General features: G+C 43.9%; 5 protein-coding genes and 1 long non-coding RNA gene across 14 annotated transcripts in view; 1 reads left to right on the top strand and 5 right to left on the bottom strand.

Moving 5' to 3' along the window:
- The window catches only part of LOC105012298 (Down syndrome cell adhesion molecule-like protein 1 homolog), a 132,127-nt gene extending 84,200 nt beyond the window's left edge, over window positions 1–47,927 (bottom strand). For 5 of the 6 annotated variants that reach the window (XR_004575909.1, XM_029121290.2, XM_029121296.2 and 2 more), the window contains exons 1-3: window positions 47,595–47,927; window positions 37,649–37,969; window positions 25,065–25,211 (exon numbers count right to left, since the gene is read on the bottom strand). Coding sequence is in view for 5 of the 6 variants with exons in the window: in XM_029121290.2 (XP_028977123.2) it covers window positions 25,065–25,211; window positions 37,649–37,969; window positions 47,595–47,844 (718 nt within the window). In the remaining variant the exon portion in view is untranslated. Of the gene's footprint in view, window positions 1–25,064; window positions 25,212–37,648; window positions 37,970–47,303; window positions 47,355–47,594 lie in introns of those variants that run through there. The other variant, XM_029121302.2, reaches the window with a different exon arrangement.
- Window positions 47,928–76,664: 28,737 nt separating this feature from the next.
- On the bottom strand, window positions 76,665–81,303 carry LOC105012306 (sodium/potassium-transporting ATPase subunit gamma). Its single transcript, XM_010873041.4, has 7 exons — window positions 81,178–81,303; window positions 79,777–79,827; window positions 78,531–78,566; window positions 78,326–78,400; window positions 77,653–77,687; window positions 77,086–77,124; window positions 76,665–76,785 (listed from the first exon to the last, which is right to left on the bottom strand). The coding sequence occupies exons 2-7, from the start codon at window positions 79,790–79,792 to the stop codon at window positions 76,756–76,758; spliced, it is 231 nt and encodes a 76-aa protein (XP_010871343.1). The 5' UTR covers window positions 79,793–79,827; window positions 81,178–81,303; the 3' UTR covers window positions 76,665–76,755.
- Window positions 81,304–82,444: 1,141 nt separating this feature from the next.
- fxyd6 (FXYD domain containing ion transport regulator 6) lies at window positions 82,445–94,683 on the bottom strand. Of its 4 annotated transcripts, none has more exons than XM_010873054.3 (8): window positions 94,157–94,683; window positions 88,480–88,533; window positions 87,359–87,382; window positions 87,082–87,120; window positions 86,870–86,962; window positions 84,455–84,500; window positions 84,310–84,359; window positions 82,445–84,016 (listed from the first exon to the last, which is right to left on the bottom strand). In XM_010873054.3, exons 2-8 carry the CDS (start codon window positions 88,526–88,528, stop codon window positions 83,979–83,981), a joined length of 339 nt encoding a protein of 112 aa, XP_010871356.1. In that variant the 5' UTR covers window positions 88,529–88,533; window positions 94,157–94,683; the 3' UTR covers window positions 82,445–83,978. The 4 variants fall into 4 exon arrangements, with proteins under 4 accessions (XP_010871356.1, XP_010871370.1, XP_034150500.1 ...); XM_010873068.3 differs by having other exon boundaries at window positions 86,888–86,962; window positions 94,157–94,676; XM_034294609.1 differs by lacking the exon at window positions 94,157–94,683 and adding an exon at window positions 93,568–93,687.
- A 7,883-nt stretch (window positions 94,684–102,566) lies between these two features.
- On the bottom strand, window positions 102,567–113,782 carry tmprss13a (transmembrane serine protease 13a). The gene is made up of 13 exons (XM_010873083.4): window positions 113,642–113,782; window positions 111,482–111,656; window positions 110,918–111,028; window positions 109,275–109,454; window positions 108,981–109,107; window positions 108,754–108,849; window positions 107,531–107,574; window positions 107,244–107,406; window positions 106,687–106,865; window positions 105,566–105,664; window positions 105,194–105,336; window positions 103,259–103,414; window positions 102,567–102,979 (listed from the first exon to the last, which is right to left on the bottom strand). The coding sequence occupies exons 1-13, from the start codon at window positions 113,657–113,659 to the stop codon at window positions 102,965–102,967; spliced, it is 1,506 nt and encodes a 501-aa protein (XP_010871385.2). The 5' UTR covers window positions 113,660–113,782; the 3' UTR covers window positions 102,567–102,964.
- Window positions 113,783–121,925: 8,143 nt separating this feature from the next.
- On the top strand, window positions 121,926–126,400 carry il10ra (interleukin 10 receptor, alpha). Its single transcript, XM_010873094.4, has 7 exons — window positions 121,926–122,236; window positions 122,783–122,903; window positions 123,346–123,521; window positions 123,661–123,806; window positions 124,271–124,439; window positions 124,918–125,036; window positions 125,355–126,400. Exons 1-7 carry the CDS (start codon window positions 122,176–122,178, stop codon window positions 126,267–126,269), a joined length of 1,707 nt encoding a protein of 568 aa, XP_010871396.2. The 5' UTR covers window positions 121,926–122,175; the 3' UTR covers window positions 126,270–126,400.
- A 12,404-nt stretch (window positions 126,401–138,804) lies between these two features.
- Window positions 138,805–143,789, bottom strand: LOC105012336. Its single transcript, XR_828151.5, has 4 exons — window positions 143,569–143,789; window positions 140,790–140,912; window positions 139,964–139,991; window positions 138,805–139,866 (listed from the first exon to the last, which is right to left on the bottom strand). It is a non-coding gene; the product is annotated as an uncharacterized LOC105012336 (long non-coding RNA).
- Window positions 143,790–144,179: the final 390 nt, after the last annotated feature.

The raw sequence follows: 144,179 nt of genomic DNA, 5'->3' as shown, positions 1-144,179 counted from the left end.
CTATGTCTTTCCATCTCTATGTCTTTCCATCCCTTCTTCATCTTTCCATCTCTATGTCTTTCCATATCTCTTCGTCTTCCCACCTCGATGTCTACCCATCTCTGAGAGGGCTGAGGAGGTGAAGGGTGAAGCTGAGACGGGGGATGTACAACAGAAACCAACCATCCAGAACCAGAAAAGCCCTTCAGGCCAATTCCACATAGTTCCTGACTTGTAATGTTAATCCAGAGCAAGTTAAAGTACTGAGGGCAAATATTTTCATAGTGGTCCCTCACGGGAATCGAACCGCAAGCCGGTCGCTAGAGATTGCCCTGGGTATTGGTGGCTGCCTACAGTGACATACAGAGTGATTCACATGGAGTCCCGCTCCTCCCCAACCATCTCCCCTCCATCCACCTCCAACCCCCCTGGATCTGACCCTCTTAGAGGCAGGCAGGGTAGGGGGGCTGCGTGTGAAAGTGCTTTGATGCCCCCCCTGTTAAAGTTTAATGTGTTCACTCTGCTGTGGTACTCAGGGAGACTCCTCAGAAATGGCTTTGGTTGCAGAAACACCAGAGTGGATGAAGGCTCTGAGTAGAGTATATGGTGTATGTGTGTGTATGGGAGGTGGGGGGGCGGGGGGGGTGTAGTGGTTTGTGGTGAGGCAGGATAGAGAGGTGAGGGAGCAATCTGATGTTGGACGGGTGTTTACACGAACAAGCACAGCCACAGACAAAATGTAACCATTAATACAAAAACACCTTTGCTCTCAGGTTCCAACCCCACACCCCCCACACACCCCCACACCCCCCACACACCCCCTTACCCAAACTCCCTGTCTGACTGCGGAATGCATGAACACACCGCCTCACATGTGGAAAAACAGTAGAATAAAGACACACTTTCCAAACACATTGACAAGCGTAGATCAGGGATGTCGTGCATTATCAGAGTTGAGGAGTGGAGTTGCTGGTAAAGAGACACTATGGGTAACTATACATGGGAATACACACAGTATTTGTAGATGTGCTCTACATACAGATTCTTCTGTTTTATTTGCTTTGGCAATGCTAACACATTTGCTATGCCAGTAAATTCTGATTGAGAAAGACAGACAGAAAGAGGGAGCATATGGAGAAGAGATGTGTGTGTGTGTGTGTTTGAGGTGTCAGTTTCAGGTAGTATATGTCATCGATCTGCTGTGTGTGTGTCAGATGCCGGGCTCTGTCCCCTGGGTACTCATGTGTGTTTCCAGATCCTATTGGTTAACACATTCTCAAGTTGGTCACTTGAACATGACACACACACACACGCATACACACGCAAAACAGAGACACACACACCATGGGAGGTGCGCTCTCACACTCATACATACAGGCATACACACACTGGAAAGAGGGACAGGGAGAAAGAGGACGAGAGAGTGAAGAGGGAGTGAGAGAGTGCAGAGTTTGAGAGAGAGGGAGAACTCCTTCAGCGGCTGCCATGCGTCTCAGCCATCTGTTGGTAAGGGGCTAGGCCTAAATTAATTAGCTCAACTCATTACAATTTAGCACGGGGCCTCCAGCCCAAAGGCAGAGTGAAGAGCAGACACCATCGAAGACCCCTGCGTTCTTCACCTCACTCTTCTCACTCTTCTCTCTCTCCTCTCTCTCTTACTCTAGCTCTCTATCGTTCTCTCATAATGTGCGTCCAGCTACAGCCCAGTCAAATTCCCCTGTGCACAACAGGCACATGGCCTCTCTCAGCCACGACCATGTCAGCAGAGTCACAGTGATGATGTCATCAAAACATCATCCAAACATCAAAAACAGCCCAAATAACACAGCCACTCACTCGCCCTCCTCTCTGTGCATTTGACCAGTTCTGAGGGGCTTTACGGGCATGTGAAACAAATGTCTGCCACGCCAAAGCAGGGGGAAATTTATCAAATGAAGTGAGAAGAAATAACCGCATTGTTCAAACAGAAAGACTGTGGGAAAATGACTGTTCAAAAACATCAACGAAAATCATTCATTTGTTGCTTCCCTGGTGATCACATATCCTGTCTACTCTTGGGGATCAATAGCAATGGCTATGCTCACTGAGGCTTTTCTAATGTTGGGTCAGGGACAGTGGTCAGGTGTCCTGTTTAAACGTCAAGAAATGTCATGCCTATTGTATGCTTTGTTGGAAAGGAAGCGGGTGGATCGCTCCCTCGCTTTCTCTCTCTCCTCCAGTGTCCAGGGGGAGCTCTCAGTAAGACGACAGATGGGGCTCAACATCAGTGAGCACAGAGAGAGAGAGAGAGAGAGAGAGAGAGAGCGAGGGAGCAAGAGCGAGATCCAGGGAGGGCGCATTCATTATTTACATCACTTGGTAGTGGAATATTAATGTTAAAAGCAGTTGGGCGTCCCTTCATTAAATTAACTGGAGATGTGGTAGGGACAGAGGGTGAGAGGAGTGGAGAAAGGGAGGGAGGGATGGAGGGAGAGAACGGACAGGAGAAAGAGAGAGGGAAGGGGGAGGGAGAGAGAGAGGAGAGAGATGGAGGGAGGGAGAGAACGGACAGAAGGAAGAGAGAGGGAAGGGGGAGGGAGAGAGGAGAGAGGGAGAGAGGAGAGAGGGAGGGATGGAGGGAGAGAACGGATAGGAGAAAGCGAGAGGGAAGGGGGAGGGAGAGAGAGAGGAGAGAGATGGACGGAGGAGAGAACGGACGGAAGGAAGAGAGAGGGAAAGGGGAGGGAGAGAGGAGAGAGGGAGGGATGGAGGGAGAGAACGGACAGGAGAAAGAGAGAGGGAAGGGGCAGGGAGAGAACAGACAGGAGGAAGAGAGAGGGAAGGGGGAGGGAGAGAGAGAGGAGAGAGATGGAGGGAGGAGAGAACGGACAGAAGGAAGAGAGAGGGAAGGGGGAGGGAGAGAGGAGAGAGGGAGGGATGGAGGGAGAGAACGGACAGGAGAAAGAGAGAGGGAAGGGGGAGGGAGAGAACCCCATGCGGTTAAAAAGCCCCTAAAATCCGTGAAGCAAAAAGGCCTCCATTAAGATGACTTGGCCTCAAACTCCCCTCTTCTCCTTTCCAGATCCCCTTCCTCCTTTCTTTCCTCTCCTATTTTATGCCTCTTTCTCTCACTCCCTAAATCACTGTTCTCTGCCTCTCGCCACAAGTCCCTCTTTCAGAAATATGCATTTCTCTGCTGTTTCTCTTAAGTGCCTGTTGAAAGTTTAAACACGGTGGCAGAATGGGGCCCCTGTCCCCATCCACAACTCCCAGGGGAATCCCCCTCTGCCTCCCAACAAGAACATCTACTTTCTGTCTCTTCGTCTTTCTCTGATCGCTGTCCCCTGTTTCTCCTCTTCCAATGAGCACAGCCCTGAGCCCGTCATTGTACACAGATATAAGAGACACAGACACAAGGAGACACAGACACACAGAGACACAGACACACAGAGACACAGAGACACAGAGATACAGAGACATAGAGACACAGAGACACAGAGACACAGACACACAGAGACACAGAGACACAGAGACACACACACACAGAGACACAGAGACACAGAAACACAGAGACACAGACACACAGAGACACAGACACAAAGAGACACATACACACAGAGACACAGAGACACAGAGACACAGACACACAGAGACACAGACACACACAGAGACACAGACACATAGAGACACAGACACACACAGAGACACAGACACATAGAGACACAGAGACACAGAGACACAGACACACAGAGACACAGACACACAGAGACACAGACACACACAGAGACACAGACACATAGAGACACAGACACACAGAGACACAGACACACACAGAGACACAGACACATAGAGACACAGACACACAGAGACACTGAGACACAGACACACTGAGTGCCAGGCACACGGCAGCCTCTGTCCTGCTCAGCAACACATTGTGTTTATCAGATGTCACTCCAGTCATTAGTGGGTTAGTGCTAAGCGCCGTTGACTTTTGCAGGGAACCACATCCTATACATTCATCTCCACACCTTACCTACGGACGCTAGGGCTGGCACAATAATCATATCACCCATAATTATGAACAACGACTCTGAATTCTGTGAATGGTTGGGGACAATTTATTTAGACGGGGTGCATTTTTAGACGGGGCGGGCTCACCAAAGCTGCGTTGTATTCGTTAGGCATGTCATGTCTATATTTTAAAAGCTTCTTGTCACACCACAGCATGACTGGGTGAATTGGAAAACTGCAAATATATGGATGGATGATGCTGGTCTATTCAAACCGTTTCATCTAATATAACATTGTTCAGACAGAGATGATTAACATGCTAACATGATGAGGATTAATATTTCAAAAGAATTCCAACAATTCAAAAATAGCAAGTTGAAATAGGCCACATCCCACTGGAAATAAAAAAAAGATCAAAATAGATAACTACGACTCCAGGTGCCAATGAAGTCCCCGAGACATGCACTGAAATAGCAGAGGAAACTAAAAAATCATTGCTCATGGGAGATCCGATATTACTATCTGAACTGATCCAAAGTACATCTGGAAAATATCATGTTATACAACCAATCGCAGTAGACCAATGAGAACAACAAGACCAGGTGTGGGTCTACAGGACACTGAGAAGAAGGAGGAAAAAATGCTGATGATAGGTGAAATGAAATGTATGTGACCCTCCCCTGACTGATCAAGACTAGAAACAGGGCTCCTCCCAGACAGAAACATGGAAACAGGGAAGTTGAGTGCAGAAGACGGAGTGGAGCAGGACAGAGCAAGGAGAGACCAGAAAAACAGGCAGGGAGGTGATCAGTGAAAGGGAACACACAAAGAGAACATACACTAAAATAGTTTGTTTCTTTGTGAAATGAATGAAACCCAGAGAGAGACATACAGAGAGAGAGAGAGAGGAAAAAGAGAGAGTTGTGAGGTGTGCAGCACTGCAGATGGATATGCAGACATCAGTAAGGTGGAGGGATGAAACAGAGAGACATAGAACTGCATCCATCCTTTCATCCATCCATCCATCCTACTTGAAAAATCTACACTCTGTTTCAGTCACATTCAGTCACGAACACACGCAGCAATGTGCAACATGCTTGCTGGAATAAACGCACACACTTTAGGCTGCATTATCCTTGAGGGAACTCATATAGTATTCCCTCACAAGATCCCATTTTCCTCAACCCTTACACCGATTCCTAACCGTTAACCTCTGACCTCCAACCCCAAACCTCTCTTACCGGGGCTGAGCGGCATGCCGACATTCCACAACGCTGTCCCTAAGTGTGTGTGCATCACGTGCATCACTTCATTTGGGGCTTTTCTGCGGGTTTCACGCCTCCTGGGGTTGCTGGCAGGGAACTCTGTGGGCTGTGCTTGGCCTTGTCTCAGGGTGGTTGGTGGAGCTATTTCCGGTCTGTCGTTGGAAGGCAGCAATGTAAACCTCCGACTGGCTGCCCTGCATCTAATAACCCTATTCCCAGATATACATGCCTAACCAGTCAGTTGCATGCAAATACCTGGTTCGGACCCGATTAAATAACTTTGTCCACAGTCTCCATCAGCAGACAGTGGGGGTACCCCAGTTAATATTTACGCTGCTTCCCTTCACCCCAGGACATCTCCATTGAAAGGACTACCACCTGTGGATATTGCTTCTTGCCACAACCTCTAGACAACTTTAGTTTTTTTTGTGTCAATGTCAAAGCGATTCTCATTTACAATGATGATGTGGCCAAAGGCGTAATAATCGCAGGACAACGCTAAATCTTACATAAATACAACCAGGAACCCAATGTGCAATGGAATAGGTAAGAGATCAATAAATAAAATAAATGTCAGAATGTTAATGTCACTAAACTGATTTTACATGCAGTATATTGCTAACTAGCTAGTTGAGGGAAGTGAATTTTGGCCAGGTAACATTAGAATCTCATGCTATTTTTAACTGACTTTACTAAGTAATGACAGCATTGTCATCATCCAATGTGCGTTTGATGATCCAAGCCCTTATAGTGTAATTTAGACAAAAACTGAAATGAACATGTTTAAATGTATTAGCATCTTCTAGTCATTAATATGACTGCAGCATCTAAAGACTGTTAATAACATGGCAGCAAGGTGACCGATTGACTGAGGTGCAATCATTGAGGTACATACGCTACCACGTACCTCATAAATATGGTAATTGCCTTGTATCAGATATTTACTAGCCCATCGTGTAGCATAGTATGCTAGTACACTTTGGAGTTCTCTACAAGTCTATTGTTGTTTAGCTTCCCAGAAATAACTATCCACCCAGTCTCATGTTGCTTTAGCATACAAATCCATTACAATGCAGTACTATTTCACTTCTTTTTTACTGTTTTTACTACTGTTTTAGTTCTTAATGAGATTATAGCATATAGCCTGATAGTATTATTGCCAGCATATTAACTCTGAAATTGGATTGAGGTTGCTGTTAGCCTATTAACCTTCTAATGGTATGTATAACCTCTTCTATTACATCGAAATTCCTGTTAGCTATCATCCTGCTGTTGACTGCCATTGACTATGCTGATAATAAACCTGTGTTTTTACCCATGTCTCCTGCTAAGTCTCTTGCTAACCTGGTGACCAAAGGCAACTAGCAGATCTATGAGTCCACTTACTGGGTGGCATTCGTTTACACTATCCATAACCCTTGTAAAACCCTGATGGTAACCCCTAGAACCTAACCCTGATTATATTCATAACCCTTGTAAAACCCTGATGGTATGATTCTTTTCATAACTGGTTGGTGGATGCAGGTAGCTTCTGACCACTATCCAAAAGGTTGCTAAATTGAATATCCAAACTAGCATTTATTTACTTGGTTTAGTCAACTATTTATATTTTAGTTCCATTTTCCTGAGGGTAGCATTCAAGTAAACATTTTGTTGATTTTTGTCCATTACTTCGTGTTTTCTGTTCACAAGACACATCCAAATTTGAAACTTGACAAACACACAGACAAACACACTGACACTCAACTCCTGGCGCTGACCACAAACAAAATCAGCTAGCTAGTATTCCACAATCATACCATGCAACACATCTGTGAGGCCACATAGGAGAGCCTGGAGTGTTTCAGAGAGAGGGAAAGAGTGGAATGAATATATGGCTCTGTTTTCCTCTCAAAAGAAATAAACAGGGCGTGCACTTGTCATCCTGGGAGAGAAAGGCACACTGTCTGCAGAAAACAAGAAGAAAAAACTGTCACACAACTGACAAAACTATAGATTGGTGCCACACTAGTAAGAGAGCGAGAGATAGAGAGAGACAGACAGACTGAATTGAGAAGGACTGAGACAGGGAGAGAGACGGGAAAGTGAAGAGAAGAAAATGAGTGAAAAATGGTAATGGGGAGAGAGTGTGAGAGAGAGAGTTGGGGAAGGAGGAGAAAGGAGAAATATTTTAGGAGAATAAGTAAAATAAAAGTTACATTGAAAGCTTTTCCTCCACAAGAGACACAGGATTGAAGGTATCTAAAAGGTTACAATGACCTCAAGTGTTTTACATTACGGACTTTTAGGTGAAGGTTACAGGGGCCCATTGTAGCTCACTTGATTAAAGCCTGACTTTTACATGTAAATTGCTTAAATGTACGGACAGAAATGGAGGGAGGAGAGAAGGACAGGCAATTCCAGATGTTATTTACATTTTTAATTTCAGTTATGTTATTTTATTATCTTTCTTATTTTCCACTTGCCTTAGCAATGCAAACAAATGTGTCCCATGCCAATAAAGCCCTTGAAATTGAGTTGAATTGAAATTGGGAGGAATGACAAGAAAGACATGAGAGCAAAGACAGGGAGGAGAGAGAGGGGGGAGAGAAAAGACAGGGAGGAGAGAGAAGGGGGAGAGAAAAGACAGGGAGGAGAGAGAAGGGGGAGAGAAAAGACAGGGAAGAGAGAGAAGGAGAAGAGAGAGAGAGATGAGTGAGAAGGGAGAACGGAAAGAGAGGGAAGAAAAAGAGAGGAAAGCGAGAGGTAAAGGAGAGAGGAGATGAGAGGGAAAGGAGGGAGGAGGGAAAGGAAAGTGATCTAGAGAGAGGAGATAGGAAACATTTCCAGTGGATCAACTGCCACATTCACTGTTTGCTCTCTGCTTTCAAAGCTAAATAGATAATAGATTTGCTTTTACGAACATATTTCCATGGCAATGGCTGCCATCTTTCAGTGAGTGTTTGTGTGTGTGTGTCTTTGTGTGCGCGAGTGCGTGTGTGTTAACATATGTGCGCACGCACACAATAGTAAGAGTGTCTTACTATTGCTTTTATTTAGGATTTTTGGTGTGGCGTGATGAGGCTGAACAGATCGGCTGAGTCTGTGTCAGCACTCAACTGGCAACATGTGCATCAGGAACCATTTGTGCTTATACACAAGAGAGGACTGTACACAAAGGAGAGAGATAAATATAGTGTGTGTGTGTGTGTGTGTGTTTGTGTGTGACAGATGTGGCTGTGTTGTGTCTCTGCATGCCTTTAGTAGGTGTGTTGATTGCAGAATGGAGCAGAACAGAAGACGGTTTGAGGAGTGTGTGAAAGCAAGAACGGCTTGCTTCAACTGAAATGAATATATAACCTAAAACGCAAAGAAATGAATTAATACAAAATAATGGATGGCATAAACCAAGGTTCACCGCACAGGGTGAGATCTCAAACCAAAGATCAGGAACCGGGAACGAGGACAGAATCAAAAGATAGAAACAAGAAAAAACGTTCCCCAAGACAAACTGAGAAGGCAAAGTATTTTCATCACGCATAAAAAAGAATATAAACTTGACTAAAACTCTGATTATAGTAAACGGTCAAGTCAGAACAAAAATAACAAAGAGAAAGTATGAGGAAGGGAAAAGTGGAAAGAGAAAACTAGTAAAAACAAAATGAAGCAACAAAATAAAAAGAGCAGGATAATGACTCAAAACAGGAGGGGGTCATGTACAGTAGAAATGATAAGTTGTTTTGAGGAGAAATATCAAGCAAAGCAAACACAGAGCCTAAGGAGAAAGCAGGAGAGCAAAATAATGTAGCCACAATTGCATCTCAATTTTTATGCAATCTAAAAAAGGGCTGTTGACTAAGGTGTTCTTCTGCATTACAGGCCTCCCATTTCTGTCCCCTGGGTTATTGATCAAGTGTGTGTGTTTGTGTGTGTGTGTGTGTGTGTGTGTGTTGGTTCATTCAAGTCTGAAAAATGTAGGAGGACTGACTGATAAGGAAGTGTACTTAATAGGCCTTTTCACATTGTATTGTTCTTAGCCCCAGACTATTTTAGCCCCAGATTAGCCTGCGTTCACACAATAGTTTGTTAACCTTGGGCTAAGGTCTAACCCAAGGTGCACACACTTGTATTCCTTGGGCATTTTGACTGTCGTCTCCAGGAGTCCTGGGCAAACTGACAAATACGACAAGACTATGTAACTGTCTGTATCTGACAAGTTACAAACATTATCTTCTCTTCTGCATGCGAGAAATGTACAGGTGCGGGTCATAAAATTGTAATATCATCAAAAAGTTGATTTATTTCAGTAATTCCATTCAAAAAGTGAAACTTGTATATTATATTCATTCATTACACACATACTGATATATGTCAAATTATTTGATTACTTAAGACCAATACAAAAATAATATTTTTAGAAATGTTGGCCAACTGAAAAGTATGAACACGAAAAGTATGAGCATGTACAGCACTCAATACTTAGTTGGGGCTCCTTTTGCCTGAATTACTGCAGCAATGTGGCGTGGCATGGAGTCGATCAGTCTGTGGAACTGCTCAGGTGTTATGAGAGTCCAGGTTGCTCTGATAGTGGCCTTCAGCTCTTCTGCATTGTTGGGTCTGGCGTATCGCATCTTCCTCTTCAGATTTTCTATAGGGTTAAGGTCAGGTGAGTATGCTGGCCAATTTAGAACAGGGATACCATGGTCCTTAAACCAGGTACTGGTACCTTTGGCACTGTGTGCAGGTGCCAAGTCCTGTTGGAAAATGAATTCTGCATCTCCATAAAGTTGGTCAGCAGCAGGAAGCATGAAGTGCTCTAAAACTTCCTGGTAGACGGCTGCGTTGACCTTGGACCTCAGAAAACACAGTGGACCAACACCAGCAGATGACATGGCATTCCAAACCATCACTGACTGTGGAAACTTTACACTGGACTTCAAGCAACGTGGATTCTGTGCCTCTCCTCTCTTCCTCCAGACTCTGGGACCTTGATTTCAAAAGGAAATGCAAAATGTACTTTCATCAGAGAACATAACTCAGCAGTAGTCCAGTCCTTTTTGTCTTTCGCCCAGGCGAGACGCTTCTGACGTTGTGTCTTGTTCAAGAGTGGCTTGACACAAAGAATGCGACATATGAAACCCGTGTCTTGCATATGTCTGTGCGGGGTGGTTCTTGAAGCACTGAGTCCAGCTGCAGTCCACTCTTTGTGAATTTCACAATGCTCTCCAGGGTGCGGTTATCCCTATTGCTAGTACACTTTTTTCTACCACATCTTTTCCTTCCCTTCGCCTCTCTATTAATGTGCTTGGACACAGAGCTCTGTGAACAGCCAGCCTCTTTAGCTATGACCTTTTGTGTCTTGCCCTCCTTGTGCAAGGTGTCAATGGTCGTCTTTTGGACAGCTGTCAAGTCAGCAGTCTTCCCCATGATTGTGTTGCCTACAGAACTAGACTGAGAGACCATTTAAAGGCCTTTGCAGGTGTTTTGGGTTAATTAGCTGATTAGAGTGTGGCACCAGTTGTCTTCAATATTGAACCTTTTCACATTATTCAAATATTCTGAGATACTGAATTTCAAAAACCCCTTAATGATGATTAAAATTATGTGTACCGTGACGTCGCCCGGTATGGCGCAGCCGGGGCCCCACCCTGGAGCCAGGCCCGGGGTTGGGGCTCGTATGCGAGCGCCTGGTGGCCGGGCCTTCCCCCATGGGGCCCGGCTGGGCTCAGCCCGAACGGGTGACGTGGGGCCGCCCTCCCGTGGGCTCACCACCCACAGGAGGGACCATAAGGGGCCGGTGCGAAGAGGATCGGGCGGCAGTCGAAGGCAGGGGCCTAGACAACCCGATCTCTGGACACGGAAACTAGCTCTAGGGACGTGGAATGTCACCTCGCTGGCGGGGAAGGAGCCTGAGTTAGTGCGTGAGGTTGAGCGGTTCCGATTAGAGGTAGTCGGGATCACCTCTACGCACGGCTTGGGCTCTGGAACCACACTCCTTGAGAGAGGATGGACTCTTCACCACTCTGGAGTTGCCCATGGTGAGAGGCGGCGGGCTGGTGTGGGTTTGCTTATAGCTCCCCAGCTCTGCCGCCATGTGTTGGAGTTTACCCCGGTGAACGAGAGGGTCGTTTCCCTGCGCCTACGGGTCGGGGATAGGTCTCTCACTGTTGTTTGTGCCTACGGGCCGAACGGCAGTGCAGAGTACCTGACCTTCTTGGAGTCTCTGGGAGGGGTGCTGGAAAGTGCTCCGACTGGGGACTCTATTGTTCTACTGGGGGACTTCAATGCCCACATGGGCAACGACAGTGACACCTGGAGGGGCGTGATTGGGAGGAACGGCCCCCCTGATCTGAACCCGAGTGGTGTTCAGTTATTGGACTTCTGTGCTAGTCACAATTTGTCCATAACGAACACCATGTTCCAGCATAAGGGTGTCCATCAGTGCACGTGGCACCAGGACACCCTAGGCCGCAGGTCGATGATCGACTTTGTTGTCGTCTCATCTGACCTGCGGTCGTATGTCTTGGACACTCGGGTGAAGAGAGGGGCGGAGCTGTCAACTGATCACCACCTGGTGGTGAGTTGGATCCGATGGCGGGGGAAGAAGCTGGACAGACTCGGCAGGCCCAAGCGTACTGTAAGGGTCTGCTGGGAACGTCTGGCCGAGTCTCCTGTCAGAGAGATCTTCAACTCCCACCTCCGGCAGAGCTTCGACTGGATCCCGAGGGAGGCTGGAGATATTGAGTCCGAGTGGACCATGTTCTCCACCGCCATTGTCGAAGCGGCCGCTCGGAGCTGTGGCCGTAAGGTCTCCGGTGCCTGTCGAGGCGGCAATCCCCGAACCCGGTGGTGGACACCGGAAGTAAGGGATGCCGTCAAGCTGAAGAAGGAATCCTATCAGGCCTGGTTGGCTTGTGGGACTCCTGACGCAGCTGACGGGTACCGACAGGCCAAGCGGGCTGCAGCCCGGGTGGTTGTGGAGGCAAAAACTCGGGTCTGGGAGGAGTTCGGTGAGGCCATGGAGAAGGACTATCGGCTGGCCTCGAAGAGATTCTGGCAAACCATCCGGCGCCTCAGGAGAGGGAAACAGTGCCCTACCAACGCTGTTTACAGTAGAGGTGGGCAGCTGTTGACCTCAACTGAGGATGTCGTCGGGCGGTGGAAGGAGTACTTCGAGGATCTCCTCAATCCCGCTGTCACTTCTTCCATTGAGGAAGCAGAGGATGAGGTATCAGAGGTGGACTCGTCCATCACCCGGGCTGAAGTCACTGAGGTGGTCAAGAAACTCCTCGGTGGCAAGGCACCGGGGGTGGATGAGATCCGCCCTGAGTACCTCAAGTCTCTGGATGTTGTGGGGCTGCCTTGGTTGACACGCCTGTGCAACATCGCGTGGCGGTCGGGGACAGTGCCTCTGGGATGGCAGACCGGGGTGGTGGTCCCTCTTTTTAAGAAGGGGGACCGGAGGGTGTGTTCCAACTATAGGGGGATCACACTTCTCAGCCTCCCCGGGAAAGTCTATGCCAGGGTTCTGGAGAGGAGAATACGGCCGATAGTAGAACCTCGGATTCAGGAGGAACAGTGTGGTTTTCGTCCGGGCCGTGGAACACTGGACCAGCTCTATACCCTCTACAGGGTGATGGAGGGTTCATGGGAGTTTGCCCAACCAATCCACATGTGTTTTGTGGATTTGGAGAAGGCATTCGACTGTGTCCCTCGCGGCATCTTGTGGAGGGTGCTTGGGGAATATGGGGTCCTGGGTCCTTTGCTAAGGGCTGTCAGGTCCCTGTACAACCGAAGCAGGAGCTTGGTCCGCATTGACGGAAGTAAGTCAGACTTGTTCCCAGTGCATGTTGGACTCCGGCAGGGCTGCCCTTTGTCACCGGTTCTGTTCGTAATTTTTATGGACAGAATTTCTAGGCGCAGCCAGGGGCCGGAGGGTGTCAGGTTTGGGGACCACACAATTTCGTCTCTGCTCTTTGCAGATGATGTTGTCGTGTTGGCCCCTTCTAACCAGGACCTTCAGCATGCGCTGGGACGGTTTGCAGCCGAGTGTGAAGCGGTGCGGATGAAAATCAGTACCTCCAAATCCGAGGCCATGGTCCTCAGTCGGAAAAGGGTGGCTTGCCCACTTCAGGTTGGTGGAGAGTGCCTGCCTCAAGTGGAGGAGTTTAAGTATCTAGGGGTCTTGTTCACGAGTGAGGGAAGGATGGAACGGGAGATTGACAGACGGATCGGTGCAGCTTCTGCAGTAATGCAGTCGATGTATCGGTCTGTCGTGGTGAAGAAAGAGCTGAGCCACAAGGCGAAGCTCTCGATTTACCAGTCAATCTACGTTCCTACTCTCACCTATGGTCATGAGCTTTGGGTCATGACCGAAAGGACAAGATCCCGGATACAGGCGGCCGAAATGAGCTTTCTCCGCAGGGTGGCCGGGCGATCCCTTAGAGATAGGGTGAGAAGCTCGGTCACCCGGGAGGAGCTCAGAGTAGAGCCGCTGCTCCTCCACATCGAGAGGGGTCAGCTGAGGTGGCTTGGGCATCTTTTTCGGATGCCTCCGGAACGCCTTCCTGGGAAGGTGTTCCGGTCCCGTCCCACCGGGAGGAGACCCCGGGGAAGACCTAGGACACGCTGGAGGGACTATGTCTCCCGGCTGGCCTGGGAACGCCTCGGTGTCCCCCCGGAAGAGCTGGAGGAAGTGTCTGGGGAGAGGGAAGTCTGGGCATCCCTGCTTAGACTGCTGCCCCCGCGACCCGGCCCCGGATAAGCGGAAGAAGATGGTATGGTACTGAATTTGGATTTTTCATTAGTTGTCAGTTATAATCATCAAAATTAAAATAAATAAACACTTGAAATATATCAGTCTGTGTGGAATGAATGTATACATTATACAAGTTTCACTTTTTGAATGGAATTACTGAAATAAAGAATTTTTTGGATGATATTCAAATTTTATGACCAGTACATTCACTGATTTCACACTAACTCCCCATCCTGATTCCTCCTCACTGACTCCTCTACTGTGATTCCCCATCACCGACTCCTCCTCAATGATTCCTCCTCACGGGCTACACTGTTTTCTCCACACAGACCCCTCCCCACTGGACCCCTCCACTATCCCTTGTCCTCGCTGACTCCCCCACCCTAACTCTACGTTAACAACCCTCCTCCTGATACTCATATCCCTCCCCATGATATTTGACCACAGTGGCGAGACACAGTGGCGAGATACCGTGGCGAGACCGTGGCAAGACCGTGGCGAGACCGTGGCGAGACAGTGGTCGACGGTCTCCTCCTTCTCACCCTTTTGGAATGGGAGTTAAGAATGCTCAGTCGATGTCAAATAGCTCCGTTGTGTAGGAACCAGGTGGGGCATCTCCGTCAGCCCCTGGCCTGCTTTCCTGTCTGGTGGCTGTCCCTCGCAGGTCCTCGTCGACTCTTAGAGGAACTGTGCCGGCTGTGGTTATTGGGAGATCGATGGCGAGAGATGTTCGGGTCACTGGCTGGTACTCTCCGAACACAGGACCTTGGTCACTACACAAACATTGACACTGTAGTAATCCATGTTGCTGATAATGACTTAAAGTTGAGAACGGACGTTATTAACCTGACTGGTTGTTTACAACGCTCCTCAAAACGACCACTAATTTCTGTTCAGTCCCCTTAGTAAAGCAGACTGTTTCCTCTTCAGGTATGATTTCGGGCCTACGGCAAACCAGTTGGAGTAGCGTTTGTGGACAATTTCAATGCATTCAGGAAAAACAGCATATATTTTAAAGACGATGGGATTCATTCAAATCCTCACAGCGTTTTAAAGTGCCACTGAGGGAGTGACCAAAAACTAGCTCCTTTAAGGTAATGAGAGCTCTTCTCAGCGCTGTTATAAGTATAACATGTGTCACATTCCATTGTGGATTCATCTTTTAGGAGAACTAGTTCAGATCCATGCAAATCAACCTATAACATTATGCCATTGGTTTCATTGAGAGTCCCTGATATTGACGCTAGTCACAAACACAGGCAAAAATGGAGCAAACCCCGGACATGTGATTTCAATGGCCACTAATTGTAATATCTCCTCTAGGCCTAACTGGCACCATGGTAATCCTGGTTATAGTGACAATTCACATGTTTTTCAAAATCAAAAGGTGCTTGGATTTCTGCACTTCAATATAAGGAGGCGACAGTCTAAGTTGGACATGAAACTTTGGTATCTCGGTCAAATCCGGATATTATTATTTTATCTGAAACTTGGTTATCTAAGAAAACTACTGATGTAGAGATATCACTGGAAGGCTAAAATGGATTCAGAACAGACAGATTGGATGAAGGTGGTGGCATAGTGAGATAAAAAAAAAAAAATCACCTCTCAGTATTTTTTAAAGTCTGTTTCAAAGCAATTTGAGTTATCAGCTCTGAGACTGAGGTTAGGAAACAATTAGAATTTCATCAGTAGGTGTACATTGTCCACCCTCTGTTAAGGAAAATGTGCTCAACCATAAAAAGTCATAATTCAGCCACCTTCCTAACATCTGAGGTAGTTGTCCTTGGAGATACACTGGACTATGAAAGAAAAAAGGCCTACCAGGCCTAATCTAAACATACCTACGCAGTCCAGACAGACGTCCAATCTGTTTTAGATCTAAATTTTGTACCTGTTTTCATTGTGTATTGTTGAAATACAGGGCACCACTGTAAATGAGATCTCGGTCTCAGTTGTTATTCCTTAAATAAATTAAATAAAAATACTGACTCCACAAAAACTCCTCCTCACTTACTCCTCCTCACTAACTCCTCCCCACTGTCTCCTCCTCACTGACTCATCCTCACTAACTCCTCCTCACTCTCTCCTCCTCACTGACTCCTCCTCACTGCCTCCTCCTCACTGACTCCTCCTCACTGGCTCCACCTCACTACCTCCTCCTCATTGACTCCTCCTCACTGTCTCCACCTCACTGACTCCTCCTTACAGACTCCTGATGTCTTTTCACCGCCTTTTACCTGACTGCCCCTAACTGCCTCCTGTTCTGTTGGTCTCTTTCTTCCCCTCTTTTTCATTCTTTCTCTTTCTCTCTGTGCATTTCTTTCTGCCTCTTTCTCTGGCCGTTGTCTGCTGTGAGTCAGGGCTATTTTGGCTGTCTCCATCCCCTTCTTTGATTAGCTCTGATCTGTCAGTCAGATAAAGGAATGAGGGAGAGAAAGAGCAAGGGAGGAGAGGATCTGCTGGCTGATGGATATATCTGTGTACCCTGGCCTGAAAGAGAGAGATGAGAGTTCAGAGAGAGAGGATGGTGGAGAGAGAGAGACAGAAGGGGGGGCAGAGAGAGAGAGAGAGAGACAGGGAGAGACAGGGAGGGATGGAAAGAGAGATAGAGAAATGGAGAGTTTGCTGTAAAGAAATGCTTATCATGCCCGTGAAGCCCTTTAAAATTGAAATTGAAATGACAGCAATAAGACAAGCAATAAGACTTTCTCTGCTACTTTATTTCTTATTTTGACTGTCATGTTCCCTCTCCCTCTTTGTTTCTCTCTGTCTTTCTCTCTATCTATCTCTGTCTCTCTCTCAATCTCTCCCTCTGTCTGTCTTTTTATCTCTCTCTCTGTCTGTCTTTTTATCTCTCTCTCTGTATGTCTCTTTATCTCTCCCTCTGTCTGTAAGTCATTCCTGCTCTCTGTCTCTTTCTGTCCCTCATCTTTCTGTCCCTCATCTTTCTGTCTGTCTCTCTATCTCTCTATATTTCTGTCTGTCTCTCTATCTCTCTATCTTTCTGTCTGTCTCTCTCTCTCTCTCTCTCTCTCTCTCTCTCTATCTTTCTGTCTGTCTCTCTATCTCTCTATCGTTCTGTCTGTCTCTCTATCTCTCTATCTTTCTGTCTGACTCTCTCTATCTTTCTGTCTGACTCTCTATCTCTCTATCTTTCTGTCTGACTCTCTATCTCTCTGTCATTTCCATTCTCAGGACATGGATCATTAGCTCTAAGGTCTCCCATGTTGCCAGATATTACCCTAACCCTCATGCCACCCATCCCCCACGTCTCTACAAAGAGGCATACTGAGACATAAGGCAGAAGAAACAGGACAACACACTCACTATCAACTAACATGGCAACCCATACACGATACCACACACTCCCTCAAAAAACGTGGCAACCCCAGGAAAATCCATCATCCCTACACCAACTTGGCAGCCCCAGGATAATCCACCATCCTTACACCAACATGACAACCCAAAAAGAATAGCACAACCTCCCTCCACAAACATGGCAACACAGGATAACACACCCTCCCAACACCAACATGGCAACCCTATAACACCAACCCTATGGAGTGAAACTATGTGGGACGGTTTTCTTTATTTGTCAAACGCTGCACAGTTGAATGGTTCAGCCTCATGTTCGCATGTCCGGGGAGGACTCCAATTGTCTTCCAGTAGACAGGATGGACACAAACTCCAACACTATTTAACTTTAGGCCACAATGACACACTGCCAATCTCAACTTCTCCTCAGATTGCACTCACACATTTTTATACGCACACACATACACACACACCTGCGCGCACACACACACACACACATGCGCGCGCCATGGTTGTTTCCTCTGTCAAACAGCCTTGTCGGTGGGTAACTAGTAGAAGCCAACCAGTGTGTTCCTCATTACTTCTGACATGTCCACTTACTCCCGCGTGGCTCTCCATTATCGCTCTGGCCCCCAGAACGACGTCCGCCCTCGGCGCCGGGACTGTCCAGCTCATTATCCAGGCAGCCTCATGGTCTCATTGGTTAATGAGCTCTTCGGGCCGGGTTAACACGGCCTTGATCGAATGTGACCCAACAGCGCCACTGCAACCCGGGCTTCATAGGGGCGTTTGGCCGTGGGGTTCTGACGAGCTACGGGGTCTCCAAATGGCCCGAGAATAGGAGTTTTGTGAAGATATATTTACAAACCACATGGTCGTGGACACACACACACACGCGCAGGCATACGAGCAGACTCTGACAGTGGGGGCTAATGCGTAACAAACGGGGGAGAGGAACGGGAGTCTCGTTCCCTGAGTGAGGCCAGATGAAGCACTATGCAAATGTTCCTCCCTAACGAGGCTGCCTGCATGATTGTGCCATTGAAATTCTCCTTGCGCACCGCCACCTCTCACTCCCCCCCTCCCTCTGTCAATCCCCCCCCCGTCTCTCCCTCTCAGCATCACTCTCCGTGCATCTATGCATCTATCCATGTATATCTGTCTCCTCCTATCTGTCCGTCGATCAGAGAGAAAATCTGTCTGTCTGACTGTCTGTCTGACTGACTATCTGTCTGTCTGACTGTCTGTCTGTCTGACTGTCTGTCTGTCTGTCTGTCTGCCTAGTGTTTCTATTTCACTGCATCAGTTGCCATAATCCAATCATCACATATTCCATTCGTGAATCTGTTAACCCATCTACCCACCCACCCATTCATGCACCAACCTACCCATCCACCCATCCATCCACCCATCCATCCACCCATCTACCCATCCATCCACCCACCCACCCACCCATCCATCCATCCAAGAAGGTAGCAGTGATATACTGTATATGTGATGTGTTGGCTACATGGGGAGCCATGCTGGCCTGGTTCAGGGTTCTGGACTGTGGTGAATGGCTCTGTGTGTCAGTCTCCTGTGCCCCCCCCCTCTACCCCACCAATGTCAAACAGAGCGCCCTCTGTGTCCTTCTGCACCTGCTCTCTCTGTAAAACATCCAAACACCAGGGCTGAATAAATAACCCAGCACAACATGCACTGCCGGGGGTGCGGCCGCACAAACACACACACACGTTTCGCAGCGCGCAAACACCCACATCAATAGGTAAATACCCCCCGTTTCCTTTTCACCCATCTAAATAAGACAGGGCGTGCTGGGGTGAAGTTGACCCGATCCACGAGGGCACCAAGCACTCTCTAGAAAGCACCTTCGGTTGGGGGTTCCATTGGATCCCTGGGGTCCAGGCGACATCCGTATTTCAAAGTGCCTAACTCCCAGTTCGCCCCATCTGTCCATCTTTCTCCCCGCACTTTCATCCCTGTCCCTGTCCATCTTCCTGTCTGCATAATTTAGGATCGCCGCTCTCTGCCTCTTAATGGCTCTTTTCTGTCTATCCCTCACTTTGTCTTTTATCTATGTCAGATGTCTGTTACCGTCACGAAGCCTCTGTCCCTTACTGCTCCCACTAAGTGCCCCGACCAAAGGAGAATGACTGAGAGAAACAAAGACTGGTGAAAAGAGAGAACGATGGAGGGTGAAAGAGTGGGAAAGAAGAGAAAGGCAGAGAGAAAGAGAGAAACGGAGAGCAGTGAGGCCCTCGCGCGGAGTGGTTTCAAAATGGAGACTGGAAATGGAAACAGCAGCTGTGATGACGCTACGCTCCACTGGGAGAGAGAAACACAGAGATAGAAAGGAGATACATTGATTAGATAGATAGATAGATAGATAGATAGATAGATAGATAGATAGATTTTGGCTTTACCCTGATGCGATAAAAAACCTTTTGCTAATAAAAATGTGACTGTCCTCCAAGCGTTGTTGAAGGTCCATGATAATTTAGAGAATATGTTGACAAATGTGTTGTTAGAACCACATCAGGAGAAAATGCACAAAGGAGGATACAAAATGACATCTACTCTGGCTAAATCAGACTACACCTCAACTTCAACTCCACGATGAGCGAGGGAAAGAGTTGGTATGCTTGTGCGTCTGCGCGTGTGTGTGTCTGTGTGTCAGTGTCTGTCTGTGTGGCTGTGTGTGTGTGTGTGTGTGTGTGTGTGCGTCAGATCCATGGTGATGCACTAAAAAGTCACGCAGCGATGCATCCTCACACCTTCCACATTCTGAGCAACGTTTCGCACCCGTTGCCATGGTGACAAGATAAAACTCACTGTTTTAAGCTCTGAGTGGGGAAGGATACTAACAACCTGACACACTAACTAGCAACATAATAACACACACACACACACACACACAGAGATACACTCGCTAAGTCAGAGAGAAGGAACAAAACGCCACTGATCCACCAAAGCCCCTCCTTCCCTTTCATCTCCTTCTCCTCGCTCCTCTCCTCTCGCTCCTCTACTCTCCCCCTCTTCGCTACTCTTCACTCTTCTCCTCCCCTCCTCTCTACAACCACATTTGGCTGTCGTATGTAGAGACCCACGCAGGGTCATGTCATAGTGGGCCCAGCTGTCACAGAACACACCCGTGCCTCTTCATCATGTCCAATCCAAGCCCAGCTAAACCCACGGCAAGGAAGACGAATGCTGGCATTGTCATACTGCACATATCATGGAAGTGGGCCTACTGGCTGGATCATAATATGCCCAGAAAACCAACAGAGCGCTTCCGTTTATATGGAGACATACACAATGGATTCTGTATAGGTAATTATGGTGTGTGTGTATGTTAGTGTGTGTACGCTATGGTGTGTGTATGTTAGTGTGTGTATGCTATGGTGTGTGTATGTTAGTGTGTGTATACTATGGTGTGTGCATGTTAGTGTGTGTATGCTATGGTGTGTTTGATGAGATGTCCCATGCTCTATGTTCTATACTCAGATTAACTACATAGTATAATTGGTACTCCAACAATGTGTATTTGTGTCTGCTGGGGGAAGATGCTGTCATACACTGCCCGTTTTGTACCAGGGAGAGAGACAGAGTGAGAAAGAAAGAGAAGGAAAGGAGGAGACTGGAGCAGGGGGAGAGAGAGAAGAGTGTGAGAGAACAGAGCGAGGGTGAGGGAGTTGAGACAAAAGAGAAAGAGAGTTAGAGAGAGGAGGCGAGAGGAGGCGAGAGGAGGTGTGAGGAGGGTGAATAGAGGCAGGAAAGTGGAGACAGAGAAAGAAGGGAGGGAGAAATGGAAGAGATGAAGAGAAAGGAAGATGACAGAGAGGAAGGAGAGATAATAAAAGACAGGGAAAGACCAAGGAAAGGAGATGGAGGTGACAGAAACAGAGAGAAGATGTGGTAGCTGAAGCCTTCACGATGGGGATAGTCAACAGCCCGTCCTGTTATGAATTACGCCAGGATGTGCTGATTTTGCAGGTAGCGGATTATGTTGGACCTGGTGAAATACGGAAACTTCACCGTCTGCAGTGACCAGACGGCAATTTCCTACCGTCCAGCAGGTGTGGCGTGAGTGCGAATCAGCCCAGCTAGATGGGTGTTTGAACAGCCCAGCTAGTTTTGATTTGCTTTGTTGGCCTGTGCCAAACATTGACCCTGTCCTCATTCACTCAGAGATGATACGCAAACCTTAGTTTTATCGCTAACCTTGACCACTGAAAACCTAAATTTAGGTTTTGGTAAAATCACAGTTAAAAAAAAATATATATAGATGTAGTTATGCTTTAGTAACTCAGCATAGGCTTGTATCCAGAGTGACTTCCAGTACTGAAGCTGTACATAATAATACACCCCCCCACCCCGATGGAAATCAAACTCGCAACCCTGGCATTGTAAGCACGTTAGTGCTCCACCAACCAAAGTACGGCACCACCCTGCCACCACCCTGGCTAAATAAAACATGGATTGGTCGAGTCGGCCACAACGAGGTCAACAGGCCTGGTCAAGTCCCGCCCACTGCCTTGTGGCTCAGTCAGGCCTGGTCAAGTCCCGCCCACTGCCTTGTGGGTCAACAGACCTGGTCAAGTCCCGCCCACTGCCTTGTGGGTCAACAGGCCTGTTCAAGTCCCGCCCACTGCCTTGTGGGTCAACAGGCCTGGTCAAGTCCCGCCCACTGCCTTGTGGGTCAACAGGCCTGGTCAAGTCCCGCCCACTGCCTTGTGGGTCAGTCAGTTTGACACTGATGATGCACACCCCTGTGCTCAGTGGGACGGAGTCACCTGGCCTTACAGCTCAGGTGTGAAGGGAACTGGTGTTTAAGTCAATGCAAACAGCTGCTAATCCATAACGAACAGAGTTAAAAGCCAACGGCAGCCGATCGCCGTGTCTATAGAGCCGTGGAGGTCAGGATCCGTGGAGGGCACGCGAGGCCTTATGCCCTGATCCGCCAATACACTTCAGGAAAATGCTCACACAAATGCTTGCATGGACACACACACACACACACACACAGACACACAGTTACATCTATCCATCACTCACACTGAGGTATCCGTGACAAGGAGAGGGGAATCCGACAGCAAGCTTTATCGATCCGGTTCTAGAAACCCCCCCCAGGGCCCTGTTCACACACAAACACACATAAGACGCAGCTGCGCCGGATCAATGAGTGCTCCTGTGTGAAGGACACACACAGAGCCTTGCTAGAGATGAAAGCAGGGCTGAGGTAGCGGAGGTGGAGCGAGAGGAGAGACCTGTGTGAGAACGGGGCAGGCTCACCCGACACCCCTTCATTTCATTCTCTACACCAGGGCAAATGTTAACACCACGTATTTACAGGCACACGGTTCCCAAAAGATGACGGTCAATAGTAGACGTTTGGCCAGGTGAGTAAAATATCAATAGATGACTAGAAAACCGCCCCGTCAATGGTGAGCGCAGTTCCATAAAAACTGACTGGTGTTTGGCTTGAATGTCGTGAACAGAGCAGTTTGTGGACGGCTGGTTGTGGCGCTGACTTCAAATCCTCGCAGAGCAGGCATTCCATTGCATCCTACCGAGGACCTGCTAAAGGTGTATGCTGTTTTCACACTTTCAAAAGCAAACTGTGAACTATCAACGCACGCTCAGTCATTATGTTTTTGGATTAAAAAGCATAACCTAACACAAGCGAGCAATTCATTTTCACCCTGTCGCTCCTGTTTGTTTCACTTGTCCGAATCCTTCCTGAGATTGCTAAGTAGGCTTAACTGGCATCATCAGTCAGTCCATCATTAATACCAATTATTTCTTATTTTTATGAAAATGCAGGAGCTGTAAGCTAAATATGGATCAAAGACCAGTATGTTGCAGTGGATAGAAGAATGTGACTTAAACCATTCAGAACAAACACCTAACTTACCTTACTACCTAACCTTAATCATTACTGAATACATCATTTTAACACATGAGAATGAATACCTCACTGTAACCTTACTACCTAACTTCAACCATAACTGAATACATCACCTTAGTACATCAGAATGAATACCTCACTGTAACCTCAATACCTAAGCTTAATCATAACTGAATACACCACCTTAACCCCTCCAGAATGAATACCTAACTCTAACCTTAATATCTAACTTTGACCCAAACCATTCAGGGTGAATACCGAACTCTAACCTCAATACCTAACCTTAAATGTAACTTGAATTCCTAAAATGAGTGCCTAACATTAACATTTAACTCTTACCTAACCCTCACCTTTAACAGTAATGCCTCTGACGTAAATCTTGCAAGTCTCGTTCATCTGGCAAAAAATATTGTGTTGTTAAAACGCTCAATCGTCCCTGTGCAGAGGTAATGCACAATGCTAAGCCTGTAATATTTGCTTCCTTTGAAATAGACAGTTGGTTTCACTTCACCCATCAATGTTTTAGGGCACCTGGAGAAACGTTAAAAACTGACTTGAAACTGTGAGGTCATTTTGCACCGACACAGACAGAGGTAAATATTTGTTTCCCTTATCCTTTAAACATAAAAGTAATACTAACCCTAACCTTAATCTTACCCTGATTTTAGCCTCAATAATGAAACATTCATGACTAAAGTTAACCTAATTTTACTACCTACTGTAATCCTGAACCTAACTCTAAACCTGTACATTTTCCTTTTGCCTGAATGCAAAGACAGTGGATGATTTCTTAGGTAAGGATATAAAGACTTTGAAGCATAGTCGGTTATTTTTATCAGATAATAAAGTAAGCCTTTGTGGCATGGCTGGTTTCTTTGGCCAAATATAAAGTATTTGTGGTGGGGCTGGTTTCTTTGGCCAAATATAAAGTATTTGTGGCGGGGCTGGTTTCTTTGGCCAAATATAAAGTATTTGTGGCGGGGCTGGTTTCTTTGGCCAAATATAAAGTATTTGTGGCGGGGCTGGTTTCTTTGGTGTGAACATAAATGAAGTCTCTCTGTGGTGGTTGGTTTCTTTGGTCTGAATGTGATCAAAGGATAAACAGGTCCACTCCATCATTCCAATGAGCTACAATGAGGCGACGTCATTGAATTACAGCATTGTCGCACACAAGCATGCGAGCATTTACACACCCAGTCACATCACACACTCACAAACACACACAGACACAGACCACACACACACACACAATCACACACAGACACCTCACACACACAGTCTGATTTATCCCCCACACTGATATTAAACATGGCAATGAGTGACTCGCCACAGATCACCACAGGAGAGGCCATTACATGAGACTCCATCTTGAATAATTGGACAATGTTTTACCCGCTGCCCCCGATGTCGAGACAAGATGCCACTAAAACCACGTAACAGATTAAGGCTCCAACCAACAGTACCGAATTATCAGGTGGTGTCGTTCATTTGAATAAAGTCCCCAAATTCACCATTAAAGAAATGCAAGCAAAACCAACTGACCGAATTTTATTATGGAATACTTCTTCATTTCTGTGTGTTTTTCATTCCCCACTGAATGTGGATGCGCAGAAAAATAATAATAATAATAATAATAATAACCTTAATAATCTACAGTATAACCAACTGACTAACCAGTCGGCCAGCCACATGTATTTATAATGGTTAAGAGTTCATTTTTAATTTCAATTAGTGACGGATTTGACAACAGCACATATCAGGTGGAAAAAAGAGGTGTCTGCCACCACATTGCAATAATGCCTCGAGCCAAGCGATCAGCTGACATTTCAAAGCAATTCCCTCACGTCTACATGGAAGACGCTCCTACCTGGAATGATGGACACAGTGTCTTTATCCCAAGACACAACGCTGACGTACTCCTGGACGGCAGGCGGGATGAGGCACTTGAACACGGCCACGTTGCCCCGCATGGAGCGCTGGTCCGCCACGCGCACCGTGTAGGGCTCCCTGAACACTGCAGAGGACAGAGAGATTAGGCCGGGTTAACGGGGGAGACGACCTAGCTGTTGGACACGCCATCTGAGCGGGTGCCCTGGAATGAGCTCGGAAAGCTAATGTGGTGAACATGCTCATCAACATGGACACATGTTACGTCTTAATCACTTAGCAGATAAAATAAGAAAATGCGACTGTAAAGGCCTTGCTCAAGGGCACAAAAGCTGACTGCGTTGTTCCCGGCCCAACACTGAAAGCACTAGGCGAGCAATGCATCATAAATTATTCTTGATACGTAAAGGAGGGCCTGTTTCTGTTGATGTACTGGTGCTGACATTGTACCCTGGCCTATAACTCACAAACAGACACTAACAGGGTACCCAGACGCAAACTTGGCTGGTGGACCGTTAAAGAAAATCAAGTCAATGTTGTTGTCACCGAGTCAATGTTGTAGGAACACAAAGGAGAATAGGATCGGAGAAAGGAGTGACACCCCGCTGCGTTGAGAGAGATCTGGTGTGAAAGGGCGATTACCCTTTTGAACAATCGCCCATTCAATGCTAAGAGACAGCGCGGAATGGCTGGGCGCAGGCTGCCTCGGGAGATGTCACAAAAAGGGGTGCCGTATGCACCTGACGTGTATAACCCCGAACATCGCAGAGAGATGTGTGGACACGCCGAGAACGCCAACGATGACGAGGGCATCAGGGCATTGCAATTAGCAATGTTCAAGCCGAGACCAAATCACTCGCACCAAGACACAATTAGCTTTAACTAAAATTGTTCAACCTACAGTAACTGTTTAGGCTAAAACATAAGGTACATCTGACATGCGTGATATTTAAGATATTTTCCTTTGTCATGAAATAATATAAATATATCAACAAAAATTATTAAAATATGTAGAAATGACTTTTTGAGTAAAAATAAACAAAACGGTAGGTTAATGACTTTACACAATTCAGGTGCTATTGATTCAAGTGATTTTGTATTATATCTGCAGTGTGTGGATTGAAAAAATGCCAATTCATCATTATTTCAAGAGCAGCAGAGCTGGTATGAATAACATGTAATTTTATAGGGATTTCAAGGATGACATTAGCGTACAATTTACATTTATTGGATTAAGATTTTAAACAAAAACATGAATGTTTTTACAGAATACATTACTCAGGATTACAATGTAGACCAAAATCAGCAGTAGAACAATGAGCGGAGGGTACCTCTGTCGGTAGAACCTTGTCACAGCTGATACTATCAGGTCTTACCAAACAGGGGAGTAATTAACCATACGAGGTCAACGACACACTACCAGATATACATTCAGTGCGCTAGACACACACACACACAAATACTCTTCAGTATACACACAAATAACCCAAGACACAGTTCACCACACACACACACACACACACACAAACAGTTCACCACACACACACACACACACACTAACATAAACACAGTTTATTACACACACACACATCCCGCCCGCCCGCCTGTGATCTCTTTCAGCTCTCTGGCAATATAATTAACGCCAGGCCTGGAGGTGAGTTCCCCTGGTCATTAATACTGCCTCATGTCACCACTGAAACCAGAGCCAATGTCCTTGTCGCAATGGTCAAGTCGTTAACCTCAGTGTCATGTTGTAGGCCAACACACGCTCCTAATGTGAGACATATTACACACCGTAGCCTTCCACCCATTTGGCTTCAGCACTCAGTGGCTTAATGTATAACCAAACCTCATTTGAAAACAAATCGAACAAAGACCAAACAATTCCAATCAGGTCTCCATTTCAATACTTCATTCAAATGCACCCCCCCCCGCCTTCATCTCACTGCAGACCATCTCTGGATCAATGGGCCGAATCGACTGAAGAGCCGCTGTTGCTGCCAAGCCAATCATTTATTTACTCCTTGATTGACCCTGTGTCTCGTCAAACAGAGCGAAATTCCCTTGTGACCGTACCAGATCCTCTCAAAAGCACGGCAGCTGACAGTGGACGTGGCTGATTGTTTGCACTTACGCACTCCACAAAGGCTTCAGTCACAAGTAGCCTGAGAGCATTGTGATTTTACACAAGCTCCGCCTTAAAGGCCCGAGGTGCACAATGACACACGTGTTTCATTAAGCGCACGCAAATGGCAGCCCGGTGTTCAGGCGTGAATTGCACCGCGCTCGCATGCGCGTCGTCATCATTAGGATGTTACTGATGCCTGACTATATCCACCCGGTTGCCTAGAAACGGGCTAAAACGCGGTCGTGGCGCGCTCTCCGTGCAATGGGAGGGGAGACCTGTATCACTGTCGCCTAAATAATTAACTACTGGGAAACCAAACACACTGTTTACTTATTCATGAAGCAAGCAGCAGAAAAAAGAGAAGAAAAATAATCAAATAAAGGAGCCAAATGAACGAATGTACTTTACAATGTCCATTAACAAAGAACTGAATGGAGTAAAAAAAAAGAAACATTACAAAAAAAAAACTTTCTACGGACTGGGAGATCTTGGAGTAGGAATGTTCAGCCCTGAGTCTGGTCTGCGTGTGTGTTTGTGGGTGTGTGTGTTCGTAGAAAGGGGAGCCGAGGTCACCGAGCAGCTGACCCCAGTTCACTTCAGATCCCACCTGTAGGTGTAACTGGAGCCCAGTTTGACAGAGCAGCAGCACACAACCACCCAGCAGCACACAACCACCCAGCAGCACACAGCCACTGGCCCAGCATCCTTTAGATCCAACCCATGTAATCACGTGGCCTTGGAAGAGCAAAGCCAGCCACGTACAGCATGTACACGGATAGTCATTCCTTGTCCCAGTGGCTGGGGTATGGTTTTTTAGTGTATGCATTTGGAGGAAGGTGTGTAGGATTCTCTACTGAAAGTACAGATTCTGATATAGTCATTCAACCGCCTAGTGTTGGATGGAGAATATGCCTTCAACGCAGATCAAAGCTGGATCAGTCTGCACAGTCACATAATGGCAGTCTTCTACGTAACATGAACAAATATCTTACCTCAGGATATTGTTACCACATGCGCTATTCGATTTTAGATGATGTGATCTCAAAAATGCTGTCAAAACTTAACAGTGCATGGCACCATGTAATATGGGCCCAATCCAAATGGGCACATTTACCCCACGCCATTTCTAAGCACTAACATTTGAAAGGACATAGCTGATATTAAGGCTTGCTTTAAGCAGGTATGCAACAGGCTTTTTATGTGTGGTTTCCATGCATGCCATGAATACATGTAAAATCAGCTCCACTTGTTGGCCAACAGATTTTTCAATTATTTTAATTATTTTCCTTTCAGTCGGTCCCTTAAATCCCCTAACGAAGCAGAGTCTAGACAGACCAGGTGAGCACAGGAAGGCCTGGACAGACCAGGTGAGCACAGGAAGGACTGGACAGACCAGGTGAGCACAGAAAAGACTGGACAGACCAGGTGAAGAAGGCCTGGACAGACCAGATGAGCACAGGAAGGCCTAGTCAGACCAGGTGAGGAAGGCCTGGCCAGACCAGGTGAGCACAAGAAGGACTGGACAGACCAGATGAGCACAGAAAAGACTGGGCAGACCAGGTGAAGAAGGCCTGAACAGACCAGATGAGCACAGGAAAGCCTAGACAGACTAGGTGAGGGAGGCCTGGCCAGACCAGGTGAGCACAGGAAGGACTGGACAGACCAGGTGAGCACAGAAAAGACTGGACAGACAAGGTGAAGAAGGCCTGGACAGACCAGATGAGCACAGGAAGGCCTAGACAGACCGGGTGAGGAAGGCCTGGCCAGACCGGGTGAGCACAGGAAGGACTGGACAGACCAGGTGAGCACAGAAAAGACTGGACAGACCAGGTGAAGAAGGCCTGTAGGGACCAGATGAGCACAGGAAGGCCTAGACAGACCAGGTGAGGAAGGCCAGACCAGGTGAGCACAGGACGGCCTGGAAAGACCAGGAGAGCACAGGAAAGCCTGGACACACAAGGAGAGCACAGGAAGGCCTGGAGACAACAGGTGAGCGCAGGAAGGCCTGGACAGAGCACCTTTTTGGTAGTTGTACCCCTGTTCTAACACATTACATTCATATGCACACACACATTTTCCCCTCCATGATTCAAGCAGCACAACCGCCAGTAATAAAAAAAATATATATATTGATAAACATTATGATGTCACAATGACTTGTTCTGTTGCCCAATCAGGCCAACAGCGTAGTACTGAGTAGATATACATCCGCTCCTTTTTCTTAGACAACCACACCCCACATGTGCTTCAACATGCCCACACCCCTGTACCCATATTGGACTGCAGGGCAGCCGAATGAACGGAAATGAGACTTGGCATGAAGTGCATAATCCATTACATGTGCAGAATAGTCCGTATCTTTAGGTCTCCAGAATGTCCAGAACCTCAGACAATCTGAAAGACAAAATAATCCCTGCAAGCATGTGTGTGTGTGCGTGTGTACGTACGTCTATGTACGTGCATGTGAGCAAGTGCAGGTTTTTACATGTGGCATTTGACAGGTGTGAGGAGTGCTGATCAGACAGCCTGTGCCTAAATGAGAGGAACTATGTGATCACGCGATCTCCATATGCAAACAGACAAGAGGTATTGATTACCAGGGCCTTTTAAACAACAATAGGCTCTACAATGCAGACAGACAGAAAAGCAAATTGACAGACAGACAAGCAAATAGACAAAAAACCGACAGCGAAGGCAGGCAGTGTCTGTGTCCTCATCCTGTTAACTGTGAGGGACATTCTAGTTGTCTGTCTTTGTCTGCATGTAGAATGGCTTCATGATGTCCAGCACCCTGATTCTTAGAAGGATCTGCGAGGTCTCAAGAGGCTCCTCTCGCTTGGAATTCCACACTAATTGAGACCTAGTCCAGTGAGTAGAGCATCACAGCAGATCGATGTCTACGATATGATTGTCAAAACGCAGTTGTCCTCCACAATTAAACCAATAGACACCATGGACATCTGGCAAGTGGGTTGCTATAATAATGAACACAAAAAAAATCCAACATTTGTGCAGCACGTTGGTCCCATGTTTGTCCCATGTTTAACAAGCTGAAGTAAAAGATCCCAGAAAAATATACTTGTCACCCCTGTTAGTGAGAACACTTTGTCAAGATTTGATCACCAAACAGGTGCACTTTAAAATATGCAGTGTTGTTACCCAACACACGTCCACCAGAGCTGTTGTCAGATCATTTCATGTCATTTCCTCTACCATAAGCCGCCTCCAACGTCGTTTTAGAACGTTTGGTTGTACATCAAACCAGCCCCGCAACGGCAGACATTGTGTAACCACGCCAGCCCAGGACCTTCACGTCCGAGTCCTTCACATGTGGGATCGTCTGAAACCAGTTACCCAGACGGCTGATCAAAACTGTTGGTTTGCACACTTGAATCCTTTTTCATCTTGCTCATCTGAATGTAGGGAAGCAGATGTAGGGCATCATTGCCAAAATCCTGAACTATTCCTTAAGCAAAGTGATTCTCAAACCTCTCCTGGTTTACCCTGAGATATTCCAGAGCTTGCGCACCTCATGCATCTTATCTACTACCTATCAAGCTTATGAATGCTTCATTCAGGTGAGCTTGTTCAAGGTCAATTCAAAATGACGACATGGCTTGAGGTCCCCAGGAGAGGTTTGAGAACCAGTGCTTTAAGTAACCATCATTCTGTAAGCCTATTCTACACATCGTTTTCAGTATAGGGAGCTTATTGGAGATGTGTCTTTAACTTCTCCAAGTCGTAACTAAGAACTTGCATCATTGCTGCAACTTGCAGCAGACTCAAGTCTGAATCGTTTCCTTTGAAACACATACTATGTACTTTTGGTTGTTATTGGACTGTCTTACTTGTCATACTATGTACTTTTGGCTGTTATTACACTGTCATACTCGTCATACTATGTACATTTGGTTGTTATTACAATGTCATACTTGTCATACTATGTACATTTGGTTATTACACAGCTCGCTCAACTAAGAAGTAATGTACACATGGGAATTCCTATGTGCATTAGAAACTGCAAGACAACCATGTTTGATTATTAACCTCCCCAAAACTGGGCGGCGCTGGTCACTTGCATCACCCCCTGTGAGCTCCCAGGGCTAAGTCACTAGCCAGATTCAAAACCTGGTGAGGCAATGACAAAGATAACTGCAAGGCTGGAATTTTTTTACTGCAGCATTCAAAGGACGGCATTATAATTTCTGAGACTTCTAGATGTGGCCTTAACAGCTCTTTGCGGCTTGACTTACATAAAGCTGATAAGCGGGTAATTTAGTATGCGAACCGCAGAATCGTTGTACGCCTTGAGTTTGTTGAGCAGAGGCTGATGTTTGGGTTCTATAAAGCATTGTCCATCATTCATAAGATTCAATAACCAATGAATTCCTTGTAATCTTCCACCATTCGTTCATGCCTATAGCTTTATCTTATTTCCTTCATGCACATCAAATAGATAGTCAGAGCATGTGTCTGGAGCCGTTGAGACAAAAAGAAATGTGTATCAATCCTGCTGTAGGAGAAATTGCTGCTAGCTGGTCAAACCAATAACAATACAATTATTATCATTCTCCATTTAGTTCACATTACTAGTGGAGAATGTTTTCAGTGTCTGTCTGGCTCTTCCAAATCTGCCAATATAAGTCATTCACCTACTGAATTTTATGAGGCATGGAAAATGTTGTGTTTTGTCAGATGTGATAAAATCACCCGATTCATGGGGTCCAAAGAAAAGTCAAAAACTGAAAACATTTTTATAGTCTATGTTTTTTGTCCAACTATGTTTCTCAAATGTAGTAAAGAATTCAAAATCTTGTTCATTATTATAAAAAAAAATACATTTTTGAAATGTAACATATGAAGTGTTTGCATGGGGCATCGCAGTTAAAGCTTGTATCATTTTTATTTCAATCAATTGTGTGAATTATTTTACTTGCTATAATGACAACATCTAGAAGCTCATAATCATATTGGTCAATGAACCATAGGATGACCACCTTAACATAATTCCATTCTGTATGTCAGCTTAATTGTGAATTAATGGACACAGACAATAAAACACAACTCCGCTGTACAAACACTTCAAAGTCAGTTTTTGTCTTTAAACTTATGTAACTCAAAACTAACTATTCCTGCTCACATTCTTCCAGTTTTTCATCTACAGATGAAAATATGCGAGAGAAAGCAGATTTGACAAGAAATATAGAGTTAAGACTTTGACGAGTACCATCTACCCAGGTGCCAGTGCTATTATTGGCACTAACTCAGCATGCATGGGATAGAGGGAAAAGGAGTGGGAGGGAGAGAGAGACGCAGAGACAGGGAGGGATGGAGGGAGCTAGGGAGAAAGAGTGGGAGAGAGATGGAGAGATGGAAGGAGACAGAGGAAGGGAGGGAGCGATGGAGGTAGGATGTCACACTGATAGCTGTCAGCTGTCTACGGCGCCACCTGAGACGGGATGCTCCACGCCCTGCCCGTCACGCCCTGCCCATCGCCCATAGCAACCACAGTAAGTGCGTGTCTATGAGACACACATAGTGCACGTTTATGACGTGTATTCTGGGGAAGGTGCGTGGCGGTGGCGGAGTAATACACAGACCTGTTTGGGGAGGCTGCAGTAAAGGGTCTGCCGAGCTGGGTCGGAGTGTGGGGGCGGGCTATTTCTCAGTCTCAGCAACTCATTTATTAACAGGGGTAATTATTTTGGGGGGGAAGGTCGCCCCACACAGACGCTGGTTGGAAGGTCTCTCCGCAGCTGAAGGAACCACGGTCCTCCGGGACGTGGATGCCATATGGGGCGTGGTGGAGGGAGGGGGGAGCGGTTTGGGGTTCATTTTGCTATGAATATAGTAGTCTGCTACCGACAGCATCTCCACTCAGTGTGTTTTTTGGGGATCGTTAGGATGTCCAAGATGGATATTGTGTATTTAAAACGTCAACAACCCCAAGCTGAAAGTTTTGTAAAGTCATTCGAAAATCAGCTGAGTGTGTGTTCATATGGTGAACATTTAGATCTTATTTCCTGGTATTAGAATTTAACCCAGGAAAGCAGTGTACTTCCATTACTGGATGTGGGAAATAAATTACTGGATGGAAAAGAACAGGAAAAGAGAAAAATAAGTATGACTTGAAAAATGTAAGAAAAACAAAACAACAGCAACAACAACAACAGTGTCCTTGATCACTCAAACACTCAGAGACCTACTCAGATCCAAAGGCCTTAGAGGACAGGACATCTCCAGTCAGGGCACCACGCAGGTCCTCTACCGTTACACCCAGCGTTCCCTGGAAACATTCAGCGGCAGTTAAGATGATATTGATCTTCCTATAGTTTTTATCTACTTCGGTAGTGCTGTTTATTACCGCAGCAATAAATGTCAAAAAGTCCACTATTTTTACGACGAGAGGTTTTAGATCCTGCTCCCACTGTACTTGACTGCTTGTAACTCCACGTTAACCGATCCACTGATTCACTTGCACTTTTTTCTGCAGCCTCGGCACACGAGACACAGGGGAACTGGCCTTATCCTAGCTGTCGTTTCTTCCTTCCCTCTTACAGGGCATTCCGGGGAGCTGTGCATTCTTCCCACTACAATTATGGCACTCAACGGCCCCATCCTCTACAACAAAGTAATAATCACTCAATAGGCACACGTCCAGCCGCTTTTCATTTGGAACACAGCAGTGGCTTTGGGACAAGTTCAGATGTTTTTCTTATCATTTTACACGATAGGTAAGACTGAAAACACATTCTTCTTTACAGTAAGGGTCAGCTGTCTTTTGACATTGCCGGATCTGGGATTCGACAATCCCTTTCCATTACTGGTCAGATGTTCTACCATACAACTAGGCTACCATGTCACCTTCAAAGGCGTCATGTATCCAATCTTTGTATGTAGGGAGTCTTGTCATTCAAAAAGAACAGTAACAGATTTTCTCTCCATATTCCTCTCAATAAACATACAACTGCAAAGCCCCTGCTATTCCAGGAACGTGCATAATTTCAACTTCTACAGAGACATCAGTAATTGAGCCCTTGATTGGCGCCCTACTTCCAAAATCAAATGAAAATCCTTCCTCACCCTTGACTCGGTCTTGAGGACTTAGGGATTCTGTCTCTATTCAACATAGGGCTGCATTTCTTGTTATTTTCAAAAAAAATTGCCAATATTGATTTTCACAGTGGAAAAGGGCAATTATTAAAACATGTACAATGTTAATGGAGTTAAGGACGTTAATGGAGCTAACTATTTATTTTTAGTGAAAACCTGTTATCACAAATCATTTGAGTAATTCAAAGCATTTCAGATATAATAATACAATTATAAATTGAAATGACACATGTAATAATGTATTTTTTTTTGTTACAGCACTGAACACTTTTGTGATTTTATATTATTTAACTATAACATGTGTTGTATCAAACATAGAAATAGCAGGTCCAATCTATTTAAATGTTTACCATGTATTTGTAATATATTTTTTCTATGCATGTTTTTATAATTCCATTCTATGACATTCCTATCTGTCACTTCTACTCACCGTGGCAGCCATTGTCAGTCATGCACAGTGTTCATTCCACTGGCAATAGCTAAAGGAGTGTCTGTAGCTTTACAGAATGCTGCATTAGTGTACATTAGTGTACCTTGTTGATGGCAGAATTGTCTTGTCTTATTATAGAATGCCAATTTGCCAAAAGGTTTGGACACAGCATCTGTTCCTCTTGACCAATAAATCGTATTGGAATACAAAATTCTCAAATTCTCAAAATTTACTTTTTGTCCCTTTAAAAAAGCATTAAAGCATTGTGAGTCACTTGGCAATATTAAATACAAAAAATTTAATAACTGTAATTTAAGACCAAACAGAAACAGCAAGTGTATTTTATTCAAATATAAACACGTCTGACTACTTCTTACCTATTTTAAGTAAAGACATAATATCATGTAAGAATAACTTATTTCATAAATGTGAGCTAGATAAAAACAAATAAATAATCCTAACTTGTAAAAATAAAAATGTTATGTTAGCAGAATACAAATAAGTATAGTTATATTTACTCAATAACCTATTTGTTAAAAACATTAAGATATAATAAATATTACTGACATATGATTTAGTAATGGTTATATTAAGTTACACCGACATTTGCAGACATTTGAGTTGCTACTAAGCTCAAACTTTAATGAGTTTGGCAGGATGTTTTTATTGTGTATACTTTAGGTCCATTATTGTTTCAAAATGTCTAATCAGATATAGGTGTTCAGGAGAAGCCTTGAGTGTTTTTTTTTTACAGATTAAATAATTTATAGCTTGCTCCTGCCACAGATACATGCTCTTAAAAACAAATTACTTGAATTACTTTTTTTTATTTCTATTCAACCATTAGTTAACCAGGAAAGGCTAACTGAGATTGGAAAACTATTTTTCAAAAGTGTCCTGACCAAGATAAGTAGAGGCAAGACAATATAAAAAAAATTTAAAACACCCAACATAAAAAACTAATATAAGAACTAATCTAAGTACTATAATAATCAAGAAGGCTAGCCTAGTACTGCAGGCCTGTGCTTAGAAGGGATGAATGTTGTGGTCCCTGGCTGGATTTGATCCATGGATTTCTATGTGGCAGTGGGTTTAACAACTACACTATTTAAAAGGCAGGAAGTATTGCATATGATCCATGTGTAGAGATGCAGTGACTGTTCACTTCTGTATTGTCAAACCAATTAGTCGAAACTCCCCGGTTCTCGGAACTAGTCCCCTACATTAGCTGACATCCAAACCAACAACAGGTTTAACAGGGTTGCTACACCACATGCAATGCATTACATTTGAAAAAGAGATAGCTAGTTAATAGCTATACAGTACATAATGAAAACATTATCCAATCACTCCATGGCCGCTTTGTTTCTTTAGAAAACAATAACAGTTGATTAGCCAACCACTATGCTATGGGAACTACTTTATGTAAAATGAAATCAAGAGCAATATTCGTATATCACAATATAACCAAAAACAGTTATACTTTAATCTTACTGTAAGATAGCTATAGAAGCTTGTAGCCAGCAACGCTTTAGTCTATCCTAAATGAATCCTAATGCCTAATTTGTTTTGTCCGTGGCAAGGATCGAAAACACGGCAATCTATGTCTCTAACCACTACGCTATTTAAGACAGTCAGGCACTCACTCACTCATTCAGTAAGAGACTGCTTACGCGGTCTGGCAAAAACAGTAATAAATCAAAATCCTAAAAACCATAGAATGAGCAGATGGTTTAATAGAGAACATTTCACCTCGTATTTGTGCTTGTTTTTATCCTACAAATTACAATTGTTGCCCATCCAGCTTTTTCATTCCCGTTAACTTTCTTCTCATTGTAGAATCAAACTCAACATACATATAACCAACTAGTCCTTATACCTCTGAACCAACCAGTCTGCAGTTCTCATTTCCAAATCCCAGATAAAAAAAAAAAAACATTGGTCTGTAATCATTAGATGTTGTAACATATTGTGACATTATGGTACCCATGGTCCCCAACAAGCTGAAAGTCCAGGTATCATTATAAAACAGCATAATCAAGTGTGTAACTGCACTGGCCCTTTAAACACAATTATTTTCCAGCTAAAGCAAACGCCCTGACAAAGACCTGGCACAGCTACCCAGAAGAGCCAGCTTGACAAAAATGGTGTGTGTGTGTGTGTGTCTGAGAGAGAGAGAGAGAGTGTAGTTGGGGGACTTTCCAATCCATAGACAGATGGAGTGACTAGGAGACAGGAGGCCTGCTGGCATTAGCAGAGCCCAAGCTGGTGTATGAATGTGTGTGTGCGTGTGTGTGTGTGTGTGTGCGTGTGTGTGTGAACTCCCCTGCTGTAGTGATGGTAAGCCCCACACTCCAGTAGTGACCTTGGCACAGGGCACAGGGGTCAGTCTGCCAACTGTCTGTGCCCCAGTGTGAGTGTCTGCCAGCAGCTTTTTAAAGGAGCAGGGTCAAGGCTTAGGGACGCTCACCGCCCATTGAGTCATATTGTTAGTCGGCGACCAGTATGGACGCTGTTTGGGTTACCGTTGGTTACAGGTGTCGGGGTTGTCTTTGCTGTTCTCAGTGTGTTTAACACTGTGTTCACATTATTGAGTCATACATTAACTATTTCTGTATTTAAGTGTATTATATTTCTGTATATCCAGATGTATCAGGTGATTCTCCAACATGGAGCATAGTGATTCAAGCCTAACCCTCTTCCGTTGCTTCGCCTCATCTCATTCTTGGTCAAAATGCAGTGTTTCTGTTTGGCTGCAGAAAGATGTTAAGCGGCACTAGTGGAGCCTTTTTGTTTCCATGTCTATGTCTATCTAAAGCCCAACCAGTAGAGTCAGCCTAACTCGGCCCTGCCTGAGGATTCGGCGACACCAGAGCACCAGCTTGAGTCTGACCTGCTTTGACCCGGATGCTCGGGCTGCGGATCTTGCCGGCCTGGTTCTCCGCCGTGCAGAAGTAGTCGTTGTCGTGGATGTAGCTGTTGAAGGCGGAGGGTGAGAAGGGGTAGAGCTGGAGGGTGCCGTTGGCGTGCACGTGGCGGATGTGGGGCACGTCGTAGATGTCGTCGCCGGTGGCCAGGTACCAGCGCAGGACGGCGTGGGGGGCACCGCCCGCTGGGCAGGGCAGGGACACCCCCACGGAGCTGGAGAAGGTCACCCGCTGAAGGGAGGCGTTCACAAAGTACAGCCGCGTCGAGACCACATCCTCACTGTTCACTGGGATAGGGCAGAAAGAAGGACATCGTCAGGAGAACACACACACACACACCGCTAGTGGGCAGCCACCTGACAATCAACCATCTGGGTTATCTAAGAGAGATTTCCATCAGGTCAGCACAGCAGATCCCTAAAATAGAATCAATTACTATCTCTCCATTAGGCAAATGGCATGGCATAATGTATTCCTCAGATATTCTCAGCTGTGTGTACCTCTGTTGTGATGATGGAGCCCAGCACACAGAAAGAGGCTCTGTTAAAGGCTGACGATTTGGCTACTTAGTCTTTACATTACCGCAGGCAGCATTCACACACACACACACACACACACACACACACACAGTCACAAACAACCCCACTCAAGGTCAGATAGATGTTGAGGGTTGAGATCTTTATAGTCATTGCACTGTGGGGATCAGATAGATATTGAGGGGTGGAGATCAGACGATGAGGGGTGGAGATCAGACAAACATTGAGGGGTGGAGATCAGACGATGAGGGGTGGAGATCAGACAGACATTGAGGGTGGAGATCAGACAGACATTGAGGGGTGGAGATCAGACAGACATTGAGGGGTGGAGATCAGCCATTTAGGGGTGGAGATCAGACAGAGGATGAAGGGTGGAGATCAGTCAGAAGTTGAGGGGTGGAGATCAGACGTTGAGGGGTGGAGATCAGACAGGTGTTGAGGGGTGGAGATCAGATGATGAGGGGTGGAGATCAGCCATTGAGGGCTGGAGATCAGTCATTGAGGGGTGGAGATCAGACAGACATTGAGGGGTGGAGATCAGTCATTGAGGGGTGGAGATCAGACAGACATTGAGGGGTGGAGATCAGACAGACATTTAGGGGTGGAGATCAGACAGATGATGAAGGGTGGAGATCAGTCAGAAGTTGAGGGGTGCAGATCAGACGTTGAGGTGTGGAGATCAGATAATGAGGGAGGAGATCAGTCATTGAGGGGTGGAGATCAGACAGACATTGAGGGGTGGAGATCAGACAGACATTGAGGGGTGGAGATCAGACATTGAGGGGTGGAGATCAGACAGACATTGAGGGGTGGAGATCAGACAGACATTGAGGGGTGGAGATCAGACGTTGAGGGGTGGAGATCAGACATTGAGGGGTGGAGATCAGACGTTGAGGGGTGGAGATAAGACTTTCAGAAGGATGGGATCGGCTTGGCCCTGGGCCAACAAAAGACATCAGGAATCAGAGCCGTGGAGGTAATGACATTAATTAATCCTCTTCCCTGGTTTGAGGCAACAATGGCTGGATTAGCCCTATCTGTTTCACACTGAATGATGGGGAAAGAATGGCATTGAAAGGCAGTGGCAGCTAGACGCCTCATCAGTGGATATTTAGCAGGGATCTACAGCAAAGCAGATAACCTGCAGCGAACCCTTTACATTTGATGTTGAATCACATTAGCAAGAGGAAAAAGCAGCTAAGCAAAGAAAAAATATCAAAGGGGCTGAGAAATTTATATTTTGACGTACTGAAATTGAAATGTTTCAGATCAGATCAAATTAATTGCAGTGCTTCATTGGAAGTAGATGAATTGAAAGGAACTGAAAAGCCTTTTTATGTACCTTTCTATTATAGTAACAAACACAAACCAACTGATAGCTGGTACAGCACAAACAGAAAGATAAAACATGACAAGTGATGGCAGAGCATTGAAAGCCTGAGATTAGGGCTAAAACCCTCACTAGGTAAGGTTGTTATGGGTTGTTACGGTTCTGTCTTATCGCTCATTCATTCATCCCTCCCTCTCACTTCTTTTTTCTCTGCAACAATATCTCTCTGTCAACCCCAGTGCGTCTCTGTCTCTTTCTCCCCCCAATACATCTCTTTCTCTTTCTTTCCCTCCCCCAGCACGCTTCTCCCTCCCTCTCTTTCTCCCTCTCTCTCTCCCAGTACACGGCAGGAAATGTTATGTGATTGAAATGGGTTAAATCCATATAATCTCTGTTCACATTTAACACAGTCTCTCCGCCCGGGTAATCCTCTCCGTGGAGGGCCTCTTCCCCTGGGCTGCGCACGGAAGTGTGTATGTGTGTGTGTGTGTGTGTGTGTGTGTGTGTGTGTGCGCACGCATGGCGCAGGGTCAGCGCTGAGTGGTATTTAAGGTCAAGCTCCATGCTGGAACAGTGTCAGGGTCAGTGATGAGGTTGTGAGGTGACACTGTGTGAGAGTTGTGCACATTGGCTTATGTGCACATAGGTGTGTGTGTGTGTGTGTGTGTGTATGTGTGTGTGTCTGTGTGTGTCTGTGCGTGCGTGAGAAAGAGAGAGAGGTCCCTACATTATACAAAATGGAGCAGTTCCTCTGTGTCTGCAAAGTGTCATTTAGGTTGTGCGGCTTATATCCTGTATTATGTGGCATTGAAATCATTGGGTTTGTTCTGAGAGAAATGCCATTTCAGCACCATGGTCAGGGCCACAGCCTGCATGAATTTAAGAAACACCAACCAGTATATTCAACACTCAAATAAAGCCCAAAATGGTTACAAAAGTAATCCTTGAACATCACCATAATGTCATTACTAAAAGAAAAAAAAGACATTCCACAAATACACAAGCTCTCCACAGGTAACTGACACCAATCCTCCACTGTGGCATCACAAACTCCTGTCAGAACCAAAAGAAAACAAAGGCCTTCCCACACTGAACCTAATTGGAGAGATGCAAACAGGGACAAGCTGCTGTGCTGCTTTTGGTGAATCCAGGTCAGTCAGTAGAGCACTGTGAAGTAGAGGCAGGAGGGACAGTAAAGTACAGGCCAGTCAGTAGAGCACTGTGAAGTAGAGGCAGGAGGGACAGTAAAGTACAGGCCAGTCAGTAGAGCACTGTGAAGTAGAGGCAGGAGGGACAGTAAAGTACAGGCCAGTCAGTAGAGCACTGTGAAGTAGAGGCAGGAGGGACAGTAAAGTACAGGCCAGTCAGTAGAGCACTGTGAAGTAGAGGCAGGAGGGACAGTAAAGTACAGGCCAGTCAGTAGAGCACTGTGAAGTAGAGGCAGGAGGGATAGTAAAGTACAGGCCAGTCAGTAGAACACTGTGAAGTAGAGGCAGGAGGGACAATAGAGTACAGACCAGTCAGTAGAGCACTGTGAAGTAGAGGCAGGAGAGACAATAGAGTACAGGCCAGTCAGTAGACCACTGTGAAGTAGAGGCAGGGGGGATAGTAGAGTACAGGCCAGTCAGTAGACCACTGTGAAGTAGAGGCAGGAGGAACTGTAGAGTACAGGCCAGACAGTAGAGCTCTGTGAGGTAGAGGCAGGAAGAACAGTAGAGTGCAGACTAGTCAGTAGAGCTCTGTGAAGTAGAGGCAGGAGGAACAGTAGAGTGCAGGCCAGTCAGTAGAGCTCTGTGATGTAGAGGCAGGAGGAACAGTAGAGTACAGGCCAGCGGAGGACTCAACACTCACCCATGCAGCAAAGATTATAGCCTGTAGCAGGAAGGCCCATAATAAAGATGCCTATTATGTATAATTCCACATTGGGGGACTGGCGGAGTGGGGGGTGGGGGCAGGGGGAGGCTTTCCTCGACAGACCGACAGCGTCTGTCAACACAACCATCAAAGGAGGAGAGACCAAGGAGGAGAGACGGACGGAAGATCAAAGCCAGCTGTCCAATCCTAAATCAAGCCCCTGGAGGGTGGGCGGGTGGATGTAAACAACACGACAGAAAATCCATCAAGAACCTTCCAGAGGCCGACACCAAACAACACAGATAGTATGACAATGTCTGAGTCACTGCTGTGGATGAGAGCGCCTGCCGAATGACATGAAACCTTAATGTACAGTGGGGTCAAGGTGAAGGGCCCCGGCTTTAGGATTTGGAGCTCAAGTGGACATTTGGACGAGCGGATCGGGCCACGGGGTCTGTCCATTCAACACGGAGAAATGCTGCACACAAGGACGGGTGAAATAACCCAGATTCTTCCTTTCTTTGTCCTGAAATGTCTAACTCCCAGTCCTGCCATGCCCTCAGGCTGCCCGCCCTGTTCCCTGGCACGGGCAGAAAGAGAGCAGCGGGGGAGATGACGGCGGGAGCGAGGAGGGGAGCCAGTTGCACACATCCGTTACAGAAGCACTGATTTCCTCCTTAAGCTGGAATACCTTTGCTGCGATAACAGGAGAAGGTCATTTAGATGTGCAATCCTGAAACACTGTTCCTATAGGCTGAGACCTCCCGTTCTGCAGTTCTATCATATTTGAGTCATGCTTCTTCTCCCTCTACACAACCTCCTCCCTCCTCGCTCCCTCCTCCCTCCTCATAGCCTCCCCCGATCCGCACGGCCTCCTCACAACCTCTACCCACGTCTCAGCCTCCTTCCCCCTCATAGCCTCCCCCTCGCCACAACCTCCTGCCTGTACACTCCCTCCCTCCTCACAGCCTCCTCCCTCACTGCAGTCTCCTCCCTCCTCACCTCCTCCTCACATCCTCCTCCCTCCACACACAGACACTTGCGCACATTTCATATGTTTGATTTTTTTTTTTCTATCTTGGCCAGTATCAAGGTGTTTGAATATGTATGCCGTAAAGGCAGGGATATTGCCTATGGTGAATGGCTATGCATAATGCAGCTTTCCCTATCTCATCTACATTCACTCTCAGACACAGACAAGAAGACACACACACACTTCTCTTAGATTCATACCATCCCCATCCACCCATACACAGGTCAATAAATCCCTCAAACACATAGTGACACACATCAGAATACCCATTCTCAGAGGGAAGAGAGGATAGCCACGGTTCCTTCCTGGTGAATCCGACAGAATACAACACTCAGCATGTTCAGACAACACAACTCTAGTCACTAGAGTCAGTTACACTACAATAATGCTGTGGTGATAGAAAACGACACAATCAATGTGAATGCTATTTGATACTGATTTCGCACACAAAGACACTGGTGAAAATAAAATGACAGACTGAAGTCCTCTGGGCACACAATGACACACAGATACATATCAAAATACTTAACTCAGATTCAAATGTAGAGGATGCCAATGTCTTAATATATGAAACAGACCAGTACCTAGACAATTCAGTTATTATTGTGTTTGTCTTTGGTAGGCTGCAATCTGGAGGCCACGCACTGTTGGCCTGTGTAAAGTGGTAAATTTGACATCTGCATGTACTGTTCATCCGAGGCTGTCCAAGATTTCTATGAGGGGCTGGTTCTTAGGGAGCTTTTCTGTAAAAGCCTTCTACATGTAGCAACCAAAGGAGCAGCCTACACCAATCACAAACAACCCCCATCCCAAGATTACGCAGAGTCAGTGGAAAATTAGGAGCCATTTCAGCATTTGAGACCACACACTTTCCCTTTTCAAATAAATTATTTGGAGAGTTGAAGTCAGATATGGATGTGATTTGGTTTTCTCTATCCCCTCATCCTTCCTAATATAACCCACCTCCTCGTCATACTCCATCCCTCCTTATTCTTTTTTTTTCATTCCTCCTCTATCCTTCCCCCATCCACTATCCACCCTCCTTTATCCCTCCTTCTCACTCCTCCACCTCTATCATTCCTCCTTTATTATTCTCTCTCCTTCCTCTTATTTTTCTCCTCTTTCCATGGCTCTTTACAGCTGATTCTCTCTCCCCACTTTGACCCAACTCTCCCCTTCCTCTCCTCTCCCCTTCCTTTTCTCTGCCCCTCCTCTCTCCTCCATGACCCACTATTCCCCTCCGTCACCTATTCTGTCCTTCTCTGGCATACTGCCCATATTGTGGCCACAGTACATCACCTTCCCTGGTCAGCAACAGGTGAGAGGATGCCTGGAGAGTTATACAATACAACTGGAGCGGCAGAAGAGTGGCATGACAACCTTTGTAAATTCCCTGGTCAAGATTCCTCTGGTCTGTGGCGCGTGCAGGTGAAGAAGATCCACTGTGGGTACTCTTTTTCCCGGCCAAGTCACCAGCACAAACACTCGATGGCAAAACTGTCATTACTCACCAGAGCGAGACGAGGGGGATGCGAGAACACGATTGTGACAAGTAGCATGTATTATTGGCCGTGTTTCTCGGAGTTAAATAACACGTTCAGAGGAGAAGTGTTACTTAGGAGAAGAGATGTGTATGGTATATTTGGGATGCTATGGATTTTAAACGCAGATATCGAATGCGACCAATGCTGGTCGCGAGAGTGAGCGAGAATGAGCTTGAGGGATTTCAGAGGAAAGGGTAAATGGAGTTCATAGAATTATTGAATTTAACTTTAGATAGAAAAGTTTATGTTCATTTTGACTCGTTGGTGTCTGACAAAAAAAGTTTGTCAGACACACAACTCGAGTTATCCATGCAGCCACTTACCGTTACAGTTGAATGCAGTCGCTATACCTTTACACGCAGTGCAGTGAACTAGGCGAGGCCGTCTTTTAAATCTGACTCATACGACAATTACAGTGCTCCTATGTCGTTTTAGCTCGTGGTTAGGGTGTACATTTAATATATTCCAAAATGTCTGCCCATCCGGGCCGCGGTTCAACAGGTCAGGCGAGGATCTACAAAATATGTTATGGGTATAAAGTGGCACGCGGGTGTAGAGGTATCTAGCCTAGATGAGGGTATCAAGCAATCACTTTAAACATGTACAATACCAACAAAGAAGAGGGAAGTGCAGTCATCTAGTAAATTAACTGGTTTACTTTGCGGTGACACTTAAAGCCTACCAATTAAGCAACTTAAATTGAGAGTGGTAGGCTATGGGTAAATATTATGTCCTACATTTTGCCGGAACAGAGGCTAAAGGCCTTTGACATTGTAGAAAAGAGCAAAAGGCGCCTTGAAAATATGGACTAGAAAGTAGCGATAGCCTACTGTATATTTTATGTCGCCTAACACAAGCAATTAAGTAAACTCTGTTATCAATAATGATTACAAATACAGCAATATGAATTTGGTTATGGTGCTTCACGCAACAATTGCTCGGAACATTTCGCTCATGGCAATCATATTATCATTGCCACCACATAGGCCTACATCCGACCACAAGCTGATCCCTAAAATAACTACACATACGTTATAAATAAGTTTATGTATCAACTGATCTATTTATATCATTATATATAATGATATAAATCGATATTTATGTATATGAATATATTATGAATATATGATATGAACATAATACATTCATATCATATATCATAATGTATAGGCCTATATATATATATATATATATATATATATATATATATATATATATATATATTCATCCTGTCATTATTATCTATTGTACAGTCATCAATATTCAGTTTAATACCAACTGGAGGCCTGAACTGGATAAAACTGGAATCTGCAATTAAATGAACAAATATCTATTGCCTCAGTCATTATTTTACCAAGACTTGATATGAATATTGGTAAATCCGAGTTTATACACACATAATAACGTTAGACATTTCGGCTTGAAAAAATGAAAAATAATATTATTAGCAGTAAGTTAAAAGTAAAATAAATGGCAAATGGCTAATAAAATGAATTGCAGTAGCAGAATGTATTACATGGATCGCCCCTGCTGTTTGCTTTGTCCCGACATATAATTTCCATAAAATGACAAGCAATCCTCCTGATCATGACAAAGAGGAATGAATGTGCCCTTCCTCTCTCATGCTCTACCCAATGTTTCCAACCCGGGGTTCAGGTGTGCGGGTAGGGCCGGACAGCTGGAAAATTATAACGCGCTCAGATGACTAATTAGGCCTACCGGAAAACAACGGCAACGAAAACGTATGTTTAAGAGAATATCAAACAGCACAACAATGTATGGACGCGATATGTATCTAATTACGAACAGGGGGTTTGTTCCTTTCCACGAAAGTGAGAACCGATTTGGAGGTGCGGCTGAATCTGGAAAATACGCAGTCAGAATGCATATGCATAGGATGATAGGCTAATTGTAAACATGTTTCGCTAATCAAATCTAATTTTTTAAATGATATAGATATATGCAGTATTTCATGCAAAATAAAATGAACAAAAAAATGACTAAATGACGCTAATGGGTAAGTTTCTTTCGACTGCGTTATCTACATCTCTTTCCTCTCCAGCACTCTTTCCGCTCCAATGCCTGGCTACAACCCCCATCCTTCCCTCCCTACCTCCTCGTACCACACGAACACGCGCAGACATGCACAAAAACACACGCACGCACGCGCACACACACACACACACCACATCTTGTTCAGTCACAGGACAACGCGATGTGTAACACATCCCCTAGACAGACATTGTAATCCAGTTAAACACTACAACAACAAAAAACACAAAGTCCTCGTAACAACAGCAGCATCGTGCACGCACACATTACACACAGCGCACTGTCCCCAAATGCAGGCCTGCAAGAATATGGTCCATTTATTTATAATCTCTTAAGGACATCCGCTTATCACAACACGTAACGAAAAGAAAAAAAACATATGGGATATCAATTATGGCATTTCCATGTAATGACCTTTTTGAAAAATATTTTTGTTATTTGTATTCATTTATTTGTGGGCACGGGGTCATGACTGAAATCCTTAGGGTCATGAGTGAATTTGATGAATTTGAAGGCCAGATTGTTCACATATTTGACACGTCAATTTAAAACGTTCAACCTGAAAGCAATTATTTCATCAAAAAGCAATGTAAAGCTTCAGCTTTATCCGCAGTGTGTTTCCATGTAAACCCAATCAGTGTGTATAATCTGGGGCCATAGAAAATGGAGGATGCATAATTAGACTGCTGATAATAACTGAGTCAATGCATGTGTTCACATCTTTTCGACATCCACACTATTTAGGAACCGTGTCATTGTAGAAGACAAAGCTAATTTCCAACAGTGGGCACATTTTCTGCGCAAAAATGATTTTTTAAATATTTTTTTTATATCCCCAGTATCAGTTAACACGCATGTATCGACCCTTGTGCACGAGAACACGCACGCACCTACATACTTAGGAAGGTTAATTATTAATCGTATACGCACTAATAAGCTGCGCCAAATAAAGTGACATATATGCTTTACATGCAGTTTCTGTTTGGGACAGAGAGAAGAGACAAAACAAATGCACTCCTGACGACCCCCTCTACTTTTCTGATATGCTACAGCACAGAAACAAGCATGCAGCTGGACATGGCTGAAACAATCTTTGCGTCTACACATAGTCTTCTAGTATTGCCGTATCTCCATATTCATGACTACTCGACCTGTTCATAAATGCAAATGGTGTTATCTCCTCCATCTTAACTGTGATAGACAGTGCTTATGGGCATTTGGAAAACGCTGATTATCCTCCTCGTCCTTCTCAAAAACAAACTTATAACTTACAGCTGCGTATTGCGTCCATGGTTTCATCAATACATATAAAAAAAATAAAGGATGGCTGAAAAGTCCTAAATGTCATCCTCCATTCTTGGTGTGGCTAAACCAACAAAGCGTATCCAAAACAAGGTTTTAAAAAAAATGACTACTGAATCATACGGATAAAAATAAAAAAATAAACAGAACGCAAAGTTGTGACTTTTTAAATGTGTGGATATAATTAACCCAAGCAGAATGTACAAACTGCATGCGCTCCAACTTCAATTTTGAGATCAATAGTTAGTTGCTTTTACCTACCTTCTTGTAAAGAATACAGCAGGAATAAAGTTACCACCCACATGCCATAAATAGCAGGTATATGTCTCAGGAATGTTGTGCAATCCGGACGAGTGCACGGCGCAGCGTTTGGCCAGGCGAGGCTCCGTGCTGGAGTGGTGACGATGCTCCCCGGCGATCTCTTTAGCCCTAGTCCCAGACTCGCCAGCGCCGAGGAACGGACACGGATCTGGTCCCGCCTTCCGTACCCTCCCCTAGCCGGGACTGTCATCCGAGAGGGCGACTCCCCCGCTATTCTAATGATGCGCCGTGATGGAGTGGTAAGGCAGCGCGTCTACTGTACGAGGACCACACGCACGGAAAGCGCCGGGGAGAGGGCAATGGAGACAGAGCACGGCGATTCATGGCGCGCTTCAAGTGCGCTGGTGAAGGTGTTGGTGGGGTGCGTGTGTGTGGTGTGTGTGCGTATGGGGGGAGGAGGGGCGTTGCATGTTTCTGAATAACCGGGATTTGTTCCTGGGAGGTCAAATTTGTGATGTCTGAGGTGTAATAGAGCAAGTGGATACTGGGGAGCACCTGCTTCTTTCCGTGGGCGTGCGCATCTGTGGACCTTCACTGGTTAAGTCTCATCGCGCACAATGGGGCTGAATCATTCACCTACTATATCAAATTGATACGCCTGGAATGGGGATGCCATATAACTAAGCTCAGCGTGCTAATTTATCTATATATGCTCACTGACCTTTGTAATATGTATTTTGGCTTGGGTAGTCTATTAGAATCACATGCTGGATTGAGAGGAAACAAACTATATTTATATTCTGGTTAGAGAATACACACACAGACACACACACAAACACACACTCACACACTCACACACACACACACACACATATATAGTGTATATATATATATATATACACTCACCTAAAGGATTATTAGGAACACCTGTTCAATTTCTCATTAATGCAATTATCTAATCAACCGATCACATGGCAGTTGCTTCAATGCATTTAGGGGTGTGGTCCTGGTCAAGACAATCTACTGAACTCCAAACTGAATGTCAGAATGGGAAAGAAAGGTGCTTTAAGCAATTTTGAGCGTGGCATGGTTGTTGGTGCCAGACGGGCCGGTCTGAGTATTTCACAATCTGCTCAGTTACTGGGATTTTCACGCACAACCATTTCTAGGGTTTACAAAGAATGGTGTGAAAAGGGAAAAACATCCAGTATGTGGCAGTCCTGTGGGCGAAAATGCCTTGTTGATGCTAGAGGTCAGAGGAGAATGGGCCGACTGATTCAAGCTGATAGAAGAGCAACTTTGACTGAAATAACCACTCGTTACAACCGAGGTATGCAGCAAAGCATTTGTGAAGCCACAACACGCACAACCTTGAGGCAGATGGGCTACAACAGCAGATGTCCCCACCGGGTACCACTCATCTCCACTACAAATAGGAAAAAGAGGCTACAATTTGAGTACCGTGACGTCGCCCGGTATGGCGCAGCCGGGGCCCCACCCTGGAGCCAGGCCCGGGGTTGGGGCTCGTATGCGAGCGCCTGGTGGCCGGGCCTTCCCCCATGGGGCCCGGCCGGGCTCAGCCCGAACGGGCGACGTGGGGCCGCCCTCCCGTGGGCTCACCACCCACAGGAGGGACCATAAGGGGCCGGTGCAAAGAGGATCGGGCGGCAGTCGAAGGCAGGGGCCTAGACAACCCGATCTCTGGACACGGAAACTGGCTCTAGGGACGTGGAATGTCACCTCGCTGGCGGGGAAGGAGCCTGAGTTGGTGCGTGAGGTTGAGAGGTTCCGATTAGAGGTAATCGGGATCACCTCTACACACGGTTTGGGCTCTGGAACCACACTCCTTGAGAGAGGATGGACTCTTCACCACTCTGGAGTTGCCCATGGTGAGAGGCGGCGGGCTGGTGTGGGTTTGCTCATAGCTCCCCAGCTCTGCCGCCATGTGTTGGAGTTTACCCCGGTGAACGAGAGGGTCGTTTCCCTGCGCCTACGGGTCGGGGATAGGTCTCTCACTGTTGTTTGTGCCTACGGGCCGAACGGCAGTGCAGAGTACCCGACCTTCTTGGAGTCTCTGGGAGGGGTGCTGGAAAGTGCTCCGACTGGGGACTCTATTGTTCTACTGGGGGACTTCAACGCCCACGTGGGCAACGACAGTGACACCTGGAGGGGCGTGATTGGGAGGAACGGCCCCCCGGTTCTGAACCCGAGTGGTGTTCAATTATTGGACTTCTGTGCTAGTCACAGTTTGTCCATAACGAACACCATGTTCAAGCATAAGGGTGTCCATCAGTGCACGTGGCACCAGGACACCCTAGGCCGCAGGTCGATGATCGACTTTGTTGTCGTCTCATCTGACCTGCGGCCGTATGTCTTGGACACTCGGGTGAAGAGAGGGGCGGAGCTGTCAACTGATCACCACCTGGTGGTGAGTTGGATCCGATGGCGGGGGAGGAAGCTGGACAGACTCGGCAGGCCCAAGCGTACTGTAAGGGTCTGCTGGGAACGTCTGGCAGAGTCTCCTGTCAGAGAGATCTTTAACTCCCACCTCCGGCAGAGTTTCGACTGGATCCCGAGGGAGGTTGGAGATATTGAGTCCGAGTGGACCATGTTCTCCACCGCCATTGTCGAAGCGGCCGCTCGGAGCTGTGGCCGTAAGGTCTCCGGTGCCTGTCGAGGCGGCAATCCCCGAACCCGGTGGTGGACACCGGAAGTAAGGGATGCCGTCAAGCTGAAGAAGGAGTCCTATCAGGCCTGGTTGGCTTGTGGGACTCCTGAGGCAGCTGACGGGTACCGACAGGCCAAGCGGGCTGCAGCCCGGGTGGTTGTGGAGGCAAAAACTCGGGCCTGGGAGGAGTTCGGTGAGGCCATGGAGAAGGACTATCGGCTGGCCTCGAAGAGATTCTGGCAAACCATCCGGCGCCTCAGGAGAGGGAAACAGTGCCCTACCAACGCTGTTTACAGTAGAGGTGGACAGCTGTTGACCTCAACTGAGGATGTCGTCGGGCGGTGGAAGGAGTACTTCGAGGATCTCCTCAATCCCGCTGACACGTCTTCCATTGAGGAAGCAGAGGATGAGGGCTCAGAGGTGGACTCGTCCATCACCCGGGCTGAAGTCACTGAGGTGGTCAAGAAACTCCTCGGTGGCAAGGCACCGGGGGTGGATGAGATCCGCCCTGAGTACCTCAAGTCTCTGGATGTTGTGGGGCTGTCTTGGTTGACACGCCTGTGCAACATCGCGTGGCGGTCGGGGACAGTGCCTCTTGGATGGCAGACCGGGGTGGTGGTCCCTCTTTTTAAGAAGGGGGACCGGAGGGTGTGTTCCAACTATAGGGGGATCACACTTCTCAGCCTCCCCGGGAAAGTCTATGCCAGGGTTCTGGAGAGGAGAATACGGCCGATAGTAGAACCTCGGATTCAGGAGGAACAGTGTGGTTTTCGTCCGGGCCGTGGAACACTGGACCAGCTCTATACCCTCTACGGGGTGTTGGAGGGTTCATGGGAGTTTGCCCAACCAATCCACATGTGTTTTGTGGATTTGGAGAAAGCATTCGACTGTGTCCCTCGCGGCATCTTGTGGAGGGTGCTTGGGGAATATGGGGTCCTGGGTCCTTTGCTAAGGGCTGTCAGGTCCCTGTACAACCGAAGCAGGAGCTTGGTCCGCATTGCCGGCAGTAAGTCAGACTTGTTCCCAGTGCATGTTGGACTCCGGCAGGGCTGCCCTTTGTCACCGGTTCTGTTCGTAATTTTTATGGACAGAATTTCTAGGCGCAGCCAGGGGCCGGAGGGTGTCAGGTTTGGGGACCACACAATTTCGTCTCTGCTCTTTGCAGATGATGTTGTCGTGTTGGCCCCTTCTAACCAGGACCTTCAGCATGCACTGGGACGGTTTGCAGCCGAGTGTGAAGCGGTGGGGATGAAAATCAGTACCTCCAAATCTGAGGCCATGGTCCTCAGTCGGAAAAGGGTGGCTTGCCCACTTCAGGTTGGTGGAGAGTGCCTGCCTCAAGTGGAGGAGTTTAAGTATCTAGGGGTCTTGTTCACGAGTGAGGGAAGGATGGAACGGGAGATTGACAGACGGATCGGTGCAGCTTCTGCAGTAATGCAGTCGATGTATCGGTCTGTCGTGGTGAAGAAAGAGCTGAGCCGCAAGGCGAAGCTCTCGATTTACCAGTCAATCTACGTTCCTACTCTCACCTATGGTCATGAGCTTTGGGTCATGACCGAAAGGACAAGATCCCGGATACAGGCGGCCGAAATGAGCTTTCTCCGCAGGGTGGCCGGGCGATCCCTTAGAGATAGGGTGAGAAGCTCGGTCACCCGGGAGGAGCTCAGAGTAGAGCCGCTGCTCCTCCACATCGAGAGGGGTCAGCTGAGGTGGCTTGGGCATCTTTTTCGGATGCCTCCGGAACGCCTTCCTGGGAAGGTGTTCCGGTCCCGTCCCACCGGGAAGAGACCCCGGGGAAGACCTAGGACACGCTGGAGGGACTATGTCTCCCGGCTGGCCTGGGAACGCCTCAGTGTCCCCCCGGAAGAGCTAGAGGAAGTGTCTGGGGAGAGGGAAGTCTGGGCATCCCTGCTTAGACTGCTGCCCCCGCGACCCGGCCCCGGATAAGCGGGAGAAGATGGATGGATGGATGGAGGCTACAATTTGCACGAGCTCACCAAAATTGGACAGTTGAAGACTGGAAGAATGTTGCCTGGTCTGATGAGTCTCGATATCTGTTGAGACATTCAGATGGTAGAGTCAGAATGTGGCGTAAACAGAATGAGAACATGGATCCATCATGCCTTGTTACCACTGTGCAGGCTGGTGGTGGTGGTGTAATGGTGTGGGGGAAGTTTTCTTGGCACACTTTAGGCCCCTTAGTGCCAATTGGGCATCGTTTAAATGCCACGGCCTACCTGAGCATTGTTTCTGACCATGTCCATCCCTTTATGACCACCATGTACCCATCCTCTGATGGCTACTTCCAGCAGGATAATGCACCCTGTCACAAAGCTCAAATCATTTCTAATTGGTTTCTTGAACATGACAATGAGTTCACTGTACTGAAATGGCCCCCACAGTCACCAGATCGCAACCCAATAGAGCATCTTTGGGATGTGGTGGAACGGGAGCTTCGTGCCCTGGATGTGCATCCCACAAATCTCCATCAACTGCAAGATGCTATCCTATCAATATGGGCCAACATTTCTAAAGAATGCTTTCAGCACCTTGTTGAATCAATGCCACGTAGAATTAAAGCAGTTCTGAAGGCGAAAGGGGGTCAAACACAGTATTAGTATGCTGTTCCTAATAATCCTTTAGGTGAGTGTATACTACCATTCAAAAGTTTGAAGGGTAACTTCGAAATTTCCATTAAAATTACTTCAAATTGATCAGAAATACAGTGTAGACATTGATAATGTGGTAAATGACTATTTTAGCTGAATACGGCTGCATTATAATGGAATATCTACATAGGCACATAGAGGACCATTATCAGCAACCATCAGTCCTGTGTTCCAATGCCACATTGTGTTTGCTAATCCAAGTTTATAATTCTAAAAGCCTAATTGATCATTAGAAATCCCTTTTGCAATGATGTTAGCCAAGCTGAAAACTGTTGCATTGATTAAAATTGGCCTTCTTTAGACTAGTTAAGTAACTTCAACATCAGCAATTGTGTTTGGTTAATGTCCTGAAACAAAAAACATTCTCCTGAAACGCGTCACTATTCTTGTTCTGAGAAATGAAGGCTATTCCATGTGAGAAATTGCCAAGAAACGAAAGATCTTGTACATCAATTGGGTACTACTCCTTTCATAGAACAGCAAAAACTGTCTCTAACCAGAATAGAAAGAGGAGTGTGAGGCCCTGGCGCACAACTGAGCAAGAGGACAAAAACATTATAGTGTCTAGTTTGAGAAACAAAGGCCTCACTGGTCCTCAACTGGCAGCTTCATTAAATAGTACCCACAAAATACCAGTCTCAACATCAACAGTGAAGAGGTGTAACGAGGACACGCGTGGAGGACGCATGCCACCCCTCCCGACGTGGTATTCGGCGTGCATCATCGCCGGCCTTCTAGCCACGCCGCTCCTCCTCCCATGTCACTGTTATGTCTTGTTATTACACACACCTGCGACTCACATGACACTTTTGGTGGCCTTCCCTGATTTTCCTGCTAACTCCCAGTGTAAGGCACTCGTAGACTCAGGCACAGCTGGAAATTTCATGGACAGCGGTTACGCACAGAGACTGCGCATTCCTCTGGTGCCATTGTCTAGACCTAGGTCCATTACGGGCTTAGACAGCGAACTACTAGGTACTGGTCTCGTTGAGAACGTCACGGTGCCCATCACTATGACTGTACAGCACGCCCATACTGAACAGATTGAATTTCATGTTATTCACTCTCCAGCTTTCCCTGTGGTGCTGGGTCTTCCGTGGTTGTCGGGACACAACCCGACTATTTCCTGGTCGCAGAGAGTGTTGACAGGGTGGTCTCAGGGGTGTCAGGAGAGGTGTCTAGGTGTTTACGTTGGTGAGACCTCGGTGGAAAGTCCAGACAATGTCTCCGCAGTGCGCCTTCACCCGGAATATGCTGATTTGGCGCTGGTCTTTTCTAAGACCATGGCTAGTCGTTTGCCACCACATCGGTCCGGGGATTGTGCTATAAACCTAAAGGGAGATGCTGTGCCGCCTTATTGCCATGTGTATCCCCTGTTGCAGGCAGAAACAGCAGCGATGGAGACCTATGTGGTTGAATCCCTGCGGCAGGGGCAGATCCGCCGTTCCACCTCGCCCGCCTCCTCAAGTTTCTTTTTCATGAAGAAGAAGGATGGGGGTTTGCGTCCATGCATTGACTACAGGGCGCTGAATAAACTGACGGTCCGTTATTCATATCCCATCCCCCTTATTTCCCAGTACATTGAGTCAATGCATGGGGCGCGCTTCTTCACGAAACTGGACCTCAGGAGCGCGTACAACTTGGTGAGAATCTGAGAGGGAGACGAGTGGTTGACGGCCTTCAGCACCACCATGGGGCACTACAAATACCTGGTGATGCCGTATGGGTTGATGAATGCTCCGGCAGTGTTTCAGTCCTTTGTGAACGATGTGTTTAGGGACATGCTGGCACGCGGATTTGTGGTTTACATCGGCGACATCCTTGTGTATTCCGCTACGCGTGCTGAGCATGTGTCTCTCGTTCGCAGGGTGCTGAAGCGGCTGCTGGAGAATGGCCTGTACGCTAAAGCAGAGAAGTGCGCGTTCTTCCAGCGGATTTCCGCCGATGGGGTGGAAATGGAGGTCGATCATGTGTCAGCCGTGCGTAATTGGCCCGTTCCTACCACGATTAAGGCGGTGCAGCGGTTTATTGGGTTTGCCAATTTCTACCGTAGGTTTATACGGGGCTTCGGCAAGGTAGCAGCTCCTATCGCTTCCTTATTGAAGGGTGGGCCGAGCCAGATCACCTGGACGGCCGAGGCAGACGTGGCGTTTCGCACCCTTAAAAGAATGTTCACCTCTGCCCTGGTTTTGGCTCACCCCGACCCGTCACTGCCGTTCATAGTGAAGGTGGATGCCTCGGAGGTAGGGTAGGTGCTGTGTTATCCCAAATGTCAGGTACCCCTCCTAAGCGTCGCCCCTGCGCTTTTTACTCGCGGAAGCTCAGCGAGGCAGAGCGCAACTATGCCGTCGGTGATAGGGAGCTGTTGGCTGTGTTTAGCGCCTTGACTGTTTGGAGACATTGGCTCGAGGGAGCAAGACACCCATTTGTAGTCTGGACCGACCACCGAAACCAGGAGTACATCAGGGCGGCGAAGAGACTGAACCCTCGTCAGGCCTGATGGGCATTGTTTTTTGCCCGGTTTGATTACACGTTGTCATACATGCCGGGTATGAAAAACGCCAAGGCTGGTATTTTGCCGGGTGCGACGCGGTGTAAGTCGGGTAGATAAGACACAGATTCTGCCCGCCTCGTGCATTGTGGCGTCGGTTGTGTGGGACGTGGACACGGACATTCAGCGGGCGTTGCACGGCGATCCTGGGCCTCCTTGGTGTCCTGCAGATCATCAGTACGTTCCGCTGGATGTTCGTGACCGTTACATCTACTGGGCCCACACGTCCCCATCCACGGATCACCCGGGCATAGACCATACTGTGCGTTGCCTTACCGACAAGTACTGGTGGCCTGGTCTGGCCAAGGATGTGAGTGCGTACATGTCCTCCTGTTCGTTGTGCGCTCAGTGTAAGACCCCTTAAGTTACATCCTTTGCCCGTTCCACAACGACCGTGGTCTCACTTGGCCCTTGATTTTTTAACCGATCTTCCCCCCTCACTAGGCAATACCACGATCCTGGTTGTTGTGGACCGGTTCCTTCCCCTCCCCGGGCTCCCGACGGCTCTGCAGACTGCGGAGGCTCTGTTTACCCATGTCTTCCGACATGGTTCGGGATGAGGTTCCTGCAGTCCTATTGTCAAGATCGGCCGGGGGAGTGGTCGGAGTTCCTGCCCTGGGAAGAGTGTGCCCAGAATTCGCTCCGCCACTCCTCCACTTCCTTGACCCCTTTTCAGTGTGTCCTGGGGTACCAGCCGGTTCTGGAGCCCTGGCAGAGCCAGCCCGAGTCCGGGGCTCCGGCGGTGGACGACTGGTTCCGGTGCGCCGAGGACACCTGGTCCGTAGCTCATCGGCACATCCGGCGCGCCGGGGTTTGCTAGAAGTCTACGCTGTGAGAGACCGGGTCTGGCTCTCGACCCGGAACCTCCCTCTCCGCCTGCCCTGCCGGAAGCTGGGCCCGCGGTTTGTGGGGCCTTTCAAAGTCATAGGGGGAGTGAACGAGGTAACCTATAAGTTACAACTTCCCCCCGACTACAGAATTAATGCCTCGTTCCATGTATCTCTCCTCAGACCGGTGGTGGCTGGTCGCCTCCAGCAACCTGAGGTGCGGGTGGTCCCTCCGCCCCCTCTGGACATCTAGGGGGGCCCGGCGTACTCGGTCCATTCCATCCTCGACTCGAGGCGCCGGGGGGGGCCTGCAGTTACTGGTGGAGTGAGAGGGGTACGGCCCGGAGGAGCGTTGCTGGGTGCCGGCGGTGGATGTTCTTGATCCGGAGCTCCTCGCTGACTTCCATGGTGGGCGCCCTGATTGTCCTGCGCGGCGTCCTCCGGGTCGGCCTCGGGGGCCAGCGGGGGCACGCTGCCGGAGCCGCGCGTCGAGGGGGGGTACTGTAACGAGGACGCGCGTGGAGGATGCGCGCCACCTTTCCCGACGTGGTGTTCGGCGCACGTCATCGCTGGCCTTCTAGCCACGCCGCTTCTCCTCCCAGGGCACTGTCATGTCTTGTTATTGCACGCACCTGGTGTCCATTCCCTCATTAGGTCGCATATATAAGTTCCTGCGTTTCCGAGTGTCTTTGTGTGGTATTGTTCAATGTATAGTTTTCTGGATTTGCTGTGCGTAATTGTTATGCGGTTGTGCGCTATTTAAGTGCTGCCTCCCTGCATTCGTCTCCTTTTTTGCATACACACCACGAAGACAAACTGTGACAAGAGGCTCCAATCAAGCGCCGTTCACAGGGTTCAGCATGGCGTTGCAAAATGGAGTGATAGCCTTTCTTTAAGATCCCTTTAACCCTGTACAAATCTTCCACTTTACCACCACCAAAGCACCACCAGACCACAGAATTGCCTCCACCATGCTTGACAGATTGCGTCAAGCACTCCTCTAGCATATTTTCATTTGGTCTGCGTCTGACAAATGTTCTTCTTTGTGATCCCAACAACTCAAACTTAGAATCGTCTGTCAATAACACATTTTTTCCAATCTTCCTCCAGTGTCTGTGTTTTTTTTGTCCATCTTAATCTTTTCTTTGTTTCTGGACATTTTGAGCCTGTAACTGAACCCACAATAGCTGACATTCCAGATACTCAACTAATCAGCACAACAGTTTTCAGCTGTGGTAACATACTGTTAAGAAAAATAGGGGAACACATAATCATCAAAGTATAGCACCAGTTATAAGTCATTATAAGTAAATTATAAGTCAGTTTAACTTCAGGAATATAAATCTGTCCCGTTAGGAAGCATAAGCAACTGTGAATCAATGTCACCGGTTCTGTTGCAAATGAAACACGTGACAGATGTGAAAGAGTCTGGAGATGCCATGGTGAACGTTATGCTGCCTGCAACATCATCCAGCATGACCGGTTTAGTGATGGGTCAGTGATGGCCCTGGGGAGGCATATCCTTGCAGGGTCGCACAAACCTCCACATGCTAGCCAACGGTACCCTGATTGCTATAAGGTATCAAGATGAAATCCTCGGACCCATCGTCAGACATCTTCTGCTGGTGCAGTGGGCCCTGGGTCCCTCCTGGTGCAGGACAAAGCCCAGCCTCATGTGGCCAGAGTGTGTAGGCACTTTCTGGATGATGAAAGCATTGATGCTATTGACTGGCCCTTACATTCCCCAGAACTGAATCCAATTGAGAACCTCTGGGACGTTATGTATCAGTGCATCTGACACTGCCAAGTAGCGCCACAGACTGTCCATGAGCTCACTGATGCCCTGATCCAGGTTTGGGAGGAGATCCCCCAGGACACCATCCACTGTCTCATCAGGTGCATGTCCAGATGTTTAATGGGAGTGCATACAGGCACGTGGGGGCCATACACACTACTGTCATATTGGAGTTGCGTGATGAAATTCACGCAAGTTGGAACAGCCTGTTATTTCAACTGTTTACTTAGATTTTCGGTGTGAGTTTGAATCCAACCCTCAATCAGTTGGTGATTTTGGTTTCCATTGACTGTTGTTACATCATTTTCTTCTCAATGAATTACACAATGTACAGTAAAGACTTTGATCTTTACAATATTTCCTTCATCGAGACCCGATATGTGATTTAAGTGTTCCCTTAATTTTTTGGAGCAGTTATTTATATTTATTTGAGTAATTTCCTTCAAAATGGTTTGTACTCATACATCATACATATCATATATGTATACACATTTGCCAGATCGATATGAATATCAGACAATGAATCTCTTTCTTCCTCTCTGGCACAAACATGGTGCCACACAAGGCTCAGTCTGTCCTTAGAGAACCGCCTCCCCCTTTCAACACAAACACACACACGCACACGCGCGCACGCAAGTTTCCACTTTCACACACCGACACCTCTCTTACAAGCACACAACCGCACACGGACACAACGACATATGAGGGGGGGAGTGTTCAAAGATGCACTGAATAATCACTGATCTTGTTGCGTTGACAGCGTTGCGTAGCAGAGAAAATGAGCATAATGAAACGAGGAGCCTCTTTGTGTGTAGCTGGATCCATAAGCTATATTTGATTTGTATTGGTACTGCAATAGAAGCCAATTATGAAGAAAAAAAAAACTCAGGACACGTGAAACATTTTAAGTGTGGTCTACTAAACACATCAGTTCTATAATGAGCGTTTGCAAACATGCACTGTTACCACTGTAAAAAGATTTATAAATACAAATCATTTTTGAAATAGTCCCGAGTGATTTATGTTTGGTGGATGTTCAGTAAATGTCAACATCATTTAAATTAATAGTCTGCTAACCCGACACTTCTACCCCTGTCCTGATGGTAGAAAATGCTCAACATAAGCCCTACACGGTAAAGAGGTGACCATGAATTTGACAGTAGCTTTCAAGCAGCTTAGTGGGAAGTAACATTCTGTGTTTAATTGTACAGTACAGCAAGCTGCTGTATTTTAAATGCATTGGGTGAAGAATATGGACCCAGTTTGGGGTAATGGTTAGGGGGTTCACAGTTAGATAAAGACCTGGTTTAGGGTGAGGGGAGTAGGTCCAATATTTCATCTACTGTCACAGATGAGATGAATGTTGTTAAGAATGTTTTTTATTGTAAACCTTGTTATAGGAGTTGAAAATATGAACAGCTCAAAACCGGAAATACCAAAGAAGCAAAAATATGGAGTTGTTGATTACAGTCTGGGCAGGTACGTCTGTTCTTCCTGGACCATCGGGTTGTCCTTCGACCTGAGGTAAAAAGTCTGCCCCAGAACAGCCAGCTCCCCAACTGCTATCCTCAGGCCTCAGGGTTTGTATACAAAATGTGTGTTTTGTTATGTAGTTTGTGTTAGTGGATCTACGGTATTTGTAGCATATATACCCTGCATTTGTATATTACGTTTTTGTGTATGTAGTGTGTTTGTGTATGTAAGCCCACAGCAGTGGTTGGAAAGACCGTGTGAGAATATGATGGAGCCAAGAGACTTGATGGATAGAGAGAAGAGGAGAGGGACAGTAATTGAGTTTAGGGGAAGACCAGTTGGAAGGTGCTGCATGGCAGGCACCAATCTTCTCCACGTCACCCGGTGGGTGCGTTCTGCCAGGCAGAAAGTGTTCCAAGAGTAAGCAGAGTCTGCGATCCCCAATTCAGAGAATGTTGAAATTAGGATGCTATGGAACACAGTGTCAAAAGCAGCGGATAGATCAAGGAGGATGAGAACGGATGAGAGATAGTTCACTTGGGCCGTGTGAAGAGCTTTTGTTACACCAGACCTGGGCCAACTACGTCCCGCGGGCCACATCCGGCCCTTTGTACGTCCCTGTCCGACCTGTGTGAGGCCAATCATAAATTATAGCAGATCTGGGCAAACTACGGCCCGCTGGCCACATCCGGCCCTTTGTTTGTCCCTGTCCGACCTGTGTGAGGCCAATCATAAATTATAGGGATGCACTGAAAATTCGGAATAATTGACACAATCTTTTCTTTCGGTGTTTCAGTGTTTGGTTCTCTGCCTTTGGAAATGTTATTTTGAAAAGTGTTACGTTTGAATTGCTGACGTATGGACGTATATGCGTGCGTGAGCTGAGAGTGAAGGTGAACAGCGACATGTGACGCTAGCCAGGTTACCCTCAAGTTGTTGGCTCAAGCTAAGAAAAGAAAAGTTGATAACGAATGCCGTGTTTTCAACAAGACATGGACTGCCAAGTACTTATTTACAGAAATTAAAGGTAAAGCCGTTTGCTTAATCTGTGGTACACAGGTCGCTGTGTTAAAGGATTATAATTTGAATTGCCACTACACGACCAAGCATGAGGAATAATACAGAAATCTGTCTGATGAAGAGCACGCGTGGGAGTTGCTAGCAAAACTGCAATCCCAACAAGGACTTTTTACGAAACTTCACACCCCCAGAGATGCAGCCGTCAGGACAAGGTATGTAATTTCTCACAAAATCGCCAGAAAAAGTAATGCGTTTTCTGATGGAGAGTTTATTAAGAAGTGCTTATTGGACTCTATTGCGTTGTTGTGCCCGGAGAAAAAGGGCGCATTTGAGAACGTGTCACTCTCCCGACGCACTGTAAAAAAGTGGGTTGAGGACATCGCTGGAAACTTGGAGCTTCAGCTGAAGAACAGAGTGGCTGACTTTGACAATTTTTCTCTGGCTTTGGATGAGAGCTGCGATGTACGTGACCCCGCCCAGCTACTCATCTTCTTACGTGGGATAACTGCAGACTTTCAAATCACGGAGGAGTTTGCAGCCATGCAGTCAATGAAAGGGACAACCACTGGTAATGACTTGTTCACAGAAGTAAATGCATGTTTGGACATGTTAGGATTGAAATGAGACAAGCTGGCAGGTGTGACAACAGACGGTTGTCCAAATCTGACGGGGAAAAATTTTGGACTTTTAAAGAGAATGCAGGATAAAGTGACAGAAATGAACCCTTTGCAGAAATTGACATTTTTGCATTGTTTTATACATCAGGAAGTGTTATGAAAGACAGTGTTAAAAATGAACCATGTTGTTGATGCTGTAACTAAAACAGTTAACTTCATCCGAGCGAGAGCATTAAAACACAGAAAATTTGTTGCATTTTTGGAGGAAAATGAGATTGAACATGGTGACATAGGCTATCACTGCACTGTCAGGTTGCTCAGCCTTGGCAAAGTACTGAAAAGTGTCTGGGACCTGAGAGACCAGATTCAGGATTTCTGTGTTAAGAAAAGACAACACCCCAGAGCTTTCAGATAAAGACTGTGTGGCAGACCTCGGATTCACTGTGGATGTGACTGCACTAATGAACAAACTAAATGTCAAACTGCAGTGCAAGGGCCTTTTTGTGCATGAGATGTACAGTGCAGTGAAGGCTTTCATGAGAAAGTTTCAGCTTATCTCAAGCCAAGTGAAGGACAACATTCTGACCCACTTGCCAACACTAAAGGAAGCCAAAAGATCAGCCAATCACATCCACAAGTACTCAACCATGTTAGAAGCACTGCATGCAGAGTTTTCGAGGTGATTTCAAAACTCTTGAGAGTAAAATTCACATGGTTTCTTCTCCCTTCAACTGCAGTGTGGATAATGCACCAAGTGATGTTCAGATGGAACTCATTGACCTGCAGTCTGACACACTTCTGGCAGAGCACTTCAGGTCAGTCTCACTGCTGGACTTTTACTCCTGCCTCAAAGAGGAGAACTTTCCATACCTGAGGAGGCATGCTCAGAGGATTCTAGTCCTCTTTGGATCTACCTATCTACGTGATCAGACATTCTCAGTGATGAAGTTCAACAAATCCAAACACAGATCCTATATCACTGATGACCACCTCTCAGCTGTCCTTCGCATAGCCACCTCAGACATTCAGCCAGATTTCAATGCCCTTGTTCAAGCCCAGAACAGACTGGATTATTCTCACTGAAGAGGTAAAATGAGGTGGAAAACATTACAAGTTATTGTTTGTTGTATTGCTGTATTTCTATAAACTTGTTAAGTTGTTTGTTGTTTTTTTTTTTATTGTTTGTGGAGATTAACAAGTAAAAAAAAATTGCACTGATTCAATAATTGCTTTTGTTTTCTTTTTTGACCTATACACCACAATTTCACATTGCCTAATATAAATATTTCTAGAATAGTTTTATTCTTCCGATTATCAGTACCAGCTATTCAAAATATATAATTTAGTGCATTTTACAATGGAAGAAATTTGAGCAGAATTAAGTTGAAGTTATCGTTGGTGTGGCCCTCTGACACAATTCAGGTTTCTCATGTGGCGCTGGTCGTTTATTCACCTTTTACCCATTCACTACCCTCACACCTTTTACCCGTTCACTACCCTCACACCTTTTACCCGTTCACTACCCTCACACCTTTTACCCGTTCACTACCCTCACACCTTTTACCCATTCACTACCCTCACACCTTTTACCCATTCACTACCCTCACACCTTTTACCCGTTCACTACCCTCACACCTTTTACCCGCTCACTACCCTCACACCTTTTACCCGCTCACTACCCTCACACCTTTTACCCGCTCACTACCCTCACACCTTTTACCCGCTCACTACCCTCACACCTTTTACCCGTTCACTACCCTCACACCTTTTACCCGTTCACTACCCTCACACCTTTGACCCGTTCACTACCCTCACACCTTTGACCCGTTCACTACCCTCACACCTTTGACCCGTTCACTACCCTCACACCTTTGACCCGTTCACTACCCTCACACCTTTGACCCGTTCACTACCCTCACACCTTTGACCCGTTCACTACCCTCACACCTTTGACCCGTTCACTACCCTCACACCTTTGACCCGTTCACTACCCTCACACCTTTGACCCGTTCACTACCCTCACACCTTTGACCCGTTCACTACCCTCACACCTTTGACCCGTTCACTACCCTCACACCTTTTACCCGTTCACTACCCTCACACCTTTTACCCATTCACTACCCTCACACCTTTTACCCGTTCACTACCCTCACACCTTTTACCCGTTCACTACCCTCACACCTCATATACTGGTTAGGGTTAAGGTTCAGCCTTCACCATTGTTTTTGTGGAAGATAGCATGCTTAACCTGGTCTATATATTGTGTACTGCATGCTTAACCTGGTCTATATATTGTGTACTGCATGCTTAACCTGGTCTATATATTGTGTACTGCATGCTTAACCTGGTCTATATATTGTGTACTGCATGCTTAACCTGGTTCATATATTGTGTACTGCATGCTTAACCTGGTCTATATATTGTGTACTGCATGCTTAACCTGGTCTATATATTGTGTACTGCATGCTTAACCTGGTCTATATATTGTGTACTGCATGCTTAACCTGGTCTATATATTGTGTACTGCATGCTTAACCTGGTCTATATATTGTGTACTGCATGCTTAACCTGGTCTATATATTGTGTACTGCATGCTTAACCTGGTCTATATATTGTGTACTGCATGCTTAACCTGGTTCATATATTGTGTACTGCATGCTTAACCTGGTTCATATATTGTGTACTGCATGCTTAACCTGGTTCATATATTGTGTACTGCATGCTTAACCTGGTTCATATATTGTGTACTGCATGCTTAACCTGGTCTATATATTGTGTACTGCATGCTTAACCTGGTCTATATATTGTGTACTGCATGCTTAACCTGGTTCATATATTGTGTACTGCATGCTTAGCCTGGTTCATATATTGTGTACTGCATGCTTAACCTGGTCTATATATTGTGTACTGCATGCTTAACCTGGTCTATATATTGTGTACTGCATGCTTAACCTGGTCTATATATTGTGTACTGCATGCTTAACCTGGTCTATATATTGTGTACTGCATGCTTAACCTGGTTCATATATTGTGTACTGCATGCTTAACCTGGTTCATATATTGTGTACTGCATGCTTAACCTGGTCTATATATTGTGTACTGCATGCTTAACCTGGTCTATATATTGTGTACTGCATGCTTAACCTGGTCTATATATTGTGTACTGCATGCTTAACCTGGTCTATATATTGTGTACTGCATGCTTAACCTGGTCTATATATTGTGTACTGCATGCTTAACCTGGTCTATATATTGTGTACTGCATGCTTAACCTGGTCTATATATTGTGTACTGCATGCTTAGCCTGGTTCATATATTGTGTTCTGCATGCTTAGCCTGGTTCATATATTGTGTACTGCATGCTTAACCTGGTCTATATATTGTGTACTGCATGCTTAGCCTGGTTTATATAGTGTAACAAGTCAAAACGCTACATGGAGAGAGAAGTCATAGGCAGTTACCATCTTTTCATAGTAGTCTTGCTTTTGTTATGGCACCATAAGTTACATGTTTTGCAGGAAATGTGCCCAAAAATGGCAGGACGTTTTTCAGTGGTTAAAATGTATATTTGATTTCCTGACTAATATGTCAAATATACATGTAATAAACTTAACCACTATAAGAAATAGTACAGTCACTATGTGTTGGGCGCTTAAATACCTCCATGAAAATATTCAAAACCACAGTAACAATGGGACACAAAATATCTCAAAGTGCAATACATTTTTATTCTATGTGAATCCAGTATGTTGCTTCTTACTCAACAATGTGAAACACACAAAAAAAAAAAACATAAAATGTCAGACCCAATAGTGTCTGATGACAACACAAGTAGAGCGCCAGGGTCACAAGGCCCAAGGTATGATCGAGAGGAGTGAACCGTGATAAGAGGCCATTCTAATGCGGTTCATAAAACCACAGCATATATTTGAATTAAGCCACACTACCCCCAAAGGCAGGGGCTGCAGAGCCTGTAACAACATTACATGCATCCCAAATCTAATTCCATAAATTGGGGGCCATTTATGGAATTCTCCCGCTCTCTCGGGAGTCCCAGACCGTGGTTCTCCTGTAGCCTTCCGCGTTCGGGGCCCCTTTTCCCTGTCAGCGGGCAGCATCAACACCCCTTCACCTCTTGCCTATAATTATTGAATAATGACATGTGACACCCTGTAATGCTATTGATTGTAGGGTATACGAGGCTGGCCTGCTGAGGCCAGCTCTCAACAGTCCTTCTCACACGACGCATCAGCCGGGGGCCGAATGCAAGGCACAGTCACCAAAAACAAATTAACCCCGATGTCCGTCTGTCACCGGCCTCCTCAGTAACACGCCAAAGCCAGCGCAGGATAGGCAGAGTAACTAAGACCCAAAGGAGCGTGCCTATTGACAAACGTGCATGCGAGCGGACAGGTCATCCCGGCAGTGGGAGGACGGCGGTAAAGCTGAGTGCGAGCTTACAGCAGCTACGGCTCTCCAGCAGGACTTCTCCAGCAGTGGAGCAGGCCAGCCGCGCCACTCTTTCTCCATTATGTAACAGGTGGAGGGAGGCTGAGAAAGAGACAGAGAAAGGGAGAAAACACTAGTTGGCACCTAACTACTCCCACACACAGAGAGAGCGCACATAGGCACATACGCATGCGTGCACACACACACACACACACACACACACACACACACACACACACACACACACACAACGTGTCCATGGCAACGTAAATATACACTAGACAAGAGTCTGAGAAACGAGAAACCGAGAAATGGACAGTTTTGATTTCAGATAATCAGACTTGTAGAGTGGCTGAGGGAGGTCTTTCTTCTTCAACCTTGCCTCACCTCTCAACCGACCTATCATAAGTTCACTTAGTCACCAGCTGACTCCTAGAAAGTAGAATGTGCTGTATACTGCTCAACGCATATATTGTGCCATAAACAAACCATTGCTCCATTCACAGAAAAAAGTCAACATGCTGTGGGCACTGAGTGACACATAGGCTATGTTACTGCACGGAAAGGCTGCAACCCCCCCCCCCCACTTATGTCTGATCTGACCCCTTCTGACAGCATAAAGCAGGTTCTACTGTACTGGAAGTGGTGATCATCATGGGATGTGACAGTCCAGTAAAATGGCAAGCTCCCAGCAAGCAACAGATATCGCTTTGGACAAGATTCAAAGATGTCCACGACGCACCACATGATTCGTCTGCATCACTCTCTCTCTCACTGTTCCGGTGCCGCCTGAAGATACAGGGGTTTAGCGGGCAGAGGAGATGGGGAAGGAGGTGAAGCCTGGCGAAGAGCGGAAGGGGTAGAAAGGTTGAGAGAGATATAAGGAAGCGGATCCAAATGGGCTCTGAGATGGAATAAGGGAAAGCTTAGAGAGAAAATGAACTGGGGAAGTGACTGCTGAGATGAGAGAAAGTATGGTTATGAGAATGTGAGAGAGGGAGGGAGGGAGGGAGAGAGGGAGGGAGCGGGTGGGTTTATGTGAAATTTAATACTAATACTCAGCCAATCAGAGGGCCCCTCAGGCCATGGCTACATACTAGGATCATATTAGTATTCATGTATTTAGTATTAATACACGGTCCCCATGGCCTTCCCAAGGTCACTTGGCGGTGTCGGCGGCGGTGGCGGTGGTGGCGGGGGGCATCCGTTTGGGTTTGGCGCTCGGTGCTGGTAAATAATTCAATGGTGCGGAGGGATGACTCCCACTGAGGCAGCTATTGATCTGGACCCTATAACCAAACCCCAGCGTGGACTGTGTAGGACAGGTGGTGCGGCCAGTCCACCTCTCCCTGTCTGACACCTCTCCACACCAGCCGAAGCTCCCCCCTGTCAACGTGTCTGCCAGCCTGCCTGCTGCAGATCTCTGCACGCCCCAATGGGCGGCACACCTCGACTCGCCGCGTGTGGCGTGCTAAGATTAGATTCGTCCGCATTAGGCTAATATGGACCTGGACCTCATAACTGAGCCTGCCGCAGCCCATTCACGGAAGGCAGCACAGTGTAGCCATTTAACACAGCGCGCGCGTGTGTGTGGTTTTAGACATTAAAAGTGCTGTGGGCGTGTGCGTCATTGTGTGTGTGTGTGTGTGTGTGTGAGTGAGTGCATTTGAATGTGTTAATGTTTGATTGTGTGTTTGTATGTATGGATGTGTGAGTGAGTGGGGGGTTGGGGGGTTGGGGGGGGGCTATTTGAGTTGTGAGGGTTGGGGACATTGCTGGAGCAAGACTTTAGGGGGTGCTGATTTAGTCAAATGAGCCAGGAAGAATAATGAGGGGTGCACCTGTCCCTGAAGGAAGCCTGTACCTTATCTACATCGTTTTTACCTCCCCGTTTCTCCGGGTGACGATGGAAGAGAAGCTCTGCATGAGTCAGTCAGAGGAAAGGAGGCAAGGTAGATGGGTTTGGAGGGAGAGATGATGAATTCCTAAAAAGAAGCAGGAAAAGGGGGTGGTGACTGATGCAAATGATTAGCGGCATGCTGAAAAGTCCCTGAGGCTAACCAAAGCACACACACAAAAAAACACACGCGTAGCCAAACCACATCCAACATGGCGGCTATCCAAGCCACTCTTATATGGACCCAGTCCAGGGCATTAGCACACCTACTGATATCTTCGAAACACACTTCAACACATGTCCATTAGGATCCTTAACGGTGTTATGCTAACTACTGTTTGTTAGGCTGTCTGTGATAGATACATAGTAAAGATACATACACAGAAGACAGGGCATTGAAGATACGTGCAGTATCAGTGGCGGTTCCGTTGGAGATATGGATCAGAGATATCTGGTGACACCTAGTGGTCCCATGTCTGACTGGGAACAGTGTTGGTGAGTAGCACTGGCCATTTTAGACGCTATTAAGGGAGGTCTGATAATGTTAAGTAATTATTTTCTGCAATCCATTTAAGCCCCTCGTATTTTGTGATCGAACATCCAAAGGGTGCGGGTGTGATTTACTGAAAACAGCGGCAGCAGTAAACAACAAGAAAATATAATCAAATAACTTCTGTAGTAATAAGATGCTCCAGAGTACCAAGATACTACACTCCGTGGTTTTTAATAATGGATATTTCCGTCAGATTTCATCAGTCTCATTCACTTACTGTATGAAAACTTTGTTTGAGCACCCTCTATCTGCAAGTACAGTGGGGAGAACAAGTATTTGATAAACTGTCGATTTTGCAGGTCTGTAATTTTTATCATGGGTACACTTCCACAAAAATCCAGAAAATCACATTGTATGATTTTTTTATAATTAATTTGCATTTTATTGCATGTCATAATTATTTGATCACCTACCAACCAGTAAGAATTCCGGCTCTCACAGACCTGTTAGTTTTTCTTTAAGTAGCCCTCCGGTTCTCCCCTCATTCCCTGTATTAACTGCACCTGTTTGAACTCGTCACCTGGATGAAAGACACCTTTCCACACACTTAATCAAACACACTCCAACCTCTCAACAATGGCCAAGTTTGCCAATGACCATCTGGATGATCCTGAGGAGGAATGGGAGAAGGTCATGTGGTCTGATGAGACAAAAATAGAGCTTTTTGGTTTAAACTCCACTTGCTGTGTTTGGAGAAAGAAGAAGGATGAGTACAACCCCAAGAACACCATCCCAACTGTGAAGCATGGAGGTGGAAACATCATTCTTTGGGGATGCTTTTCTGCAAAGGGGACAGGGCGACTGCACCGTATTGAGGGGGGGATGTATGGGGTCATGTATCGCGAGATTTTGGCCAACAACCTCCCTTTCCCTCAGTAAGAGCATTGAAGATGGGTCGTGGCTGGGTCTTCCAGCATGACAACGACCCGAAACACACAGCCAGGGCAACTAAGGAATGGCTCCGTAAGAAGCATCTCAAGGTCCTGGAGTGGCCTAGTCAGTCTCCAGACCTGAACCCAATAGAAAATCTTTGGAGGGAGCTGAAAGTCTGTATTGCCCAGCGACAGCCACAAAACCTGAAGGATCTGGAGAAGGCCTGTATGGAGGAGTGGGACAAAATCCCTGCTGCAGTGTGTGCAAACCTGGTCAAGAACTACGGGAAACGTATGATCTCTGTTATTGCAAACAAGGTTCCTGTACCAAATATTGGCAATGTATCAAATACTTGTTCTCCCCACTGTATATATTTTGTGTCCCTTTTCCCCCCGTTATTTTGCCACTGCACACAACATTTCTGTACTACCACAAAACAGCCTACCACAAAACAGCGATAAGCACTAGGCATTGGGACCCACAATCTGGTACAAATATATTAGGCTGCGAATCGGTGGCATGCCAGACTCAAAAGGTAACATAAGTCTGCATAAATAAGCTTGTACCATATTTCTGTGCAATCCTGGTCAAGAACTACAGGAAACGCTTGACACGTGAAATGCTAAAATGTACTCCTCGTAAACCAGCCTCTCCTGCTTGTCAACTTTATTCTCTTAACATTATTTGACAATACTTAATAATTATTCCCTAATAACAACCTATGTACAACCTAATTACAACCTATGTACTCACTCTCAATTAACCATCCTCTAAAACTGTTAATGAATCGCCTCCAGACTCCTAATAAAAGCCACTAGCTTCTAACTAATGAAGCAAATTGGATTCCATGGACAGTATAGTGTGTTGAACTGGGGGTTAAAGACGGGGTCGAATATACAGTTTTGCTGGATGTAGCACACAGTGCCCCATGGTTTCACATTATATTTGTAACTTTACAAACTCCGGAGTATTTTGTACAATGCATTCACTATTCAGCAGCCCCTTGTACATTACAGTTGAGGGATGGAAAAAATAGTTTGTTTGGAATTATAACACAATCCCTCTCCAAATCAAATGAGCCTAAGCAAATTAATAACAATGATGACATCAAAATAGGATTTTAAATATTAAATATGTTCTCAAAATTAGGGCTGCTCAACCCTGTTCCTGGAGTTCTACTGTCCTGTAGGTTTTATCTCCAACTCTAATTTAGCACACCTGATTCTAATCATTAGCTGGATGAAAAGCTTAATCAGGTTAGTCACAAATGGGGTTGAAGAGAACCTACAGGACAGCAGATCTCCAGGAGCAGGTTTGAGCAGCCCTGGGCTGGGGCTAAAGGCAGTGACTAGAAATGGTGTGGCATCATCTTTTGCTGTTGTCTCATTTTTGATTCCCCAGAGCAGGAGGTCATGCAGAGCTTTGCTGAGAGCAGACATTTCATCTTGACCCCCATCAACATGGAACTGTCTGGGTGTGTGTGTGTGTGTGTCTGTGTTTGTGTGAGCATGCATGTGTTTATATGTGAGAATATGTAGAGCTTTGCTGAGAGCAGACTTTCCATCTTGACCTCCATTATTCTGAGATCTTATCACTTTCCCACGCTCAAACCTCCCACCTCTTAAACACAAACACACGAATGCACACTTGCGCTCACCTACGCCTAAATACACACACACACACATACCCCCACACACACACACATACCCACACATACACACACACACACACATACCCACACACACACACACATACACACACACACACACACACACACACATACACACACATACTTTCAGTACCGAAGCGCACACATTTACTGAAGAGCACAAATAAAATTAACAGTGGACTTCATGGTGTCTTTATGCAAAGGATCAAAGCTATCCCTGACCGCTGACAAACTAGTACAGTGTCATCTGCTTTTCCCTGACTTATGCAGACCTGCAGTTGGAAAGCTGCATATGCAGAGATGGGCAGTAATTATTTTATATATGCACTGTGGAAGCACTGAGTCTACACTGTTGAAAACAAGTGCCCTAACAAGAAAACAGTTACCGTACCATTGACCTCAACCTGTGAACCATTACAGTTGCTGTGAACATTTCGGGATAAAAGCCCTATTGTCGAAGTATCCTTTGTCAAGCTCTGAGGCTGAAAGTAAATGAAGACCAAAGGGCATCCTACAGAAGAGGAAAAGGCTACTAAATAATACCCGCCAGTTTGGATATCACAGTGAGCACAACTGAATCAATAAACACGAAACGGAAACTGTGTGACACCGCCCTGGCACTGTGCAGTGTTTGGTTTTCACTAGACACTGTGATTTGAGTTTTGGCCAATAAGTTCTATGTTGGTCTCTGCAGACCACGAAATCATCAATTAGAGGTCAGAGCTGATAGCATTTCGGTCGATTAAATCACTCGCTCCAACACCTTGAATTAATTGTTTTCTTTGCTCTGCAAGGGCCATGGCTTTTGTGGAGCAACGGTAACGATGCTTCATAGGTGATCGACTGTGGGGCGTTCGGTACAAGACTGTTACACACAACCAGGGGTGCAGTGTAAAACTCTGGGCCCTGTACATATGTGGTCTCTGAGGGCCCATCCCCTCTTTATTCAAGATTCAAAAATTTTCGAGGGCCCCTCTACACATACAGTGGGGAGAACAAGTTTTTGATACACTGACGATTTTGCAGGTTTTCCTACGTACAAAGCATGTAGAGGTCTGTAATTTTTATCATAGGTACACTTCAACTGTGAGAGACGGAATCTAAAACTAAAATCCAGAAAATCACATTGTATGATTTTTTACTAATTTGCATTTTATTGCATGACATAAGTATTTAATTACCTACCAACCAGTAAGAATACCGGCTCTCACAGACCAGCTAGTTTTTCTTTAAGAAGCCCTTTTGTTCTCCACTCCTTGCCTGTATTAACTGCAACTGTTTGAACTGGTTACCTGTATTAAAGACACCTGTCCACACACTCAATCAAACAGACTCCAACCTCTCCACAATGGCCAAGACCAGAGTGCTGTGTAAGGACATCAGGGATAAAATTGTAGACCTGCACAAGGCTGGGATGGGCTACAAGACAACAGGCAAGCAGTTTGGTGAGAAGGCAACAACTGTTTGCGCAATTATTAGAAAATGGAAGAAGTTCAAGATGGTCAGTCTCCCTCGGTCTGTGTCTCCATGCAAGATCTCACCACGTGGGGCATCAATGATCATGAGGAAGGTGAGGGATCAGCCCAGAACTACACGGCAGGACCTGGTCAATGACTTGAAGAGAGCTGGGACCACAGTCTCAAAGAAAACCATTAGTAACACACTACGCTGTCATGGATTAAAATCCTGCAGTGCACGCAAGGTCCCCCTGCTCAAGCCAGCACATGTCCATGCCCGTCTGAAGTTTGCCAATGACCATCTGGATGATCCAGAGGAGGAATGGGAGAAGGTCTTGTGGTCTGATGAGACAAAAATAGAGCTTTTTGGTCTAAACTCCACTCGCCGTGTTTGGAGGAAGAAGAAGGATTAATACAACCCCAAGAACACCATCACAACCATGAAGCATGGAGGTGGAAACATCATTCTTTGGGGATGCTTTTCTGCAAAGGGGACAGGATGACTGCACTGTATTGAGGGGAGGATGGGGCCATGTATCGCAAGATCTTGGCCAACAACCTCCTTCCCTCAGTAAGAGCATTGAAGATGGGTCGTGGCTGGGTGTTCCAGCATGACAACGACCCAAAACACACAGCCAGGGCAACTAAGGAATGGCTCCGTAAGAAGCATCTCAAGGTCCTGGAGTGGCCTAGCCAGTCTCCAGACCTGAACCCAATAGAAAATCTTTGGAGGGAGCTGAAAGTCTGTATTGCCCGGTGACAGCCCCAAAACCTGAAGGATCTGGAGAAGGTCTGTATGGAGGAGTGGGCCAAAATCCCTGCTGCAGTGTGCAAACCTGGTCAAGAACTACAGGAAACATATGATCTCTGTAATTGCGAACAAGTTTCCTGTACCAAATATCGGCAGTGTATCAAATACTTGTTCTCCCCACTGTATATATTTTGTGTCCCTTTTCCCCCCGTTTTTATGCCACTGCACACAACATTTCTGTACTACCACAAAACAGCCTACCACAAAACAGCCTACCACAAAACAGCGATAAGAAGTAGGCATTGGGACCCACAATCCGGTACAAATATATTAGGCTGTGAATCGGTGGCATGCCAGACTCCAAAGGTAACATACGTTTTCATAAATAAGCCTGTACCTTAGTTCCCTCGGCCATCACAGACCTGCCGATCAGTGTTCCTCCTCATTAATATAGAACATTCTTTCCAAAGAGTTGGGATGCTGTGTAAAAAGTAAAGAAAACCGAATGCAATGATAATGCAAATCATTTAAACCCTGTATTCAATACAAAATAGTACATAGACAACATATCAATTGTTGAAACTGAGATATGTTATTGTTTCTTGAAATATCAAGGGCCACATTGAGTTTCATACCAGCAGCATGTCAAGAACGCTGGGACAGAGGCAACAAAAGACGGGAAAATGTGTGTAGTGCAAAGAAAAACCTGGTGGAACATCTCACAACTAATTAGGTTAATTGGCAACAGGTCAGTAACATGATTGGGTATTAAAAGATCATTCAAGAGAGGATGGGCCTGTCAGAAGTGAGGATGGGGAGGGGTTCACCACTCTGTGAAAGACTGCACAGGCACATAGTGCAACAACTGAAGAATAACGTTTCTCAATGAAAATATTGCATTGAGTTTGGGGGATCTCATCATGTACAGAACATAACATAATATCTTCAACAGATTCAGAGAATCCAGATCTCTGTACACAAGGGACAAGGCTGAAAATCTGTATTGGATGGCCGTGATCTTCGGGGCCTCAGGCGGCACTGCATTAAAAACAGACTAGATTCTGTACACCTGTCACCCATTGAAAACATTTGGCGCATTATGAAATGAAAAATATGACAAAGGAGACCCTGAACTGTTGAGCACCTGAAATCCTATAGCAAGCAAAAATGGGAAAACATTTCACTTTCAAAACTACAACAATTGGTCTCCTCAGTTCCCAAACGCTTACAGAGTAAACATGGCCCTGTCCCAACTTTTTTGAAATGTCTAGCTGGCACAAAAAAATTCTAAATTTGATATGTTTTCTTTGTACCATTTTCTATCGAATATAGGGGTAAATTTGGATATTGCATTCTGTTTTTATTTTCATTTCATGCACTTTTTTGGAAAGAGAGTTGCATTATTTTCATCTTCTTCATTGATAATCATCTTTATTTATCACACTCTGTGTGTGTGTGTGTGTGTGTGTGTGTGTACCTACGTACATATGATGTTGCCAGATGTACGTCCTATATTGTTTGTTTGACCAATGTGTTCACTGAAGACAGAAGTTGTTCTGTTCTTTTCCAAATCACAGTGTTTATAATTTTTCATGACTTGGATGAAGATCAGACTGAATTTTAGAATCCATTTATGCAGATATTCTGGTCATTCGGGAGTGCTGACAAACTTTTTTGCAAATAGGTCCTATCAACCAAAGTAGATAAACACATATAGAATTACATTCATGGCAAGTTAAAAATTAAAAGTTAGCGAAAATTGTAAATTGTGTTGTTGTGTTGTTGAGGCTGCTTCTGAGGAGTAGTTGTACAAAATACCTGAAATAAATACAGGCGCCGTGACAGAGTGAACAACCACTGTCCGGAATGTCTTACATTCACAAGTCGAAAGCACTCCTTATTGCTGCAAGTTCAACATAGATTAGATTTTGACTGTGTGACAGTTTAAAGTTTTGCATTGTTGGGGGTTTTTCCGGCGGTGTGAAAGTGTACATGCCCAAACGGCCACTCGGTTAATAAGAAACTGACATGTAGGACACCATGAAAAACCTAACATTATTTACCCCAACATCTCATTGGCCCTTCACAGTTCGGACAACGCGAGCTATAGGAAGTGATGTAAAGACATAACAAGAGGGAAATGTCTGGTTATTACCCTATTTACTTTTGAAGTCATCCTATTTATTAATTACATACAATAGGTCTTCAATGATGCTGAAACCACATCAGGGCACCCCTTTTTGAGTTCTGTAAATCCATAAAAATAAAAGAAAATCAATGTTTTATAAAGCCCTCGGTGCATTAACAGATAAAACTGGTTCTGTGATATCTGATATCAGACTGTTTATCTTACCACAGACAGTGAATTAGCAGTTCTGTTATCGTTCTGCACATCCAGTAATGTTTTGGCGGTTCATGGGCTGTTGTTCTACTTGACTCACCACCTTGGTGTGTTTTGCACTATATCATGTTCTAGGACAAACGTGTTGACATTGTGATTATCTGGCTTTCAGAAGTGCTGCTGGAGGCCACATTGCCTGTGGGAACAAGAACCCAGCGGCAGTCGCAACCACCTAGCACCTGTCCGCAGTGTTTTCACGTCTGTGTGCATGCATTCAGTAGCATGGAAGAGATGTTATCGGGACAAGGAACAATCTGATAACTGGCCTTCCATGCTTACCTTAAGCCCTTATGCAAACCCTGGCAGGCAGACAGGTGCGGGAGGGTGCGGCAGAGCGAGCCAACCCGTTAAAACAGCTTTTTAATATTTTATTATTAACATAAGTGAAACATTTACCCTGACATGAACCACACTGCTAACCTCATGCCTAACCGTAAACTTGAATAAAAACCAACAGTGTTTGTTAACAATTCTTTACTTTGTCAAGAGACACCTTAAGGGAAATGGACTTATTGTAAGTCGCTCTGGATAAGAGCGTCTGCTAAATGACTGAGATGTAAATGTCAATGAGGAATCTAGTGGAAAACTAGCATAGTGTATGGAAGCCAAAGAATAATGTATATTTTCTGCCATCTTGTGGCCATATGTATTTGTTACTCGGTGGGATGGATCCGTTTCCAAAATGTATTTACTGAATGGATTGAGAGGAACCAGCAGGGTTTGAACTAACACATTTCTGAAACCAAATGCAATACTGTAATTTAGTAAATAACTTACACCGGTCATTCATTAGAGACAACACTTCATTCAGTCTTCATTCTTTTCAGTCCTCTGCTTGCAAATTCAATCATAAATTGTCTGAGTTTCATCTCTGTAACAACTCAGCCACATCTGTTTGTTTATGGATTTTTACATGGTGTTCTTCAGAGTATTTATGTGTCGCTAAATTGACCTACAGTTGCTATGCTTTCTGGCCACGTCATCATAGAAAATTAGATTTGGATCTCAACCTGGTTAAATAAAAGTTAAATATATAAAATTGTGTCGCCTATAGCCCCTTTGTTTCATAGTCGTCCTGGAATTTCCTAATCTGAGAACACACTGTGAATTGTACATGAATGCTCAATACCAGCAGTGACACTCAAATGAAAATTAAATCAGTTTCTATCATTAACACACAGAGCAATTTATAACAGAAGTTCTGTAAAACTGTTAGTTGATAAGCAATGTTTTGTTTAACGCTTCTGCTAAATTGAAAGCTATTTTTAACTTTTTATTTTTACTTTTACTACCAAATACCGCATATCATAAAATAACCTTTGACCTCTTCGCTCCCTTTATACTTTGAGAAAAGTAGTGAGGTTGATTTCCAGTGTAATTTGAAGTGAACACAGGACAGCTACAGTGGGGGTACAGTTTATCAACACAAACAGAATACAGTGTCACACAACTAACAACGTGCATTTTGCCCAGCAATGCTACAGCTTGTGTTTAGTCCTCCTCGTCATCCTTCTGTTCTTCCTGAAAACCACAGGTCAGGGGTTAGGACATTAACATCAGTATTCATTAAATATATCAAATGTTGTATTTCACAAATAAGGACATTTCCAATGTCTTTCACATTACTTCAGTAAGCACTGAGTAAATGGGTTTAAGATATTAAGTACAACACTGTAATATGGAACAATATTACAATATTTATACATTTGTGACCAAATTAGGCCATGTTTACTCATACTGTGTATCCTCTTATGTGTATTTTATTGATATTGTGGACAAGCAATCCTCCACAAATAAACGTGTATTCTTCTGAGAACTTACTGAGTCCGGCACCAGCTTGTGTGGTCCCTTCCTCTTTACCTTCTCATCCATTTGGGATTGATAAAGAGACATGAAGATATCAGAGAGGAGTTTAGTTTAGAAAACAAAATAAGTTTGACAACAACTTGTTATGAAACAACTGTCCTGCTTTTGAAAGAGAGAGCAGTGTGTCTCCCTCCCAAACAAACTGCTGCACAGCTGAAGCTCATTTTTGATTGGGATTGTGACTGATAGTGATCTGTCTGAGACAAGGTGAGGTGACGTTTGGACAAGCAGAGGTCACATTTTTAGAACAGTGGTTTTTCAAGGAGCTTCGGCTCTTTCAATGGGGTGATCACGTGACAGGAGTGCCATTAGTCAGGGAAACTTTCAGTCCCTTTAAACAACCAGCAGATGTCACTTAAGTACTGTTTCATAATGTAATACATTACTCCACCCAACACCACATTTGAATGAACATGTATGGACTGGGCCAATGAATATCCCATACAGACTGACGCTCACATTCAATATGAAACCTGTATCTCATAACATTTGCATTCCACTATCTTCTATCAGGACACTCACCGCCTTAGACCTTCCACACCGGAATAGTCTGTGTCCTGGGGGGGCGAGAGAAAGACAGTCAGGGACTAGTAATGATGACAGGGCCCCTCCTGCATCTAAAAGACAGACAGACTATACTCTCATGGAACTGCTTCAACATGGCTTTGTTAGCATTCAGTTTGCCAGGTTGGAAGGGACATTTTCCTCGTATGCATTTTTACTCTTCTATTTTCACTGTCACCCTAAAAGAGGTCCGCACACCTCACTCATTTGAGTCAACGTGCAAGCCTGTGTGTAGCCTGTAAGAACGGTGGGAAAGGAGACCTTCTGGTGAAGTGATTACTTCCAGTCACCAAGTAACAAAAGCAAAGGACGGAGAGACGACATTTGACTAAAACATAGTAAATTAGCTGGTCATTTTAGCTTCCCATTTCCATGTGGAATCATGAGGTTTATTACGTAAAAAGACTGTTAAAGCAGGTCCAGGAACAATAATCTTGGTAAGCAATAGTGAATAGGATACTTTGATGTATAGCCTATTCCAACCAGACTGGAGCCGTGACACAGTACTGCCCTGACAGCTTCACAGGAAATGAGACAGCTAAATCCAATTTTCAGGTCACACAAGAATCGGAGAAACAACTGAGCACATGACGAGCGGCTCCATCAGTGACGCAGAAGTCGGGGTACTTACCAGTCAACAGGATAACGGACAAAATGACCAAGAACCCAGCGAAGGCCAGACCTCCAATACGAAGAGTCTGATAGTCTGCAACCAAGATGGTAAAACTCACCACAAGATACCTCTTGTCTCTCTCTTCCCATCGCATCTCTTTTTCATAAGTTGTTATCAAATAATTAAGGTATTTATTTAGCAGAATCATTGGATTTTCTCCTACCGTAATGAAAGTCGGCATCGGGGTCGTACTTAGGGCCTGAGGAGAGAGGACACGAGATGAGATCCCAGACAATATTCACTCAGCAGATCCTTACAGCTCTGAGGAATATGCAGTAGGTACAGGAATGCTGCCCATTGTTGACACAGGCCTGGATAAGATTCACACAGGCCTGGATTAGACTCACACAGGCCTGGATTAGACTCACACAGGCCTGGATTAGACTCACACAGGCCTGGATTAGACTCACACAGGCCTGGATTAGACTCACACAGGCCTGGATTAGACTCACACAGGCCTGGATTAGACTCACACAGGCCTGGATTAGACTCACACAGGCCTGGATTAGACTCACACAGGCCTGGATTAGACTCACACAGGCCTGGATTAGACTCACACAGGCTTCACCCCCTGGCCCTCACTTTTTGGCAGTCACTCCCTAGCCAATATTCCATTTCCATCCCCCCCCGACCATCACCCTCAGGCCATTACCCCCTGGCCATCATTCCCAGGCCATGACCCCCTGGCCATCACCCCCTGGCCATCACCCCCTGGCCATCATTCTCTGGCCATCACCCCCAGGCCATCACTCCATTACCATCACTCCCTGGCCTTCACTCTCTGGCCATCACTCCCTGATCTTCACTCTCTGGCCATCACTCTCTGGCAATCACTCCATTACCATCACTCCCTGGCCTTCACTCTCTGGCCATCACTCCCTGGCCATCACTCCATTACCATCACTCATTACCATCACTCCCTGGCCTTCACTCCATTACCATCACTCCCTGGCCATCACTCCATTACCATCACTCCCTGGCCTTCACTCCCTGCCATTCTGTCTTGGGCTAACAGGGTCCAGATCATAGGGTTTGTTTGAGTATGTAGAAGTGCAGAGGGCACTGCAAGGCTAGCTAGCTCCCGTAGTTACTGTGTCATAAATGATCACCATTTATCCTGAACAATTCCCTGTGGCTTTCTGTTTCTGCCCTTTACCTGGCTGGCATGAAAACAAGAAACAACCGAAATCCGGCTATTGTGCCAGACAAATTGAATAAGCTGAGACATAGTACAGGGGATATCTGGGGCATTATTTCCAGCTAATTTATTTTTATTTTACACATAATAAAATGTATGGTCATTTCTCAAGACCTATAGAACAAAATAACACAACCGGTCAAAACTTAAGGCCTTTGGGCAAAAAAGCTTTTGGTGGATGGTAATTGAAAACCATTGATGTAGAACAAACCTTCAGCGGCGGACATGGTGCCTGGTCTGTGCAAGTGTTAGGACAGCAGAGCTACAAGGAAATAAGAGAGATGATGAAGCTATAGCCACATCTACAGTAATAGCTGCTGGTTCTCAAGACACTGGAGACATACATTGAAAAAAAGGTACAAAAATGTAAAATATGTAGATTTTCTAGTTTGCTAATTATTAAATTATTTTCACGTTAAAAAGGCATATCCTACAGTGGTTATGAACTAACATTAAATCTGTGTTCTTTTTTAAGTTACATGTGGAATGCTTTAGTGGTCTTAGTCAGGTTTGATGAAAGGCAGTTGACATGTTATGCAACTCTGGATGTCCACAGACATTGCTTCAGTTGGGTCATCTTAGTTTTATATCGGTCCAATTTCTTTGATCTCCTTTGAGAGGCTGCTAGAGATATTGATTTTACACACAAACGCACTCTCCCACACACACACACACACACACACCCACCCACATACACACACACACACACACAGTACTTTGATCTAAATCTCTATGCTTTTAATGATTAACTTACATTCTAAGACAAAAACCTTCCTGATTCTTTTTTGTCTCACATGCAAATGGGAAACATGTGAAAGCATAGGTATGTGAAAGCATCTGTGTGTGTCATCTTGTTAAAAATATGTGTGTTAATAATGTAACATTGTGAAAATGTATGTGCTGCCTAATTGATACCCCCTCTGAAAGTCATACAGAGACAAGAACAAAGGTGTATTGCTGCTTGCTCTTGATAACCCTGAACAGTTTGCCCTGTCAATCCTATATACCCCTTTTTCAGCACCTCAGTTGTGTCCTGTTTCTGTTTACAGTCTTGTCTGGTGGTAGCAACACTCAGGGGTTGGATAGTGGGACCCAAGTCCTCTGAAGCACATCCCATCAAGCACTTCTACTTCTCATCACACTGCTTTTGAAACAAGCTGCTAGGCTGTAGTAGGCCCAACCCAGGGGTGGCTGAGCCAATTTACACTGCCATTTGCAAGCGCATTTGAAATGTCGCAACCAGGAAATGAACTCTGGTCTAGATAACACAGCGGTGATGCAGTCCCCATCAATATATTTTTACAACACTGATGGGATAGTTCACCAAAATCACTGAATGACACTAGGGTTAAAACAGGGTTAGTCTCATTCATATGAAACATTATTGTCAATAGAGACATTGAATGCAACCAAAATATGACACATGAGAAAGCCATCCTGCGTTTACAGAATTTTCAAACTGGCCTACACGATAAGCAAGCTCAGATTGCATATGATTCACTAGAGTCCGGTACACAATCGTTCTTTGAGCCGTTCTACATTAATACCACATGTACTCATCTGGGATCGTAGTAAGCGTTGCGTATTTGAAGTAGATCCAGTATTGACTCACCTGTGGTGCTGAACGGCTCGCCTGAATATTCGTTGTCCTTTTAGATTTGTCTGTCTGTCTCTGCGGCCAGGTGCTTCTGCCGGCCCCTCCCACCAAATCCAACCCTTTCAACCTCCCCATTCTTACTCTTTGACACCCATAACTCTGACTGCCACAATTCATCAACCATCAATATACCTTTATGGGCCTGTAAAGTGTGGCCTTTTGAGCCGATAGGGTGATATGGCAACCTTTAGAATCATCGATGCAGTGTTCATACTACTCTGACTAACCTGGTCATTAGGAAGTCACTCTCGTCGTTTTTATTTGGAGCCTGCAGAGTAGCGCGCACAACCTTCAGTGACACAGAGTTTGAAATTAGCCACTTGATCGCATTGTCACGGAGCTGTGTCCTTTGATAATATGGCTTTGTAATGTACCAGAACATTTCAGCCTGAGAATCACAGTTGATCCCCGGTTGGTGATAATGTTATGACCAACCACTAGATAATCAAAACCATACTATAACATTAACCCACATCAGGCATGTTTTCACTGCACCTTAGCCCGGGGCTAAGCAAGTGTTCACATTTGCCCATATTGAAGTGGGCTTGCACCAACATTAGCCCATGGCTAGCTGGCCTTGCTCCAGATCAAGGTTAGCGTGAACATTTCAGGGCTAGCCCCAGAAACACAGAGACAAAATATCAAAGTGTCAACCAGGGTGAAGAACAAAAGAATAGAACATTTATGTCCAATCACAAAAGTCGCATATTCACTTATATATATATGCTTGTGATACGTGCCATTACCAACAGCTATCAACACTGTAGCTGTTTGTCAAACATTTCTTGTTTTGATTGAACAGCTTTATCTTGTCGAATGGCTTTATCTTACTTGAATCATGAGAGCAGAATCAGTGCATGTCAGTGATGTACATATAACATTACACAGATCCCAGAGAGAATGTACCATTTCTATCTTGTCAAATTTGTCTGTTAGCCCAGGGCTTAGGAATTAAATGTTAATCCTTAGCCTAAAAGGTTAAACCCAGAGGCTAAGCTAGCCCATGGCCAGTCCTAGCCTGGGGCTAAGAACAATGAGATTTGAAAAGGCCAATACAGTTGTTTTGGTTGTATTGCTGTACATGTGTACATAGAGTGAGACTGTTCTTGTCTATTATGTAGGTTTTATGTCGACCCCAGGAAAAGCAGCTGGTTCCTGCACAGGAGCTGATCTGGATCAAAATAAACCATAAATAAACTAAACAACATCAGTAAACACATACTGGAAGGTTATAGGTGATAGCCACTTTATTTCTTCTGTTAAAAGCACAAACTTTATCTATACAATATACAACCTCATGCACATAATGAACAGAGTAGTTACTTATTGTTGTGACGGTGTTTGTAAGAACGATGCTCAGGATAATAATGAATGTCTAACTGCGACATACTATAAGCATTTCCTGACATTTGATACATAGCCAATTATCTTTGCATTTATTATCTTTACTTAATTTGGCATCTAAAACTATAACTCAGGCACAGTTAGTATCTGAGCTGTAAAATATTCACCCAAGCCCTACACACAAATGTGCACTCCACACAAACACACAGGTGCATTCCCACCATTCCCACACAGCAAGGATAACATTCTTTATTACCACTGTTTTGCAGCAAAACTATTTCAATTAGATTGTATTTTTCAGTATTTCATAGAAATGGAAAAACTGTGCAGTTACTAACTTAATGAAGATCGTACAGTACAAAACCACAAGACACCATTGGTTGAGAGATTGACTTTGCAATCGGCTACAATTACGTCTCAACTAAATCATAAAGTACAACCATTTGCGCCACTAGTGCGGGTGCGAAAACCATCCATTCACGGAATCAACCGGCTCAGCCAATCACACAGGAGGCGGCTAGATTGGACAGTTGTACAGGACAGGCAGTGATACAGCTGATGTAGGAGTTCACCTCACAGCGGACTGTTGTTGATGACCTCCTAGATACCTCTCATGCGTTTTGTGCTTGGTCAGTAAACTGTGACAAGTTGGATTGTCGTGTGTAAGGTGCAACACAGTCAAATAGACACAAACACTCAGACACACACACACACACACACACACACACACTTACACACAACTTAAGCTCATGTATTCACACAGGCACACACTTAAATATATATAGCTCTAACTTTATAACGTGTATAGGCTATTTATACTAATATATATGCATGTATTGTATATGATTTACCATGTGAAAAACGGCATAAGGACAGCTGATATGCAAGTGGTAGTGGTAGCATAACAACTCATTAAAAACACAACGAACAGTAACCTCTAACACCTAAAGACGACAAAACACACAATATAGGTTAAACACAAACAATGACAGCAGTCCTTGATATACTGTATTAGTCTAATTATGAACTGGTGTCAAAGTCCATCTGCAAAAAGGTCCCTGGCTAAGACTACGAACTGGAGACAGACTGTTACAGAAAGGCACATACAGGAGTACTGAGAAACAGATACAGCCACGGAGCACGGAACAATACGCTAGATGTTTATTTACATCTGATCCATCACCCCACCCCCTCTACACACTCCTACCCTCTGGTTGTACAGTTGACCTTTGGCCTGCAACACATTGACCAGCACGCTTCATCGTCCTCTTCGTTCGTCGTTCTCGCCTCGGTCATCAGTGTCCCCTCCCTTCATGGTTACTGTGTTAGTCGTTGGGTTGTGGTTAAGTGGAAGATTTGGCTCATCGTCATTCAGGTGTGTGGGGGTTGGGGTGGCGCTTGGTCGGGCTGTCTCAGTTCTCAGCCTTTGCCTCCGGCTCTGGTTCCTTAGCTGTAGACCGTGGAAGGAGAATCCAGAAAAGTCACACGACTACTGACATTAAATTAATTTAAGATCGGGTCGGTCCTTTTAAAAGGATCTCCCATTAGAAGACTGAGTTTATCCAGCTACGAAAGACCACACTTCTTACTTTCCAAAGGCAATTTAAAACAGTGGGCCGAAACATGAGGGAAACCCCTGGAATTATTTATACAGCCTTAAGGCCAGTGACTGAACTCAGCAATGTTGTGACGTCAGGTGTGTTCAGGGAGGTGTAAGACAAGGAAGTGGATAGATTCTCCTACCCTTTGACACAATCAGGTTCTCCGCAGTAGCTTCTTCATCTCCAGGGGCCCTGCGATGAAACCATTGGTTGTGACCAGATATAGATAACACTGCCCCATAACAAAGGAGCGGAAATGTAAGCTAACACCAGTTTTACACACTTACTTGGGCTTCTCTTTCTCCTGATTGAAACTGCAGCGACATTTTCGACCTATAATGGAGACATCATTGTCACGATTTGAATCAACAATCAAAGAACGTTCAGTTACAAATGTCACGTCTGTTTCCTAGCCTTACAGGTGCTAAAAATACCAGCCTGACCTTCACTTTCCCCGATTCAGAATCAATCTTCATCGTCCACAACAAGCAAGGGCCGGGAAGGTGTTGTACCACTTTCCCTACCTCAGGGAAAATATGTCACATTTGTAACAGAACTTTCCCTTTTGGTTGGTCACGCAGCACCACACCATATTGGTTTATACAACCACACCCATACCGGCCCGGCAGACACCAAACCAGGTGTGATTCTCTGGCTGAAATATTCTGGTAAGTTGGCCAACCCCTGGGAACAAGACCGTGACACAGGCCCCAGAACAGCCCACGATCTCACTTGGTGATTTGGGGACAGCCCCAATTGCCCGGTTCAAAAGGTGATATTTCCCATGTCAACAAGGCATTTGGTGCTTAGAAACCAACTGTTATCTAAGACTAATTCGAGGACCAGGCTGTTGCCCAGCAGCCACAGGGAGCGTTCAGGGAGGAATGCCAAGCTCTTTCCCTCGCTTCCATGCAAGGTCCCGGGCTTGGAAGTGGGGCATTGCCTCTGCCTATGTTTCCGGCACTTCACGAGCTTCACAGATGTCAAATTGGAAAACGACAGACACAAATTCCAGCCAGCAACTCCACATAGGATTGCCCCTCTTCTAGTCTTGTTAAGACCTGACAACAACAGAGTCTAGTACACCTGTAGCATGGCAACCGCTTTATTGACAGATTATACTCAATCAACTTTGCTCCCGCCTAATAAATATGTCACTTTACTATTTAATGTCATACAGTACCCAGCGGCTCCAGCTAAGATGCCAGTGTGAGCTAGGTGTCACACACACACACCATTTACACCAGCTGGTGTCCATATTCAAACAAACAGTACCGGATCAGGGCAAAGCAAGTCTGCATTTCAAAACATTGACTCAAGTGCGACCCAAGGTGTCAGATTTTACAAAGTGCTTGTAACAGCCAGTGACAGCCGCTGACAGCGGACATGAACAGATTTTACAAAGAGGTGAGTAATTCTGGGCATACGCGGTTTGGGCTGTGATGTAGCTATCCGGCAAACAATTTGGGCTGTGATTAAGCTATCCGGCACACGGTTTTGGCTGTGATTTATATATCCGGCACACGGTTTTGGCCGAAATTTAGCAATCCGACACACGGTTTTGGCTGTGATTTAGCTATCCGACACATGGTTTTGGCTGCAATTTAGCAATCCGACACACGGTTTTGGCTGCGATTTAGCAATCCGACACACGGTTTTGGCTGTGATGTAGCTATCCGACACACTGTTTTGGCTGTGATTTAGCTATCCGACACACGGTTTTGGCTGTGATGTAGCTATCCGACACACGGTTTTGGCTGTGATGTAGCTATCCGACACACGGTTTTGGCTGTGATGTAGCTATCCGACACACTGTTTTGGCTGTGATTTAGCTATCCGACACACTGTTTTGGCTGCGATTTAGCAATCCGACACACTGTTTTGGCTGTGATGTAGCTATCCGACACACTGTTTTGGCTGTGATTTAGCTATCCGACACACGGTTTTGGCTGCGATTTAGCAATCCGACACACGGTTTTGGCTGTGATGTAGCTATCCGACACACTGTTTTGGCTGTGATTTAGCTATCCGACACACGGTTTTGGCTGTGATGTAGCTATCCGACACACGGTTTTGGCTGTGATGTAGCTATCCGACACACTGTTTTGGCTGTGATTTAGCTATCCGACACACTGTTTTGGCTGTGATTTAGCTATCCGACACACGGTTTTGGCTCTGATTTAGCTATCCGACACACGGTTTTGGCTGTGATTTAGCTATCCGACACACGGTTTTGGCTGTGATTTAGCTATCCGACACACGGTTTTGGCTGTGATTTAGCTATCCGACACACGGTTTTGGCTGTGATTTAGCTATCCAACACACGGTTTTGGCTGTGATTTAGCTATCCGACACACTGTTACGTTGGCAGCTACATACCATCCATTGACGCAATTTGTCTGCATCCGAGACGTCCCAGACGTCATGATATACTCAGCTGTACCACACACTGACCATAATAATTGCCACATCTCTAATAGCCAAACCTACTTATTACGATGAAGAGTGAATAATCAGACCAGTGAACTTTGGACCAGTACGTCTAGCACCAGCAAGGCAGGACTTCTGGTAACACATCTCTTGGCCTTTTAAAGACATGACCATGTATTGGATCCACTAGATGAGCACAAAAGCTATCAGTCATGAACAGGAGACCGGCAGAAGGGAACCGTGAGGTGTACATGCGGACTAGGACAACTTACTGAAGTGTGAAGACTTACTGAGGATGAGCAGGATGCCCAGGGCAAAGAGTACTACAGCAAAGACCAGTCCACAGATCCGCAGGCTATGATAGTCTAGAGAAACACACAGGGAAAGGGGGGCGTCTGCCTCTGAACAGCTCCTTTCATTGGTACTGGAACGTAGATGTGTGAAAGAGTAGATGTGAAAGACCACAAAGATGAACTGTCCTTACCATATACAAACGGGTCCACCGCTTTCGTCTCCTTACCGCCTGAAAATACAAGCACAGAGCAACTCAAAGTGATGAGGTACTGGCCAGATGTCACATTGCTAATTGTTATGGTGTACCCACCACATAATATCATGGGGCTGGGGTTACTATGAGTGAATACGTAAAGTCCTGTACAGTTCACTTGGTATTACACCAGGAAAATAGTTCTTTTAAAAAAAAGTTGAATATGTATTAATTCAATAAGGGCATAAATTGATTTTAATGTAAACGCATTTACCCTCAGCACTAAGGTCTTTTTCCGCTAAAAGGGAGAGAAAAAGGACAGAAAAAGAGAGTCAACATCAAAGTCTCAGGATCTCTAAGAACATAATTCTGACTGTTTTTATTGGCTGCTAGTTACAGTGGAGGAAGATATCAGACAGGTAAAGTGGGAGGAAGATATCAGACAGTTATAGAGGGAGGAAGATGTGAAGATGAGAACAGGAGAGAAGAGCTGTAGTCTGGAGACAGGGGATGTGATGAGGACAGGACAACAGCAAAAATGGGGAGAGCTGTAGTCTGGAGACAGAGAGGAGGTAATGAGGACAGGAAAACCAAGGGGAGAGCCGCAGTCTGGAGACAGAGAGGAGGTGATGAGGGCAGGAAAACCAAGGGAAGAGCCGCGGTCTGGAGACAGAGAGGAGGTGATGAGGACAGGACAACAGCAAAAATGGGGAGAGCTGTAGTCTGGAGATAGAGAGGAGGTGATGAGGGCAGGAAAACCAAGGGAAGAGCCGCGGTCTGGAGACAGAGAGGAGGTGATGAGGACAGGAAAACCAAGGGGAGAGCTGCCGTCTGGAGAAAGAGAGGAGGTGATGACGACTGGGAAAACCAAGGGGAGAGCCGCAGTCTGGAGACAGAGAGGAGGTGATGAGGACAGGAAACCCAACGGGGGAGCTGCCGTATGGAGACAGAGAGGAGGTGATGAGGACAGGAAACCCAACGAGGGAGCTGCCGTATGGAGACAGAGAGGAGGAGATGAGGACTGGGAAAACAGAGGATGGAGACAAGAGGATGTCAACAAAGCAGGAAGAATGAACAACACTGATGGAGGAATGAAAAGCAAAGAGAATGCGTGTCTGGAACATAAAAGAAAACAAGAACAGAGGAGGTGATGGAGAGAACTCCAAAGAGGAATGTGACCTGACTGGAGGTTGGGAAAAACCTATGACAGAGGATGTGAAATGTTACACACGCACACACAACTACATTTTCAGACACTGCACCCACACAAAAGGAGGCTTCATGGTCTGTCCATTGATTCGTTGGAAGCCCATGCCTGCCATATCATGCCACAGCCACCTCAATGATGTCTCCCGCCTTCCTGTCGATAGTGTTGGTGGTAGAGGGATTACTTACCAGCCACGTAGACCGGGAGCGAAATGAGGAAGAACATAATAGTTTCCATGGCAACTGTCAAAAGAGAGAGAAAGATACAAGGAGAAAGAGGAGCGTTACTAGTTTAGACGTCACACAGACAGCCAAAAGAGACACAGGCACAACCATAACGCTAGCAAACTGCCTGCCCATCCTCTCCACTCTGCTGGTCATGAACCAACAAATGGCGTAACCTTCCAGCCCATTTGTGGCAGATGCCCTGCAAGGCTGAAAATAGACACTAATATAATGTTTTTTCCCCCTCTCTCCCGTTCAGATATCGAACTGTTACTGTAAGTTATTACCTCAAATTGATTCAAACACTATGCATCCAGCTACGTCAAATACTGAGCTGCAAATAAACCAAAGATAATGCCTCGTCAAGACAAGTCTGATGCCTCGTACACACCCAGACTTGTCTGATGCCTCGTACACCCCCAGACTAGACTAATGCCCTGTACACATCCAGACTAGTCTAATGCCATGTACACACCCAGACTAGTCTAATGGCCTGTACACATCCAGACTAGTCTAATGGCCTGTACACATCCAGACTAGTCTAATGCCTCGTACACACCCAGACTAGTCTAATGGCCTGTACACACCCAGACTAGTCTAATGGCCTGTACACACCCAGACTAGTCTGATGCCTCGTACACCCCCAGACTAGTCTGATGCCTCGTACACCCCCAGACTAGTCTGATGCCTCGTACACCCCCAGACTAGTCTGATGCCTCGTACACCCCCAGACTAGTCTGATGCCTCGTACACCCCCAGACTAGTCTAATGCCCTGTACACACCCAGACTAGTCTAATGCCATGTACACATCCAGACTAGTCTAATGCTTTACACATAAAAGATAAGAGTCAATAGAAGGCACATCAGCCATTGCTGTCAAATGGAAAAGCTGCACACCCCCTGTACTCCTTATGCCTCAAATAAACAATGGTTATTTCCATGGTCATTTCCTGGTGGCTTAAATTCTACATAATTCACTGTGTAAATATTTGCTCCAGGGAGAAAACAAGCACTGAATAGCTCATGGTATCATTGTGCCAAAACATCAGAAAATATAGCTTTACAGCTTTTGTAAACTGGTCGACCAACAGCGATGCCTCATTGGACACTTCCCCTTTTAGAGACAAGCAAAACAGGATATCTGTCAAACTGGCATTTGCAGTGTGTTGTAGTTGCTCCTGTCATTTTGTTTCCATTAATGTAAATCTGCACATTTTGACAAATAGAAAGGTAGCAAATAAGCAGATGTGGTAGGATGGCTTTCTCAGATCTATCATTGACCTTTATAGCGGCATATCATATTTAACCTGGGCATGTTTTCTTTTTTTAAGAAGAGTAATTCAAATGGAATGAAATCAAACACCATTCAGCCATAATTTCGTTCAACCTGAGAGGTCACATTAAGATGCCAACCTGTGCAACTGAAACTATACTGTCATGGGTACAAACTCTTCCTGTCTGTTGGTCTGCACATATGTGTTTTAGCTGTGCCATAGATTTTTTTTGCCCTGAGTGACTTATTGCGGGTGGCCAACAGGGGGAGACAAGGAGCTCTGTAATACCCCTTAGGCAGGAGGATACCGCTCTTGAACACACCCCTGCCAAAAGGACTGATCAGCAGGTAATGACTGGTTGTGGAAAAGGGCCCATTGGACAACATGTAGTGAGTGATGTAAGGGATGCATTAGTACAACATCTGTGAACACCAGTGTGGTGAGGCTGGAAGGACATACTTGAGGAAAGGTCTGGAAAATAATACTAAAAGGGAAGTGATTTTAATTACTGAAAGTTTTAAGGACAACGACACGTTGCGACTTATAAAGAAACGGTACCAAGTCACATGGACTGTTTTTAAAGGGGACAGATGCATAATTACCCATCAAATTGGACCAGGTCATCAGGTGACAATTTTTAGAAGTGGGCATGACAGAGAAAACCTTGGGTGATGCATTTTGGTCACCAGGCTTGAGGTTAATGAGCACATGTGAAGGATGGACGACACGGGTTGGCTTGCCGAAACCACCTACACACTCCACCAGGGTGAAAAGCCTCCTGTAAATGGACTCATTCTTTGAACTCTGTTGCCTGACTTCAGAATAAAAGTCCCCTGCTTTGCATTTATTTAGTCTCTGTGTCTTGATTGTTGTGGTTCTCAACTGGTCACTGACATAATGAACTGGGGTTCAGATTGGTCCCCAGGCAGTGTAGTTGGGCATAGGCACTGAAACAATACAGCAGAGTTAATGTTGGCCCATAAACAGCCTAGCTAGCCACAGTACGAATGATATATCACTAGCTGGAATGAGTAGCCGAGGACAGACATGGTGAAGCAGTGAATTGAAAGTCCAAAAAGACTCTGAGGTGATTTCACCAAAAATGGATTGGCGCCATATAAATATTTAAAAGCAAATACAAAAAACACTTATGAACAGTACATCAAAGTGTGCAATGCGTTGTACAAAAGTGGCAGCTATGGGGATCAGAAAGACTGGGCTATGATGACCTTGACATCATTTTTGGTAATAGGTGGCCAACAATCAATTGTTGCTGAGGTTCCATGATATACATGCATCAGGACTCAGCATATATTTGAGCGGGTTTGTTGCTGTCAAGGGACAAGGGGTTTCCATCTTTGTGACAAATGTCTGCCCAGTGAACAAAATACATTCCCAACCACATGGTTTTCATTGAAAATAATAAAAGGCGCATCTACCAACAATATATGTTGACGTAAACAAATACAATTGCGAAACAAACATGTCAGTCGGTGGTGAAAAGGAAACAATGAACGATGTGTGATAGTGCTGCCGAGGGGACTCAGACAATTCCCACAGCAACTGATACTTATAAGAAAGGTGCAAAATTGATAGTGTGGACAATGTTTGGTTTTAAGACAACAAACACAGAACAGAAAAAAGTCTGTCGTGGAAAAAGAAAGAGACGCATGTAACCTCGACAGCCACCAATAAAAGCTATTTTGGCGCATACCGTCCCCTCCGGTATTAGAGTTGGGCCAACGCAACAAGGAGAAATACCTGGCCCGGGGCTGCCAAATGGGGCCCTAGAATGCAGCCTAGCTGACAACAATGAACGCATCTTGGTTGCCACCTCTTGAAGAGGCACACCTGCCACCTATCTAGCCTCATCGAGGAAGCTAAAAGGGACCCTAGAAAAGCAGCTACAGGCAGCAGCGTGCAAGATTAAGGGGTGGGATGTTTAGCTTATTGTTAATTAGCACACCTGCCTTATAATAGCTTGGGTACAAATATATTATTGGGCTCAAGTCTGGAAAAGATAATAGTTTTTTTAAGTTAATTTAGCTGTGGTTTTAGCTGTTTACACACTAGCAGTAACATTACACAGGATATAAAAAAAGACGTACTGTGCCTGCTCTTCTACTTAAATGAAATAAGAGGATGTCATATTCTCAGGAAGATGTTGCACAATATTGTAGTTATTACTGTCTGAGTGAGGTGATTATTCTAATCCCAGAGCAGGAAGTAAGCCTAACGTAGATTTATTTTTTAAGAATTCAGAAATTGACAGTAAGTTTGTTGCTTTGCTCACGGTTAAACAACATTAGCTTCATTATGAAAATTGTGTCTACAGTGGAAATGGAAATAACATCAGAGCGCAACATAAACACAATATTAGTAGTCTGAAATTACATCCAGTGGGAAAGTGAAACGCAACCTTTTCAACCTCTCATATTCAAGTTGGGCGAATCTCTCAGAATCCTATGAGAAAGCTGCTGAAGGGGTGTGGCACTTCCCGGCCAGGCAAATGCAAGTAACAGTCAACCTCGCTCCATTTCATTACTTCATGGTCTGATGGTGTTAGGTTTCAGCCACCATTGTATTGCCATTGTTTTTCCAATCTGTGTTTCGGTCCAGTGGTGCTGCTAGCACTTCCCTTTGTCTTAGAAGGGGATAAGAAGGGGTAAGCCAGATTCAGAGGCAGGGCCATTGGTATCCTCTGTGACGTTGTTGGTGTAATATTCGAGAGAAGCACCGAACCTAGGGAGGGGGCTATGACTCAAGGCCAAGACATTGATGATGAATTACATATATTGCACAAGACCCAGACTGAGGAAATACACAGAAATAAGCATCCCAAGAGAGAATATCGTGTGTTGAGACCGTTAGTTTATCTCTCTGTGGGTGATAGTTCACACCTGAAAGTTCATACTTCAATATGGCTACAAGAAATCTTATCTCAAAATTTTGATCTGAAGGCTCAAACACAGTTTTCCTTACGTTCTCACCCAGTGAGAGATCTTTCTGTGACAGTCTTACCCAAATTGCTATCCCTCTGTAACGCCCAGTCATATATGAAGCCTTTCCTCTCTAAGCGTTTGGGTGCAGAATGCCGGTCCATCTACCACATGCTCTTACTTGAGAAAAATAAAAATAATAAAAAACTCTCTTACAATAGAATTGCCCAGCAGTGTCGTTGAAAAAGAGAGGATACGTTTTATTAGCTCTGTTAGTGTGTGTATATTTGAAACAAGCTTTGCATGTCATTTATCTGAGTCGCATTATGTGACCCAGAATGATTATAACACAGCCCAAATAGGACCAGGCAATGGTAAGTAGGCCAAAATGGAGGTCATCAAGATCTTTTCTGGAACAAGACCAATGGCTTATGACTTAATATCTTTGCCATCATGCTGATGGTAAATTACCATGACAACAAGGCATTGGACGTGCCTCCTGCCAGGGTATTGCCATGGCAACTGTTTCCTTCAGGTGACTACTACCGTGGCTTTTTGTGAGACAAGGAGAAAGGGGTGGGGCGTACTAAAATTAAAATGTTCATTCATGCGTTTTCATGCTCAATATAAGACTTCATTACCAGATATAATACATACATTTTTAACAACCAGATACATATGCGTTTTCCAATCGGATTATTGTTGCCTACCTACCAAACACCCAGGAGCTTATTTTACACGGATCCGACCACAGTCACTGCCCAAAAGAAACAGGAATGAACAGCATTGCCTGTTGTCTCCGGCGTAAACTACATTATTACCGTAATTGCATAATTACCATGGACACTGCCCAACGCGCGCTCCGAGTGTCGGACACTTTCAAACCCAACTTGTAGCTTTTCATTTTGATTTGTCCGTATCGAGAAGAGTGTTTGACTTGATCAATTAATTACAAATTTATACCACTTTTACCGATTTAGCGTAATTCAAAAAAATATGTTGCTCTTCTGCAATGAATGAGGCAACTTCTCACGTCGCATATACTGCCACAGTGAAAAGGACACACCCTCACCGCACAAAATAGATGGCATACAAAAACAACTCTTTGAGTAGACATCACATTGACTAGATTCGAAGAATCAAAAAGATGATGTTTGTCCTGACGCTATTTCTGCAAAATACAATAAAACGTTCTGAGTGCATGGTCTTACGCAGTGTATAATACATGTTGCGTAATTATTGATTTACCGGAGCACCCACTTTTATTGAAATCCTTATCTAAAATCACCCATTGTTTGTTTCAGCGCGCACTCTATTAGAAGCGGGATTCCAAATAACATGTAACCAAATCATACATCAGCATAGGATAAAGCACACGCCCTTTTGAAATATATAAAATAATAAGCATGTCTAACTTATCTTCTTACCTTTCTTGGTGGTGTGCTCCAAATTGGTTGTCCCCAATCCAATCAACGACAATGGTCAATGTTCAGCGGCTTCTTTCAAAGCGTTATTGTTAAAATATAGCAGCTATTCTCACGATTCATTGGCAATCCAATGTTACTTGATTGTGTAGTGAATAAATATAAAAAAAATGGAACAATGGTTTTCTAAAGCATTTGTTGGTGAATGGCAATGTTTCTTGGTTCTTAGTGATTCCAAAACGTACATTAAAGTCTGAGCTCTCTTTTCCTCACACACGACCTCCAGTTGATTGTGTGCGTATCGCTGTTTAGGTTTGCGAGTCCCGGGGATCTGCCTCTCACACAAAGCCTCAGTGACACAGTGGTGTGGTGGTCGGCCAACTGGCCTGGAGTACCCAAGTGGTTACAAGTGTTGACGTAGTTTGTGTGACTCTACGTTTTGAAAGGCTTGAAAGTAGTTGTTTTTTTATTTGTTTTTTTTTTACACCTATCCATCTCTTTACCTAACTTCCTTCCCCTATAATTACCTACCCACTCACCCGTATATATTTATACCCAGTATCTCACAAAAGTGAGTACACCCCTCACATTTTCGTAAATATTTGAGTACATCTTTTCATGTGACAACACTTGAAGAAATGACACATTGCTACAATGTAAAGTAGCGAGTGTACAGCTTGTATAACAGTGTAAATTTGCTGTCCCCTCAAAATAACTCAACACACAGCCATTATTGTCTATACCGCTGGCGACAAACGTGAGTACACCCCTAAGTGAAAATGTCCAAATTGGGCCAAATTAGCCATTTTCCCTCCTCGGTGTCATGTGACTCTTTAGTGTTACCAAGGTCCCAGGTGTGAATGGCAGGTGTGTTAAATTTGGTGTCATCGCTCTCACACTCCCTCCTACTGGTCACTGGAAGTTCAACATGGCACCTCATGGCAAAGAACTCTCTGAGGATCTGAAAAAAAAGAATGATTGTGCTACATAAAGATGGCCTAGGCTATAAGAAGATTGCAAAGACCCTGAAACTGAGCTGCAGCACGGTGGCCAAGACCATACAGTGGTTTTAACTGGAGACGTTCCACTCAGAACATTGAGTGCACATGCTCAGCGTCATATCCAGAGGTTGTCTTTGGGAAACAGATGTATAAGTACTGCCAGCATTGCTGCAAAAGATGAAGGGGTGGGGGGTCAGACCATATGCCACACACTGCATCAAATTGGTCTGCATGGCTGTCATCCCAGAAGGAAGACTCTTCTAAAGATGATGCATAAGAAAGCCCACAAACAGCTTGCTGAAAACAAGCAGAATAAGAACATGGATTACTGAAACCATGTCCTGTGGTCTGATGAGACCAAGATAAACTTATTTGCTTCAGATTGTGTCAAGCATGTGTGGCGGCAACCAGGTGCAGGAGTACAAAGACAAGTATGTCTTGCCTACAGTCAAGCATGGTGGTGGGAGTGTCATGGTCTGTGGTTGCATGAGTGCTGCTGACACTGGGGAGCTACAGTTCATTGAGGGAACCATGAATGCCAACATGTACTATGACATACTGTAGCAGAGCATGATCCCCTCCCTTCAGAGACTGGGCCGCAGGGCAGTATTCCAACGTGATAACAACCCCAAACACATATCCACTGCCTTGCTAAAGAAGCTGAGGGTAAAAGTGATAGACTGGCCAAGCATGTCTCCAGACCTAAACCCTATTGAGCATCTGTGGGGCATCCTCAAACGGAAGGTGGAGGAGTACAAGGTCTCTAACATCCACCAGCTCCGTGATGTCGTCATGGAGGAGTGGAAGAGGAATCCAGTGGCAACCTGTGAAGCTCTGGTGAACTCCATGCCCAAGAGGGTTAAGGCAGTGCTGGAAAATAATGGTTGCCACACAAAATATGTGGGCCCAATTTGGACATTTCCACAGGGGTGTACTCACTTTTGTTGCCAGCGGTTTAGACATTATTGGCTGTGTGTTGTGTTATTTTGAGCAAATGTACACAGTTAAACAAGCTGTACACTCACTACTTTACATTGTAGCAAAGTGTAATTTCTGCAGTGTTGTCACATGAAAAGATATAATCAAATATTAGCAATAATGTGAGGGGTGTACTCACTATGGTGAGATACATTATATATATAATTTGCTGTCCCCCTAAAATAACTCAACACACAGCCATCAATGTTTAAACCGCTGGCAACAAAAGTGAGTACACCCCTAAGTGAAAATGTCCAAATTGGGCCCAGTGTCAATAATTTGTGTGGCCACCATTATTTACCAGCACTGTCTTTTAGGCAGAGAACACACAGGTAAACAAGCAGCTTGGTAAGTAGCAGAACTAACAATACTTTGCAAGGACAGAGGGAACATAAGGCAATATATATGAACGCTATTGAGGTAGGTGAAACAGGTGTTCAGAATTCCAGTGGTGATGATCCGGGACGAGAGGTGCGTTCAGGAGACAGACGGTGAGTACTGGAGGTGGATCTGGGACGAGAGGTGCGTTCAGGAGACAGACGGTGAGTACTGGAGGTGGATCTGGGACGAGAGCTGTGTTCAGGAGACAGACGGTGAGTACTGGAGGTAGATCTGGGAGGAGAGCTGCGTTCAGGAGACAGACGGTGAGTACTGGAGGTGGATCTGGGACGAGAGCTGTGTTCAGGAGACAGACGGTGAGTACTGGAGTTGGATCTGGGACGAGAGGTGCGTTCAGGAGACAGACGGTGAGTACTGGAGTTGGATCTGGGACGAGAGGTGCATTCAGGAGACAGACGGTGAGTACTGGAGGTGGATCTGGGACGAGAGGTGCGTTCAGGAGACAGACGGTGAGTACTGGAGGTGGATCTGGGACGAGAGCTGTGTTCAGGAGACAGACGGTGAGTACTGGAGGTGGATCTGGGACGAGAGGTGCGTTCAGGAGACAGACGGTGAGTACTGGAGGTGGATCTGGGACGAGAGGTGCGTTCAGGAGACAGACGGTGAGTACTGGAGGTGGATCTGGGACGAGAGCTGTGTTCAGGAGACAGACGGTGAGTACTGGAGGTGGATCTGGGACGAGAGCTGTGTTCAGGAGACAGACGGTGAGTACTGGAGGTGGATCTGGGACGAGAGGTGCGTTCAGGAGACAGACGGTGAGTACTGGAGGTGGATCTGGGACGAGAGCTGTGTTCAGGAGACAGACGGTGAGTACTGGAGGTGGATCTGGGACGAGAGGTGCGTTCAGGAGACAGACGGTGAGTACTGGAGGTGGACCTTACAACATGGAAGCTCTCACTTGCTGTGTTCTCCTGCCTAATGGAACATTATAGAAGACCCATTACTATTATCTTGGCAAAGGGAGGGTGCACAATGTACTAAATCTAGGGGGTGTCAATAATTGTGAGAATATGTTTGAGAAATAATGCATTCTTAATTAAAGCTTCTATTTCTAAGTCGATATAGGCTACTGTACAAACAGTACATTTAAAGAGAACAGTAATGGCTTTTTTGTATCATCTACTGATTGAAAGTTGAGTAGGCATTTCTATAGAGCATTTTCATTACATTTGGAGAGTCATGCAAACCTACTGTAGATTCTAAGCTGATATACTATGGGCTATGGTTATACAATCTAAATATTTCCTTGGATTGCTGAAAAACTAAAACATAATTTTTGTCTGAACATTTTTGAAAGGACTGCAAATGCCATTGCCACACTTATTTAGGTCAGATGATGTAATGGCACTGAGAAGTGATATCCACCTTAAAGTAAGGATGGGCACGGATAGTCAAATATTCGAATATCTGAAATGTAGTATTTGAGTACTTGTGTGTATTCAGTTTTGCGCCACGTTGTTTTTTACATAGCCTATGTATTTTTTTTGGTTGAAACATATAGTCTTGAATGTTATTTTTCTAAATTCGATTACAATTCCAATCTCAAATTTGTACATCTGATGATATACCATGACATTTAAATCTATTTTTATAATATGCGCTCCTTCACCTGTGGTTGTTGTTATACGATCGTCAGTCAAACCGATATAGTGTGGTGGGGTCCAGTCACTCATAATGACACAATATACGTATATTACCATTCAAAAGTTTGGGGTAACTTCGAAAATTCCATAAAAATTACTTCAAATTGATCAGAAATGTAGATGTATTGTAGACATTGATAATGTGGTAAATGACTATTTTAGCTGAATACGGCTGCATTTTAATGGAATATCTACATAGATGCGAATGGATGATAACAGCCTTCTGAGCCTACCAGTAGGAGTAGCAGGCCCCTTCTGACCCAAATCTATGAGGCTGATAACCACTGATAACGCCCATTCAATCCAATGATAACATTCGGACCGGGTGCTCTCGGTCTAGTTCTGTAGGCTACACAATCATGGGGAAGACTGCTGACTTGACAGCTGTCCAAAAGACGACCATTGACACCTTGTACAAGAAGGGCAAGACACAAAAGGTCATTGCTAAAGAGGCTGGCTGATCACAGAGCCAGGAAAAGACGTGGTAGAAAAAAGTGTAGAGGCAATAGGGATAACCGCACCTTGGAGAGGATTGTGAAACAAAACCCATTCAAAAATGTGGGGGAGATTCACAAAAATTGGACTGCAGCTGGAGTCAGTGCTTCAAGAACCACCACGCACAGACGTATGCAAGACATGGGTTTCAGCTGTTGCATTCCTTGTGTCAAGCCACTCATGAACAAGACACAGCGTCAGAAGCGTCTCGTCTGGGCTAAAGACAAAAAGGACTGGACTGCTGCTGAGTGGTCCAAAGTTATGTTCTCTGATGAAAGTAAATTTGGCATTTCCTTTGGAAATCAAGGTCCCAGAGTCTGGAGGAAGAGAGGAGAGGCACAGAATTCGCATTGCTTGAAGTCCAGTGTAAAGTTTCCACAGTCAGTGATGGTTTGGAATGCCATGTCATCTGCTGGTGTTGGTGCACTGTGTTTTCTGAGGTCCAAGGTCAACGCAGCCGTCTACCAGGAGGTTTTAGAGCACTTCATGCTTCCTGCTGCTGACCAACTTTATGGAGATTCAGATTTCATTTTCCAACAGGACTTGGCACCTGCACACAGTGCCAAAGCTACCAGTATCTGGTTTAAGGACCATGGTATCCCTGTTCTTAATTGGCCAGCAAACTCGCCTGACCTTAACCCTATAGAAAATCTATGGGGTATTGTGAAGAGGAAGATGCGATACGCCAGACCCAACAATGCAGAAGAGCTGAAGGCCACTATCAGAGCAACCTGGGCTCTCATAACACCTGAGTAGTGCCACAGACTGATTGACTCCATGCCACGCCACATTGCTGCAGTACTTCAGGCAAAAGGAGCCCCAACTAAGTATTGAGTGCTGTACATGCTCATACTTTTCATGTTCATTCTTTTCAGTTGGCCAACATTTCTAAAAATCAGTTTTTTGTATTGGTCTTAAGTAATATTCAAATTTTCTGAGATACTGAATTTGGGATTTTCATTAGTTGTCAGTTATAATCATCACAATTAAAAGAAATAAACACTCGAAATATACCAGTCTGTGTGGAATGAATGTATACATTATACAAGTTTCACTTTTTGAATGGAATTACTGAAATAAATCAACTTTTTGATGATATTCTAATTTCATGACCAGCACCTGTATACAACAAAGATCCAGAACTGCCACCGCCTTTTCTGGGCCCTAGCTCATTTAAGATGCACTAAGTGGAATACTGTTCTGTGGTCTGAGAAATCTAAATAAAAATATATTTTTGGGAATCATGGACACCGCATCCCTTGGACTAAAGCAGAGAGGGACCATCCAGCTTCTTAACAGCGCACAGTTCAAAAGCCATCATCCGTGAAGGTATGGGGGTGCATTTGTGCACATGGCATGGGAGACTTGCACATCTGTCAAGGCACAATTAATGCTGAACAAGTTTTGGAGTATCATATGCTGCCATCCAGATTAAATGTTTTTCAGGAAAGGCCTTGCGTATTCCAGCAAGACAATGTCAAACCACATTCTGTACATATTGCACGTATTGTCACCCAATGAAAACATTTGGTGCATTATGAAATGAAAATTACAAGATGCCCTGTACTGTTGAGCAGCTGAAATCCTGTATCAAGCAAGAATGGGAATACATTTTACTTGGAAATCTATAGCAATTGGTGCCCTCAGTTCCCAAATGCTTACAGAGTTTTGTTAAAAGAATAGGTGATGCAAAACAGTGGTAAACATGCCCCTGTCCCAACTTTTTTTAAACATTTTGCTGGCATCATATTCAAAATGGGCATGTATTTTTCCAAAAACAATAAAATACACAGATTAGCCATAACATTATGACCACCTGCCTAATATTTTGCAGGTCACTCTTTTGCCGCCAAAACAGCTCTGACCTGTCGAGGCATGGACTCCACTAGACCTCTGAAGTTGTGCTTTGGTATCTGGCACCAAGACATTAGCAGTAAATCCTTTAAGTCCTATAAGTTGCGAGGTGGGGCCTCCAGGGATCTGACTTGTTTGTCCAGCACATACCACAGATGCTCGATTGGATTGAGATCTGTTGAATTTGGAGGTCAAGTCAACACCTTGAACTTGTTGTTGGGTTCCTCAACCATTCCTGATTTTTTTTTGCTTTGTGGCAGGGCACATTATCCTGCTGAAAAAGGCCAATGCCATCGGGGAATACTGTTGCAATAAAAGGGTGCACATGGTGTTCAACAATACTTTGGTAGGTGGTATGTGTCAAAGTAACATCCACAAGAATGCAGGACCCAAGGTTTCCCAGAAACCTTGCCCAAACCATCACACTGCCTCCGCCGGCTTGCCTCCTTCCCAAAGTGCATCCTGGTGCCATGTGTTCTCCAGGTAAGTGACGCCCAAGCACCCGGCCATCTACGTGATGTAAAAGGAAACATGATGTATTAGACCAGGCTACCTTCTTCCATTGCTCCGTGGTCCAGTTCTGATGCTCACGTGCCCATTGTAGGCGCTTTCGGCAGGGGACAGGGGTCAGCATGGGCACCCTGACCGGTCTGCGGCTACGCAGCCCCATACACAACAAACTGCGATGCATTATGTGTTCTGACACCTTTCTATCAGTACCAGCCTTCACTTTTCAGCAATTTGAGCTACAGTAGACAACTGTATACATTTGATCGTCTGTTGGTTCGGACCACATGGAGCCTTCACTCCCCACATGCATCAATGAGACTTGGCAGCCCATGACCCTGTTGCCGGTTCACCGCTTTTCCTTCCTTGGACCACTTTTGACATGTACTGACCACTGCAGACCGGGAACACCACACAAGGGTGGAGATGCTCTGACCCAGTCGTCTAGCCATCACAATTTGGCCTTTGTCAAAGTCGCTCAAATCCTTACGCTTGCCCAGGTTTCCTGCTTCTAACACATCAGCATTGAGGACTGAATGTTCACTTGCTGCTTAATACATCCCACCCACTGACAGGTGCCATGATAACAAAATGATTAATGTTATTCACTTCAACTGTCAGTGGTCATAATGTTATGGCTGATCGGTGTACATCAGTTTCAACATTTGATATGTTGTTTTTGTACTTTTTTCAATTAAATATTGCATTCTGTTTTTATTTGCATTTTACGCAGTGTCCCAATGTTGAATTTACAACTTAGTGTAACATGGTTCCTCTACTTGAACAACAGAAACGATTACATGGTGCAGTTTTCTTTTAAACATGCCAAAACAAATGTAGCTAACTTGGTGATAATTAAATGTTGGCCATACCTCACAAACCATCAGTGTCCACATTGCCATTCTAAACAGATTACTAACGCAATTCAGAATGTACAAGTAAATGTTTTTTCATCAGGTCGTTAATTTCGTTTGGAATCTACTGGGTTTATTGTCAGGACCCCCAGATAAAATAATCTAGTCCCATTTGTACAGGAAATACTTGTTTTTCACACACCTTTCAAATTGTAGGCTACTTTCTAACGTATGACATGAACACAACCTGTCACCCCCCCCCCCCCCCCCCAAAAAAAAAGGTTATATAAATTTTGCACATTTCACCACTTCATTCATAATCCAGCATTCATACTGTGCACGGCCTAATGGATGTATGGAACAACTGTTGACTGAATTTATTCGACAGAATTTAGTTTTAAACAGAAAAGGTACATTTTGAAATGCTTTCCTACCTGATCATAGTCTGCAGCTGGCTGTGATAATCATGTAAAGCATGTGCTCACCCATGCGGTTTTTGAAGCCTCCAACTTCTACCCTGAAGTGCATGCAGCCCACTTTTAAAACCCTTAACGTGCTGAAGTGGTTATTTTGATATTCAATTGCAATAATGCACTCATTACATTAAGTACTGGAAAGATAGGGGTCAGGCATATTACAACCTCCGAAAAGCATAATGTGTATTCTGTAAAAAAGAAAAAGGAAAAAAAAAAAGATTTACAATCATTTGACACAACCCTGGCATCGGTGCACAGCGTGGCTTGGTATCCGGTTCACATTTCAAACATACAAATCATGGGCTCAACTACAGTAAAAACACTTTTTTGATTTCAGAAGTTATAGTACAGGAACAGAGAAAAACAACAAAAAACTATGGTCTGGAGATAAAGTGCAATTGGCCTTTATGCTCCCTTTGTCAGTGGTAATCATTTCCTCTGTCTGTCAATTCATCTATCTCCCATCCCTCCATCTATCTATTGGTCCATCCATTGATGGTTTAATCCAGCATCAGTCTCAGTGCGCTTGATATTCAGAGAAGAAGCAGGCTGCCAGGTGTTCTTGGAAACAGGATGCGGTGAGCTCTCTGGAAAGGAAGTGACATCACAGATTCTCCATCTGTAGAGGGAACAATGATCATAACACAGTAAGGGAAGAGAATGCAAACTATGTAGAAGGCGGGGGTGTAGTCAGTTTAATTGAAAGTTCACTCAGTTCAAAGAGAACAAATTCCAATGAAAACAAAAACAAACATTTAATAAAAATAATTGGAATAGGATTTTTACTGTTTCTGAATTGACTGAACTTGAATTGCCAAAACGTAACACTAGGCTTTTTTATTGCACGGAGTGTGGTTTGACAGAACCCAGAATTCTGTATAGTTTCTCTCCATCTCACCTGCATCTTACTGTAGATCCAGGGTAATAGGCTGGACACTTTGGTGTACACCCCTGGCTTGTTACGCAACCCACATCCGCTGCCCCAACTGGTCACGCCCACCAGCTGCCAACGGCTGTCTCTGTCCTGGCACACCAGGGGACCACCGCTGTCTCCCTATGGAAGGTGAAGGTAGGTGAGTGAATAAGATGTGGACACGTGGCACCTGCTACAGTATGTTTTGTTGTCATTGTTAAAGGAGCCATGTGCAGATCTTTTGTGCTATAGTAAAAAAAATATTCAATTGTATGCCTGCAGTAATAAAATTCTGACTTTCTAAAATTCTGACTTTCTACAATAGTAGACTGGGGCAAGCTAAATACTGGTTTGCAAAATTCTGCACAATGAACTTGCCTGTTAATGTGATAAAACAAGCTTTGAGTAGTGTAGAGATAATCATTCAGCCGTCAAATATGCTTTGGAATATCTTAATCGTTGCTGGGGTGGAGCTAAATGTGAATTTGAATAAGAACTGTTGTTGTTGCTGCTATTAAAGTCCTTGGGGCTGTGAATTCTTAGTCTGTTCCTGGTGTGCAAAAGCTATTGAGGTCAAAGGAAATAAGAGACAGTTAAAAAAGAAAGTTGTTTTGTACAAAGGTAGCCAAAATTGTTTTTATGTTTGGCAATCTGAAAACAAAACCTCATGATGGAAATGCTTCTATTTTACATGCTGTAAAGGTGTAATGTTATAAAGCAAATGTGTATGTAAATGTAGTGCTATACAGTTGTGCTCATTGATTTTGAAAATATGACTGATCCTGCAAAAAAAAAACTTTTGTTTAAGGATACTGATCATATGAAGCAATTTATTATCACATAGTTGTTTGGCTCCTTTTTAAATCATCAGAAATCACCCAAATGACCCTGATCAAAAGTTTACAATCACTTGAATGTTTGGCCTTGTTACTGACACACAAGGTGACACACACTAGTGAAAATGGCAATTAAAGGCCAATTTCCTACACTAAAAATAGTCAATGAGTTTGTTAGCTCTCACATGGATGCACTGAGCAGGCTAGATACTGAGCCATGGGGAGCAGAAAAGAACTGTCAAAAGACCTGTGTTACAAGATAATGGAACTTTATAAAGATGGAAAAGGATTTATAAAGATGGAAAAGGATATAAAAAGGTATCCAAAGCCTTGCAAAGGCCAGTCAGTACTGTACTGTTCAATCACTTATCAAGAAGTAGAACATTCAGGAATCTTTTGATTCCAAGCCAAGGTCAGGTAGAACAATAAAGATTTCAATAAAGATAGAAAGAAAAACCCACAGGTAACAACCGGAGAAATACAAGCTGCTATGGAAAAAGACAGTGTGGTCATACAAGACAACCATAGATTTTGCATGACCTGGAGGCTTTTTGCCAAGACGAATGGGCAGCTATACCACCTGTAAGAATTCGGGGCCTCATAGACAACTATTACAAAAGACTGCATGTTGTCATTGATGCTAAAGGGGGCAACACAAAGTATTAAGAACTAAGGGTATGCAGACTTTTGAACAGGGTTCAGTTGATTTTTTTCTTTGTTGCCATGTTTTGTTTTATGATTGCGCCATTCTGTTATGACCTACAGTTGAGTGTGAACCCCATAAGAAATCAAAGACATGTGTTTCCCCTGCACACTCATGTTTTCTTCACAAATGGGACATATATTACCAATTCTCCAAGGGTAAGCAAACGTTTGAGCACAACTGTACTATGTATTTATTTCTGTTGTGTCATCAATTCTGTCTGATTCCCAGAAAGGATGAGGTCATTGCCTCTTCAGGAGCTAATGGGGATCCCATTTAATACCAAACTACTGACATCACAACAGCGGTTTGTGCATAGTGGAAGAGAACAGCAGGTTCATTGGTTATGGTGAATAAAAGCTACAGTATATGGACATGTACCTGACAAGAGTCCCGGCCTCCGTTGATATCTCCGGCACACAGCATGTTCTCGGACACACAGCCGGGGTACACTTTTGAGCTGTTGCACAAACGTATGTCGATGATTCCGACGCCTACCTCCATCAGGACTTTGGAGGGTACAGCTATGATTAAACACATACTTAGTCATTCTTCATGCATACACGCACGGACACAGAGAGATGCAAAAACACACTTAAGCAAAAGATTGTAACTATGCTATGCAAACTTCTGCTCTAATGATGAATCTTGGTTTTATGAAAGGAAAAGCGAGATATTAGGGCGCAATGTATGATGCATGCCTAGCGGAATGTCTTAAGGACGTTTTCGCAATGAACCCTTCTCTGTTTTTACCTGCCCCTTCGTTTGTTGTTCCAAAGCCTGAGGTCCAGCATTTGGTTCCTTGGGACAAGGTCTGGTCAAAGGCTGGCAAACAGGCAGGCTGAACAGCATCTGATTGATAAACATACACATACACACACAGGAAATGAATGAGTGAGTGCGTGACTGACCGACCAAACAAAGTACTGTAGTCATTAGGATTTATCCAGGTTAGACAAAAAAACTTCAGTAGCAACGATATATATAGTGAGCCTAAATCTGCGTACTTCACAACCCCTTGTGCTGTAAAAGAGGAGGACTTTTCATTTGACGAATATGTCAGGTATCGTTACCTATATTGATAGTTATTGTATCAATGCCATTCATGAATTAAAGAAAAACTAACTTTGTTGTGCCATGAAATTAAATAGCTTTGGCAGTGTAAAGTTCATCTTCAGACTCACTTGCAAATCACTAAATTCTTATGACTATTCCAAGTAGTAAGTTAGTAGATACTAATAAGCCTATTACTGGCTAATAAGCTGTTAAAACAGCCAGTGGCAAAAGCCATGCAGTTCATAGATGCTATTTGTGGTGAAAGTAAACTTAATAAGAAATGTTAGTCAGTTTAACACAATGCTTAATTGTGTTTAGCTAAATATTCAAACTTTCCATGATGTTAATGTGTGACAAATGATCTAATGTTGAGACACCATTTTATGACGAGGTAGTATGTCCCAATAGGTCCCTATTGGGACAAGTTATCTCTTTCTAATTTAACAAGTTGAATGTATCAATCCTGGTATACCTGTTGTTGGTTTGGATGTTAGCTAATGTAGGGAACTAGTTTTAAGAACCGTGTAGTTTCGACTAATTGGATGCAGAACACTCTGTACATGCATAGCTTTGTTGCATAGTGGTTAAAGACACAGCCTGTCAAACAAAGGACCCTGGTTCAAATCCAGCGAGAGCAACAACATTCAATCCTAATATATAGTTATAAAAGTTCTATAAATAAAAGTGAGTATAAGAAGTGCACTATAAAGTAATAGTTGGTTTTACTGTGAAGTGGTGTTGCTGTAATTCAACTTCAGACACTGATACTTGTATTTTTCTAGTATTTCTCGGAGGTTGTAAAATATCTCCGGACTCACAGCTGAACTCGACTGGTGAGGCCAGCCTAAGCAAGGCGATGTCCTGGTCATTGGTTTTGTTGTCATAGTTCTCATTCACTATGATTTTCTCTACAAGGTATGGAGTAGGAAGCTTTTTTTGCGACACTACTCCTCCATACACACGCCACCGACTGGCATCAAATCCCAGTGGTAGGGACCTGCATAGGACAAGAGAAAAAGCAGAATGCGAAGTATATTCATTTTAGAAGTGTATTAATGAGAAGTATATTCATTTACTTCTCAAATCATGGCTGTAGGTTATGACATGGTTGTCTCTTCAGTGCTATTCACTGTCTTATTAGCATAAAACATTGTTATGTTAATAAGACATTTCACTGAAGAACAGTTGTCAAGGTTGGGGAGCTGTGAATTGGCTTGTTCTTCAGTCATGCTAAAAAAATCTATACTTTGTTTGATGTGTTTATGTGAAAAGGCCTGGCATTGTCAGTTGTTGCAAGAACCGGGCCTAGGTAGAATTGGATCAGCAGAGTGCGTCTAGAATTGGTTCGGAAATGTGTTTTCTTCTAGTTACCGACCTGGGGAAGCAGTGAGCAGCCGTCACCACAAAGTCTGGGGACACCAGGACCCCTCCACAGACGTGTGATCCACCAAAGTGCAGAGAGAGCTGCCAGGGCCACTGCCCTAGCTGGGCAACACTGCCCCCTATGATCCGGGAGGTCACCTGCTGACGCCCACAGTCTGGGAAGAGTCAAATGTTTAAATCCAATTCAACCAGAAGTCGTATATCAAAGAGCAGTTTTTAAGCTTGTGTTCCTTAGTATCCTATGTGAAATACAGTACAAACAGATTAGTGCTCCCTTACCTGTACATTGCAGAGAGACTGTATTCTGGTCGGGACAGGGCGAGCTACACAGCAACACAAGAACAACCATGTCAAGAAGCATCATTAAATATTCAATGTGATATTTGCAGCATGGACAGCTGTTTTGAAACTGACTTTGATTGGAGGGAAATGATGGATGTTACACAGCGTGTCTCTCCATAAGTATTCCGTACAGCGAGGCCCACCTTGTGACTAGGAATCTTCCTGGAATGTATTTTTCATGTGTAACATATGGGGACCATCACTTGGATCTCTTCTTTCTGTCAGTTGATGTAAGCCAGACATTCTGGACATTTTCTTATTGTCTGACTCTAAAGGTTCAGACATTAGTGACTACAATAAATCCCTCGTTCCTTTGTCTGACCTGAGCAGGCTGCAATCACTGGCACTGCTACAACGACCCGGATATGCTAATGAAGAATTGTATGTAACAACCTTTTAATCTAGATTTTGTACTTTCTCCTCGCATCCTGACTTTCTTCAGTTCAGACAGAAAACACCAATGTATTATTTTAACCATTTACTGGAGAACTTATGCACAGAACTTATGCCCTGTACATGCAAGTCTTGGCATTGGGTTCTGCTCCTCTAGGGTAACTCATTGCCATCACATGATTGTATATACGATACAACCGACAATGGCATAACCTTGATATTACTAATGCAATTCCCATGGCAATGAGCAGGGTACGCAGTACTGATCCTCCCCACAAGGAACACAGAACTAAACAGGTGGAGGCAGGGGTGGTGCGTGGGTGACAGGTGGAGGCAGGGGTGGTGGGTGGGTGACAGGTGGAGGCAGGGGTGATGGGTGGGTGACAGGTGGAGGCAGGGGTGATGGGTGGGTGACAGGTGGAGGCAGGGGTGGTGCGTGGGTGACAGGTGGAGGCAGGGGTGGTGGGTGGGCGGGTGGGTGGTTGAACACCTGCATGCTACTGTAGTACAAGCATCAACATCCGATTGAGTGAGTAACCTGATGATTAAATAGACAGGTATGCAATCTGACATGATGACAGGAGAAATCCTGCATCAGTTGATGTGTTGCTGACCAATTACCACTATGGTTTCCTGGCAGAACTGGCTACGCTCATTACATGAAATAATAATCTAATCCGAATGGATGCAGTTTATTGAAGAAAACATCACGTCTCATCAGGACTTCATGCCCTCAACATCATTTGGACGAACATGAGTAAACTCACCTAATGTTGACCCGGCCCTGGATGGGCAAAGACAATTGTTTGTTCACAGTTAGACCAATGGACTGCTGTGTTTTTAGTGCCTTTGTTCCAAAAGACCTAAAAGGCACACACATGCACGCACACACATTTAGACACAGTCTACTAAATTAACAATTGAATATTTGGTGAATTTACACCAAGTTCATAAAATTGCTTTTAGTAGTTGTTTTTTCAGGTAGCTGTCTTACTTTCGGAAGCCCAGCTGGGCACAGGTTTGGTCGGCGTAGCTCTGGTCCCATCCCAGATAACACACAGGGAGGAAATGGCTGTGCTGAGAGGTTCTAACTTGTAGCGCGCTATCCGCCCCAAATCTCACTAGGGGGAGGAGAGGATAACAGCACAGCATTATGAGAAATGGTGTTGTTGTTGCAGTATGTTAACTTTGTCATCCTTTACCTGTCCATGTGTCATTTACTAAGCTATTTGTATATACAGTACACATCTGTCTGTCTCTCTGTGTCTGTGTGTACGCATGTGCTTGCCACAATTAGACTCGTCAGTGCCCAGTTGACAATCAGGCATAGCATCACACTGGACAGTAGATGTGGGGCAGGTGTCAAGCACAGACAGTCTTGACAGCTTCCCGTAGCTCCCTGTTCCGTCTTTGTCATCGTCGTGGTTGTGGGGGTCAGCAAAGGCTTCAAACCGGGCCCCATAACGCACTGCAAAGACACACACAGAAGGATGGGTGAGGGCCCTGTCTAGTGGGGGGAGAGGAAGAGAAGGAAAAGGACCAGGGCCCCTCAGCGTTCCTAATTTCAACTAAATGAAAGTCCACCTGTATTTATATGTGTTCGTGTTTAGTGTTTCATGCTTTTAAATGAAGACTACAAGTAGGAAATGTCCCAATTCCAGCTAAACATTTGCATTCAATAAAGTGTCCGCCAGGGATAACCTCACACAACATTTATTTGCTATAATATTAGATTTTCCTGGCTCAATCTAATATGAAAATGCAGTTAAGTGACAACTGTGGTGGCTTCTGGGTGAGCTTGATATAGCATTATAGACACTATTTTTGTTAAATATACTAGTACCAAAGCAAGTTATTACTATGCACATATTGAGTAGTTTTACTGTTAAAGAAACAGTCACAACAACAAACTTCCAGTTAATAAGTGAGTCAATGCCAAGTCACATCACTTTTCAATTTATTACCCTGTAGATATTGAGGAACAAAGTCGCAGAATGGAGTTATATGTCCTTCTATATAGAATATGTTTACACCAATGTTTTCAGTGCTCAAAATGATTTCCCTTTCATTTAGATTAGATTAAACTTTATTGTCACTGAACAAGTGCAACGAAATGCAGTTAACATCTAACCAGAAGTGCAAATAGAAGAGGGCAAAAAATGTATTACGTATTAAGTATTAAGTATATGTATATTACAAGTGGAATGTGTAAAGAAGGCAAATGCAGTACAAATGGCAATACTAAAAACAAATGGCAATTAAAGCAAATAGGGGAGGGCGTAACATTTAAGTATAGTGTATGTTAAATTCAAAGAAACACCAATGGTAATGAATCAGTCATGACCACATATTTACCACAAGAATAACGTCAAGTCATGCTCTGGGGTTGATATATTTTCTGTGTACTCCAACTTTAGTCAACATATGTTCTTAGGAACCAAACTCAACCATGTAAACAATGATTGTCCACCATGGTGTATCTTATACAGTATTACGTAAAAAGACACTGGTGTGACTACGGCATGTGTTTCCAAATGAAGAATACAGATGTTACATCATTTTGGAACTGATGTTTTTTACAGTAAAACTTCATTTGAAGACTGTATGTTCTTTGGGTTTCACATGGTAATACAGTGAAATGGTACACTGTAAACCCTAATGTATTTCTTACTCAAATGTTTCTACTAAGCAATGATTTCCAGACCTAACCATACTTAGTTATTAACTAGAATTCATTGTGAACTTACTGTGTCTCTTGTCATAGCAGGTACAATAATTATTAGGCTACAGTCTTTACTTTTTTACTGTGATAATAGTAATCTCCAGATAAATATCCCCTGGGTTCTCCCAGGGTTCCAAAGCATAATGATCCTTTGGCTGCCCCAGTAGCTAGACCTGTACAATTGAACATGAAGACAACACTGGCCTTACCTCCGAACCAGATTGCCATGGTGAGGACAATCAGCAGAAAGATGACCCCTGACCCACCGATGCACTTGGCACTATGGTGACAGCATTTGCATTTTTTCTTGCTAGGAGGAGCTGGAGAAACACAATATAATGTAAAGATACACACACACACACGTCAAAGAGATATTCAGTATGTTACTAATACCGCAAACACCAAGCAGCAAACAGAAAAAAACTAGAAAATAAATCCTTAGTAGGGTCAGAACCTAGGAAGAAACCTAGCAAGGAGAGATCCAATATATCTAGAGCTATCAGTGGTTTAACCTTATTTCACCTGGTAAGTGAAAAAAAACCTGTTGTCATTAAATGCACGGAATGTATTGCTCCTTTCATCTACAATTAATATGCTCCAGCCATCAGGCTTCAGCCCAAAAAAACACTGATACAAAGCTACCACTTCTTTTCGAATACTAAACACATTCACTTGTGGGTTGTAGTCCCCTGACAGTATAAGACATGGGGGGAGCTGGACTGGGACAGAACAGGGAAGTTCAGGTAGTCGGTAGAGAGCAGCCGGCAACTCACGTGCACTGGGCTGGCAGACGTGCTGCACCGCCACTGGTGGAGGTTGCTGGGGGATGTAGTATAGTGGGTTTGGAGGGGCAGGCCCTGGGCCCGTTCCGTAGACTACCTCCTCATAAGACTGGAGGGGTGGGAGGGTGTGCACAGCCACAGAGTAGTATGGAGGCGGAAGCTCATTCTGCAGGGGAGGACACGTAGACCAAGACAAACGTTTAGGTGAAGGCCTTTTGTCACTTCATTTCCCCCACTGGGAATCTAATTATAGAATCAAATAGCCCACCCTTGCAGTAATAAAAAAAAAAAATGTCACTAAACAATAATGTACCCAGATTCCCAGTAGGCCATTCATTTATTCATCTTTATGTTCAGGTTGTCTATATCAGCTTCATATTCATGTTCTCCCTACAGCACTATTTAGCTGACAATAGGGCTATTTAACGTCACTGAGCTTACATCAACCTCCTGGGATTCTCTATTGTTTAACACGAGGAAGTATGCTGCCATGGAGACAATGGAACAACAGGGTTTCAAATGGAAGTGGTGTTTCTCCGTGGATCATCCTGTCTTCGGCTGACTGCTGTCTGGCATTATCTCATTAGATTAAGCCACAATCACCTCCAGAAACGTGCAAGATAGTGAATGGTTTACCCAGGGCTCCCTTTGCACATTGAAAAAAATTCAAGTTGCATTCTTCTGTAGCAGTTCCAGGGGTTTCTGATAGTGGCTGAGTGTGGGACGGTATCTGGAATGGATGGATGATGCTTGTCCATCGCCAGCACTGATGCATCTCGCAAATGGACAGACGAACCATGCACATGCATCACTACTATTCAAACAGTAAAAGTGACAAATCTCATTAGGAGGTGTTACAGGGACAGCAGCACCCTAGTTCACGCGGCTATGACTGATGCACTGTAGAAACCAAAAGGGTACTGAATCTGCCACTGTAACAAAGAGAATACTCTTGGTTGACATAATTTGTTTCAGAGCCAATATTGCCTCAATTATATTTTGGGTTGGGGGGGGTAGGGGGGATGCAGCTCTAGTTTCATGACTATAGGCACCAAATTTCAATGCAAATTAACCTGAATATTGTCTCTGTTGGATATTTAATAGGTGGAAGAGCTGGTTTGTCAGAATCTTCAACTGAATCGACATAGGTCAATATACATTGTTTCCCGAGGGGACAGTCTCCAGTAGATCTTGTTGTACAATTTTAGGTTTCAGTTACATTTCAAAGGTCACATTGTACTTATAAACAATAACAATCTTATATCAATAAGGGTGTTTCCGAGGGAAGGTCAGCCTGAGCGTTGTTAGGTATTTCTGTAAAATTCTGAATTATGCTTGTAGGCATAATATTGGAGTTCAGGCCTTCTTGGAGAAGATTACGTAGGATATTTCAGTAGGATATTTCAGAAAGGATATTTCAGTATATTTCAGTAAGATATTTAAGCCATTTGTGAGCATTGAGCCTTGTTTTAAAAAGGCAATCATAACTAATTTCTCCACTTTGAAATAGTATTTTTTGAAGCAATTACTTCAATACGGCTTGCTTTTATCTAGCCAACGTAAACCCTTCAGAGAGTTTTACTTAAATGTCATGTTGCCTTAAAAGCTGGTCCTAAATGTTGGAAAAATCTCAGTAACATCATTTACTGAGATTTAGTAGTGTGTCTGTAAATTACATCATGGGTTATTTACTGAATTAATCCAGACAGATACATTTTTTTTGGAAATGCTGGACCGCCACATCATTTGGTTAATGGATAGGCCTATTGTCATGTAACAATCCATCCCTCTATTTTAGTTAGACAATACAGGCAAATAAACTGAAAGCAGTAACCACTGAAATCAAGAACCCTTACTTCCAAAAAGCCCTACATTCGACCCGTCTTCCACACAGAGAATCCTGATGAGATAATACTCGGCTGTAACTACTGTTTGTTTTTGAAACTTTTGAACTTTTGAGAGGTTAATAAGAAAACAAAATGCCTCCATTATCTGAAGCTGTCAAGCCAACTGAGGGACATTTACAGAGTATTATGGACGGAACAAGAAAGAACGGTCTGGGTTTTGGAGACAGGTGAGAGAAGTCAGCCCAGGAGAATCAAACGGAGGACCACTACAGAACAACAAGATGTGAATAAAAGGAGAACTTACCAGGTCCCGCTTTGCCATCGCACTCTGGGGGATCAGACGGTAGAATAGACGCCAAACCTGGTAGGTGGGGCTTTTCACAGACTTGCGGAGCAGTGATCAGAGCACGCTTGAAACACTTGGTATTCCCCTCCTCCTTCTGTCCTCTCTGTTCATCCCTGACCCTCCTCCATTCAGAGCACTGAGGTTGGTCTCCCCTCCCTCCATCTCTCCAAACTCTTCCTCTCTCATTATTCTCCTCAAAGATATGGGCGTGTCCCAGTAGCCTGCTTACCCACCTGCTAGACTGGTTTCACATTAGCCATGGAGAGACCGATTGACTGACACAGAAGGGTTGCTCCAGCTCGCCTCAGGTGACACCAGCTGGGAAATCAGAGCCAGGGACCAAAGCGTTGTCATTGAGAGGCCCACTATATTCCTGTGGCATATCTTCTTATCAGAATTCTCAGTTTGGCAGATTCAGGGCCAAGTTATTCAAAGATTATCTGATTGGATCTTGGCAATGAGATTAGATGTTGGAATACATTTTTCTCAAATTCTCATCTTCTGGCTGATTCAGTTTTGCTGATCAAATGCGGAAGGAAATGTGGTGAAAATATTTAAGTCAAGATGTAAGTGCACAAAATGCTTGACTTTAAAATAAATCAACCATACATGCCATCAGGCATGTTCATCAATAAACAGTAACAAAATAATATTATTCGTGATGTAGGCCAATTGGTAAAAGCTTTCATTGGTGGGGTAAATACGTAACTTATTTTTTTTTCTGTCCAAAAGCATTAGCTTGCTAGCAAGAGAAAGGAATTGCCCTCAAAATGTGTCAAAAACTGGATCAGGAAAATAGAAGTTTGGTTGGGGAAACTCCTTCTTTGCATGTTACAAGTGGGATGTTTTGGGTAAGATATAACTTTATAAATTGCACCCCCCCTCCCGTGCTGCCTGTTGCCAACAAATGTCCTCAAGGATTCCGAAGAGTTGATTTCTCACCATGTTTTCAGTTACTCTCCTCTCAATAAGTATTCGGACAGTAACGTTAAAATATATATTTCTGCTGTACATTCAAGGGATATGAAACTGTGATAAAACCATTAATGTGAGGCGAAAGCACAGAATGTCCCCTTTTATTTCTGTATGTTTCAACACATTTAGCTTTTACCAACTAACAACACCATCAGTGTTCCAAACCAGACGGTGCGGACAAATTGCACCACCCTCTATGGAACTCAGAGCAGGAGTTCAAACCTGGTCGAACTGCAAAGCAGTGACTATACCAGTGCTCCATTCAGGGGCCCTCACAGCAACACCCTCTTCCCAAAATCTCCCCGGTGTGAACGTACATGGTACATGGCTCAATCAACCCAATTAGGGGATCACAGGGCACAAAGAGGGGTGTGTTCATTTCAGTCTCATTATTCTCTGGTGCTGGAGCACTGCAAGGACGTGATGACCTCATCCCTCCTCTAGTCAGACCAACTGCTTTACCTTCCACAATGCATCTGTTAAACCACTTAACTCTGGTCGTTATAACGGCAATGAGTCCGTGTGCTGCGGAGAAGTGGACTGGTTGTTGCTTTGCACTGTGTCGTAGTGACATTCCTGACATTTTCTTAGCTGCATCTCAGAGCAAAAGCCACGGTCCGCAGAGAGCTTCCAAAGCATCAGAGGGATCTCGTTGTTGAAAGATATCAGTCAGGAGAAGGGTACAAAATAATTTCCAAAGCATTTGATATACCATGGAACACAGTGTGGACAGTCATCATCAAGTGGAGAAAATATGGCACACCAAACATTACCAAGAACTGGACGTCCCTCCAAAATTGATGAAAAGACGAGAAGAAAACTGTTCAGGGAGGCTTCCAAGAGGCGTACAGCAACATTAAAGGAACTGCAGGAATTTCTGGCAAGTACTGGCTGTGTGCTACATGTGACAACAATCTCCCGTATTCTTCATATGAATGGGCTATGGGGTAGGGTGGCAAGACGGAAGCCTTTTCTTACAAAGAAAAACATCCAAAAAAGCATGTGGGAAAATATGTTAGGGTCTGTTGAAACCAAGGTTGAACTTTTTGGCCATAATTCCAAAAGATATGTTTGGCATGAAAACACGCACATCACCCAAAGAACATCATACCCACAGTGAAGCATGGTGGTGGCAGCATCAATGCTTTGGGGCTGTTTTTCAACAGCTGAAACCGGAGCCTTAGTCAGGGTTGAGGGAATTATGAACTGTTCCAAATACCAGGCAATTTTGGCACAAAACCTTAAGGCGTCCGTTAAAAAGCTGAAGATGAAGAGGAAGTTCACCTTTCAGCATGACAACGACCCAAAGCACACATCCAAATCCACAAAAGCATGGCTTCACAAGACGAATATTAACGTTTTGGAATGGCCCAGCCAGATCCCAGACCTGAATCCAATTGAACATCTGTGGGTAATCTGAAGAAGGCTGTGCACAGGAGATGTCCTCACAATCAGACAGATTCTGAGCGCTTTTGCCAAAAATATGTGCCATGCTAATAGACTTCTACCCAAAATTATTGAGTGCTGTAATAAAATCAAAAGGTGCTTCAACAAAGTATTAGTTTAAGGGTGCGCACACTTATGCAACCAGGTTATTGTGAGTTTTTTATTTTTCCCCCTCAAAGATTTCAGTTTTTCGAATGAATTGTTGAAGTTATAGGTCACATTAAAGGTGGAAAAATGATTTATCTTTGTCTCGTTCTTTTACATCACAAGGACCTGGCATTTTAACAGGGGTGTGTAGACTATTTATATCAACTGTATGCTTATGTGAAATTATTGTTATTTTAATTTTTTTTATTCAAGTCATATTGGAATTTACACAGCAAGCAGGATGTTAAGTTTATCATTTCGCATGTTAGGCTTACGTAGCAACGTTTTTTTTGTAATCTAAACACAGGAATATTATTTATAGATCATCGGCCATCTGGCCGAGCATATAATTGTTAATCAGACACAGTATTACCTAAGTGAACTCTTACATTATACGAAATGTTTTCCACAAACATAAGTGTGTTCTTCCCACGTATGGCTTGGACAAATAAAACCCTTCTATCAGGATCTTTTTTAAGACATGGCAAGGGAACTAATTTCAGATCAGGGTTTTTGGTTTTATTGTTGGTGCTACCAACTAGACAGAAACTCTTTGGCATAACAAGCGTTAATAATTTAAGCTGGCCGGTTTGTCTTGTTTATGCTGCTGTATTGTATGAGCGATGCAGGGTTGTTTTCCCCCGACAGGGCGTGGAGTTGAGAGTTACTCTGGATGACGCATTACCTGTCTAACGTATACAGCACCTTTGTAGTTGTTATGAGAGTGCAGCCAAATGTTTAAATTGGTTCTGATTAATTTCATCCAACTTTTGAATTTGAAATCTGGCCTGTGCTCCAGCTACCCTCATTGACTCCTTGGTCGTTACTGGTTTATGTTTTCCCATTTTAGCTTATGTTTAGATGTGTAGTAAATGCCAGTGGGCTTCCCATCAGCTCCGTGTGAGGCCTCTTTGTTCTCCACAAGCCTACGCTGCATAGTGTCAGTATCAGAATCTGACTCATTTTACCCTGGTCCGATTATCAACTTTAGATAAGTAGTCAGTAGGCTTGTTGTCTTATGTTGTCAAAAAACAAGATCTTCCTATAGAAATAATTGTTTGGATATTCAGCATGACCTTGCGTGTTTCATTGTGTGCAGGTATAGAAAGGGATGAGCTAGAAGCATCTACCAACAACAAATATCAATGGTCAAATTTCACCATAAATCACAGGACTCCGCCAGCAGAATAATATGTAACAGACTCCCAAAATGTAAACAAATACAGCATTCACACAAAATGTTAAATAAGGAGCACAGAATGTTAACAAAGCATAATTTAAATATGCTTCATGTTCATAATGAAGTAATCATGAAAAATAGAACATAGGTATGCTGTATTTTCACTGGATGTATCATGAATTTAAGAACTGGAGAGAGCCTTGAAAAAATCACATCAACAGACTGGGAAGGTGATGATTAGGGGAATTTGGAGTCACTTGTCACAAAATTGTTATTACAATTCTTATTTCTTAAAATTTACATAATCTTATGGGGAATCATCATCTGGTCTGAAGCTTCTTGTGGAAACTTTGAATTTACACAACAACTAATTATGGTGTTTCAGTGAGAAGTTGGCACAAACACTACGACTATCCAATCAAAGTCAAGGACAGAATAAGTGCTTCTACAATAAGAACTCCCTTCATGCTCATGCATTCATGTGCCAAAGTAAATGTCGCTTTGGAATTTTAGATATATTTTTTTAGTAGATAGTTTGTTGAATTTTTTTTGATAGTATTACTATCTGTTGATAAGCAACTCATTGCTGAAGTTAGAGTTAGGGTTAGGATTAGAAGTTGTTTTAGGATAAGGGTTAAGTTTAGGGGCAGGCCTATTATTATAGATTGTTATTTTACAGATGTTACAGAAGTAACAAACAATCCTGTATCTTTAACACAACAAACAATTTTGAAGTAAAATAAAAATTGTGTGGCCTGAAAAACTGAAGCAATTCATATTTGTAGACTTTTGTGTAAATAACTGAAGTAGTCCTGTGGTAAAATATTTCACACTTCGTGCAGGATTTGTGACTTTTCCTGCATTTTGTTATTTTCCTTGTGCATGTGATACCACACCAATTATATTAAGAGGTCAGGGCTCTGAGTTGACTCTGAGTTGACCTTAGTCAACTTTGCAGCTGTGAGTGTTTGAGGTCATTACACTGTTAAAATATAACGTTTTTGCCAAACAGTGAAAGACTGCGATTTCTTGTCAGATTTCTCATGCTCAAAGCATCTACTTTGGGACCGATGACTCTGCATCTGATGAACAATACTTAAATTCACAAGCTCTACATCTGGCAGACATATTTGTGGGTCTTCCACTTCCACTAGTCTGTAACATGCAGTTGGTTTCTCAATATTTTGTTGATGAAATGTTTTGTAGTTATCTAACCTACCTTTTGGACAACACAGAAAATAAAATCATGTTACTTTTTTGATATGATTGTTTATTCGTTTTTTTATATGTTAAAGTTTTGTTGAGAGTAAATTAACACTTTCTGCCCTGATCGATAGCTTTAACAATGTTCTCAGGTGGCCTAGGACTTTTGCACAGTACAGCGCCTGTTACAACAACACAGCAGGGGGCAGTATGCACCTTTGTTTCTGTCTGGAGATTAATTTCTTTACAGCTTTTTTCAATTGCTAACAAGTGTTTATGTATACTTAAGATACATAAACACAGTAACACACCTACATCACACAGTGAGTACATTTCTCTGATCAAAACCACGTTCTGTTTATTAAATACCAACTCTATGTTTCAAAGAAATATTCTTAATATACACTAACTTTATCAAAACACGGCAAACCCGACTCAATATCTAATCATTCTGACTTAATATCTAATCATTCTGACTTAATATCTAATCATACTCCTATCCCTGGTCCAGCTACTCCTCTCCCTCGTACAGCTACTCCTCCACCTCATCCAGCTACTCCTCTCCCTCTTCCAGTTACTCCTCTCCCTCGTCCAGATAACATACAGTAAATCAGCTATTTATCAATGTTTCATTTATCTGTACATTCAAACATTCTTATCAGCTGCTTCAAGCTGCATTTGTTGAAATTGTGAAAGATTGCGATTTCTTGTCAGATTTCTCATGCTCAAAGCATCTACTTTGGGACCGATGACTCTGCCAGATGTAGAGCTTGTGAATTTAAGTATTGTTCATCAGATGCAGACATATTTGTGGGTCTTCCACTTCCACTAGTCTGTAACATGCAGTTGGTTTCTCAATATTTTGTTGATGAAATGTTTTGTAGTTATCTAACAAGGTATAACCTACCTTTTGGACAACACAGAAAATAAAATCATGTTACTTTTTTGATATGATTGTTTATTCGTTTTTTTATATGTTAAAGTTTTGTTAAGAGTAAATTAACACTTTCTGCCCTGATCGATAGTTTTAACAATGTTCTCAGGTGGCCTAGGACTTTTGCACAGTACAGCGCCTGTTACAACAACACAGCAGGGGGCAGTATGCACCTTTGTTTCTGTCTGGAGATTCATTTCTTTACAGCTTTTTTCAATTGCTAACAAGTGTTTATGTATACTTAAGATACATAAACACAGTAACACACCTACATCACACAATGAGTACATTTCTCTGATCAAAACCACGTTCTGTTTATTAAATACCAACTCTATGTTTCAAAGAAATATTCTTAATATACACTAACTTTATCAAAACACGGCAAACCCGACTCAATATCTAATCATTCTGACTTAATATCTAATCATACTCCTATCCCTGGTCCAGCTACTCCTCTCCCTCGTACAGCTACTCCTCCACCTCATCCAGCTACTCCTCTCCCTCTTCCAGTTACTCCTCTCCATCGTCCAGATAACATACAGTAAATCAGCTATTTATCAATGTTTCATTTATCTGTACATTCAAACATTCTTATCAGCTGCTTCAAGCTGCATTTGTTGAAATTGTGAAAGATTGCGATTTCTTGTCAGATTTCTCATGCTCAAAGCATCTACTTTGGGACCGATGACTCTGCCAGATGTAGAGCTTGTGAATTTAAGTATTGTTCATCAGATGCAGACATATTTGTGGGTCTTCCACTTCCACTAGTCTGTAACATGCAGTTGGTTTCTCAATATTTTGTTGATGAAATGTTTTGTAGTTATCTAACAAGGTATAACCTACCTTTTGGACAACACAGAAAATAAAATCCTGTTACTTTTTTGATATGGTTGTTTATTCGTTTTTTTATATGTTAAAGTTTTGTTGAGAGTAAATTAACACTTTCTGCCCTGATCGATAGCTTTAACAATGTTCTCAGGTGGCCTAGGACTTTTGCACAGTACAGCGCCTGTTACAACAACACAGCAGGGGCCAGTATGCACCTTTGTTTCTGTCTGGAGATTCATTTCTTTACAGCTTTTTTCAATTGCTAACAAGTGTTTATGTATACTTAAGATACATAAACACAGTAACACACCTACATCACACAATGAGTACATTTCTCTGATCAAAAACCACGTTCTGTTTAATAAATACCAACTCTATGTTTCAAAGAAATATTCTTAATATACACTAACTTTATCAAAACACGGCAAACCCGACTCAATATCTAATCATTCTGACTTAATATCTAATCATACTCCTATCCCTGGTCCAGCTACTCCTCTCCCTCGTACAGCAACTCTTCCACCTCGTACAGCTACTCCTCCACCTCGTCCAGCTACTCCTCTCCCTCTTCCAGTTACTCCTCTCCCTGGTCCAGCTACTCCTCTCCATCGTACAGCTACTCCTCCACCTCATCCAGCTACTCCTCTCCCTCTTCCAGTTACTCCTCTCCCTCGTCCAGACAACATACAGTAAATCAGCTATTTATCAATGTTTCATTTATCTGTACATTCAAACATTCTTATCAGCTGCTTCAAGCTGCATTTGTTGCAGAAGTAGAGGCTTTATACTATATTCAAGGTTTTGAACATACAGTCTTTATTTCTGGCATGCTGTGTTCAAGCATCTGTAAATAAGTCAAGAAAGATCCATCATGTTGGTATTGGGTAAGCTGTATGGAAAGAACATTTAATTATGTTAGAAACGTGTTAATTGACTGTATATTCTGTGACAACAACATGAATTGTGTTAATGGTATGGTCCACAAAAGAAGGATGTTATGCCCAATTTGGTTTAGAGTTTTGAAAGTGTGATTACAGATTGGACACAAGCATGTTAGCCATTGTAAAAAATAGCACCTAGGTGGGTCAGTTTCAGAACAAATGAAGATGTCTGTAGGAATGAGATGTGTGAATGTGTCAGGTTTAAGGGTTTTGCAATTCCTTTGAGTCATTGATGGATAACTATTGCATGTCTTACTCTATCAAACAGGAACATCATGGGTTCAAAACTACAACCACCCATTTCATTCATTAAACACTAGAATAATGGACTCGAAGAATCTGCTAAACAACTAAAATGTAATTCTTAAAAAAAAATAAACACAAATCATAAGGAGTGCAAACAGTCTTCTCAGAACTATGAACAGAAAGGATAAAGTTAGAGAGACGGCACAGAAATGAGTTAAAAAGTGAGGAGGGAAGTTCTACTGAACGACGCAGCTTGTCAAAACAGGAAGCCTAGGTCAGCAGACTGAGACTGAGGTCACATGAGTGAATAATTTAACTGCCTCTTCATACTCTTCACTGATCAAACCAGATGGTTAAGAGAGTCACGTCAACTGTGACCGAGTAAAGTTAGTCAGAAAGCAACAGTCGATAACAGTTGAGGCTTCCAGAGTAATGTTGCTTGATCTACATTTGGATTTGGTGGAAGTTGTACGTGGTTTGTCTTAGGTCTGCTTTACTCTTCAACAACTCGGAACTTGTTGAGAATGTTGGAAATGTGTGGATAATACTATATGATGAAGTCCAGCTAAGGATAAGAGCATATGTACTAAATATGGATTGGACATTCTGGATTTCTGTTCTTGCCCATCTAATCATCTCAGACTACGCGTCAGGTAATACGGCTTAACCATTGTTAAAAAATTATAATAGTACTGTTTTGTTTCACAATACTCTCTCTAAATGGAATGATAATACTGTATATTCATTATTTGGACTTTAATCTTTATTGTCACTGACAAGTGATTGTTATTGAAATAATTAGCCAATGCCACATTAATGACTTTACTTCAGTCAGACCGATTGGGCTGTTGAAGTGAGGTCCTATGATAAAGATAGAATTGCAATATGAATAATATATCACAGAATATCTATATTTGGAATTTGAGCAAATATTGTCACGAGGGTAACTGTAAAAACTGCGTAATTTCATTCCTAGACAAAATCACCACAAGGAGACTGAAACTGGGTTGGAAAAAGTGTGGTTAATCTCAGTTCCCTTTTGCAAAACAACACCTAGTTCTGTACGTGGCAAACCCCGTTTCCCCGTGGAAAACCCCCAACTATTTGTGTGCTTCTGGACACCCAGGCTTCCTATGATTTAATTTCTTGTTATAATGCCTGGAAATTCTGTTACATTTTGAATGTTGTTTCTGTGACAGGGCTGAAACAACAGAATCTATTCAACCTGACAGTGGAGGTATGGGATGGCGAGGTGATGTTGCTCTGGCAACCGCCAAAAGAGGCCCCTTCACCAGCTCAGTACCGGGTGCAGATGGAAAGGTATTCCCCCACTTAGATCCTTATTCCTACTCACCCGACGGTTGTATTCATTCTTTCATCCATAGCTAATTGTCAATAAGCTAGTACACTTCACTTTCAAGTTTTCTATTGCAGTTGTCCCAAATCAATTGAACTTGTACTTGTACAAATGCTGTTTTATATCAATGTTTCTCACACCTGCCATTCATGTTTTATATCTCTCCCTGCTCTGTCACACCCAATTCAAATGATCAGCTCATTATCAGGTCCTTCCTGAGATACATCAGGTATGTTAGGGCAGGGAGAGATCTAAAACAGGAAGGGCAGGGGAATGTCCAGGAGCAGGGTTGAGAAACACTGTTCTATATAAAAAAATAACTAGCATTTGTCTCCTAAGTAGTTGATTAAAACCCATGTTATCCTGTATCCAGTCAGTAAATCTGGTCCATGTGTTTCTTCTCAGATACGGAGCAACTAACTGGAAAAATGTTACAAGCTGTGGAAATACACAGGAAACACACTGCGACCTTACTCGTTATATTGAAGACCCCAAACAATTGTACAAGGTCCGGGTAGGATTGATCACTGAGAATGGCAACCTTACATGGTCAACACCAAAGAGATTCAACCCCAAAGACAGTAAGAAACGTGTTAATCCTACTGTTAAGTACTGGGCTGAAAGGACGTTTCTCTCACTAATAATGTAGTGGGGTACTTTCTCAATGGATTCCCCTTAAACTAACACAGTTTCCATCTTCCTTGCCTCTTGCTGTTTCAGCTCAACTGCTGATCCCCTCCAGCACAGTTTTGCTCACCTCAACTTCAGTAATTGTCAGAGTTTACAGAAAGCCCCTTTTAAAAAGGATCTACCCATTTGGCCTGCTATACACTGTCCACCTACAGGAGAGAGGACTGCAAAACAAGGTACATTTTGGAACAGATTGAAGAAAATCTGATTTTCTACGTAAACATGTAGACTTGCTCTTGGTGGTAGTTAATATCCTGTACAGAGACAGAATACACAAAATACATACAGTATAGAAAAACGACACGTTTTATGAACAATGATTAGTTAGCATAGAATATGACATAATAGCGGAAGCCTACAGCATATACACTAATTTATAGTACAGCATTTACAGATTTACTCATTTACAGTTTCAGTGAACCATATCGATATGCAGAGTTTTGACAGCAGCACAGGGCCGTTGTTTAGTTAACATTCTCACTTGACGCGCTGAGCGTAGTCCTGTTACTGTCCACTGGACAGGGGCACAACCCAGCAGGCCGTAACAGTCCACTCCAGATAGACGCCATGTTGACGCCTTGTTGCAAAGATGAAAATAATGTTCACGTGCCATAACAAGTCAAACCTAATTTGTTGTCAGACCACAGTATGGACGTTTACGATGGATGGTGACGAGGATGAGGCTGAGGTCCTGTTCAGGTCTCTTCACTGGGGAGAGGAGTACTGCGTTAGCCTCAGAGTGGAAGGCAGTGGAGGACGGTCTAGCAGCAAGTTCTCCCCTGCGGAATGCTTCTTCCTACCAGAGCAAGGTGACACAAACTAAATCATGCATCTCTACCATAGTTTAACAGGCCTGCTGTTTGGGGGGTGGTGGTGACAATAACAAGGACCATTGTTGGCATCAAAAGTCAGTGGTAGAAGGCAGTGTAGAAGGCTGTTCGACCATTGTAAAGGTACTGCTCTGGGATTAGGGGCGGCCATCTGGGGCGGCAATATTGCACACGGCATCTGGCCTTGTGTTTTCTAATGTACTGATCATACTGTAACATTCTGGAATGTACTTTACTTGCCAACTTTGCTTATCTTAATCAAGGGTGTCGACCATTTTGAAAGTGAATGTATACAATCTTTACAACACTGTACTAATTATTGTACTTATTTTCTGGCCAACAGACCATCTATTGAAACATACATCAATGTTCCTATGAATGTGGTTGCCTAACCCTGACCTAGGGTGTAATTGACAGCCTCAAACTCATTCCACCTACGGTCTGTTTCTGTTTTTAGAGTGGTTCATCATGGCAATAGTGTCCTTCTCCATACTCAGTGTGACAGTGGTCCTGTTAGTCCTGGCTCTTGGCACTTTCTTCTTCCTGTGGCGTCCAAGGAAAATGCCTGCTTCACTGGTATGTGTTGTTTCACTATTGGAGAACTGACTATCCTCTCAGAGAACATTCTGTATCGTCAAAGGGCAAAAAAAGGAACTAGCGGAATATAGATAGAATAGTAGTTGAGTGGTTCTGCTCTGTAGAAGGCAGAGTAGAAGCACTTGTTGGTAGAACCACACATGGCGTTAAAGATTTCCTTTCTACCTGAATTTACATAAGGGGGAAAAACATAACGCTCATAATCAAAACAAAAGGCCTATTTCAATGAATGCCATCGATCATTCTCATTTTAATTATTTTGAGTTTTTTTCTCTCTTTCTCTCTCTCTTACCTCAGAAATCCCTAAACAGCGGCTGGCATCCTCTCAGTGTGGGAGAGGTCCCAGTTGAGATTGTCACAGACAAAGGCTGGTTCATCAGCAAAACAACAACGGACGCCATGGACTGGGTGGCCAATGACATGACTATGCCAGCAGTGACAGAAGATCAGAAAGAAGAGATGGACAGGAAAATGAGCCTGGACAGTGGGGTTAGCACTAAATCACACATTTCGATCAGGAACAAAGGCAGTTCGGCAAGGCAAGAGGACAGTGGCTGCGGAAGTCTGGGAGCACCGGAAAGCGTTGTCAGCAGCAGCAGCGGAACTGAGGAGTCAACTTTGCGGGATGGGAGGACTAACGGAGACATGGGACTGACAGAGGACAGTGGGATGGGCATGGGATGCCGGTCAGGCTCTGCTGTGAGTCTACATGGGGAGGACTGTGGACATTTGGCTGAGCGTCTGTTGATGACGGGGGATTGCTACCGGAGCCAGAGCCCCTCTTCAGTGGACGCCCATGTGACAGAAAATGAGACCGTTACCTGTGATTCTGCCCCGGGATACCGGTCGGGTCACTTGGCCTGCATTTGTTTAGGGGCAGGCCAATGTCTATGGTGCCAAGCAGTTAGACACTACAAGAGTAGAGTCGATGGACAGTCTGTGGCCTGTAGCAATTTTCCAGAGGAGCAGCTAATTGGCGGCAATCTCACGGGTGACACATGTGAGATGGAATCAACATTCTTTTGCTATAAAAAGAATAGACTTGACATAGAAACGTTAGGACATTTGGAGGGTCCACTGCTTACCTGTACAGATGAATCCTTTCCACTACTGACAGCTTTATCGAAGTGCCCCCTTGGGGAGGAAGGACTGGACTGGGGCGTGAAAACGATTTCTCTTTCTCTGGGTGATTTAAAAGTGACTTTCGATTGACACTCATGAATCTGACCTGAGGACACGATGCGACACACAGGCCCGCCATATTGTGGAAAGTGATGCAACATGTATATAAAATCCTTTGTATGCCATTTCAAGTAAACACTCAATAAATGTTTTTGGTACCAGCTTGGTGTGATACCATGTCTCGAATCTAGTTAACATACTGAGAAGTCCCTTAAGGCTGTCATTAACAGAATGAGCTACTTTTGAAAACAGCAGACAGCTGTAGCCAGTTGGTGTGTCTTTAAAAATATGGGCAGACAATGGAAAGCCCCTTGCTGACAACCCTCGACCAATTTCAACAGATGAGAAACATGCACCATAAATGAAACTTGTGTGGGAGTGAAACAGAGAAACCGTTTTGACGAAGTTGAGTGAGGATGTCACACTGGACTACAACGATGCAATAGTCGTCACTGGAGGGCTTTTTCTAAAAATGTTGACACTACTAATTAATAGAAGAGGCTTTGTACACTCACCAAGAGAAGGTCCAGTTGGGAGATGGCTTCTGCTGAATAAAAGTACACCAGTACACTGAATGAGCAACCTGATGATTAAATAATCTGTAGTGATTAATGATGAATATGATAAGCTTAAATGGGTTTGAAAGTAGAAAATTGGAGAACCCCACATGACTGTGGTAAATGCCATGTTCGTCTTATGTGACATATGTCAGTCGCAGGTTTTGAAGCTGACCTTTTCTAACCTCTCCATAGATGGCTCATGGGCTCACTGTGGTGACAGAACATTAGTATTGCACATAATGTTATGTTTCTGAAAAAGCTGGGATGCTGCGTAAAATGTAAAAATAGAATGCAATGATGTGCATCTATCCCAATATACTACTGAAAATAGTACTAAGACAACATATAAAATGTTGAAACTGAGAAACTTTGTTTTGGGAAAAACACACGCCCATTTAGATTTTGATGCCAGAAGCACATTTAAAAAAAATTGGAACAGCTGCGTGTTTACCATTGTGTTGCGTCACATCTTCTTTTACCAATACTCTGTACGCAATTGGGAATTGAGACCAATTGCTGTAGTTTTGAAAGTGCAATGTTGTCCAAATCTTGCTTAATAGAGGGTTTCAGCTGTTCTGGGTTTCCTTTGTCGTATGTTTCATATCCAAAATGCACTAAATGTTGTCATATGTGTAGAATGTGGTTTGGTATTATTGAAATAAGCAAGGACTTCGCTGAAAAAGATGTTGTCTGGATGGCAGCATATGTTGCTCCAAAACCTGTATTGTTCAGCATTAATGATGCCTTCACAAATAATCATGTCAACAGCGACACCCCTAGACATTTTTGATTGGGGTGGCCAGATGTGGCCACTGAAAATCTTGGGGTGGCTACTGAATTTCAGGAATTCTATTGCGCTGTTGTAGAATATAGACTAGTTGAAAACTATGGAGGTACATTTGTGTCTTTTTGTCGAGAGTAAAAAAAAATACTTTTCAATCTAAAAGCAAAAACAAGGTTTCAAAGTAAAAAAAATATGTTTTTGCAATAGAATATTTTGTAATAGAGCACAAAAAAATATTTCTTGAACAAAAAACAACAAAATTTTGATTGAGGAACAGAAGCGTTCAATTTGCAGTGGTCTCTTAATTTTAACCCTTCTGTTACTCAATCAAAACTTTCTAGTGGTTTCTTAATTTTTTCCGAAGCTGTATAGTAGAACGTAATGAACCAACACTAAATCGTAGGAGCTTAACTACAAGCTATGTGTTAATTGGACGGAAGAAACCTCAGTGCTGTTTACCTTAGATGCTTGAAGTTAACAGGTTGTAGATAGGTGTCCTAAGACTCCTTTTGTGTTGGTTAGAAAGGCTGATCAGTATTGGTTGCAGCCAAACTGATACTCAAAAAACAGCTGACCAATGGATAAGCAACATTCACCTCCCACTAAAGCCCGCCCACAGCTGTACGGGCAAAAGTGCAAACAAAGAACTAGTGATTCAATAAAAATTAAATAAAAGCAAAAAAAGCACCTCAAGCAAATGGGGCAGTCTAGACAAAACGGAGGGTTCCGAATAGTCACATTTGTTGGTTCTCAATTTTCTTTTGCTCTAATACAAAATATTTGATTGCAAAAATAAATGTTTTTGATTGAAAATATTTTTTGTACCTTCATTGAAAATACTGTCAATATCAGTTAAGGAATCGCATACAGATATACTCCGATCAGCCATAACATTATGACCACTGACAGTTGAAGTGAATAACACTGATAAACTCATTATCATGGCACCTGTCAGTGGGTGGGATATATTAGGCAGTAAGTGAACATTCTGTCCTCAAAGTTGATGTGTTAAGGAGGGAAAATGGGCAAGCGTAAGGATCTGAATGACGTGGGGAGCAAAGGCTGGCTCGTGTGATCCAACATACAAACTACTGGAGCTCAAATTGCAGAAAAAGTTACTGCTGGTACTGATAGAAAGGTGTCAGAACAGAGCACATCACAGTTTGTTGCGTATGGGGCTGCATAGCTGCAGACCAGTCAGGGTGCCCATGCTGACCCCCGTGTGGACCACTGAAGGCACCTACAATGAGCATCAGAACTGGACCACAGAGCAATGGAAGAAGGTGGCCTGGTCTGATAAATCACATGTTCTTTAACCACAACACTACGACATTACGCATTTCACCAGTCGCTAAACACTACTGAGCATTGTGTTAAACTGATTAACGTTTCTTATTAAGTTTACCTCCACCACAAATAGCGTCTATGAATTGTTAGCTTTTGCCACTGGCTGTTTGAACAGCTTATTAGCCAGTAATGGTATCTATTAACTTCTTAGTAATAATCATAAGAATTGAGCAATTGCTAGCAAGACTGAAGATCAACTTCTCCATGCCGTAAACAGTCTCAATATAACCATATACAGTTTTACTTAAGGCTCACCATAACGTAACTACTGTATGTTGTAGTTAGCAAATTGTTTTTTGTCTATCCTGACCCAAAACGCATGCATGGATGCGTACTTCGAAAATCCACCAGAAACAGTTGCAAAATAAGTTTGAGGGTGATTTCCAGGGGACTAGTATAAATGAAAGGAAAATCTAAAATGTATGGAAGGAGTGTGGCTCTCACTTCCACAGTGTCAGTGTTTTTACAGATGAAGACTCTGAGGCCTAAAGAGATGGGATGTTAAATATTGGCCTTTGACTCTATCTTTCAGCCAACCAATGTTTCAGGATGTGTGATTTAACAATACTTATCTGTCAATCTTTGTCATTATTTATTTGCTTCCTGGGGAGGTATGTTTAGCTCCAAGCCCATGTCACAACGTTACTGTATAACAGTTTGCAGAGATAATCGAATCAAGAGCCTGGTATATAGGACACAACCCAGAATTCTGTTACTAGAACTAAATCTGGTGTTATGGGGTGTTCCTGTCAGGTTAGCAATTTCCTATTTCAATTTACCGTAAAAATATATGTACCATTGTAAGCCTTAGTAATAAAAAATAAAAAAACTTGAATAAACAAAATATTGTTCATTTTCTGTTTTCAGTGAAATTTAAATATGACAATGGCTTTAGCATATTTACTTTCATATTGGTTCAGAAATGTGCACACATCCAATTTTATAGATGGATAGGATTAAGTGTCACAATCTACTATTTACTGTAGGCTGATTGCACACAGCCATCCTGAAAGATTTGGGGTGAAAACTTGAAAAGTAGATCACCAGAATCATGAAGTTCGAGAATGGCTGACAGATATCTACACCCCTACTTCCCGCAGCAGTCTCAATAGGCTGAAAGGCTTTTTGCTCTTGGTTGTGCTCTGGTTTCTGCTGGCCTTGGTGAGAAATTCTTTGTTCCTTTATCTATCGCACTTTCCTACATTGTGGGGAATTGACATAAGGCCAGTTCTTGTCTCCAATCATGGCCAGAATAATGTTGTTTTAGTGTATGTAAATTTTTTCCATTAAGGTGTACCCTTTATCTAATAATTAGCGTTGTCATTCTTGCCCTGATTAATTTAGCTTGCTTGCAATATTTCCAGCATTTTTGCATACTGTTTCATACTTTTTAATCATCAAGTTAGATACTGTTTGATAGGCCTTGTGAATATGTTTCCTTGGCTCTATTCAGGTAAATCTCAACCAAAACACACAACATCACAGTAAAAGACCATCAGTACACAGTGTAAAGCTGCAGTTAACATCTATTTAACATAAAGCATACAGAAGGACAAAGAAAACACTGTGACACAGGGTAGAGAGTGACAGAAAAGGACTGTACCTCCAGTATTTACACAGAGACACAGGACTTTCCACATGCAAAAATAATGATGTTCAGCAAAGTCTTTGCAAGACTGGTTTCTCAAACTAGCCTCTTGACTAAATTAGCGGTTTCACAGAGACTTAAAATAGAGACCTACTTCCTCTTTCAGTTGTACAGTTCAGTATCGACTGAAAGTGTATTATGTAAATTACCGTTCATAAAATGAAAAGTCAGCAACCCCGCAATAAAGGGTTCTATAAGAAGGTTCCACATGGAACAAAATGTATTCCCCTGATGACAGCAAAAGTAATTTTTTTGAAAAGTACATGAAACTCAAATGTGTGCTAACCAAAATGCAGTTTGTGCAATACCATGGAGACTTCATGTCAGGCTTTTATTCAAATAAAAAAGACAACAGACTACATGTATTTGCATTTTCACATTAGAATCAAGATTACAACACCAATATACCATAACTACTTTACATACTGAACATTAATAGTCATGTATCAAACATGGTAACGTTTCCTAGTTTGTGAGCTAGGCTGGCCACTCCCTCAGAATATCTCCCACTCAGACGTATGAGTTGGGGATGGCTGATCTCAGGTCACCCCACTGGAGGTGTGTGTATGTGTGTGTGTGTGTGTGTGGGGGGGGGGTGACTCTATCAAATAGTGCACCTCTGCCAACACATTCTATTAGCCTTTGCACTCTGTGTCTTTGTAGACATTTATTTTACTGTGACCGTCTCTTATGTATTATTAATCCGACTTATATAAGGCATTGATGTATCCTCCGGGTGTGTACCAAACTCACTAAAAATAGCGGAAATTAAGCTTCTTCTAAAATATTATAATCTGGATCCCGACGTATTAAACAATTATAGGCCAATATTGAACCTCCTGTTCCTCTCAAAAAACTTAGAAAAATGTGTTTCCCAACAACTGAATTCCTTCCTAAAGACAAACAAGATTTATGAAACACTCCAGTCCGGTTTCAGATCCCATCATAGTACTGAGACTGCACTCGTGAAGGTAACCAATGACCTTCTAATGGCCTCAGACAAAGGTTCTGCATCCGTCCTGTTGCTTCTTGATCTTAGTGCTGCTTTTGACACTATTGATCACTCCCTTCTCTTAGAGAGACTGGAAACCCACATTGGGCTACGTGGACATGTTCTAGCCTGGTTTAAATCTTATTTATCTGAAAGATAACAGTTTGTTAGTGTGGATGGCATATACTCTGACAAGTCAAAGGTATGCTTTGGTGTTCCTCAAGGCTCGGTTCTGGGCCCATTATTGTTCTCACTATATATGCTCCCTCTGGGCGATGTAATCCGATATCAAAATGTCAACTTTCACTCTTATGCTGATGACACACAGTTATATATTTCAATGAAGCATGGAGAAGCCCCTAAATTAGCTATGCGTTTCAGATATTAGGAAGTGGATGACCGAGAATGTCTTGCTCTTAAACTCAAGGAAAACAGAAATTCTTGTTTTAGGACCCAAGAAACAAAGAGCGTTGTTAGCAAAGAGCGTTGTTATCTCACTGTGAACCTCCACGACTGCATGGTCGTATCCCCAAAACACTTGACCCTGACCTCTCATTTGAAGAACATATAAAATATGTTTCAAGAGTAGCTTATTTTCATGTTCGAAACATTGCAAAAATTTGAAACTTTCTATCAAAAACTGATGCAGAAAAATTAATCCATGCTTTCGTTACTTCTAGACAAGATTACTGCAATGCTCTTCTCTCTGGTTATCCAGACAAATTAATAAAAAAACTATTAGTGCTGCACACAGCTGCTAGAATCCTAACTAGAACAAAAGCAACTTGAACACATTACTCCTGTCCTAGCGTCCTTACACTGGCTGCCTGTTAGGGTTAGGGCTGATTTTAAGGTTTTACTCTTAACCTATAAATCAATACATGGACTTGCTCCTACTTACCTTGCTGAAATGATCCAGCCATACATACCTACACGTAACCTACTATCGCAAGATGCAGGCCTTTTAATTGTACCTAGAATTTCTAAACAAACAGCTGGCGGCAGGGTCTTTTCTCGTAGAGCTCCACTACTGTGGAATGATCTTCCAATTAAGGTTAGAAATGCAAACTCAGTGCAAACTTTCAAGTGTCTACTAAAAACTCATCTCTACAGCACGGTTTATAATTAGGTGTAGCCTGGCCCAGGGGCGTGAAGGTGACCAGTAGGCTTGATACTGTCCACCCTTGCTGTCTTGCCAGGTGGGCTCTCATCGCCACTGGGATGCCCTCTCTCCAATGCCTTTCGGGGGAAGAGTCATTGGCTTGTTGTTGACTCTCTGTTGCGCACTTGTGCAATTGGGCTGTACGCTACTGGCAATACTCGGCCCTCATTCAGGGTGGTTGCGGTTGGTGGGTGTCCCTTTGGTTGATGCCTGGCAATGTGGGTGGATTGATTTCCTGCCTGTTGGGCCCTGTCTAGGTCCTCCCCCTGGGTAGGGCCACAGTGTCGCCGGACCCCCTCGTCTCAGTTCCAAGGTGTTACGCTGCTATATTATTGTGCTGGGGATATGAGGAATGCACTTTCTAACTTTTCTCAGTCTCCTCCAGTTTTTAATTTTAAGAAGAGATGAGGTCCTGGTCCACACCTGCGGAGTACCTGGTTTGTGGGGGCCCATTGCTGTCCCTGTCCTTGTCCACCTGGTCATACTTTTGACCTAGTCTAAAATCAAATAGACTCTGGATTTACCCAGAGAAATTAATTAATTATTCCAATTGGACTCTTAATATCTCACCCGGCACAGCCAGAAGAGGACTGGTCACCCCTCTGAGCCTGGGTCCTCGCTAGGTTTCTTCCTAAAATTCGGTCTTCTTAGGGAGTTTTTCCTAACCACTGAAATTCAACACTACTGTTGTTTTCTCCTTGGGGTTTAAGGCCGGATGTCTCTGTGAGGCACTTTGTGACAGCTGTTGTTGTAAAAAGGGTTTTATAAATAAATGTTATTGATTGATTGATTGATGTATAGATCCCAACTAGGGATTTTGTCCATCACGCCACTGCCTTGCATAGATTGCCATTTTATTTGCAAAGTGAGAGTAAAAATCTTTGAACAATTCAAAGGTGTGAGCTAAAACAAAAAGTTGGGTTTCCTGTAATGAAAAAGCGTTGGTAACACGGTGGTTTTAACGGTTGCGTTAACCTTGTAGTTCTTTCAGAGTCATTTGCGGCTGTTAAAAAAAAAAAGTATTGAACACTACAAATTATTTGTTGGTAAATTAACTTTTTTGTCTCAGTAGAGACTCTGGAAACAGTGATGGTTTGGTTTGGCTGTTCAATGCCCACATGTCAATATAAAGCAGAATAAAATATAGAATCACCTTATGGCCATAAAATAATGTGTGTGTGTGTATATATATACAGTATCTCACAAAAGTGAGTACACCCCTCAAACTTTTGTAAATATTTGAGTACATCTTTTCATGTGACAACACTGAAGAAATGACACTTTGCTACAATGTAAAGTAATGAGTGTACAGCTTTTATAACAGTGTACATTTGCTGTCCACTCAAAATAATTCAACACACAGCCATTCATGTCTAAACTGCTGGCACCAAAAGTGAGTACACCCCTAAGGCCACCAAATTGGGCCCAATTAGCCATTTTCCCTCCCCGGTGTCATGTGACTCATTAGTGTTACAAGGTCTCAGGTGTGAATGGGGAGCAGGTGTGTTAAATTTGGTGTCATCGCTCTCACACTCCCTCATAGTGGTCACTGGAAGTTCAACATGGCACCTCATGGCAAAGTACTGTCAGTGCTCAGACCATATGCCGCACACTGTATCAAATTGGTCTGCATGGCCCAGAAGGAAGCCTCTTCTAAAAATGATGCACAAGAAAGCCCCCAAACATTTTGCTGAAGACAAGCAGAGTAAGGACATGGATTACTGGAACTGAGACCAAGATAAACTTGTTTGGTTCAGATGGTGTCAAGCGTGTGTGGCGGCAACCAGGTGAGGATTACAAAGACAAGTTTTTCTTGCCTACAGTCAAGCATGGTGGTGGGAGTGTCATAGTCTGGGGCAGCATGAGTGCTGCCGGCACTGGGGAGCTACAGTTCATTGAGGGAACCATGAATGCCAACATGTACTGTGACATACTGAAGAAGAGCATGATCCCCTCCCTTCGGAGACTGGGCCGCAGGGCAGTATTCCAACTTGATAACGACCCCAAACACACCTCCAAGATGACCACTGCCTTGCTAAAGAAGCTGAGGGTAAAGGTGATGGTCTGGCCAAGCATGTCTCCAGACCTAAACCCTATTGAGGATCTGTTGGGCATCCTCAAATGGATGGTGGAGGAGCGCAAGGTCACTAACGTCCCTCAGTGTGGAAAAGGACTCCAGTGGCAACCTGTGAAGCTCTGGTGAACTCCATGATCAAGAGGGTTAAGGCAGTGTTGGAAAATAATGGTGGCCACACAAAATATTGACACTTTGGGCCAAATTTGGACATTTTCACTTAGGGGTGTACTCACTTTTGTTGCCAGACATTGTTTAGACATTAATGGGACAGCAAATTGAGGGGACAGCAAATGTACACTGTTATACAAGCTGTACACTCACTACTTTACATTGTAGCACAGTGTCATTTCTTCATTGTTGTCACATGAACAGATGTAATCAAATATTTATATAAATGTGAGGGGTGTACTTACTTTTGTGAGATACTGTATATATATTTTCTCAATACATTTTAAGCACTGCAAAAACAAGATGAACTATGATTGTAAAAAAAATGCATTTGTCGATTGTGTGGTATTTTTCCTTTGACCTTTACCTATGATCTTTATCCCAACACACACCATTCTAGACATTCACCACCAAAGGAATGCTTAACAAGATAAAACAAAATCTAAATTATATTTTCTTCTCAATGTCTCATAAGGTTCTTTGAAACTCCCACATAACCGGCATCATATTTTCTTTTGTTCTGTAAATGCTACAGGTTTCACAGAACACACAGCGCAGGGGAGAAAAACATCACATTCAGGACACTCCATGACGATGTATCTGTAAGTCAGGCAATATAGTCTAAGCAAAAGATTGCATGTATTTTATGGAAAACCCTCTCATTAGCCATGTTTATCCTAAATCTGTGGAGGCGTGTCTGCCCCAAAAGCAGAATCGTAGTGATTGGCTGAGTCACTGATTAGGGTGGAGCTTGCGGCCCATCTGTGAACCTTAACATTGAGGCAAACAATGATGTGAGTCATCTGCCTCCATAACAACATAAATAACAAAAAACCCCAATGTGTGACATGAGTGGGGAAAGGCCAACCGGTCTTTCAAGATAGCAAGTCAGAGTTTCTTTACTTTCACCTTACTAAAATGAATAAGAGAAGCATTTCATCTTGGATGTTATGGTGTACACTTATTATGTGTTTGCCTACTGCAAAACATATTGGTTTTGATTAATACATCATGCTCTGATAATTATATTATTATGTATTTGAGTGTACATTCAGTTAAACCAAGCAATAATAAACATTACCAGACAGTATCAAAGAATACCCCATATTTCAAAGAACCAACACTATCAACAGAATTATCAAAAAAGGTTTTATTACTATAACCAACAAGATTACACATTTATATAGAAATTAGTTTCAAATTAAATGTAGAAATTGATATACAAAAAAAATTAACACAGTTTTGAGACGTTAGAGAAAGGTGTGACACAAACCAAGACAAAGATTGTAGTAAACCTTTCAAACATGCTCACGATCAGATAAATTCAAGAGGTCTGGCGGTTAGGTGTGGGGGCGGATGCAGTTATCTTGGCAAATATAAAAGGCTAACTAACTTCTGGTGCCTTTGGAATATTTTTGCACCTCATGAAACATAAAACCAACATTTCACAGGCAACATTTCTTTTTTTATTGTATGGTAAAAAATCTTTGACACCCCCGTTTTATAGGAAGGTTGCCTCCAGCTTATAAGAAAAATGATGTGTGAGTTTTGGTGGTGAGGTTGTTGATGAGCCACAAAGGCGCCGTTCTCGTTTTTGCATTCAGTCCTCCTACTTCCACAAGCCTATGTGTTGCCTTGAACATTGTGTGGTTTTCACTTTCAATACAGAGACGCCTAAACCCAACAATAATTTCTCATCAATGAGATTGAAAAGGTCTGATAGATAATAGCAGTAACATCTTTTTAGATAGAAACGAAATTAGGTGTTGTTATACTAGTGATGTATTGGAGAGTAAATGCAGTAATTGCTTATTTTTCAATAGAAATTCACCATTTACTGTCCAATCATATTCACTGATATGGCTGTCAAATGTAGTGTGAGAATCAACAGGTTAGAAAGCTACAGTTTTGGGATTAGACATGAGTTAATGGATAGCCTAAACACTGAAACAACCAACATGCTTTAAAATATTACTAACTGTGTAGTTTGAGTCCTGGGTGGCAGGTAGACATCTTATAATCTCAGAGCTGACAAGTAAAACCAAAAATCTGTTATATTCTTGAGCAAGGCACTTAACCCAAATTGGTCCTGTTAGTTGCTCTTGATGAGGCCAACTGCTAATATTTCAATATAAAAAAGTATGAATTAAAAACTGTGGTATATTAAAGTTTTTCACCGTCATTCATACTGATGCGATCAAAACTCTGTGCCCACTACTTGAGGTTCGTTGGTGAGTTCTCCCGGAATTGTAATTAATCAAAATAGATGTATCCTCTCACAGAATGTTCTTATAAAATAACTGTTTTATAGCTGGTTTGTTCATGTATTTGATCTGCTGCTGATTTTGAACGTTTGCCCACTGACAAAGAAATGATCAGTCTATAATTTTAATTGTAGGTTTATTTGCACAGTGAGAGATAGAATAACAACAACAAAAAAAATGTATATATTGATTTGTATTTTAATGAGTAAAATAAGTATTTGATCCCATCTCTATCAGAAAGATGTCTGGCTCCCAGGTGTCTTTTATACAGGTAACGAGCTGAGATTAGGAGCCCCCTCTTAAAGGAAGTGCTTCTTATTTCAGTTTGTTACCTGTATATAAGATACTTGTCCACAGAAGCAATCAATCAATCAGATTCCAAACTCTCCACCATGGCCAAGACAAAAGAGCTGTCCAAGGATGTCAGGGACAATATTGTACACATACACAAGGCTGGAATGGGCTACAAGACCATCGCCAAGCAGCTTGGTGAGAAGGTGACAACAGTTGGTGCAACTATTCGCAATAACTAACTTTAATGTGTACTGTACAGTACTGTAACTTTTTGATGCTTTGATACAAAATGCATATGTGTTAAATACATTGAAAATGTGTGTGTGGCCAGGATCAAACTTTAGGTAAAATAAAGTTCTTCATTACTACCTGTGTTGGTGGTTTTATTTTGTTTTCCTACATGAATATTACATTTTGATGAGAGAGTAAATTTTTTCCATACAGTGTAAACTGTGTGCATGATTCTGAAATGATTATATGGTTTGAACTATATTCAATAGAAAATAGTACAAAGACAACATATCAAATGTTCAAACTTGCACAGACATTTTATTGTTTCTTGAAAAATATATGCCCTCTTTGAATTTGATGACAGCAACACGTTTTCAAAAAGTTGAGATAGAGGCAACAAAAGACTGTAAAACTAAACCTGGTGGAATATCAGACTACTAATTAGGTCAATTGGTATCCAGTCAGTAACATGATTGGGTATTAAAAGATCATTCCAGAGAGAATGGGTCTGTCAGAAGTGAGGATAGGGAGGGGTTCACCACTCTGAAAGAGTGCAACAACAACGTAAAATTGCATAGAGTTTGTGGATCTCATCATCTACTGTACATAATATCATTAAAAGATAATCTGGAGACATTTCTCTAGGCAAGGGACTGCTTTTTGCTTTAGTCGTTGTGGACTTGGTTTTCCACGACATAATATGCTCTCCAATAATTACAAAGTTAACACAGTCTTTTATTCTCCAGCACATCCCTTGTAGTATCTGGCTGTCTTCCAATCACACACATGTATTCTATATCCTAACCTAACAGGTCCTGGTAGTGTCCCCTCTTGAGTTCCTGGCTCCACACGCTAATCAGGTTCTGTGGGGCCCCTCAACAGTGGATACCAACTGCTTGCGATACGGTACCTCATATAGCACAAGAAAACGAAGTACCAGTCCTCTAACAGGAGAATATAACAAAAATACATGCGTATCATCAGGTAAAGACAGGCTTCCTCTAAATGGTATGTGCCAACCTACGGTCCATGGGTCGATTCATACAGTCTATGACAGTCACATGGAAAACTTCTATCAGGAGGTATGGACAGGATGTGTGGGTAGGGTGTGTGGGGCTCATCAATAACAGGCCCAGCACCACATACCATCTATTGCCCTTTGCTCAGAGTTAGTCAGCACCCAATGCATTTGCTACATCCTTTCCAGACATAATGAGTATTGTGAGACAGCATTGTGGAAACAATTATTTTCCCCAGTATTTTCAACCAGACTACCTCCGAGCAAAACTGTGTCGCACTGGGCCTATTGGCACTTGATCGGTCAATAATTTCAATACCTTTTTTAACCAGTGTGTCTATAGAGTGTGTTTATATCTAACGTAGTCATGGACAAAGAGAATCAAAACTAGATGTGGAAAAACTAGATATAAATAGATAGATTTTGGTGAATAAATTAACATTCACACTGCAGTCAAATGTGCCCCGCCCAATATCCCAATATCAGAGTCACACCCTCGTGGAGGGTGTCCAGAAATAGGATAATGTGAAGCTGTAGCCTATTTATATAGGCGACAGATTTGTGTGTGAACTCATTATCTAAAAGTTTAGATAATGCGTCAATGTGGAGAGGCAACTGGTGAAATAGTGTATCAATGTGGAGACCAGTTTTTACAGATTTGCTAGAAGTGCGTTATGAAATGAAGTGCAAAGCAGTAAAGCAGTAAATGTGCATTCAGACTGGCACACTTGCTAAATGCATTGGCTAATGGTTAATGGTTTCAGAGATTGTGCTTCAACAATTACTGTTAGTGTTTATTAAGCATTCAGAAATAAACTGTATTCCGAGAATATTGTGTACTCAATTGGGAAAAGAACTGTACACCATATATCATGGACATAACACAATATGTATCTTTACTATTTACATTGGTAAGTAGTTTATAATAGCGATGTAAGGGACGTCAGGGGTTTCAACAGTGAATGTCTCAAAAGTGCTAATTTTATCAACAGAAATACTTTTTTGTTTTCTGTAATGCCGTTCTTCTAGTTCATGCAGCCACTGATGGAGAAGGGAGGGTGAGACTTCTTTAGTCGGACCTTCCTGTGGATACGTGAAGAATATTTTTTTTAAAACACACCGCCCTCTGACACACTTCCACCATCATCACCATCCCAACTTGAAAGCTTGAAACACTCACGTCAGCACTTTATCTTTCAGTGATGACTCTAGAGAGAGACAGGGATAGAGAGACATGGAGAGGAAGACAGGGAGAGAGAGAGAGAGAGGTTGTTGACATTATGATTCCCCAAGTACTGATGACAAGTCAGAAGTTGCCTTCATATACTGTAAGTGACTGTGGACAGCTAGCTAAACACTCAGGACCCACAATCAACATTGACCACCAGCCCAGCGTGGGATCAAGTTTGAAGAAATTCATTGAAGAATATAATATTTATTCTGGCAGGTGGCCATACGATTTGTCTCACTAGCATTGTTGCACTAAAAAGGGCCCTTTTTGACTACGTTGTTATAGTTTAAATTGCAAACAATGACTCGTCAAACCACCTACACAGACTCTGCTCAACTGGCCATGCATGCAACGCCCTCCCCAGACAAACAGACAAGCATCGGCTCACACTGTGTCAATATAAATGTAAATACTCCATGTTTACTAAAACTGTGTTTCTTTTTTATTAGAACTGTAGATAAGAACCAGTAACCATTAGTAAATATTAGTAACCAGCAAGGTGTCTCTCATACTGTATATCCTTTGCATGAGACCATTATTTGGAGTAGTTCAACCTGTGACAGGTTCAAGAGAGGGTTTAGCATACAGAGCAGTGTTCTCTATGATGCAAGTGCAAACACTCTATTACCATGGTAATCTCCTGCCCAGATGAAAGTCTCATTGCTAATATGTTGATGAACAGACTCAGGTCCCAAAAAGGTGACAACACTGAGCAATAAACCTGTACTTCTGGGATTAAATAGCTCTGGCACAAGCCAGTGAGTGATGTACTTACCCTTTTTCTTGCATTTTTTGCAGGGTTTCTTGCAGCAGAATTGCATGATGCCAATGAGGATGAGTAGGGCCAGGAAGGAGCAGCCCACAGCCACACCTATCGCTACAGAGCTCACCTTGGCCTCTAGAACACAGTAAAATATATATATATATATAAATGTTCAGATACATTTTTGTAAATGTACAGTTAGTTCTGTGAAGCCAAGATCGGTAGCATTTCTATCACTGGTGAATTCTACAGGATATACTAGTGGATAAAGTACAAGCCAAACCATATCATGGAGAAGATAAAGGTTATGGTTGATAGTATTGCATAATACTGGCTCAAACACTACCGATCACAAACTCAAGGCCATTATGGAGATGCTGGGGTTCTTATAAAGCATTTAGTAATAGTTATGTACTGTGCAAAATCTTACATACCCGACAACATTATTTAGGTTATTCATCTTGGTAGTGATTTGCTTGTAAAAACAATATACACTCATCTAAAGGATTATTAGGAACACCATACTAATACTATGTTTGACCCCCTTTTGCCTTCAGAACTGCCTTAATTCTACGTGGCATTGATTCAACAAGGTGCTGAAAGCATTCTTTAGAAGTGTTGGCCCATATTGATAGGATAGCATCTTGCAGTTGATGGAGATTTGTGGGATGCACATCCAGGGCACGAAGCTCCCATTCCACCACATCCCAAAGATGCTCTATTGGGTTGAGATCTGGTGACTGTGGGGGCCATTTCAGTACAGTGAACTCATTGTCATGTTCAAGAAACCAATTTGAAATGATTCGAGCTTTGTGACATGGTGCATTATCCTGCTGGAAGTAGCCATCAGAGAATGGGTACATGGTGGTCATAAAGGGATGGACATGGTCAGAAACAATGCTCAGGTAGGCCGTGGCATTTAAAGGGGCCTAAAGTGTGCCAAGAAAACATCCCCCACACCATTACACCAGCAGCCTGCACAGTGGTAACAAGGCATGATGGATCCATGTTCTCATTCTGTTTATGCCAAATTCTGACTCTACCATCTGAATGTCTCAACAGAAATCGAGACTCATCAGACCAGGCAACATTCTTCCAGTCTTCAACTGTCCAATTTTGGTGAGCTCGTGCAAATTGTAGCCTCTTTTTCCTATTTGTAGTGGAGATGAGTGGTACCCGGTGGGGTCTTCTGCTGTTGTAGCCCATCCGCCTCAAGGTTGGCGTGTTGTGGCTTCACCAATGCTTTGCTGCATACCTCGGTTGTAACGAGTGGTTATTTCAGTCAAAGTTGCTCTTCTATCAGTTTGAATCAGTCGGCCCATTCTCCTCTGCACTCTAGCATCAACAAGACATTTTCGCCCACAGGACTGTCGCATACTGGATGGTTTTCCCATTTCACACCATTCTTTGTATACCCTAGAAATGGTTGTGCGTGGAAATCCCAGTAACTGAGCAGATTGTGAAATTTTCAGACTGGCCCGTCTGGCACCAACAACCATGCCACGCTCAAAATTGCTTAAATCACCTTTCTTTCCCATTCTGACATTCAGTTTGGAGTTCAGGAGATTGTCTTGACCAGGACCACACCCCTAAATGCATTGAAGCAACTGCCATGTGATTGGTTGATTAGATCATTGCATTAATGAGAAATTGAACAGGTGTTCCTAATAATCCTTTAGGTGAGTGTATACTGTACCATGTTTTATTCTAGACCTTCTGAGGTTTTACTGACCAGACCATCGTGAATTCAGAAAGTTAGATTTGGGTTTAAATTCCCCCCCCACCATCCATAATGGTAAGGAGTCATTGGGTCCGATGGTGAGCCATCTTGTGGGAGTCATTGGGTCCGATGGTGAGCCATCTTGTGGGAGTCATTGGTTCCGATGGTGAGCCATCTTATTGGAGTCATTGGGTCCAATGATGAGCCATCTTGTGGGAGTCATTGGGTCCGATGGTGAGCCATCTTGTGGGAGTCATTGGATCCGATGGTGAGCCATCTTATTGGAGTCATTGGGTCCGATGATGAGCCATCTTGTGGGAGTCATTGGGTCCGATGGTGAGCCATCTTGTGGGAGTCATTGGGTCCGATGATTGCGCGGCATGGTCATAAAACAACCATGGAATTTGAGGCCATTTTACAAGACCAGGTGCACCCTATGGTACAAAAACAATTCTCTCATGATGTTCCCATATTCCAGGATGACAGTGCCCCCACACACTGCAGAACAAATTCAATAGTGGTTTTATGAAAGAGTAGTTCAGATCACCAGATCAGGACATCATTGAACCTTTATGGGAAGTTCTGGAGCTCAGAATGCAATGCAGATTTCCACCGCCTTCCAACCTCAAAGAACTGGAGGTTGTTCTTGAGGAATGGTGGCAATATCCCACTGCACACAGTTCAGGACTGGTATGACAGCATTCCAAGAAGGACTGGAGTTGTCCTAAAGGCAAAGGGTGTCCCTACTCTTTTTTAGGTCCTAGTGAAATCAATGCTGGTGGACTTCAGTTAACAAGTAGTGCCACGTATGCTCAATGCTGTTGAGATCAATACTTTGACTGGACCACTGTAGGACATCCAACCTTTGTTTCTTGAGCCACTCCAATGTTTCTTTGGCTTTGTGCTTAGGACCATGTCTGTTCAATACCACCACAGGCTCAACCATTGTCAGCACCCCCTGATCAAAATATCTTCATGTCTACAGTAGTATATAGTTATGGAACAATACACACTACAGTCACCATTATAACAATTTGTTCCCTTTAAAAGACCTAGTTACGTTTTTCTCACCCCCCATCGTAGGATTTCCAGGTTCTGACGTCCACTCCTCTCCGCTCCAACTTTTGGTAAATATTGCTCTTCCGATCACTAAATTTGTGATGGTATATCTGTGCTTAAGTTGTCGTCCTTTGAGGCTTGGCACCTGAATAATATGATTTCACTGTCTGCCTTTCCAGCTCTACATAGCTAGGATGTCCTGGAAACTAGTCCATCTTCATTCTTTCGGACTCTTTTTCTCTGTGGAATTCAACAACCGTCCCTCCCAATCTTTAATGCGCACCACATTCAGGCATCCTCTGTTTGTCTTTGACACTCATCCTTCAGATCATCTCCTATTGGGGCCAGGGCAAATGGGTATGTGAAGGCTTTAGCATTTAGGGTCATTCACCTATTTATCTGCTTCTATCACACATTTGTTTTACATTTTTTGAAAACCACAAGTCTACATCCCAGGCCACTACTAACTGGTCGGCACTGACATGAAAAGTGTTGCTGTCACTGCCCCAAGTAGCTGTCCATAAATAACACCTGATCTGATTTAACGGTGGTAGTTTTGTAGTTTTGTCTAGGGTTCTTGGTTAAAAAAAAAACTTTTTGTGATAGCTAATTCATAACGGACA

The sequence above is a fragment of the Esox lucius genome, chromosome 1, assembly GCF_011004845.1.
Source record: "Esox lucius isolate fEsoLuc1 chromosome 1, fEsoLuc1.pri, whole genome shotgun sequence".
Classification (NCBI taxonomy): Eukaryota; Metazoa; Chordata; class Actinopteri; order Esociformes; family Esocidae; genus Esox; species Esox lucius.
This window is presented reverse-complemented; position numbering and strand designations above follow the sequence as displayed.

What these genes read in the sequence shown, in the direction of transcription:
- LOC105012306 (XM_010873041.4), bottom strand. An exon ending in CGATGCCGACTTTCATTACG is followed by an intron (nt 78,401 to 78,530) that starts GTAGGAGAAAAT and finishes TCTTGGTTGCAG; the next exon opens with ACTATCAGACTCTTCGTATT. An exon ending in ACAAGCTGGTGCCGGACTCA is followed by an intron (nt 76,786 to 77,085) that starts GTAAGTTCTCAG and finishes TGTGGTTTTCAG; the next exon opens with GAAGAACAGAAGGATGACGA.
- fxyd6 (XM_010873054.3), bottom strand. Translation starts at nt 88,528, where the DNA reads ATGGAAACTATTATGTTCTTCCTCATTTCGCTCCCGGTCTACGTGGCT. An exon ending in GCTCCCGGTCTACGTGGCTG is followed by an intron (nt 87,383 to 88,479) that starts GTAAGTAATCCC and finishes TCTCCCTTTTAG; the next exon opens with CGGAAAAAGACCTTAGTGCT. An exon ending in CAGGAGAAAGAGAAGCCCAA is followed by an intron (nt 84,360 to 84,454) that starts GTAAGTGTGTAA and finishes GTTTCATCGCAG; the next exon opens with GGCCCCTGGAGATGAAGAAG.
- tmprss13a (XM_010873083.4), bottom strand. An exon ending in CACTGACGAGTCTAATTGTG is followed by an intron (nt 109,108 to 109,274) that starts GCAAGCACATGC and finishes TCCTCCCCCTAG; the next exon opens with TGAGATTTGGGGCGGATAGC. An exon ending in CTCACCAGTCGAGTTCAGCT is followed by an intron (nt 105,665 to 106,686) that starts GTGAGTCCGGAG and finishes TTTATCAATCAG; the next exon opens with ATGCTGTTCAGCCTGCCTGT.
- il10ra (XM_010873094.4), top strand. Translation starts at nt 122,176, where the DNA reads ATGGATTGGACATTCTGGATTTCTGTTCTTGCCCATCTAATCATCTCA. An exon ending in CATCTCAGACTACGCGTCAG is followed by an intron (nt 122,237 to 122,782) that starts GTAATACGGCTT and finishes TTTCTGTGACAG; the next exon opens with GGCTGAAACAACAGAATCTA. An exon ending in AGAGAGGACTGCAAAACAAG is followed by an intron (nt 123,807 to 124,270) that starts GTACATTTTGGA and finishes ATTTGTTGTCAG; the next exon opens with ACCACAGTATGGACGTTTAC.